This window comes from Ranitomeya variabilis, chromosome 4 (assembly GCF_051348905.1).
Source record: "Ranitomeya variabilis isolate aRanVar5 chromosome 4, aRanVar5.hap1, whole genome shotgun sequence".
NCBI lineage: Eukaryota > Metazoa > Chordata > Amphibia > Anura > Dendrobatidae > Ranitomeya > Ranitomeya variabilis.
Window position 1 is genome coordinate 104,895,949 of NC_135235.1, and position 127,271 is coordinate 105,023,219.

At 44.5% G+C, this 127,271-nt stretch overlaps 1 protein-coding gene and 1 long non-coding RNA gene across 4 annotated transcripts; one reads left to right on the forward strand and one right to left on the reverse strand.

Moving 5' to 3' along the window:
- Nucleotides 1-701: 701 nt before the first annotated feature.
- On the reverse strand, nt 702-83,846 carry PDLIM1 (PDZ and LIM domain 1). Of its 3 annotated transcripts, XM_077259040.1 has the most exons (8): nt 83,488-83,843; nt 55,543-55,694; nt 43,833-43,917; nt 12,173-12,363; nt 7,351-7,502; nt 3,645-3,704; nt 2,185-2,296; nt 702-1,101 (listed from the first exon to the last, which is right to left on the reverse strand). In XM_077259040.1, the coding sequence occupies exons 1-8, from the start codon at nt 83,581-83,583 to the stop codon at nt 915-917; spliced, it is 1,035 nt and encodes a 344-aa protein (XP_077115155.1). In that variant the 5' UTR covers nt 83,584-83,843; the 3' UTR covers nt 702-914. The 3 variants fall into 3 exon arrangements, with proteins under 3 accessions (XP_077115155.1, XP_077115156.1, XP_077115157.1); XM_077259041.1 differs by lacking the exon at nt 3,645-3,704 and having other exon boundaries at nt 83,488-83,846; XM_077259042.1 differs by lacking the exons at nt 12,173-12,363; nt 43,833-43,917; nt 55,543-55,694; nt 83,488-83,843 and adding exons at nt 10,696-11,004; nt 11,850-12,008.
- Nucleotides 83,847-87,135: 3,289 nt separating this feature from the next.
- On the forward strand, nt 87,136-92,693 carry LOC143768460 (uncharacterized). Its single transcript, XR_013213875.1, has 3 exons — nt 87,136-87,224; nt 89,468-89,506; nt 92,275-92,693. It is a non-coding gene; the product is annotated as an uncharacterized LOC143768460 (long non-coding RNA).
- The last annotated feature ends 34,578 nt before the right edge of the window (nt 92,694-127,271 follow it).

Consider the following 127,271-nt stretch of genomic DNA (forward strand, 5'->3'; position numbering starts at 1 on the left):
ACCTCTCCCAACATCTTGACAGGGGAAAGTTAAGTCACCCCATACACATTAGATGGCTGTCTGCCAAACAATAGTTCTGTGAACTGTTCTGTGCGTGGAAGAGATGACCAAGATAGCTGCCGGCAGGAGTCAGAAATGCCAGATCCTTTAGGCTATGTGCAAACGTTGCGGATTTTGCTGAGGATCCGCAGCGGATTGGCCACTGCGGATTCGCAGCAGTTTTTCACACGTTGTACAGTACCATGTAAACGTACGGAAAACTAAATCTGTAGTGCACATGCTGCGGAAAATACTGCGCGGAAACGCGTTGTATTTTCTGCAGCATGTCAATTCTTTGTGCGGATTCCGCAGCAGTTTACACCTGCTTCTCAATAGGAATCCGCAGGTGTAAAACCGCAGCTGGAATCCGCACAAAAACATGCTGGAAATACTCAGGTAATCCGCAGTGCGTTTTACCTGCGGATTTTGCAAAAACGGTGCGGAAAAATCCGCAACGTGTGCACATAGCCTCACTCTCCCGAGAATCAATTGTCTGGGGCACCCATACAAATCAGACTGTAGATCAAACCCATTGATATCTGTGGCTTTGGGCAACAGTCTATTCTGTATGGGGGTATTTAGCCAATCTATGTGTGTAAAATACAATGGATGAGTTTATTTAGATGGGCACAAATCACAATAAAACACAAGTGACACAGGTCTCTGTAATAAAGATTTTCTGTATTGAATATCAACAAAAGCAAGGATGAAAAACATCATAGATGTTGGTTTGAAATAACTATCATGTATAAAATTTCCACAGGTCTCCCCCAGTATATTCTCAAGAAGCTTTACTGCCAACATTCATGTTCAGGTGAATTGGAGGCTCGCTTAGCATTAAACAGGCTCCAAAATGTCACTTCTGTGCTCAGAGTTTACTTGGGGTATACGGTAACCACGTCATAGCCTTCCGGTGGTGTCATACGTTCCCGGGCATGCTTTTCACAGTACATCTTATCCTCGACAAAAAAGTGCCCCTTCTGTTTGAGATTGACTCCACAGTCAGTGCACACGTAGCATTCAGGGTGACGCGGCTTGTCTCTGATCTTCACAAAGATTCCCCTGAAAAAAAAAACAAAAACACAAAACCATTGTTACTGAAACATATCATTCCTAGAAGGTAACGTTAAGGTGTTGTCTCCTTTCAAAAACCTTTGCCCATAGGGCAAATTACATGTTAAAAACTAAACTAAGCTTTACTTACTCTCCTTGGATTCAGCAATTTATCTCCACCACTGCTCTGGTCAATCTTTTGTATATCAGTTAAGCTCAGGAATTAGCTGCAGTGCTGTTGATCACCACTGCAGTCAATCACTGAGCTCAGCTGATACACACGGCAGTATTAGAGACAGCGCTCGTCCCATGGAGGGAAAGTAAAGCTCACTTAGGTTTTCATTACAAGTATCTGAGTCTATGAGCAAATACTTGTCATTAGGGGTAAACTCCTTTTAGAAATCTGAAACGTCTCTTAGGCTTTATTCACCCATCAGAAATATTGATACAAGATAGTTACATAAATTTAGAAGCAAAAGCTACTAAAAGAGGGCAAGTACAGGAGCAGGGCTCGTGGGGTTTGTTAGGTCATGGGTGTTAGAGGAGAAGGTGTATGGAACTCCAGTTGGCCAAGATCTAGAGGCACAGGGCTAGGGCAGGTGACGGAAAGCCTTGTTTTAACCTTAGAAACATTGAGCCCTCAAGCAGAGTGTTTTAAAGCTCGTCTAAGGTGTCTTTTCAAGCACATTCCCCTACATGGCGTAATGGCAATAATTGATGAGTGAATATACTCGTTACTCGAGATTTCCCGAGCATGCTTGGGTGTCCTCTGAGTATTTTTTAGTGCTCGGAGATTTAGTTTTCCTCACTGCAGCTGCATGATTTACATCTGTTAGCCAGCTTGGTTACATGTGGGGATTCCCTAGCAACCAGGCAACCCCCACATGTACTTATGCTGGCTAACAGATGTAAATCATTCGGCTGCGGCGGTGAAAACAATCTCCGAGTGCTAACAAATACTCAGAGGACACCCAAGCGTGCTTGGGAGATCTCGAGTAACGAGTATATTCGCTCATCACTAGCAATAATTTATGGTGAGATTATATATACAGTATTTCATATTGCACAAAGTATTCTAGAGATGCCACTTACACAATCCCATTTCCACAGTGATCACATGTTGGCAGTTTCTGTCCACTGCCGATGGAGGCAGCCACTTTAGTAGTAGGAGGTCTTACACTACGGAAACCAGAAGGTTTCTCCCCTGCACCAAAAAGGAGAAATACGTACAAATTAGACATAAGAATTGGCATACAAGAATACTGTATTGCACATTTCAACATGGGAAACCTAGAAGCTGAATTGCCTTTGAATTTGTGAACTGTGCATTCAAAAAGCTACAGAAGGCAGTCAGTACATGAGTCAGTATGGCAGTGACCACATTTTCTTCCAGTTATTTAAAAAAAAGTTTTTTTTAATAATGAATACTAGCGTTATAGAAATAGACTTACAATTACTTAAAACAGTTTCCAAATACTTGAATTTGTGTAGGTAGCTATGGGGGACAGACGTACCAGCTCCAACTGTCCTATAAGGGATTGTCTACTTCTCACAAATTTGATGTGTTCTGGAGTAATTACATATATTGCTAATGTAGTTGTAATGCGCCATCAGTGGAGAATTGCCGTAGATGCTTTGCCAGACTTACATATTCCAAATCTACCAGATATCAGATTTTTTTTCCCCAAGTTGTGCAGTGCGAGTACTAATCATATTTTATGTATGAGGCCAATTCTGGCTTATTCTATGTCTTTTAAATGGGAATATATGGGATATTTCTGTCGCATGTGAAGGGAATTGTGGAAATCCTTTTCATATGCATGGGATGCGGAGTATTGTTGATTTTAACATGAACTTTAGTGCAGAATCCACATTGAAATTTGTCAAATCCTCGACTCGTGAATACACCCTTGCTGATATTGTTTCTATGCTGTGCTGGTATCTCTGGCATGTTTGCTACCATTTTAATGTTTAGATCTACTATGCTCATTAGTTTGGAGGGATAATTACTTTACATCTAAAGAAAGAAAGTGGTGGATAGGAGCTCACCATGTCTGTAGAGCAAATTCATTAAATGATTCCCTGAAGGGTGCCAGGATCCAGCTGTCAGATCACAGCCGAGGAACAACGAAGAGCAGGCGTATATACGGCACATCAATTTGGTAAAAGGAATCTTTGAGTGTCCATTAAAACCAGGATACAAAAAGGAGGAATTTTAAAACCGGATACATTTCTGTTGCATGGAAGCCATCTATGATTAAAGGCACTTCCATGCGCCATAAATGTGTTACTCCTATTTTAAATCTCCAAACAAATCTGAAGAACTACAAGTAATGTATTTATAGCAGCAATTTTTAGTAGATTTCTATGTAATGTAAAACAGATAACAGAGCAGATGCGATCCTGGTCACTGCCATATCATGTACACGGCACTGCCTTCCCTTCACGGACACAACATGCAAAGGGCCAGAGGAATAGTGCACGCGGTGACAGACGTGACAGCCTTCACGTGCATGTGATGAAGAGCAATGGTTCGGCATAACGTCCTCTACCTGGGTCTATAAAATATTCACCTCCTGGACCTGTGTATGCAAGTTCTGTGCCCTCAAAATCTGCACCAGGAAAGAATAGTGAATCATTTATTAATATATTTATTCCCTGTTTGTACAGTGCTATAAAGCATGTTTGCGCTATATTATATATATATATATATATATATATATATATATATATATATATATATATATAGAGAGAGAGAGAGAGAGAGAGAGAGAGAGAGAGAGAGAGAGAGAGAGAGAGAGAGAGAGAGAGAGAGAGAGAGAGAGAGAGAGAGAGAGAGAGAGAGAGAGAGAGATTCATCTTTCACATCAGACCCTGTCCCATGACGCTGTGCTCAATTTAATAGGAAACCGATTGACCTCTTCTTTTTTGAGTATGGAAGAAACAGGAGAGAGGAAATCAACCCAAATGGGAAAGCGTACACACCCCATACAGTTTCTTGCCCTTAGTCACATTCAAACCAAGGACTTTAAAAAAAAGAATATAAAGCAACCATGTTAGTCACATAGCCATCAGAGGAGCCGTTCTGTAGTCATTTTCGCCATGGGGAAGCTAATTTGTCCAGTAAAGTGATGAACACCCAACTAACCCTATTGGAATCAAGGAGGTTCTGTTTGGTGAAGTTTGTATCATTATTATTATTATTTATATAGTACCATTGATTCCATGGTGCTGTACACGAGAAGGGGTTACATACAAATTACAGATATCACTTACAGTAAGCAAACTAACAATGACAGACTGATACAGAGGGAAGAGGACCCTGCCCTTGCGGGCTTACATTCTACAGGATTATGTAACATTTCCTCTCTCTGAATAAATTTGATCTTTATGTTCCTATAGAGAACCAGAAACACAGAATTCCTAACACCGGTGAGGCCTCAGCAATAGATACCGGTATTTGTTATTGTACAAAATGTAAGTGTAAGGCTGTGTGCACACGTTGCATTTTTTTCGCTATAAAAACGCATACATATGCATCCTATTTAGAATGCATTCTGCAATTTTTGTGCACATGATGCGTTTTTTTTCCGCAAAAAAAAACACATCGCGGTAAAAAAAAGCAGCATGTTCATTAATTTTGCTTTTTTTCACGCTATATATGCATTCTCAAGGCTTGAGAAAGGCTCATTTGAAGCTGAAACGTTGCCCAGACATGTGGGTCTGAATAAATCCTGCATATCACTTGAAAGAATATGGAGTGCTGCCTGTTTTTTTGAATTATATGGACTAAGGACAACCGATGGACGGGCTGTTGGAGGGCTTAACACCCAAAGATAAGTAAAGGATTTGTGCTGTTCCTGTTTTTTACTAATAGATAGATAGATAGATAGATAGATAGATAGATAGATAGATAGAAGGAATGAGATAGATGTAGATAGATATATGGATAGTTAGGCTACTTTCACACATCAGGTTTTTGCAGTCAGGTATAATTCGGCGAGTTTTGAAGAAAACTGATCCTTTTTTTTTTCCGCCAGATCCGTTTTTTTTCTCATATTGTATTAGCGCCGGATGACCTCACGTTTCATCTCTATTTTGTGCCGGATCCATAAAAAAAAAAACAACTTTCCGGCGGAGGGAGAAAAGGTACAGAGGAAAGTTTTTTCTGTCAGGCGAAAAAACGCACAGCGATGGATCCGGCGAAAAACATATGAAACTGAGATGTGAAATTATGATTCCGGCCTCCGAGTCCGGTTTTTCATGCATTTTCCCATTCAAATCATGCACATTTTACGTTCTCTCTCTCAAAAAAAAACAGGTCAGTTGCATCAGTTTTTCACTATATGCAACGGATCCGTTTTTTCTACTACGTAGACTGTGTAATATACTATGTGGCTCTGTTATATACTACGTGGCTGTGCAATATACTACGTGCCTGTGTAATATACTACGTCCCTCTACAATATACTATGTGGCTATGTTATATACTACATGGCTCTGCTATATACTACGTCGCTGACCAATATACTGCATAGCTGTGCAATACACTACGTAGCTGTGCAATTCACTACGTGACTGTGTTATATACTACGTGGCTCTACAATATACTACGTGGCTATGTTATATACTACGTGGCTGTGCTATATACTACGTGGCTGACCAATATACTACGTGCCTGTGCAATACACTACGTGGCTATGTTATATACTACGTGGCTGTGTTATATACTACGTAGCTATGCTATATACTACGTTGGTTGTGTTATATACTACGTCACTGTGCAATATAGTACGTAGCCTGTGCTATATACTACCTACATATTCTAGAATACCCGATATGTTAGAATCGGGCCACTATCTAGTACTAGTATACATAGCAAAGTAGAAAAACCCTGTGGATGATAGATAAACTGCCAAACTGCAGGATGAACATTTTATAAGGTAAAGTACTGGTGTAAATAAGAGCGCTGAAATAAAGTCTCTATTTATTTCAGCACTCATTTTTTTTTCTTTATTTTTCATTGTCATGTCGTCCTTTATAACCACTCGTCCTCTCTCTCACAGAGTTTGTAAGGTTTTCTTACCTTGACAAGCCAGAGCTGATATGTCACTCTCCATAAAGGAGAAACGTTGCCCCTTAGACCCCAGTCCAGAGCCTCTCACCTAGCCAAATCAGTTCTCATGCTTCGCACTGACGAGGGCCAACAGCCCGAAACACCGTGTCTGCGAATTGAGATATTGATTTGGCTTTTATCCTAAGTCATATTGCACGACTCGTTAAAGGGTTGATTGTGACTTGTAAGATCGATACTTCCAACAGGTGGCGCTATAGAGTTTAAGTCCTTTTTTTCTCAGAAGAGGCAATTTGCATATAAGGTTTTCTAGTTAATGGAGATTGTTCCAGCTCCTTTCCGATTAAAAGTCCTTTATTGATCCATATCCTTAAAAATCATCCCTGCACAGAGGGGAATGTGAACAGCGACAAAAACCTGCTAATAGATCGAAACGCGTAGCTATTAGCAGGTTTTTGTCGCTGTTCACATTCCCCTCTGTGCAGGGATGATTTTTAAGGATATGGATCAATAAAGGACTTTTAATCGGAAAGGAGCTGGAACAATCTCCATATTTCCTATGTCTTCAGCTGTTGCTACGTCTGGGTCAGGACGGGTTCACATGCTCCTGTGGTCTGTTGGTGAGCTGACTGGGCCTTTGGCCCCCAAATTTTTCTATTGATATTTTTTTCTAGTTAATGCATTCCTACTAAAGCTGGACAAATTATAACTTCTGAAGGCAAAAAATGTAGCGGCACTCACCGCCGATCTTTTAAATACCTTATGGAATAAGGATAGAGAAAAACAAGCCACGGACATTTTGCATATATGTTTATTGGTCATTCCCAAAACTCTTGTTGTGAGAGCTTGGTAATGCACATAAACCTCCCTGCCTTCATCTTTACTGTAAAAAATGTGTCTACTCCATGAAAATGCACCACTGCTGTTCCAAGGCTGTGTCTGGTATTGCAGCTGAATCAGACAATACTGCACACAGCCTATGAACTAGAGTAGTTTTATCTGTTTTTTGTTGGTTGTTTTTTTTACACTGTTATACACTATAAAGTAGGAGACATACATCCCATAGACACCAAATACAATTTTCTTAAAAGAAAAAAAAAATTCCATTGACTTTATGTTAGAATTGCCTTTTCGTTCATCAATTTTGGGGGTTTTGTTTTTGGCTTTTGATAAGTGTTACTTGCCTTTTTCATCAGTCTCTAAAATTTCCTGCAATACTAAGAATGAAGCAGATTGCCTCGGTGGTTCATTGGATTCTTGATTTTCCTGCAGCATCTTGTAAACCTCAGAATCTTTGTCAATTGGTCGAACACTGGTTGGCTGCGGTTGCTCCACACTGAATGCGACAGAAAATGAAGACAAGCAGAAGTCTGAGTACACCTTGCTTTTATGGCACTTCTTTTTTTTTTTTTTTTTTTTTTTTTTTTTTAAGGGTTGCCGGAGATTTGTAAGAAAGGGCCTTTTATTCCCTTACTGGGGACCTGTCATCAGGTCAAAAGCGTCTGTTCTTATTTTATTCCCGCTGCTCCCAAGTTTGTTTGGTTTTTGTACAAATCCACAATAATGTTCCAGAGATCCAAGCCTTTAGTTATTGCTAACTTTTCTGGTGTTTAGCAAACAGGCGGTTGCTCGGGGGTAATAATGCAGAGGAACTAAGACACGCCCCCAAGGAGTCCAGTGAGCCACACCCCCTTCGTAGAAACATAAGAATTAGCACTAAATTAAAAACTTTTTCTGGATCTGATTGGCAGATTTGAAAGCAAAAAAATAATACTCAGGGGAGCAGCGGGAATAAAAGAGGAGGAAAAACTGTCCACTTCTGACCTGGTAATGTCTTTAAATGTCTATTCCCATCGTGTATATTTTTTGGCATACCCTTAGGTTATGCCATAAATGTCTGATAGATGTGGATCCCATCACCAAGCCTCATATTGATCTCAACAGCGAGGCCTGATCAAACTCAGCTAGGTAGAGAGGTGGCCATGTATATGCGTCTTTTTCCATTTATTTTACGGAAGTTCGGAATACTGACAAGCACGCTTGCACTGCAATTTTCAGAAATTCTATACCTGTCTATTCGTGTCAGCATGTGATGGGGCCCCCATTCTCAAGATGGATGTGGGCTTCACACCCACACGTATCAGGCATTCTTAGCATATACTGAGGATGCATCACAAATATACAAGAACGGACAACCCCCTTTAAAGCAGTGCAACCTGTCCATGGCTTATGCCTGGTGTTACAATTTATCCAGATCACTGGAGCTGAGCTGCAATACAAAACACGGCCCCTTGGGTGGCGCTGTTTCAAAGAGGAAAAAAAAAACTAACAGACCCCGTTTTCCAATCTCTGCCAACCCCCTGGACATACCCATGCATTGACAATACCAGTACTACAACTCCAAAAAAATAAATAAAAACACGTAGAAGCACAAAACTAGAAGAAATGTATCATTTTTTTTGGATGGTTGTTACTTACCAGTTAAACATTTACTTTGCATCATATTAGCAGTTTTTGGTCTACATTCAATTTCCTCCCACTGTAATGAACTGACCACTATCATGGTGGTCACCATGGGCCAGCAGGAAAACATTAAAGCATGACATGATAAGTGGCCTTGTCTAGAGAAAACCTGTCCCCAGCCATAGGCAATCGTTTTACCCATTTATTTTTGTGATTTTCCCAAGTTTAAACCAAAATGTCATATCTCTCCTCACCCAAGAATTGCAATTAGTATTAATTAAATGTATAGTTTAATTAAGTTGGTGATATGTGTTAAAGTAAACTAAGCCTGAGCATCCCAATGCCCGACCATTGTGTGAGACTAAACAATGCCTGACCAACTCAATGGCCCTGACCAATTTGTAAACAGTGCCCGACCTACAAAATGCACCACCAATGTGTTAGGTAAACTATGCCCGACCAATTCACCTCCCCCTGCAGATTTTACATTTGTGTATTTTTTCTTCAACTTGTATAAAAAAAAATTGTTCAGAATTGTCACTATTTTTTCAGACATTAAAATCTTTTTTTATGGAGTTTTGGAGCAGAAAAGAAAAGTGTGACCATAGCCTAAGAAAAAAATATGAGTAAAACAGAACAACATAGTCTGATAACAGATCTGTTCTGAAGGGGAGGGGTCAGCAGAAAATGAACTACTGTTTAAATCAGGTTTTTATTTTAATTGCATTTTAATTTTTATAGTTTTCATATGTCAAATCTGTAGTAAAAAAAATAAATGGATGCTTAGATGCTTATATACCAAAGACAGGATCTGACTGTCTGTTGCTGCTAATGTACATGTGGATTTCCTAAATCAGTGGTGGGGAACAGTTGTTCTGACGAGGGCCATGTGGATATTCATACCATCCTTCGGGGGCCGTACAAATGGTGCCCTAACCCCACCCACAAAGTACATCCAGACGCTGGCACTTTTGTCAGGACATACTCTTTCATGGCATGTGTGGGAGCACTGCGTGCATGTCCTCACAGAGCAAGAAGAAATTAAAGAAAATACAGCCGAGGGCCCAAGTACTGCAGGGTAACCCAGAAATATGCCCGGGGACCGGATATAAGCCATAAACGGCCGCAGGCCTGAGGTTCCCTAACCCTGTCCTAAAAGAACAAGAAGTAGGACTCTAGAATAGCCTTAGTGGCCAGTGTGAAAAACTGCAAGATCTTAAAAAAAATAAAAATTTGTATACAATTTTTAAAAAAACACCAAAACATACATGCAGGATGTGATTTCCACAGTAGGTCATTTGTGAATGAGAGCTGTCGCACACACTTTACTCCAGATCTCCACTCATAAATGAAGAGTAAGGACAAGCTGGACATGGCATGCTTTACCTAAACTAAGCCAGCTTAGCTTTGTCTCCTTCGTAAGATTAAACCCCATTGAGGCTGATAAGCAGCATTTTTACATTATAGACCCAACCTATGCCTGCAAATGAGTTAATGGCTCCTCCTAAGGCTATATGCGGATTAGGATTATGCCAATTGCCTGTGGCTCCATTGGGGCTTCTGTCTGATGACTTGAAAAATGAGTAGCCGCACTTAAAAAGATGGGCCCTGCCGGAACGGAGGCCACACAGCATGCAGTGGCTTTAATAGGGGTTATATCTGAAGGACATTTTTCATGGCCTTAAACAAAAGCCTCAATAGAGCCACAAATGTGTGGTCCATATGTGATGTAAACCGGTGAACGATATAACCAAGGAGAACCACAAGTGGCGATAGAAGATATTGGTGCTCCTCACGGAATCCTAAGTGTCCATTAAAAAAAAATCCTGACTTTTCATCAAAACTGCATTATTGGTATAAAAATGCTCAAATATTACATGTTACACAGATTTATAGGCATTGCAAGGCAGCACATTGAGAGCGGCACCTAAAATCAGACAAAACGGTGCATTCTCCATGACACGGAGGAGTTCAGAGAAGATTACATGGTATATAATGTGGAGCAAGCAGTGCCAATCCACAACACATGCAGGGTGCCAGGTACTTGTGCACGCAGGCAATGTTACCTGGAGTAAGTTGGGTTAATGCAAGAGATCTGCCCCTGCAATGTATCCATAATGTTTTCCTGAGAATAGAGTTGTAATGGGGAGTTAAACTGGACGTGGGCGACTTTGAGTCCAGGAATTTCCACTTCCATAAGACTGTTGGGACAGATCTGTGCAGCTTGTTTTAACTCTTCAGGTACCACTCGCACTTGATTTGGGATGGAGGAGGTGCTGTGCCTTCTTTGTAAAGAGGCAGGGGTAGTACGTGACTGGAGAGGGTTAAAGACAGAAGCCGAGGGAGCCTTACACATGGCGGAGGGAGAAACGGGACTAGAAACCAGGGTGAGGTTAAAGAGAATAGAGAGTGGTATATGACAAGTGAGCAAGAAAAGGAAGGAAATGTAAGAGTTAATATTTTATGACACAGCAATGAGGTTTCTACATTAGGTGCCTACATACAGAACAATCCTCTGTGACACTGAAGTATGGGGTTTGCATAAAAATGCTAAAATACTTCACAATTTACTAATAATACAAATATCATATGGGCAGTTACGCTGCTTATGGCGTTCGTTGTGCCAGTCTCTAGCATTATACTGGTACTTTAACTAGAATGGCCATAGGCTCTCTCATGGAGAACAACTTTAAAAGGGTATTTCCATCTCCAAGATCCTATATCCAAATCCTTTCCTAGCTCCAGTTAGAAATGCAGTATAGTTCTTCTGATTTGCTATGTTGCTTACCTCACATGCAGGGATTGCAGTAGCTAGATATCCATAATTAGCCATTATTAGGTATCCATGTTACAACCACTCATATAGTGACAGTTAGTTAGCAGTTAGTGGTTGTAACCATGAATCATCTAATCTATTGCAATGCCGTGCACATGAGGTAAATCACATAGCTAATCAGAAGAACTATACTACATTTCTAACTGGAGGTATTTGCTAATATTAACATTACTACACCTACTACATATTGGGATCGAATCTTGGAGATGGAAATACCAGCATTAACTTGAGGAGAAGTCATTTTCCTGATAAAACAATCAATTATTTAGGATCTAGTGGCATCACGGGGCACTAACTTTTCTAGTCTGTTGATTTAGCTCAATCTTGCGTCTCGCTAACTAGTCTGGTATAAGCTAGGAGCAGACTGTTTTAAGGAGAAAGCACCTGATGCAGCCTGGTGGTGATTTTAGTGGCTGGTAAGTCATGCTGAAAGCACGCCGAAATTGGGCACGTCTCTGGTAAATGGAAAAAACAAAAACATAAGGTTAGTTTCCCATCTGTCAATCCTCAGTAGATGGCTTGTGAAGAGAGAGAAGAAAAAGTCAGAAGTTAAGACATTTGTACAGAATTCTCAGTAACATTTGTAAACTATGTAATTGCCTGAAAAGGAAAATGGCATTAGTGACCATGGTAAGATGACAAGAAATCATGGACAGTCCTGAGGGTGAACACTAGAACATACAGACCATTATCACACGGATACTTACACTTGACTTGGCACTTGGGCACCAGAGGATTTTGTCTCCAAAGTGTTATTGAAGTTTTGGATATTGTCAGAGGAATAGAGGCCGGCTGGGTTGTTGTACTGAGCAGTGATCACTTTGGGGGTGTTGGAAGCGGAGGCGGCAGTGAACGGCATAGCACTTCGGTTGTGCGCAATTCCTATTTGTTTTATTTCCTGCATGCAAAGGGACCAGAAGGAAAATCAGAAGTGTCTAACATGCAGGCGTGGAGTGACAAGACAGCCAGTAGTCATGCACTGCCGAGCGACAACTCCACGTGTCAGCCAGTGCCGGCCACGGGCAGAACGGGAGGCTCCAGAAGCATCACATAGAATGGGAATATGTCAACTCCAACATCGCTAACCTGCAGAGATACACAAACAGCTGAAAAGAGGATTATTCAGAATCCGCCATTCTTATCTTTCTACTCATTTACATTTCTCCACTGTAAGCAGGGAATGTACTGAATGCTACTGATGGAGATCTAGGACTTGCACTGGCTTAGCATGAAGATAGTGGAAACCAAAGCAAAATCTCCAACAGGGACCCCAACTATTATGGGTCTTTATTAGTGATGAGCGAGTATACTCGTTGCTCGGGTTTTCCAGAGCATGCTGGGTGGTCTCCGAGTATTTTTAACTGCTCGGAGATTTAGTTTTTGTTGACTCAGCTGCACTATTTATGGCTGCTAGCCAGCCTGAGCACATGTGGGGGTTGCCTGGTTGCTAGGGAATCCTCACATGTATTCAAGCTGTCTATCAGATGTAAATCATTCAGCTGACGTGACAAAAACGAAATCTCTGAGCAGTTACAAATACTCAAAGACCACCCGAGCAATGAGGTTACTCGCTCATCACTAGTCTTTATAGTATTAGTCTGTTAATATGGGCCAAGGAGACCCTTTGGTCCTGATGAGACAGCAGTCCTTCCTAGGAGCGCTCTTCATTAAAATTGAACACTTAGAAGTCCTCTCTAATACACCTGCACACGCCACACCGTCCATACGCGCCACACCGTTTATACGCACCACACACAGTCCATACGCACCACACCGTTTATACGCACCACACCCTCCATACGCACCACACCCTCCATACGCACCACACCCTCCATACGCACCACACACAGTCCATACGCACCACACCGTCCATACGCGCCACACCCTCCATACGCACCACACACAGTCCATACGGAGGCTTAAATTGGGGGAATGTAAATTCTAAATTTAAAGTCAACTTGTCACTAGGTTAAAGTGGACAGTTTTTGCGCTTATTTTATTCCTGCTCCTGCCCTAGGTATGCTGTTGATTTTTCTGTTTTAAATCTTTCATATGGATGCAGAGATATGGGGCTTTATATTTAGAATCCATTTTTATGGTCTTTACTAAGGGGGCATGGCTCACAGGGTAATTATGCAAAGCAGCCTAAAGACACACCCTTTTGCTCCACCCTCTCCCAAAATATGGTGAATTTTACCAAAACAGAAACTGGAATACTCAGGGGAGCAGCGGGAATAAAATGATCAGATTAATTGGATGCAATATTCTGTACAAGCAACTTTCATAGGATAATTTATCACATTAGAATCAAGTGCAATATTGTCAAATTTATTTTTTAATTCTAAATAGTATTGAAAAATATTCACTTGGATTTTCTTGAAAGATTCAAATCAATATATTCTAAAATACCGCAGACCAAAAATGAGTTATTCACAGTACGGGCAAGTATAATTTTTGTTTCCTTTTTTTTTTTTTACAACAATTCTAAGTTTAGTTTTCCTTTACAGCCAACAATTTGGAAAGAGTAGTCTAGGTAACGTTTCAAGAGGGGGAAGGTCGATATTGACTTTTAGGATTGCTGTTTCTAATAGGTGGCACTAGAGTTCTAGTCGTGTTTCTTTCTGAAGAGACAATTTGCAGAAAGAATTGTCAGAAAGGTTTAATGAGAGAATGTTTAGATCATGCATGGATGACAGGAGGAGTAGTTTGGCAACTGGGCTGAAACGTGGGAACACAAGCTGATGACCTCATGCCCATGACTAGGGTTGAGCAAAACGGATCGAACATTTTCAAAAGTCGCCGACTTTTGGCAAAGTCGGGTTTCGTGAAACCCGACCCGATCCCAGCGTGGGATCGGCCACGCCATCGGCGATCTTCACGCCAAAGTCGCGTTTCGTATGACGCTTTCAGCGCCATTTTTCAGCCAATGAAGGTGCACGCAGAGTGTGGGCAGCGTGATGACATAGGTCTCGGTCCCCACCATCTTAGAGAAGGGCATGGCAGTGATTGGCTTGCTCTCTGCGGCATCACAGGGGCTATAAAGGGGCGTGCACGCCGACCGCCATCTTACTGCTGCCGAGCTGAGCATAGGGAGAGGTTGCTGCCGCCTCGTCAGAAGAAGGGATATAGTTAGGGAGGGTACATTCACCCCCAAACCGCTTGTGCTGTAGCGATTTCCACTGTCCAACACCACCTTTTCTTTGCAGGGACAGTGGAGGCTAGATTTCTCTTCATCAGCTCTGTAGCTTACTGGGCTGCCCTAGAAGGCTCCCTGATAGCTGCATTGGTGTTTGTACGCCGCTGTGCAAACCAACTGCTTTTTTAACCCCTTCATGACCCAGCCTATTTTGGCCTTAATGACCTGGCCGTTTTTTGCAATTCCGACTAGTGTCCCTTTATGAGGTAATAACTCAGGAACGCTTCAACGGATCCTAGCGATTCTGAGACTGTTTTTTCGTGACATATTGGGCTTCATGTTAGAGGTAAATTTAGGTCGATAATTTCTGAGTTTATTTGTGAAAAAAAAGGAAATTTGGCGAAAATTTTGCTATTTTCACATTTTGAATTTTTATTCTGTTAAACCAGAGAGTTATGTGACACAAAATAGTTAATAAATAACATTTCCCACATGTCTACTTTACATCAGCACAATTTTGGAAACAAATTTTTTTTTTGCTAGGAAGTTATAAGGGTTAAAATTTGACCAGTGATTTCTCATTTTTACAACAAAATTTACAAAACCATTTTTTTTAGGGACCACCTCACATTTGATGTCATTTTGAGGGGTCTATATGGCTGAAAATACCCAAAAGTGACACCATTCTAAAAACTGCACCCCTCAAGGTGCTCAAAACCACATTCAAGAAGTTTATTAACCCTTCAGGTGTTTCACAGCAGCAGAAGCAACATGGAAGTAAAAAATGAATGTAGCGCCCCCACTGCCGCAGGGCCGAGGGGTACCCGGTACCGGGCCTCTGAGTCTCTGCTCTGGGGTTGTCACGGTGGCTAGACCCGGTCCGTGACCCTGCTGAGGGGCGTACAGTAATAGATGTGGATGGTGGTGGTGGTGCGGTGCAGTAAATAACGAGGACACCAAGTTGCAGTCTCTTTACCTCTTTAATGAAGGCTTCTGGGTCCTCAGTCCAGAATACGGTTAGCCGGGCTGCGCAAGTCCGGCCGGTCCGATGGCACCTCCAGAGTTCCCTTCGCAGGTGGAAATCTGTGCCTTCCTTCTAGCGCTTATGTGTTGTGGTCCTCCCCTGCTGTGCTTACAGGATAGTCCCCACAACTGTTGTGTCTGTTTCTCGAGTTCCCTCACAACTCGATTCTGATGTTGTTCTTCTTCTTCTCGTCCCCCAGATCTTATGGTAGGACGCACCCGTATGACGGGAAGGCTCGGAGCTCTTCCGGGACCCTAGAGTCGCCCCTCTCCACAAGTTGCCCCCTATGTCTGCGTAGGTGATGTAGGTGAGACAGCCAGCCTATAGCTCTCTGCCCTGCCGTTGGTTTGAAGTAATGCTTAGAGCTCTGTACTTCCTCTGCGTTCCGGCCACCGGTTATTTACGCCTCTGTAGGATGTTGCCTCGGTCTAACAGCACGACTCCTACTGGTATTTCTCCCTGTTGCGTTGATCTCGTTTCTCACTCAGCACAATAAATCTCGCTTCTTGTCCTTTCTTAGGGCACCGCTGCTATGAAGTGCAGGCGCTGTCCCATGGCTTTCTCTCCGATTGCCAGGCCTCTGTCAGGATCCCACCCCTGACAGGGACCCTACCGAATCTTCCCCTACAACACCCTCTGCCACAAGGTGTTGCCTGGTTCCAACCCAGTCAGCGTTCTCCCTAACTTCCTGCCTAACCCCCAGTTTTACCAGACTGTGAGGAGTGGCCTAATGAATAGTACCCTTAGCTCCCCCTGGAGGCCAGACTGTGAAATGTATTGGTGTATGTGATATCTGGTCAGATGAACTCCTTCAGTGCCATCAGACGTACCATAGCCCCCCTTAGCGGCGGAGCCACAGTACTGCAACGACCAGGACTCTGGGGCGCTGCACTCCCCCCCCGGTTAAATCCAGTACTCCTGGACTGGGAAGAAAACAACAATACATGTCAGCAAAGAGACATACAATTTTGAAAATGCAAGTACAAGTAAACTTTTTAACAGAGCTTCCCTTTATGGGAGGTGAGGACACTTGAACGTTACAAACATGGTTAAATACTTTTTAAATAACTTTACTATAAATAACTTTTCTTACCCAACCGGGTATTCTACTAAGTGCAAAATCTTTGAACAATAATTTAACATTGCCTTTAAGGACGTACTCGCTAAATCCACTAAAGACCTTCTTATATCACATATAAGGCTAATTAACTTTTATGCATTCTCCTTCTTTAAATCTGCAGGACCGCCTGTCCTAAGTGCTCCAGACCTACTGCCTCTCCTTTCTGTTACAGGACCGCTCCTTTCCGCCCGAGCCTACTGTCCTTCCACTACTATACACAGTATAGAACATATCATTTTTCTTTCAGTTTGGGATCACTGAGCCATCTCTATATGGCTCCTAGGAGGACTCACCACTAACCCCTACGGGTTCACTTCCTGTCCTCATTCTTCTATTAACATTATTGAACATTTCTTACAATCAACTAGTTAGTTACATTTAACTTTCACATATCAACATCATCAATACTTTCTTTTCAAGACATCATTGCCATTCAACCATCTTAAGGCAACACTGTTCATAAGTGCAGGATGTGAACATCCCCTTTAAGAGGGAAACAAGTCTCTATGAGGTAGTACAACTTTTCAAGCTGCAAGTCCGTATGCAGCAAGGACTCCAGTGCCAGTTCCAAGAACCGTATCTTCGCAAAGAGTCCGTCTTTTATGTAAAACCAGTAGAGAGCACCCTTAAGAAGGTGCAAACTATATACAAGGAGTTTGTATCATGCATTGTTCATGATTCAGCAGTTCTTTGATAACTTGTGCAAAACGTAGAAAACAAAAACAATAGGGATCCCGGGTCAACAAAGGGATCCCTTTAAGAGTAACCCTAAACGGGTTTTAGCAGCAAAATAGCAGAGAAAAACAATGACAACAATTAACTTATTTACAGTCATTAAAGCATTTTTGCAGTGTATGAGTTACTTGAACCAATCAGGGGGCAGCACCGGCGGAGGCAACCCCTTTGGATATTGCCCACCGCCTGGTACTGCATAAGGGGGAGTACTGTCCCATCTGGGGGTCTGTGTACCCACTGTCTTCAATTCTGGAGCAGCGCGGGCACCACCCACCTGAAGAGGTGCCTCCTTGGCCACGAGAGTGGTGGAGGTGACAATGCTGCATGTCGTGGTCTTGACCATAGTGCACGTGGGGGTGACCTCGGTGGTCCTGGTAATGACCATGGGCTGACCACAAGGGGGCACCTTTGCTACAGGGGTTAGCTTCACTGGCACCTTAATCGGGGGTATCACAGGGCTCTGCCTCTTGCGGACATTCAGGGCAAACCACCCCTTTTCCCCAAAGTGCCTGGTGTACGAGACTTCATCCCCCGGGTAGAGATCCCGGTCTGGGTGGCCCTCTAGGAGATGCGACTCAACATCCCTTCGGTTTACAAACACATCCGCATACAAGCCCGGCTCTTTAATGAAGCCCCAGCCTCCACGGAGCTTGAAGGTGGTGATGATGCCCTGCCTGCGCGGGGCCTGGTGAGCGGTGGGGTCCTTGCGGGCCCGGTCCTTGACCGCCAGGTCTTTCTGATGGTAGGCCTCCAGCCCGGCCTGGTACTCCTTTTCCTTCTCCTTCCACTGCTGTTCCAGCTGGGCCTGGTATTCCTCCCAGCTCAGGGCCTGCACCATCTCCCCTTCCCGTGTCTTCACCCCGGGGAACCCCATGAGGTCGGATCCTGGGTTCACCCAGCGGCATACCGTGCGCTCTGCACGGGTCTCACACAACAGGGTGGTTGGCGCGATCGGGGCCTTCAGGCGGTGTTCCATTCCAGTTGCCTCCTCCCATGGTAACAGGCGTTGGAGTCTATGGGTCCCAGGGAGAGGGGGTGCCGCAACGGGGCCTATTAACAAGTCCTCTGCCGGCGGGACAGGGTCGACGGACTCAACAGCCAATGCAGGTTCCTCCTCCGCGGCGGGTTCCGCTGGCGGTGTCGGCAAGGGCCTCAGCAACAACTCCGGCAGTGGTGCAGGATCCGATGTCCGAGGACCTTCTTCCGGCGCTACCTGGTGCGGAGCCTGGGCCTTCGCGTTCAGCTGAAGGAGCTGGTGGATCAAGTCTCCCATCTCAGCTTGCAAAAGATCAGCACTGTCCGTGGAGAGTGGGCTGCGGTACTCGTCCGGGTAGTTGGGGGAGACTTCTGCTTCCACCCCACATTCGGGTTCCGAGCTGCTGGCCATGGCGTCCTCCACGTGGGTCGCTTCCTGGTCCTTTTCCCGCTCTCTCCTTCGTGGGCGGTTTCGTTTTCTCTGTTTCCGCCCACCATTAAGAATCAGGAGGCGGAAAAATTATCTCCATCGCTAGCGGACACCATGTCACGTTTGGAGAGCCCCTGTGTGCCTAAACATTGGAGCTCCCCCACAAGTGACCCCATTTTGGAAACTAGACCCCCCAAGGAACTTATCTAGAAGCATAGTGAGCACTTTAAACCCTCAGGTGCTTCACAAATTAATCCGTAAAAATTAAAAAGTACTTTTTTTTCACACAAAATTTCCTTTAGCCTCAATTTTTTCATTTTTTACATGGGCAACAGGATAAAATGGATACTGAAATTTGTTGGGCAATTTCTCCTGAGTACGCCGATACCTCATATGTGGGGGTAAACCACTGTTTGGGTGCACGGCAAGGCTCGGAAGGGGAGGCGCGCCATTTGACTTTTTGAATGGAAAATTAGCTCCAATCGTTAGCGGACACCATGTCGCGTTTGGAGAGCCCCTGTGTGCCTAAACATTGGAGCTCCCCTACAAGTGACCCCATTTTGGAAACTAGACCCCCCAAGGAACTTATCTAGATGCATAGTGAGCACTTAAAACCCCCAGGTGCTTCACAGAAGTTTACAACGCAGAGCCGTGAAAATAAAAAATAATTTTTCTTTCCTCAAAAATGATTTTTGGCCCGGAATTTTTTATTTTCCCAAGGGTAATAGGAGAAATTGGACCCCAAAAGTTGTTGTCCAGTTTCTCATGAGTACGCCGATACCCCATATGTGGGGGTAAACCACTGTTTTGGCACACGTCGGGGTTCGGAAGGGAAGTAGTGACGTTTTGAAATGCAGACTTTGATGGAATGCTCTGCGGGTGTCAGGTTGCATTTGCAGAGCCCCTGATGTGCCTAAACAGTAGGAACTCCCCACAAGTGACCCCATTTTGGAAACTAGACCCCCAAGGGAACTTACCTAGATGTGTGGTGAGCACTTTGTACCCCCAAGTGCTTCACAGAAGTTTATAACACAGAGCCGTGAAAATAATAAATGTGTTTCCTTTCCTCAAAAATATTTTTTTAGCCCAGAATTTTTTAGTTTTCCCAAGGGTAACAGGAGAAATTTGACCCCAAAAGTTGTTGACCAGTTTGTCCTGAGTATGCTGATACCCCATTTGTGGGGGTAAACCACTGTTTGGGCAGATGCCGGGGCTCGGAAGGGAAGTAGTGACGTTTTGGAATGCAGACTGATGGATTGGTCTGCAGGCATCATGTTAAGTTTGCAGAGCCCCTGATGTGCCTAAACAGTAGAAACCCCCCACAAGTGACCCCATTTTGGAAACTAGACCCCCCAAGGAACTTATCTAGATGTGTGGTGAGCACTTTGAACCCCCAAGTGCTTCACAGAAGTTTATAACGCAGAGCCGTGAAAATAAAAAATAATTGTTCTTTCCTCAAAAATTATGTTTTAGCAAGTAATTTTTTATTTTTGCAAGGGTAACAGGGGAAATTGGACCCCAACAGTTGTTGCCCAGTTTGTCCTGAGTACGCTGGTACCCCATATGTGGGGGTAAACCACTGTTTGGGCGCACGTCGGGGCTTGGAAGGGAGGGAGCACCATTTGACTTTTTGAACGCAAGATTGGCTGGAATGGTGGCGCCATGTTGCGTTTGGAGACCCCTGATGTGCCTAAACAGTGGAAACCCCTCAATTCTAACTTCAACACTAACCCCAACACACCCCTAACCCTAATCCCAACTGTAGCCCTAACCCTAATCACAACCCTAACCCCAATACACCCCTAACCACAACCCTAACCCCAACACACCCGTAACCCTAATCCCAACCCTAATCCTAACCCTAATCCCAAACCCTAACCCTAATCCCAACCCTAACCACAACTGTAACCCCAACACACTCCTAACCCTATCCGTAACCTTAACCACAAGCCTAATTTTAACCCTATTTCCAACCCTAACCCTAAGGCTATGTGCCCACGTTGCGGATTCGTGAGATTTTTCCGCACGATTTTTGAAAAATCTGCAGGTAAAAGGCACTGCGTTTTACCTGCAGATTTACAGCGGATTTCCAGTGTTTTTTTGTGCGGATTTCACCTGCGGATTCCTATTGAGGAACAGGTGTAAAACGCTGCGGAATCCGCACAAAGAATTGACATGCTGCGGAAAATACAACGCAGCGTTTCTGCACGGAATTTTCCGCACCATGGGCACAGCGGATTTGGTTTTCCTTAGGTGTACATGGTACTGTAAACCTGATGGAAAACTGCTACGAATTCGCAGCGGCCAATCCGCTGCGGATCTGCTGCCAATCCGCTGCGGATCTGTGGCCAATCCGCTGCGGATCTGTGGCCAATCCGCTGCGGATCCGCGGCCAAATCCGCACTGTGTGCACATGCCCTAACCCTACCCCTAACCCTACCCCTACCCCTAACCCTACCCCTAGTTCTAACCCTAACCCTAGTGGAAAAAGAAAAAAAAAATATTTTCTTTTTTTTATTATTGTCCCTACCTATGGGGGTGATAAAGGGGGGGGGTCATTTACTATTTTTTTTTTATTTGATCACTGTGATAAAACCTATCTGGAACGAATCTGCCGGCCGGCCGATTCAGCGGGCGCACTGCGCATGCGCCCGCCATTTTGGAAGATGGCGGCGCCCATGGAGAAGACGGATGGACACCGGGAGCCTCGGTAAGTATAAGGGGGGTGGAGATCGGGGCATGGGGGGGGGCGTCGGAGCACGGGGGGTGGCATAGGAGCACGGGGGGAGCGGACAGGAGGACGGGGGAGCGGAGCACAAGACGGAGGGGAGCGGACCACAGATCGGTGGCTTGGGGGGGCGATCGGTGGGGTGGGGGGGGTCACATCAGTGTTTCCAGCCATGGCCGATGATATTGCAGCATCGGCCATGGCTGGATTGTAATATTTCACCAGTTTTTTAGGTGAAATATTACAAATCGCTCTGATTGGCAGTTTCACTTTCAACAGCCAATCAGAGCGATCGTAGCCATGGGGGGGGGAAGCCACCCCCCCTGGGCTGAAGTACCACTCCCCCTGTCCCTGCATATCGGGTGAAATTGGAGTTAACCCTTTCACCCGATCTGCAGGGACGCGATCATTCCATGACGCCACATAGGCATCATGGGTCGGATTGGCACGGGTTTTCATGACGCCTACGTGGCGTCAAAGGTCGGGAAGGGGTTAAAAGCACAAATCCTGTTGCTCCTTCCTTTCTGCACAGCTATCTTGTTTGTTTGTCCACACTTTTTGTGTGCAGCAGTCCTTTTTATTGCTGCCTGCCATACTTTTCAGAGATTATTGTAGGGAGATAGTAATTGTAGTACAGTCCCTATATATATATATATATATATATATATATATATATATATATATATATATATATATATATATATATATATATATATATATCTATCTATCTTCCAGCCACTTTCTGCCCCTGAAACTGTGTAGTGTAAAACAGTGGGCCTGTATTTTTCTGCACTGTCCCACACCTGAAAAGGGAGATTAATATTGCCAATCAGTGCATCTGCGCCAGTCCTGTCTGTGGTATCTGTCAGTCATTTTGTGCCACAGAAACTATACTGTCATACATAGGGCCTGATTTATTCACTAGTCTCCCCCAAAAAAATAAAAATAAAGGGAGAATAATATTGCCAAATCTGTGCATCTGTGCCAGTCATGTCTGTGGTATCTGTCAGTCATTTTGTGCCACAGAAACTATACTGTAATATAGTGGGCCTGATTTATTCAGCACTCACCCACACATAAAAAGGGAGATTTATATTCACAAGTTAACATACACTTTCTACCTTGTTTTTCAGTACCATATAATGGTTGTTAGTTTGGTTACATTTTCCCAAGAATGAGGAAGGCTGGTGGAAGAGGTCGTGGCCGTGGGCGGTCATTGCCATCTGGTAATGCTGATGGTGGTGGTGGTGGTGCTGGTGGAGCATCGGGTGGGAGAGGGAAAATCAAAATAGCACCTAAGTCTCGAGTTGTTGAGCCAGCGTCATCGTCCGGCTACACAAGGCCTCGAACGCTAACTTTTCTGGGAGTAGGAAAACCGCTGTTAAAGCCGGAGCAGCAGGAAAAAGTTTTGGCTTTCCTTGCTGACTCTGCCTCTAGCTCTTTCGCCTCCTCTTCGGATAGTTCAAAATTGAAAAGTAGCCAGTCATCGGTGGATGCTCCCGGTCAGGAACAAGTTGATTCCTTGTGTCCTTCCCCCAAAACAACAGTGAAGGATGCGTCAGGCGACACAACAGGTTACTCCAGCTCTTTTCACATACCGTGCCTGGGTTAAAAAGGGAAATAGTTAACAGCCCACTAGGAGATGATTCGGACATGGAGTGCACTGATGCACAGCCACAGCTAGATTGTCATGCTGTTCCATTGACTCCCATAACTACATTGCCCTCGCAGTGTACTGAGCCCGAAACTGACCCTGATGAGACGATGGTGCCCATTCCCGAACGTTATAGCACCTTACACGGTGACACAGAGATAGCTGAACATGAGATTGAAGAGGAGGTGATAGATGACCCAGTTGTTGACCCAGATTGGCAGCCATTGGGGGAAGTGGGTGCTGCTGGCAGTAGCTCAGAAGCGGAGGAGGAGGATCGGCAGCAGCCATCTACATAACATTTGCATTCATCTGGCAGGCCCATCTCTGGCCAAAAAAGGTTGGCAAATCCAAAACCATTTTTCGGACAGCGTGGCCATCCGGTTAAAGTAGCACAGTGTGCAATGCCTGAAAAGGTATTAAATAGTAGGAAGAGTGCAGTCTGGCAATTTTTTAACCAAGATCCGAATGATCAGTGCAAAGTGATCTGTAAGAAATGCTCAAGGACATTTAGCAGAGGTCAGAATGTCAAAAGTTTAAATACAACTTGCATGCGTCGACATTTAACCACCATGCACTTGCAAGCCTGGACTAGCTACCAAACGTCCCGTAACGTTGTTGCACCTGCTCACAATGAAGCTAGTCAGCAACACTACATTCCTTCCCTCACTGTAAGTCCACCGGTTAAAACAACAACAGCAGCAAATGTGGAGGTGTCGTCGCTAGGGCAAAGCAGTCAGGGAATCACAAGTTTATTGGTAGGAAACACAGCATGTAGGCCTACATAGAGAATACCATCACCAACCCTCTCTCAATCCGCCATGTCCACCACCACCACCACCCCAAGTCCCACCATATGCACCTCGCCAGTCCAGCTCACCCTCCAAGAGACTCATTAGGAAAAGAAAGTACTCACCCTCTCATCCGCGTACACAGGGTTTGAACGCCCACATTGCTAGACTTATATCGTTAGAGATGATGCCCTACCGCTTGGTTGAAAGCGAAGCTTTCAAAGACTTGATGGCCTATGCAGTACCACGCTATGAGCTACCCAGTCGACACTTTGAGAAAAGCCATCCCATCCCTCCACCAGCATGTCAAAGACCGCATTCTCCATGCACTGAGGCAATCAGTCAGTAGAAATGTGCACCTCACAACTGATGCATGGACCAGTAGGCATGGTCAGGGACGTTACGTGTCCATCACGGCAAACTGGGTTAATGTGGTGGATGCAGGGTCCACAGGGGACATCCACAGTGGGACAGTTCTGCCTAGCCCACGGTCTACGAAACAGTTGGCTGTAGGCGTTCCCCACCCCTCCTCCTCTTCCAGCCGAAGTGAAAGCTCATCCACAGAGCGCAGTCGCACGACCACACCATCCGCAGCTGCCAGTGTTGCACACGAGGAGTCTCATTATGGAACAGCTAGTGGTAAGCGTCAGCAGGCTGTGTTGGAAATGAAGTGCTTGGGCGACAACAGACACACCGCGGAAGTTCTGGCCGAGTTCTTGCAGCAAGAAACTCAGTCATGGCTGGGCAGTGTACATCTTGAGGCAGGCAAGGTAGTCAGTGATAACGGGAGGAATTTTATGGCTGCCATAGCCCTTTCAGAACTGAAACACATACCTTGCCTGGCTCACACCTTGAACCTGGTGGTGCAGTGCTTCCTGAAAAGTTATCCGGGGTTACCAGCCCTGCTCCTCAAGGTGCGACGACTTTGCTCTCACATCAGCCGTTCGCCCGTATACTCCAGCCGTATGCAGAACCATCAGCGATCGTTGAAGCTTCCCCAGCACCAACTAATAATCGACGTTGCAACAAGGTGGAACTCTACACTGCACATGCTTCAGAGGCTGTGCGAACAGAGGCGTGCTGTAATGTATTTGTGGGAGGATACACATACACGGGCAGTTGGATGGCAGACATGGAGTTGTCTGCTGTGCAGTGGTCGAAGCTCCAAGACCTCTGTCAAGTCCTTCAGTGTTTTGAGGAATGCACACGGCTGGTCAGTGCAGACGACGCCATCATAAGCATGAGCATTCCACTAATGCGTCTGCTGATGCAAAGTTTGACGCACATTAAGGAGCAGGCGTCTGCAGCCGAGGAGGAGGGAAGCCTTGATGACAGTCAGCCATTGTCTGCTCAGGGAAGTCTCGGGGACGAGGTTGCGGATGAAGAGGAGGAGGAGGAGGAAGATGGGGATGATTATTTATGGGAGGAGGAAGCATCTCAGGGGGGAATAGAAAGTGTTGGTGGTGCAAGGTCAGGTACAGTTTTTTTGCGGGAGACAAGTGATGTGGATTTGCCAGAAAGTGCTCCTCAAAGCAGCACAAGCATAGATTTGACACCTGGAACATTGGCCCACATGGCTGATTATGCATTGCGTATCCTAAAAAGGGACCCCCGCATTATCAAAATGATGACCGATGACGATTACTGGTTGGCCTGCCTCCTGGATCCACGCTATAAAGGGAAATTGCAAAATATCATGCCACATGAGAACCTTGAGCAAATATTGCCTACCAAACAAGCAACTCTTGTAGACCGTTTGGTTCAGGCATTCCCAGCACACAGCGGCGGTGATGGTTCTCACACGAGCTGCAGGGGGCAACATGCAAGAGGCGTTAGAGGGGCACAAATCAGAAGTGGCGTTGGACAGAGGGGTTTTATGACCAGGTTGTGGAGTGATTTCGCAATGACCGCAGAACCGACAGGTACTGCAGCATCGATTCAAAGTGACAGGAGACAACATTTGTCCAGTATGGTTACTAACTATTTTTCCTCCCTTATCGATGTTCTTCCTCACACGTCATTCCCCTTTGATTACTGGGCATCTAAAATAGACACCTGGCCTGAATTGGCAGAATATGCATTACAGGAGCTCGCTTGCCCAGCTGCTAGTGTGCTATCAGAAAGAGTATTCAGTGCTGCTGGTTCAATACTGACCGAAAAAAGGACTCGTCTGGCTACCCAAAATGTTGATGATCTAACCTTCATTAAAATGAACCAATCATGGATTTCTAATTATTTTGCTCCACCTTTCCCTGCTGACACCTAGCTTTCCTGTAAAAAGGTCTTGCTCTTGGAATCGTCTTACTGACTGCTCCAATTTCTCCATTTGCAGCTGCTGTATGTCCACCATAGGCCTTTTTTACACCTCCCTAAATGGGCTGACTCCCCCCATGGGGCCGTGGTCACCACTTGGTGCAAGCACCCGTGCGAGTGCCGTTTGGCTGAACAGGTGGGTGTGCCCACTTTTGGGAGACGGCACTGGCACAGGGTCCCTCATAGTACAATGAAGTGTCTCTGGCGGTGGTGGTGCACACCCAACGTCAGACACACCGTCGTAACATAAGGGGCCCTGGGCCAGTACCGCCGCCCACGAGAGAGTGTCCCCCCCAGCTCAAACAGTGCTATACCACTTGCAAAATTACCTCTCACTGCTCCACCACTGTTTAGTCTGTGCTGTTAAATCCTTCAATGGCACTGCCAATACCAATTTGTTGACATGATTGTTGATAGTAAAAATATTCAGGGGCCCTGCCCTTCATTTACACCAGTTAATACTCTGCGCCAACCACTGTCTGAAAGTCAGCAGAGGAGCCCCACCCCTGTACCTAGGTATGGCACCGGTTTGTGTTTTTTTTTTTTTTTTGCCACACATTCACCTCACTTTATTATTTAGGCCTACTAACTGTCAGACACTCCTTACAGTTGTCCTCCACTGAACAAAGCTAGGCCGCCTGCATACTCCTGTAACCTATTTTTAACTGCATTTTGCCTATTACTTTTTTGGGCCTACTAACTGTCTGCCCCTCGGTGCAATCGTCCTCCGCTGACCACACCAATGCTGCCTGTGTAGCCCCTGTAACCTATTCAAAACTGCATAGAGCCTGCTTTTTTATTTTAGGCCTAGGAAGTCTGTCTGCGGTCCCTCCTTGCAATCGTCCTCCGCTGAACAGACCAATGCTGCCTGTGTTCCCCTGTAACCAATTTAAAACTGCAGAGAGCCTACTTTTTTATTTTAGGCCTAGGAAGTCTGTCTGCGGTCCCTCCTTGCAATCATCCTCCGCTGACGACACCAATGCTGCCTGTGTAACCCTGTAACCAATTTAAACCTGCATAGAGCCTACTTTTTTATTTTAGGCCTAGTAAGTATGCGCCACTCCTTCCAATCATCCTCCGCTGACCACACCAATGCTGCCTGTGTACCCCTGTAACCTTTTTTAAACTGCATTGAGCCTGCTTTTTTATTTAACACATACTACCTTTGTCTGTCTGCGCCACTCAATCCCGCAGTCCTCCACTGAAAAGCTGAGCTTCAATCTTCAGGCTTTCGGCCTGTATTTAGAATTTAAAACTGCATTTGAGCTACTAGTTTGGGTGGGCCTAGTAACGGTGTCTGCCGCTCCAGGGTTTTCTCCTGTTTGGTTTTCCAGAGCTTCCATTTTCAGGCTTTCGGCCTACCTTTTAAATATTAAACTACATTTGGCCTACTACTTTGGTTGTGCCTAGTAACTGTGTCTGCCACTCCTTGCTTGTCTCCTCCACTGAATAAAGCTTAGCTTCAATCTTCAGGCTTTTGGCCTACATTTTAAATATTAAACTGCGTTTGGGCTACTAGTTTGGGTGGGCCTACTAACGGTGTCTGCCGCTCCCTGGTGTTGTCCTCCACTGAACAAAGCTGAGCTTCAATCTTCAGGCTCTCATTAAGTAGTTGGAAATACAACACTACAGTTGGCCAACTAGTTTGGTTGGGGCCTACTAACGGGGTCTGCCACTCCAAGGTGTTCTCCAGGTTTACTTGCCTGAGCTTCAATCTTCAGGCTCTCATTAAGTAGCTGGTAATACAACACTACAGTTGGCCAACTAGTTTGGTTGGGGCCTACTAACGGTGTCTGCCGCTCCAAGGTGTTCTCCAGGTTTACTTGCCTGAGCTTCAATCTTCAGGCTCTCATTAAGTAGTTGTTAAAATAACACTGCAGTTGGCCTACTAGTTTGGTTGGGGCCTACTACCTGTGTCTGCCGCTCCAAGGTGTTCTCCAGATTTACTTGCCTGAGCTTCAATCTTCAGGCTCTCATTAAGTAGTTGGTAATACAACACTACAGTTGGCCAACTAGTTTGGTTGGGGCCTACTAACGGTGTCTGCCGCTCCAAGGTGTTCTCCAGGTTTACTTGCCTGAGCCTCAATCTTCAGGCTTTCGGCCTATATTTGAAATATGAAACTGGATTTGGGATACTAGTTGGATTGGGCCTACTAACGGTGTCTGCCGCTCCCTGGTGTTGTCCTCCACTGAACGAAGCTGAGCTTCAATCTTCAGGCTCTCATTAAGTAGTTGGTAAGATAACACTGCATTTGGCCTACTACTTTGGTTGGGCCTAGTAACGGTGTCTGCCGCACCTTGGTGTTGTCCTGTGTTATTTTCCTGAGCTTCAATCTTCAGGCTTTCAGCCTATATTTGTAATATTAAACTGCATTGGGCCTACTAGTGTGGTTGGGCCCTTAAAACGGTGTCTGCCGCTCCTGGGTTTTCTACTCCACTGAACAAAGCAATGCCGCCTGGTTAGTCCTGTTAACAATTTTGAACTGCATTTAGCCCACTTTATTATTTGGGCCTATATCTGTGTTTCCTCCTCATCCTGCCCATTGCCCAGCCAGTGCTAGATGAGTCTTGTGGTACATTGACCCAGACCACTACATTCCCCTTGCACGCTACACAGCCACAATCTGACCCTGCTGAAAGTCAGGTTCCCCTTCCCGCACACTATACCACCTTATACAGGGACAAAGAGGAAGGTGCAGATGAAAGTGCAGGTTCCTTCATCAGGTGGGGGGGACATACTCGTTGGCGACGTCACTGGCACAGGGCCCCTCAGAGTACGCAAAAGTGTCGCTGCCGGTGGGAGGCGCCCCCCCGTGCAAACACACCGCTGTACTTTGAGGGGCCCTGTGCCAGTGCGAACGAGTGGGCCCCCCCTGCTTGCTCAGGATCACAGCACTTAGAAAGTTGAAATACTTACCTCTCACTGCTCCACCGCCGTGACGTAGTCCACGTTTCCTGAGCCCACTAAAAAATTGAACCAGCCCTACCCCCCACAACTTTAGCCAAATGACCCCCAATTTCCAATGCCTAACTATTATTATAAAGTAAATTAAGATTGACAAGCTTCAGTAACAAGAGTGGATGTTTTTACCATTACAATGGGCACTGTAGGTGTTTTCCTGGCCTCCACTCACTGCCGACTATACTTCCCCATTGACTTGCATTGGGTTTCGTGTTTCGGTCGATCCCCGACTTTTGGCGATAATCGGACGATTACACTCGACTCGACTTTTGACAAAGTCGGGTTTCGCAAAACCCGACTCGATCCTAAAAAAGTGAAAGTCGCTCAACCCTACCCATGACTATGTAATTGTATAATTTGCATAGTTTTCCAATATACTTTCTTTTTTAGTTCTTTGGTCTGTCAAGATTTCTGCTTGCACTTACTAGCGAAATTCAGGTCCAGATTAATCATTTGTATAGCTTTTTTATTCTACCCCTTCATGACAGGGCTATTTTCTATTTTTTCCTCCCCTTCCAAGAGCAATAATTTTTCTCTTGTCCCCATAGCCATATAAGGCCTTGTTTTTTGTGGAACAAATTGTAATTTTGAATGACACCATTTATTTTATCATGTCATGCACTGTAAAGTGAAAGAAAATTCCAAATGCGTAGATATAGCAAAAAAAAGTGCAATTCCATAATAGTTTTTTGAGTTGTTTATTTACCATATTCACTATATGGTAAAACTGTGGTAAAATAAACGTGTGCACAGCCGTAGAGAGGTGCCAGAGTAGGTTCCCACACCGTAGAATACAGCAAAAACTCGGCACTCAACTTAACGCAATCAGACAGGTGATTTAATGGTATCCACATATAGTAAAACGTTTTGGTCCTAAATTCGGACCTTCGTCAGTCACTGTGGACTTAGTATGGGAGAGTGGGTGGACCCACTGAGTTGTTCATTCTAATTTAGATTCGCATTCGTATGTGCATATTGCCTGTATTCTACTATATAGTAAAATTGACCTGACAATATGATTCTCAAGGTCAGTGCTAGTGCGCAGATACCAAACATGTAGTGAAATGGGGGTTTTTTGTTACCACTTCCTGTCCGAGGCGCACCAATGAGTGTGATGAATGATGCCCCCCCCACTGCTGGTACATGTTAAATGACAGTCAGAGATTGACAGCAGCATTGAACATATTAAGAGCTGTGGGCGCAGCCCCTCTGCACCAGTTGTTAGCGGCAGAGAATTGCTGAATAATGCAGCCATCATCTGCTGGGAAAGATGTAGGCTCGGCTTGCGAACCCCAATCAACGTGAGGGACACGACATATGACCTAACTGTACGTCATATGCCGGGAAGGGGTTAAGTTACTTTTCTTTGTGTTGTGGCATTAGTTTTTGTTCCAAATTCTTCACAACTGTGAACACTTCATGATTTCCTGCAAAATCAGTAAAGCTTTTTAATTTGTAACCTCTTTTTTCGACTTTTTAGATGTCGCAAAGCTTTCACCAAAAATCCAGATGTACATAAATTAACTGGTGGGGGTTGGTACTATGAGCTGGAATGCCTTGTGCAAAAATGTTGTCACTTTCTAAGAGTCACAATGGATGAATCAGCCAAAAATATCTGGAAACCTCGCCCACAATGAGGAACATAAAAACAAAACAAGAGAAAACACAAACTTCTGAAATTAAAAGAATAAAGGCACAAATGAAAAACAGGAAGAAAAATACACAAAAAAAAGTAAACAAAAAAGGTGAAAATACAATAATGAATTGCAAGCAGAGATTTTAAAGATCTTTAGGAATTTATATATTTATTGAAAAGATTTATAAGGTTTCATTTTCACATATTAAACAGTTGCTAACATTTGTTAGAACACAAGTGACTTTTCCGTGTCAGACAATCCCCTACATGACGGGCCATGACGGTGTGAGGTCACCTCCCCACAATCCATACCCCGACATTCCTTACCCATGAGGAAATGAGGAAACAATAGTCCTGTTATATCTTGTGCCTGTTATTCCATTCTTATCACACCTAGCGCTGGTTGACGCACCCTTGTAATTACATCACGTCGCTCAGGAAACAGATCAACAAGGACAAATACAGCACAAAATGATGAAACCACAATCATGGCACACCACGAACACAGTGTGCACTGACATTTCCTCTGCATTTCTATACATGAGATTTCACAGGAAATTACACGGCAATAAACTTTTAAACTACTCTCCAGTAAATGAACTACAATTGTGTCGTATGGGCTGGTGATAAAAGCCGGTGGCTGGCTGAGTACCATGCAGGAGATTTCTCAGAGGTTACCATAAAGGCAACGTCAGTACCCAGATATTAGCACCAGGGGGTGCTACTTTATCATTAAGTCTATGGAGAGGGAATGATCAGCCGATTTGTGGACCTCAAACTAATGTCATCTACGCTAGGCCTCAGTAAGGCTCTGTCCACATGACCAGTGATCAGGATGGCTCCTGCAGCAATCTGTTAACAAAAAAGTTGACAACCTGAAAAAAACAAACAAAAAAAAAACAACTGGATTTCAGATGGATCCATTTTTTACATTCAAGTCTATGGAAACAGATCCGTTAAATAGGCATCTGTTTTCCCATTTGAAAAGGATCCGTTTTCGGGTTGGATCAGTTTCAAATAGATGATTACTTGAAAGTTTACATGTCCGTAGTAAATGATACGGTATTTAATTTTCCACCTCCACTAAGCAACAGACAGAAGCTTTTCAAGTGGATGAAAAGCTGATGGCTATAAAAACGGTTTCGTTTTCCATAGACTTCAATGTTAAAAAACAAACCTGATCCAGTTGAAACCAGTTATTTTTTAGAAGGACAAAAAAAAGTTGTGACAGCACTTTTTCTGCTAATGGTTTGCTGCTTGATCCGTTCTAACTGCTGATTACTGCGCTGCAGGGATTCACCAGTGTCAGACCGTGTAAAGGAGGGTACGTATGAGTTATAGAAGTGTATGGAGAGAGGCCGCGCTCACTGGCCGGGGATGTGCAACTCGTACATACTCTCCATTCCGGGGTCTGAAACAGGCAAATCCCCCGCAGAGAACAGTGCGTGTGCTGGGGGGATTCATGTCTGCAGTCACACATACTGTTTTAGCACTCCATGTTTTTATGCTAATCAGCTGCACGTGCTGTGTACTTGACTGCATTAACAGCTCCCCCATCCTCTTTCCCCACCGGCCACATGTCTGACAAGGCAATCTCAGTGATCTGCTCCCCGCTGGAGGTTTTGTGTAAGCGCCATCATTCCTGGAGGCGATGTGTGCAGATCACTAGTCCAGCGTTCGCAGTGTCCTGAGGACCTCACTGCCCCCAGAATGGCAACTCTTAGGCTACTTTCACACTAGCGTCGGGAACAACCCGTCGCTGTGCGTCGGGCCGAGGTTCCCGACGCTAGCGTGGTCTCCGCCGCACAACGGGGGCAGCGGATGCATTTTTCCCACGCATCCGCTGCCCCATTGTGAGGTGCGGGGAAGTGCGGGGAGGTGGGGGCGGAGTTCCGGCCGCGCATGCGCGGTCGGAAAAAGCGGACCGTCGGGAGCAAAAAACGTTACATGTAAGGTTTTTTTTTCCCGACGGTCCGCTAACACACGCCCAAGCGTCGCAAAACGGACGCGACGTTTTGCAATGCGTCGCAAATCCGTCGCTAATGCGTCGCTAATGTTAGTCTATGACGAAAAAACGTATCCAGCAAGAACTTTTGCTGGATGCGTATTTTCGGCAAAACGACGCATTTGCGACGTATTGCAGTTAACGCTAGTGTGAAACTAGCCTTACACGAGATCTCCGTCTGGGATCAGATCACTAAGAGAAGAGTGACCTGTCAGTCAGTGACAAGAGGCCTATGGTGGGTAGGAAAAGAGGTGGGAAAACTAAGTGCAGGGCCAGGCCCCCTGCAATTGTGGCTCATTAGCATAAATATTTGTCACCGGATTTCCCTGAAAAAGAAACCTGGAGTGCTTAAATGGTGACATGGATTTATTCGCCATCATAGTGCTGTACCATAGATGATTTTATTTTGAGGTACAAAAACCCAAAACTTTTGTTCATTGAGCAATTCAATGTTCCTCTGGGAAATATGTAAATCGTGTCTTCGCTAGAGATCTAGTCCCCTTCCTCTCCGCCATCTATAGGATGTAGCAAACCCAAAAGTCAATATCGACCCTCCAACGAGACTTTTCACATGACTTAGGATAAAAGCCAAAACCAAAATCTTAATTTGCAGACACTATTTCGGTGTACTGCCCCTCGTTAGTGCCGTGTCCGCAAATTGAGGTTTTGGGTTTTATCCCAAGTGATGTGACAAGGCTTGTAAGAGACGATATTGACTTTTAGGATTTCTACTTCCTGACTGACACAAGCGCTCAATGAAAGTCTATGAAAGCCGCAGTCATCAAGACTAGGGTACAATATGGCATTTTTGATGAATCGGGTCCATAATGCATATATGACAAATTTAGCTCTGCCATATCTGAGGGAAAATAATTGTCTCCATGTGTTATGCAGAATATAATTGATGCCGTGTGTGACATGAAGATAATGTTATCCTGGATTGGCCTCGCCATTTCTATGATAAATGAGCTCACAAAGGTTCAGATTTGGAATGAAACTAAAGTACAATAGTAATGTATTTCCTCTGTGCGCTCACCGCATTACGTCAGTTTCCTACACAGAACTGGAAGAATTACTTCTCTATAAATTATCTAGAAAATTACCACAGAAAATTTAAGAAACTTCCGTGTTTGATAAAGATTTGAGGTGGTCATACCTGCTCTGGGCTCAGTATACTAAAGCATACTAATAGTGATGAGCGAGTATACTCGTTGCTTGGGTGGTCTCTGAGTATTTATGACTGCTCGGAGATTAAGTTTTCATCACCTCAGCAGCATGATTTACAGCTATTAGCCTGCTTGATTACATGTGGGGATTCCCTAGCAACCAGGCAACCCCCACATGTACTCAGGCTGGGTAGTAGCTATAAATCATTCAGCTGCCGTGATGAAAACTAAATCTCCGAACATTAAAAAATACTCGGAGGTCACCTGAGCGTGCTCGGGAAAACCCTAGCAATGAGTACACTCGCTCATCACTACATACTAATGTTACCCCAGGGGCAAAGCTGAGGGGGTGGGTGGTCCAGGTGGTGAGAGACAAAGACTGCGCCAACAGGCCACTTTGCCTTGGTCTTGGTCTTAATATACAGGGCTGGGTCAGCATGTTAGCTTTGCCCCAGGAAAAAGAAAGCCGAGCTATAGCTCACAGTGAACCTGTTTTTATGACGCTCCCACCTTATAGTTTACTGATGGCAATGAAAATGCAGTTCAGTCTACAAGCAGCATGTTACTACACATCAGATGAGCAGAAGAGTCAGTGACGGGAACTCCTCTGCCTCCTCTTCCTGCCCTTGCAGCAATGACTGATGGTTGACAATGTGTACATTACAAAACCGAGACAAGAGTGCAAGAAAGTCTCAAAATATAACATCTTTTATTAATATATCATTTAAAAATATGAAAAACACATACAGACAAAAACAGTATTCCTACAAATGCCAGTACACACATCAAGTGTAGAAAATGTATAAACTTGAAAAGACAAAAGTTTAGAACATGCAGTGACCACCCCTAGTGTAAGAGCTTAGTGCTATGACTATCCATAGAAGATCTGGTAAAATAATGAAGGCTAGTAATACTGACACCTAAATGTTATGTACAGATGGGGAGAGAGTTAGTGTGTACTGGTCCAATGGCCCCTACGTGCGTTTCACCCGCAGCTTCATCAGGGGACATACATTAGCAGCTGCCAATCATTGATGAGGGAGTTGAGCAAATTTTTCAATATCCGGTTCGAATTACGATCGGCGGTGAATATTGAATTTGCAATATTCGCCGAACATCATTTCAGTCAATGGGAGGAGAAATTAATGAATATGTTCAGAACCAATTATCAAACATAAATTTGGCACAAATAGGGTACCAATATGGCAAATTCAGATTCGCCAATCATTTCTGAACATATTCGCTCAACTCTAGTCCTGACAGGGCCAGGACATGAATGGGAAGCAATGTTATACACATTTATTTCCTTTGTGGGTATTGGAACAAAAAAAAGGTAAATGGACATCATTTCACACAAAAACCCCAAAATGGGCAGGACAAAATTGTTTCACGCCCTTTGGAATAAATACCTGCAATCAATCACTTCCAATAACCATCGATCATCAGCTTCTTACACCTCTCATCTGGAATTTTGGACCACTTTTGTTTTGTAAACTGCTCCAGGTCTCAGATTTGAAGGCGCCTTCTCCCAACAGCAATTTTAAGATTTCTCCACAGATGTTCAATGGGATTTAGATCCGGACTTATTGCTGGACCCTTCAGAACTCTCCGGCCCTTTGTTTCCATCCATTTCTGGGTGCTTCTTGAAGTATGTTTGGGGGTCATTGTCCTGCTGGAAGTTTTGTGTGAAATTATGTACAATTCTTCCCCTCATTTTTTGTGTTGTTCCAATACACACTAACGAAATACACATGTGTAACTGCAATAATTTTCTGGGAGAAATACTTCATCTTCTGGAAAAATTTCAGGGTTGCCAACACTTTTGGCCATGACTCCTATATACCGTATATACTCGAGTATAAGCCGAGATTTTCAGCCCAAATTTTTGGGCTGAAAGTGCCCCTCTCGGCTTATACTCGAGTCATGATCGGTGGTGGGGTCGGCGGGTGAGGACTGTCATATACTCACCTAGTTCCGGCGTTCCTGTCGCTCCCCCTGCCCGTCCCACGGTCTCCGGATGCCGCAGCCTCTTCCCCTGAGCGGTCACATGGGACCGCTCATTAGAGAAATGAATAGGCTGCTCCACCTCCCATAGGGGCGGAGCCGCCTATTCATTTCTCTAATCAGCGGTGCCGGTGACCGCTGACAGAGGAAGAGGCTGCGGCACCGAAGACCAGCTGTCCGGGGGAAGGAGCGGGACGCCGGGAGCAGGTAAGTATGTCATATTTACCTGTCCGCGTTCCACACGCCGGGCATCCCGCCATCTTCCCGGCGTCTCTCCGCACTGACTGTGCAGGTCAGAGGGCGCGATGACGCATATAGTGTGCGCGCCGCCCTCTGCCTGATCAGTCAGTGCAGAGAGACGCCGGGACGGGAGGCTGAGGAGCTGCAAGCAAGAGAGGTGAGTATGTGTTTTTTTTTATTGCAGCAGCAGCAATGGCACAGATTTATGTGGAGTATCTATGGGGCAACGGTGCAGAGCACTATATATGGCACAGATTTATATGGCACAGCTATGGGGCAACGGTGCAGAGCACTATATATATGGCACAGCTATGGGGCAATGGTGCAGAGCATTATATATATATATATATGGCACAGCTATGGGGCAACGGTGCAGAGCACTATATGGCACAGCTATGGGGCAACGGTGCAGAGCACTATATGGCACAGCTATGGGGCAACGGTGCAGAGCACTATATGGCACAGCTATGGGGCAACGGTGCAGAGCATTATATATATGGCACAGCTATGGGGCAACGGTGCAGAGCATTATATATATGGCACAGCTATGGGGCAACGGTGCAGAGCACTATATGGCACAGCTATGGGGCAATGGTGCAGAGCACTATATGGCACAGCTATGGGGCAACGGTGCAGAGCATTATATATATGGCACAGCTATGGGGCAACGGTGCACTGCAGAGCATTATATATATATGGCACAGCTATGGGGCAACGGTGCAGAGCATTATTTATATGGCACAGCTATGGGGCAACAGTGCAGAGCATTATATATATGGCACAGCTATGGGGCAACGGTGCAGAGCATTATATATATGGCACAGCTATGGGGCAACGGTGCAGAGCATTATATATATGGCACAGCTATGGGGCAACGGTGCAGAGCATTATATATATGGCACAGCTATAGGGCAACGGTGCAGAGCACTATATATATGGCACAGCTATGGGGCAACGGTGCAGAGCATTATATATATGGCACAGCTATGGGGCAACGGTGCAGAGCACTATATATATGGCACAGCTATGGGGCAACGGTGCAGAGCATTATATATGGCACAGCTATCTATGGGGCAACGGTGCAGAGCATTGTATATATGGCACAGCTTTATGTGGAGCATCTATGGGGCTATACTGAACGGTGCAGAGCATTATATGTGGCACAGCTTTATGTGGAGCATCTATGGGGCCATAATGAACGGTATGGAGTATCTATTTTTAATTTTGAAATTCACCGGTAGCTGCTGCATTTTCCACCCTAGGCTTATACTCGAGTCAATAAGTTTTCCCAGTTTTTTGTGGCAAAATTAGGGGGGTCGGCTTATACTCGGGTCGGCTTATACTCGAGTATATACGGTATTATGCGGTTTCTTTTAATGAATATTCTTCGGTAATATTTTATTACAAAATTTTAAAGCCATGAGATAGTTACAGAGGGATACATTTTATTTATTTCCCAAGGGATTAATGTGGCTCAAAAACTTAGAATGTATTTATCGCCTTCCCAAGTAGAAATAACATTCATGTTGGTTAATAAGAATGCCAGATAATAGAAATGATGTCCAAGTTATAATTGCTTCAATATCCCTCTTATGTGTGCAGTTGACTTTAATAAGGTTGAAGCAAAAGGTTTAATTGTGGCCATCACAAGGAAATCTGGCAGCAGGTTTCTGCTACCTCATCTGGAAGCAGCAAAATTTTAAAATAGAGAGACCCCGATTCCCAGTGGCGTAACTTCAAACTCATGGGCCCTTATGCGAAAGCGTCAACGGGGCCCCCAAATATTTTAAATCTTTAATAGCAATAGTCTTTTTTTATAGGCCAAAGGGACTTTTAGGGTCCCCTATGCTCCAGGGCTCGGGTACAATTGCAACCCCTGCACCTGTTGTAGGTAGGCCCCTGCTGATTCCAGTGATTAATTACTTTGTTTACTGGGTGCAGCAGTTGTGATAGATACAATCAAAGTTTTTAGATTTAGCAATGCAGAAGAGCTGAGAAAGCTAACCCCGCCCAAACAAAGCTGCTATAGTAATGATAATCACCACATGATAAAACCTTCAGTGTAAGTAAGGGTGTCTGGCCAGCATGCACACACCAGCTAGTCACAGCAATGATAATGACCTAGTGATAAAACCTTCATGGCAAGTAGACAGAACACAGCCTGAAATGACAACAACTTGGTATATATATATATATATATATATATATATATATATATATATATATATATATATACACATATACATATATACATATACATATACAGTTAGGTCCATATATATATTTGGACACAGACAACATTTTTCTAATTTTGGTTATAGACATTACCACAATGAATTTTAAACAAAACAATTCCGATGCAGTTGAAGTTCAGACTTTCAGCTTTCATTTGAGGGTATCCACATTAAAATTGGATGAAGATTTTAGGAGTTTCAACTCCTTAACATGTGCCTCCCTGTTTTTAAAGGGACCAAAAGTAATTGGACAGATTAAATAATTTTAAATAAAATGTTCATTTCTAGTACTTGGTTGAAAACCCTTTGTTGGCAATGACTGCCTGAAGTCTTGAACTCATGGACATCACCAGACGCTGTGTTTCCTCCTTTTTGATGCTCTGTCAGGCCTTCACTGCGGTGGTTTTCAGTTGCTGTCTGTTTGTGGGCCTTTCTGTCTGAAGTTTAGTCTTTAACAAGTGAAATGCATGCTCAATTGGGTTGAGATCAGGTGACTGACTTGGCCATTCAAGAATATTCCACTTCTTTGCTTTAATTAACTCCTGGGTTGCTTTGGCTTTATGTTTTGAGTCGTTGTCCATCTGTAGTATGAAACGACGACCAATCAGTTTGGCTGCATTTGGCTGGATCTGAGCACACAGTACGGCTCTGAATACCTCAGAATTCATTTGGCTGCTTCTGTCCTGTGTCACATCATCAATAAACACTAGTGACCCAGTGCCACTGGCAGCCATGCATGCCCAAGCCATCACACTGCCTCCACCATGTTTTACAGATGATGTGGTATGCTTTGGGTCATGAGCTGTACCACGCCTTCGCCATACTTTTCTCTTTCCATCATTCTGGTAGAGGTTGATCTTGGTTTCATCTGTCCAAAGAATGTTCTTCCTGAACTGTGCTGGCTTTTTTAGATGTTTTATAGCAAAGTCCAGTCTAGCCTTTTTATTCCTGATGCTTATGAGTGGCTTGCACCGTGCAGTGAACCCTCTGTATTTACTTTCATGCAGTCTTCTCTTTATAGTAGATTTGGATATTGATACGCCTACCTCCTGGATAGTGTTGTTCACTTGGTTGGCTGTTGTGAAGAAGTTTCTCTTCACCATGAAGATTATTCTGCGATCATCCACCACTGTTGTCTTCCGTGGGCGCCCAGGTCTTTTTGCATTGATGAGTTCACCAGTGCTTTCTTTCTTTCTCAGGATGTACCAAACTGTTGATTTTGCCACTCCTAATATTGTAGCAATTTCTCGGATGGGTTTTTTCTGTTTTCGCAGCTTAAGGATGGCTTGTTTCACCTGCATGGAGAGCTCCTTTGACCGCATGTTTACTTCACAGCAAAACCTTCCAAATGCAGCACCACACCTCAAATCAACTCCAGGCCTTTTATCTGCTTAATTTAGAATGACATAACGAAGGGATTGCCCACAACTGTCCATGAAATAGCCTTGGAGTCAATTGTCCAATTACTTTTGGTCCCTTTAAAAACAGGGTGGCACTTGTTAAGGAGCTGAAACTCCTAAACCCTTCATCCAATTTTAATGTGGATACCCTCAAATGAAAGCTGAAAGTCTGAACTTCAACTGCATCTGCATTGTTTTGCTTAAAATTCATTGTGGTAATGTCCATAACCAAAATTAGAAAAATGTCGTCTCTGTCCAAATATATATGGACCTAACTATATATATATATATATATATATATATATATATATATATATATATATATATATATATATATATATATATATATATATATATATATATATATATATATATATACACATACATATACATACACACACACATTCCCTCTGTAAGCAAACCCTGTTAACTGGAAACAGGACAAGTCCAGATATTTAAAAGGGTTAGTCACAAAAATCAAGTTCTCCACTAGCGATAGGATAGGGGATAACTTGCTGAAAAGCTGGTGCATGACCACAGGGAAACACAGCGATTCATAGATCAGGGCTCTGGAACCACAAGAACAGATGCATCAGTGGAGCAGAGGTGCACATGCTTGGCCTCCGCTCCATTCATTATCTATGGGACAGAAGGACAAAGCCGAGCACGTCACTAGTCAGTTCCACATAGATTAAATCGAGTGAATGCCGAGATTGAGCTCCCCCACTCTATTCAGGACAGGTCTGCAGAGCTCCATTCTTGATTTTCCAGAGCTCCGTTCTTGGAATTGCTGTGGCTCCACACAGTAGGAGCCCAGCGATCAGCAAGTTGTCCACTTTCCTATGGAAGTCTGGATCCTGATCAGCATTATAGGGGTCAATTAATGGGCAATATTTTAACAATATTCTATTTTAATAAGAATTTTACCAAGCAACATTTCTGTACAACTTTAAATAGTCCTACAAGCTGAATTTACCATAAGCGGTCTTAACAGAAGTGATTTATATTGTCTTATTAATAATAGTAATTACAAAATATTTGCGTCTACAAAACAGACATTACATGAATAAGGTTCATGCTCATGTAATACAAAAACCAGCAAACGCCAAGTCACACAATCCCATTCCATACAATGGTGGTGCCACACATGCAAAATATCCCACGTTGTGATTTATTAAACTTCTTTGTGCAAAAAAAGGATTTCTACTGCGATGAGAAAATTACCAAAATATGACTTATCAACATTACATGCCAGCATTCACCTCCTAACATGCAAAGTGTAGTCCTCGTTCGAGTGGCTGCTTTATTATTCTCATTTTATTACAGTTCTATGTATAGAGATTTGTGAGAATTATAGTAAGTGTAAGGCCGGGTTCACATGGGCGAACGCCACCATCCGTATAAAGACCACAACACCTGGACTGACCGTGGGTCTCCTGGCCCCAGAGGCCACTAGTCTGGGTTGGGAGACTTGCATTCAGTCCGGGCTTTGCTGTCTATATGCAGGCTATGAAATACGCCCATGTGAACCCAGCCTGATCAAAGATTGCAAGCAGCGAGGTTACAGGGCTAAACCACCAGACCGCCTGTTATTTGTCAGGTAATGTAAGATCTAATGCACTTAGCGTTATTATAGATCCCTGTATACATCTGTAAAAGGCCATCCACAATAAAGCTATGTTTACCTTTTTCACAAAAATTCTGTAAGAAAAATATGACATACTCCATCATAAGTCACATTATGGATGCATTTTCTCCCAGAGGCACTGCACTTAGGGTACAATATAATACTTTACAGAGATATCAAAAAAGGGGTGAATGGTGTGCCTGTTAGACCATAATGCAGTGTTCCCCAAGTCCGGTCCTCAAGAGCCACCAACAGGTCATGTTTTCGGGATTTCCTTAGTATTGCACAGGTGATAATTGCATCAACTGGACAGGCAAGCATTCAATGACCTGTGCAATACTAAGGAAATCCTCAAAACAAGACCTGTTGGTGGCTCTTGAGGACCGGACTTGGGGAACACTGCCATAACCTAAACCCATAGGGTTTCACTGTGCTCCCATAAAGTTGCCCAAACCCACCAACATTGGTGGGCTCAGCCATCAATTTAAAGTGTAACAGGGTGATAGACTCTTCCCCGGCAAATAATGTTTTTGGACAGAAGGATCTAGCATGTTCGATTTCGGAGTCTGGCAGCAGCTTTCGTACAGACCACAGAAGCACTTGGCTGAGCAGGTTGCTCCTGTGTATGCTGAACAGAGGGTGGGCCGGCAGCTAGTCATTGTGTATGTAGGGGGGGCCCTGACAGCTAGTCATTGTGTATGGTGAGGGCTGACAGCTAGTCATTGTGTATGGAGGGGTCTCCGACAGCTAGTCATTGTGTATGGAGGGGGAGACCCACAGCTAGTCATTGTGTATGGAGGGGGCCGACAGCTAGTCATTGTGTATGGGGGGGGGGGGGGGGGTTATAAAAGTTTTAAAAAAACAAAACAAAACAGCCTTTTGGTTTTAGTCAACAGAATGTGTACTATAAGAGTAAAAACATCCTATTTCCTCCTGGTAGATGAGAGCATAGTTTACATTTACATTGTGTGAAGGTGCAGCTGTGCTTTATATAAACACATTCATTAGGTATGGAAATATAGAATAGATGCAAAGCAGCATGACGCACGGCTAGAAGGATGTGTATATACAGCAACTCCACTGGTGAATCCATCATTCTTAACAAGCAGAAATATTCTAAGTGCACTTAGTAAATGTGGAGGAACAATTACACTGTTTGCAATGTGTGTCAGACACTTCTGGTGCTGAAATATTACAGCCAACAAGCAGAAAATGAGTTATTACTTATTAATTCGACCTTCCATCCTGAAAATGAAAAGTGACTATACATTGCTCATCAACACTACTCCTATGGTACCGTCTGTTTGCCTCCAGCCGCCCAGATGGGCGCCACCCTGCTTGTAAGATGGGTACAGTGGCATGGGTTGTAAAGTGGTAAGGCTGAACCATGCCGCCACTGCCTTCCTTGCTGGATTGTAAAGGCATGAAAGGTGCGGCAAGATTACACTGCACTGCCAAGGACAATGACAGAGGAAGACAGCGACTGGTGAGTATAACACTAGGGTCAGGGAACTTAGATTATTGGCACCACTCCAACACTGGAAAAAAAAAAAAACACAAGAAATGCAGGAGTGGTGCTTTCAACTACCTCTGACAGGCAAACATGCTGCCAGTCAGCTGCTGCTTAATGCTGCACGGTGCAAATTGACTCTAAGGCCACGTTCACACGTTCAGTATTTGGTCAGTATTTTACTGCAGCATTTGAAAGCCAAAACCAGGAGTGGGTCATAAATACAGAAGTGGTGACGTGTTTCTATTATACTTTTCCTCTATTTGTTCCACTCCTGGTTTTGGCTTACAAATACTGAGGTAAAATACTGCCCAAATATTGAATATGGCCTTATGATTTACTGTTGCACTCCCCATGACACTGTGGTGGCAATCTTAGAAGAAGGAGGAACAGAACACCGATCTGAGCTGAGGAGGCAGCGGGAGAAGCAGTAGGCATCAGGTTGAGGGACTATTTGTGAGAAATCTCACTTTTCAGTTTCTGGTTGGAGGGTCTCTTTAACCGAAGGCAACGGTTTAGTTTACTGCACAAGTACAAGCCATCAACTTGTGCCCTCACTGAATATGGAGCCATTTATCCCAGCATGCTGAAATCGTGATTACTGCTTGAAAATTACCTTTCAGTTTTATTAATAGTTGCCCTAACAGTAAAACAAAGTGTTCTTGATATAAATGATATACCTGAGGATTTGCTGCCAGGTTCATCTTATACGGGTTAGTTTTGCCTTCTTCAGTTACAAGAGGCGACCATATTTTAGACTCAACCCTATAAGAAAAAAGAAGAAAAATCAGCTTAGTTTTGTAATCTTACAGGCATTTTATATAAGAAGATATACATCATGTCCCTTTTTTTTACCTAATTTTCTGGTATTTCCTACATCCGGCAAATCTATTCATAGATATTTTTCTGCATGATAGTCATGGAAGATACTAACTCGTCTCCTAGACTAACCAGTCCATATGGTGAGAAAGGTAGGAACGGAACATCCAAGAATCATTATTCCATCAGAATTAAAATATCCACATGTTGATGAATAAAATAGATTCTAGACTAACTATAGGCTATCCAAGTCAGGTGCGGTCTTTGGCTTGACAACTAAGTAGGAGAGAGAAACCAACAACTATGTCACACATCGTGCAATCAAAGTCTAGGTAAATCCTAAGATCTGTGTGTTGTCCAATAAATGATCATAGACATACGCTTTCCTTTACTGGTATCTCTTATTCCAATATCAGGGTGTCAATACAGCCTATTTGCCATGTTCGACATTTATGAACCCAGTACGCACCCTGATGTCTGGACCACTGTGGATTTCCTGACCTGAACTCAACAGTCCCCATAAAAGCCTATGAAGCTGTTACATTTAAGTTTGGTGACTTGTGATCAGTCCAGTCATCGCTACCAGGACCCGGACTGTGAGTGTCTGACATAGCAAACTGACCATAGACAGAGGGTTCAGCCAACAGCTATTCCTCCCTACTACTCATACACATGCATGCACGAATAAGGCGAAGAAGCTTCTGCAGGACACATCCGGCAGGGCCCATCTACTCTGACTTCCACCCCCCCACCAGCTGCTGAAATGTAGATAGCTGTAATGATTGACACTAAAATGTATTAAAAGATGCATGGGTTTTAAAAAAACTGGAACATTTTTAAACCTGAGAAGCATAAAGTCAAGTCTTCGTTCACTTTGTGAGAATGGCAACAAAATTTGCTCCTTTATTACTAGAAATCTCGTTTAACACAGCAGACGTAAAACATTGCCTTGGAGACCAAGCCCAGTTCCAAATTGGTAAATGTCCTAGTTCATACCAAATCTTTAAGTGATCTGCATGATAAATGCAGACCAGTTCTCCCCAGTGTATTCATTTTTATTTTGTTCCTTATTACTGTTTTATATAAGAACCAAGTTTGTTATTTTTTTCTGTTTTTTTTTTTTTGTATAGAATATATTTGTGTTACTATCACTTGAAGATAACCAGCATCTATACATTCTATTTGGCCCTATGAACATCATAGAGGGAAAGGTCCTCGTTGAGATCCCCCAGGAGTTAGAACCGAGAGAAGATCTGTCATCTGAACGGTCGCCATGTGATATTACAAAATCAACAGTTCGTTAAGGTTGTCTGTTCCCACATGAAAATGGCAGCGCATGCCGAGACCACTCATTTATGCACATTTAGAAATTGATGAGTTTCTTAACATTCCAGGTGCACAACTTAATATATGGGGCTTTAATGTATTTTTTTCATCTTGTGAGTTCGTGTTAGTTTATGTTTCACAAGCGTTCCTTCCAAGAATGACAAGTAATGGGAACGGGAAAACTAAGATACCAATGTTAACATTCAAAAACATAAGCCAGTGTGATAAATGACAGGATGTCTTGGAATCTAAAGGAAAAATACTACTCAATATAACTGCTTATTTATATCTGTCCTATGCCAAGGAATAAACAGAGGTTCTGAAAATTTTGATGAGAAAAAAATTACATTAATTACTGCTAGGAAACGTCCTAAAAAGGGACTCTACATTTTTTAAGTTGGAAATAGGAAATATAAAATGATAACCCTTTAAAAAAAAAGTTAAATAAAATCCTCCTGGTTGCCTTTCTTAATAGTTCCCTACAAAGTAAACATAGGTTATGCCACATGGTGCAGTGGTTATTATGATGTCATGTCTTTGTAGTTATTTGACATAGTCATTAGAATGGACCTTCTATTTGACAGGGGTTGCCAGGGACTTTAACTTTGATGGCCTATCCTGTCTGATCGGTGGGGGCACTACACCCGGTACCCCAGCCTATCAGCTACACAAATCAGTTATGTCGACTGTATACTGGCCACGGCTGGGTACTGCACATCCATCCCTATTCAAATTAATAGGGGGTGACAGTGTAGTACCCAGCCGCGGCCACTATTCTGCCGCTGGAACTGTGCTGCGCAGCTTCACAACTGAGCATTTCCTTCCGCCAACACCGGGAACCGCTGATCGGCGGGTGTGCTGGATGTCACACCCCCAAACATGAGACAATAGATAACTTATCCTAAGGATCAGTCATTAATATGAATATCCCATACAATCCCTTTAAAAGGACCCCTTAGTCGGTCATCTCAGTTAAGGACTCTGACATTTTTCATTTTTGCACTTTTGTTTTTTGTCTGCTCTATGTTCCAAAAGCTAGAACAGATAAAAATGTTTCCAACTCCGCTATATGAGGTCTTGTTTCATTCTTTAATGGTTTAAAAACAAATGTAAAAATTTCAGAACCTTGTGGAAAAAAAATTATTTGTAATACAATTTTCTGAGACTTGTAACTTATCTTTTTGTCTATGGAGCTGGTTGAGGCATTGTTTCTTGTGTGCTGGGTTGTAGATTTTTAATTATACTATTTTGTGGTATATATGAAGTTTTGATCTCTTTCTTTATTGTATTTTTTTTTAAGAGATGTGCGAAAATGAAAAAACTAGAAATTCTGGAATTTTGATTTTTTTTTTTCCTTTTTGACATTTAAGTGTAGAGACGCAAGAATACCCAATATGTTTTGTTTGTTTTTTTTATGGGGAAAAGTATGGAGATTCAAAATTTTATATATTTAATATTCCATATTTTATTTAATTCTTAAATGTATGTTAGACACTCCTAGGTGACTTGATCTGAAATTTGTTTGTGCACTTAAAGGGAACCTGTCAACCAGCAAAAACGGTATTAACCTGCAGATATGGTGGTTCATATGCAGGTTAATGGCGTTATTAGCCTGCCTGGCGCCTGCACGTAGCTGAGCGCTGCAGAAAGAAAATTAAGTTTATTCTCCATGGTTGCATTGGGTTTCAGTCGTGGGTGTGTTGTCAGCACTGGTGCAGATTAGCCCCATTTCTGCAGGTTAATAGCAGCTACAAAATATCCAAATGGCTCACCATGATCATTTTGCGGAGGGGCCAATGGGAGCCAATGTGCGGGTGCACAGACAATCGTGCCATTTAAATGCCACTGATAGCAGTATCTAAATGGTTAACAGCAGTCATTGGGGCCCACTCCAACCGCTTCCGTTACAACCTACTAGTATAAGTACTCTGCCAAAGAAGCGAACGTGAAACGCGCGTTGGGGTTTCCTACCTACAGCACCCAGGTCAATAAGATGAGTATATTTCTCTTTACATCCCCTGCTTAACTAGGTTCATTCTACCATATTGTCCTAATAGGCTGCAGCATTGGTCTGCTCTGACTTGTGCCTCATGCCTTAAGACTATGTATTAATTGGTTGATTTACTTTAAATATATATTTTCTTCACACGTCATCGGCCCCTTTGTATATACTTCTTCCAATCACTGTCTCTCTCTGGTTCTTCATATACTATTTCCACTTATTAACTTAAATATACTATGTCTGAACACAGGGTTTTTATGAGCCACTACTTGCAATAATACGATTGGTTTCTGACATGTTTGAGGTTTGTGTATCTGGTCTTACCTGATTGCATGAAGGTGCTTTGCTACTGTATTCTCCTTTTTTGTGCATCATTTTTGAATTATGCTTTTATGAATTATCACAATAAAAATTAAACTTTTTAATATCTAGTGCAATACTTTATTTTCTTTCGGATTTCTGCATCTTTGGAAGTTCAAGTAATAAAGACCACCTATTTTTTGGGTAATAGGGAGTTATTTTTACAGTAGAAATTTCAACTATTATTTTTTTTTTTTTTTTCAATCATTAACTCATCGCAAAGGATCGGATAAAACTCTGAAGTACAAAGCAGGTCTTCCATTTTTCATACATTTTCAGCAATTCCGCATAGGCAGAGTAGGATCCGAAAAAAAAACGCTTCTTCTACCAACATAATTTCTCCAGGTCGGAAAGAACCATGTTCCCCAACTCTAGTGATCATTGAGGGGTCTGATCATTGTAATCTAACCCCCTTAGATACAACATGGTGTAAGCACCAGAAGTCTGATAGCTAATGGCTTAGAATTTTTTCTTTTGCTGGTTCCAAACAAAATTGTTTGCAATGATCTACAGTAATTTCTTTAATAATGCTCATATTGATTAATCTCTAAAATAGGAGATTTGTAGAAGTAAATTATTTCATCAGATTAAACTAAAATTAAAGGAAGGATTAACCCCTTAGTGACGGAGCCACATTTTTGAAATCTGACCAGTGTCACTTTATGTAGTAATAACTCTGGAACGCCTCAACAAATCCCAGTGATTTTGAGACTGTTTTTTCGGGACACATTATACTTTATGATAATGGTAAATTTAGGTTGATGTGTTTTGTGTTTATTTATAAAAAATATCAGAAATTTGAGAAAAATGTTAAAAAAAAAGCAATTTTCAAAATTTGAATGATTATCCCTTTAATCCAGATAGTCATACCACAGCAAAATATTAATAAATAACATTTCCCTCATGTCTTTTTTACATCAGCACCATTTGTAAAATGTTATTTTATTTTGTTAGCATTTTAGGAGGTTTAAAAATGTAGCAGTAATTATTCATTTTTTCAAGGAAATTTACAAAAAATATTTGAAGTGCCTTTAAGGGTCCCATATATTGGGATAGCCCCACAAGTTATACAATTTTAAAAACCGCACCCCTGACATATTGAAAACAGCTGTCAGGTAGTGTATTAACCCTTCAGGTGCTTTTTCAGGAATTAATGCAAAGTGGCATGACAAAAATGAAAAAGTGTATTTTTACCACCTAAATGCCTCTAACTTCTGAACAGATTACTACAGCCGTCAGACTCTGAGGCCGCTATTTGGCCATGAATTGCCATCACAAACATCAGGACCACACAATCATGATCTGAGGGCACCAATTGGGACAAAGAGGAAGCCCCCACACTCTGTTAACCATTTATAATGATGTAGTCACTATTGACAGCAGCATCTAAGGGGTTAAACATTTGGATGGTGCAAACACTGATCGTGGCTGATGCAGCAAGTTGTCAGCTATAGTGTACAGCGACAGCTGCTGGATTGTCACCTGTATGGGGAGGCTATTCTCTTATATCTCAGGTCAGTTAAAAGACGTATTGGCTGTCATTAAGGGGGTTAAGCAAGTCGTTTAATTAGTGACTTCAATTACAATGAGTCAATGAGTCAGTAATAAGGCCCAACTCACGGTCTGTGCAGCGCCATTCTGTCCATGGCTTCTTTCCATTCTATTACGGCGTGGCTTTCTCTGCCTCTTGCAGGTTACACCTTTATTACACTCAAATATAAAAATCTTTTGCTTCACCGAAACGGTGACAATCCCTGAACAAACACCACTTGGCAGAGATGTAGACAATACTAGAAACTATTACATGGGGTTATTACGTGCATATGAACATAGCAACAACAGGAAAAGACTTTTTACAGACAAAGAATGGAATGCAGCACTCAATCCAAACTCCTTACATCTCATATAGCCAAGAAGTCCAGTGCTGGCCATACACAGTGGAGGGCTGTCGGCCGAGTCATGCTTCTGCCGATCGGTTGGCACGCAGCCGTCTCCCCCATACACAGGAGCAGTCGCTCGGCTGAGCATTCCTATGTTCTTTATGAGAAAGCTGTCAACTGACACATCGGCCAAAATCGGATAGGAGCGATTAACATCTCTCCCCGACCATCAGTCAGCTAGCTAACCCCCTACAAATGAGACCATCGGCCAAACCCATCGATATCAGAGGGTTGAGTCAACATTTGTCTAAATGTGTATGGGGGCCTTAAGGCTATGTGCACACGTTGCAGATTTCCTGTGGATCCGCAGCATTTTTTTCCGCCCATAAACGCTGCAGATCTGCAAGTGATTTACAGTACAATGTAAATCAATGGGGGAAAAAAATGCTGTGCTAATGGTGTGGAAAATTCCGCACGGAAAACGCAGCAGATTCAAAAAAGGACCATGTAAATTCTTTTTGCAGATCTGCAGCGTTTCTGCACCCATTGACTTCCATTGTGTCAGGCACATCCGCAGCAAACCCGCAGATGTAAAAAAAAGATCTGTGGTTTTGCTGCGGATGAAACGCTGCAGATCGGGAGGGGGAAGAGTGTGGGTGGAGTGTGGGTAGAGTGTGGGCAGAGCTATGTGTGTGTATAGTGTGGGCGGTGACTATGTGCGTGTATGTGTGTGCTGGTGTCTGCATGAATCTGTGTCAGACTGCAGTCACACTAGCAGTATTTGGTCAGTATTTTACATCAGTATTTGCAGCCAAAACCAGGGGTGGAACAAATAGAGGAAAAGTATCATAGAAACATGTGCACAACTTCTGTATTTATCACCCACTCCTGGTTTTGGCTTACAAATACTGAGGTAAAATACTGACCAAATACTGCTAGTGTGACGGCAGCCTCTGTGTGTGTGTGTCCCTGTGTGTGCGCGCGTGTGAGTGTAAGCAGCCATTGGCTCATGGGATTACTGCTCCCATCCGGCAATGAATGGTCACAGTGACAGCATTGCCGATGATGGGAAAGTTTTTCAGTTTTGCTTTTCGCTCAACTCCTTCCCAGAGCAATAATTTTTGTATTTTTCTGTCAATATGGCCATCTGGGGGCTTGTTTTTTTGCGGGACGAGCTGTTCTTTTGAACAACACCATTGGTTTTACTATGTCGTGTACTAGAAAATAGGAAAAAAAATTCCAAGTGTGGTGAAATAGCAAAAAAAGTGCAATCCCACACTTATTATTTGCTTGGCGCTTTTGCTAGGTTCACTAAATGCTAAAACTGACCTGATATTATGATTCTCCAGGTCATTATGAGTTCATTGACAACAAACATGTCTAGGTTCTTTTTTTATCTAAGCAGTGAAAAAAAATCCAAACTTAGCTTTAAAAAAAAAAAAAAAAAGATTGCGCCAATACCCGTAGCATCTCCATTTTTTGCGCGCCAAGCTGATGTTTTTAATTCTACCATTTTGGTGCAGATATGATCTTTTGATGGCCCCGTTGTTGCATTTTAAAAAACATAATTCTGGCGCTTTGACATTTTTTCTCGCTACGCAGTTTAGCAATTAAGTTAATCCCTTTTTTTATTGATAGATCGGGCGATTCTGAATGCGGAGATACCAAATATGTGTAGGTTTGATTTTATTTCTATTTTATTTTGAATGGGGCGAAAGAGGGGTGATTTGAACTTTTTTTTTTATAATTTTAAACTTTTTTTTTTTTTTTTTTACTTTTGCCATACTTCAATAGTCTCCATAGGAGACTAGAAGCTGGCACAACTTGATCGGCTCTGCTTCATAGAGGCGATGGTCAGATCGCCTCTATGTAGTAGAATTGCTGAGTTGCTATGAGCACGACCACTGGATGGCACTCACAGCAATCCAGCAGTGACAACCATAGAGGTCTCCAGAAGACCTCGGGTTGTCATGCCGACACACCCGTGACCATGTGACGTGGGTCCCCGGTGTGCGCATTTCCGGTGCGATTGTCCTAATTAATATCAGCGTGAACAATTGCCCGCCATACATAACACAGTCCACTATTCCAAGATTAATGATACCAAATACAAGGGAGAAATACCAGAAGCGCCATTTAAATGCCGCATAAATCTGCAGCCAGGACCCGATTTATGGGACCTGTGGTTTGAGCAAGATGAATTAGCTGACAGGTTACCTTTAACATAATCCCTCCAAGCATAAGCCTGCAGCTGTTGTATACGCCACTATCCTATACGTACACTAGGACAAGTACCTTTTTAGCTAATAAACATATAAATTGAACTGTGAGGCAACAAAAAGACCCATGTAATCATAAAGCAAACAGTCCCTGGATTACTTATTCACATGATTGTATGTAATGGATGTATAGTGTGTGATTTTAACACATTTGCTGCCCCAAGCTTGTTTTTAATAAGTACCTGAGAGTCACTTTAAGACACAAGGCACATCTACATTATTTCTGGGATTGTGCCGTCATATAGTGCTTTGCCTGCCTGAAGCACTGTCTGGATTATTAGATGCAGTGTTATAGGTTTTAGGGCTGAGAATCATTAGAAAAATGGTCTTCATAGCGCCGACTGGCTGATTTTTGTTTCTCCAGGTCATGGACTCTGCTGCCTTTCTTTGTCTCTAGGGCGTAAGTGAGTACGGTAATAAGTAACAAATCATGGTGAGGTACTAATACAACTCCCATCATATTAGTTGACGAATGGATGAATTGCTGCAGCAATAGATGACCTTAGTTAATGATTTATGCAGATAATGATGAGGTTTAACATTCATGACTTGCTCATTTCTTTCACTTTACATTCTGGCTCTATTCATATCTTTTTCCTGTGCTACTTATCGAAATATTTAATCAAATCCTCATTTTTCATGATACGGTTAGAAAGATAACTGTGATCGTACTTGATGTGTCTGCAGCGCCCCAGAGTCCTGGTCGTTGCAGTACTGATGCTCCGCCGCTAAGGGGGGCTATGGTACGTCTGATGGCACTGAAGGAGTTCACCTGACCAGGTATCACAGACACCAATACACTTCACAGTCTGGCCTCCAGGGGGAGCTATGGGTGCTATGTATTAGGCCACTCCTCACAATCTGGTAAAACTGGGGGTTAGATAGGAAGTTAGGGTACCGTCACACAGTGCCATTTTCATCGCTACGACGGCACGATTTGTGACGTTCTAGCGATATCGTTACGATATCGTTGTGTCTGACACGCTACTGCGATCCGGATCCCCACTGAGAATCGTACGTCGTAGCAGATCGTTTGAAACTTTCTTTCCTCGTCTAGTGTCCCGCTGTGGCGGCATGATTGCATCGTGTGACACAGGATGTATACGATGTGCGCACAGTAACCAACGGCTTCTACATTGCAAATACGTCATGAAATTATCGCTCCAGCGCCGTGTATTGCAACGTGTGACCGCAGTCTACGACGCTGGAGCGATAATCATACGACGCTGCAACGTCACGAATCGTGCCGTCGTAGCGATGAAAATGGCACTGTGTGACGGTACCCTTAGACAGAAGCTGACTGGGTTGGAACCAGGCAACATCCTGTGGCAGAGGGTGTTGCAGGGGAAGATTCAGGGGGGGTCCCTGTCAGGGGTGGGATCCTGACAGAGGCCTAGCGAACAGAAAGAACGTTACGGGACCGCGTCTGCACTTTATCGCGGCGGTACCCCAAGAAAGGACAAGAAGCGAGGTTTATTGTGCTGAGTGAGAAACGAGATCGACGCAACAAGGAGAATCACCAGTAGGAGTCGTGCTGTAAGACGAGGCAACATCCTACTGAGGCACGCAGCCAGTGGCCGGAAATGCCGAGGAAGTATTGAGCTCCAGGCCTTACTTCAAACCTACGGCAGGACAGTCAGTTATAGGCGGGCTGTCTCACCCAAAATCACCTAAGCAGACATAGGGGGCAACATTTGGAGAGGGGCGACTCTAGGGTCCCGGAAGAACTTCGAGCCTACCCGTCATACGGGTGCGTCCTAGCCATATCATCTGGGGGACAAAGCAGAACATCATAATCGAGTTGTGAGGGAACTTCAGAAACAGACACAACAGTTGTGAGGACTATCCCGTAAGCACAGCAGGGGAGGACCACAACACACAAGCGCTAGAAGGTAGGCACAGATTTCCACCTGCAAAGGGAACTCTGGAGGTGCCATCGGACCGGCCGGACTTGCGCAGCCTGGTTAACTGTATTCCGGACTGAGGATCCTGAAGCCTTCAGTAAAGAGGTAAAGAGACTGCAACCTGGTGTCCTCGTTATTTACTGCGACCTGCACCGCACCATATCATCATCACCATACCTCCACCTTCATTGTACGCCCCTCAGCAGGGTCACGGGCCGGGTCTAGCCACCGTGACAACCCCAGAACAGAGACTCAGAGGCCCGGTACCGGGTACCCCTCGGCCCTGCGGCAGTGGGGGTGCTACATGTCTGTTTTTGAAAATACATGTAATTTCTCATGAAATAACAGTTTTGTAAAAGATTTTCTAAAAATTCTGCGTTTTTGGGTATGTGCACACGATTCGGAGTTGCTGCAGGTTGAACGCTGCATACTTATGAAGCGTCAAACCCACAGTTGCCAGATGTTACAGCATAGCGGATGGAATTTCAAGAAATCTCATGTCCACTATGCGTCCAGTGATGCCCGCGGACACCTGTGGAGACGGACATGCAGCGCGTCTTTCCAGACCGCAGCATGTCAATTTCTCTTGCAGAGACGCTGGTCTCCCCAACAGAAATTAAATCAATAGAATGTATTGAACGCGGTGAATCCGCACGGTTCAGTGATCACATGCGGATTCATCTGGGTTCAACAGACGGCAGCGCTTTGGAGACAGCGAACATGTGCTGCATCCAAAACGCCGCTCCTTCCAGATCGTGTGCACTCGGCCTTACAATTCCTCGGTTGTTCCTCTTACAAATTTATGAATAAATTAGGTTTTACTATTCTCCTTGAGCAACGGGTCTGTACACAGGCCCAATGTTCTAAGAAAGGGTTCTTCAAAATGGTTATTTCATGGGGAATGCAAGTATTTGCTAATACAGGCACATCAGGAATAGGGTTGGATAATATTTTTGGACAGATTAAAAATTAAGTTTCCCAATGTCACTGATCATTTCTTACTTATGGGAGCTGACCGACACTCCTTTGATGTTTGCTGTGGGGCGAAACTCTATATGGATTGAGCAGGTTGGGTTACTCCTGCCCGAACTTATTTTTACCAGAGAGATAAGCAATGTTATACGTTTCTGGTAGCTGCTGTTCCTTCCTGTTCTGCTGAAACAACGAGCACTTTTCCACCACCCATTAATAAGAAATCTAGGATTTGTATGATCTTAATAACATGAACTACGTTAACTAGAGAGGAGTGAATTGACTGGCAAGATCAGGCCCAGGTGTCCATCAGTATTCCGTGGACGTCCATGGGGAACTCTTGGAAACATCTTCTATGATTTGTACTCCTGGGGTGAGATCATTGCTGCAGTGTGACACACATTACATCACGCTGGGCCTAATAAAAGAAAAAAGGCGCTGGGAATCCTATCCGACAGCCATGGACTACTGAAGTCATCACTGAACCAGGAGCCTGCAAATTGATTTGGTCATTTCTGTGTTTAACCTCTTTGAAAGCCATACGGAAATTAAATTCATTCTTCATTGTGCCAGACTTACAGAACAGGACTACATTCTTAACATACAGGACAAACAGCATTATTTCACCCCTTTTTCTACAGCAAAGCTCAGGGATTTTACAGCTCTGTGCATTTAGCTTCTAAGTTCTCCTGACAAATCATGCTCCCACGTGTCATGGGGGGACCACAGGAATGTACAGGGCGTCCTGTTCGAACATGAGCGGATGGTGAAAGACTTGGACTAAAAGGCATGAAGTCAGCAGTTATGGGAAATGTCCTCCCTATATGGGTACAGATATTGACGGATACCTGTTTATCATCAGGCAAAGTTCATCTTCACAGCCTTTGATTTTATTTTGTGCTTCTAAATGAGTCATCCCATCTGTGTTTTCTCCATCGATGGATACCACGACGTCACCGATGCATAGATTGGCCTGTGCAGCCTTGCTCCCTGGGTTCACCTGCAAGGACACGAGATATTCGGTCACAGAGTTACAAATCAGATGCAAAAGTGTATTTTATTTATTTTTTTAAAACGCAAACAACTCCTGTATTTGTAAATAAATACACACAAATGGCTTATAAAACAACCATTGTTACTAAATATTGACTTCTATTGGGCCCTAGCTGTGTGTATCAGGGATGCAGCAGTGTACCTAGAAGGCACAAGAGAAGCGCAGTTATACTGCTGGGTTTTTTTTTGTCAACAAGAAGACGGATTTTGACCTTTAGGCCAATTTCACTCCCGCTTGTTTGCTAATGCAGTTCTCATGGCAGAAAATGTTAACACAGAGGAGGAATAAATTCCTATATCAGTTATATATGTTTATAAATAGTTGAAAAATAAATAGGATAAACCCCCAGTGAGAACAAGTAAAGTGAGTGGAGACCACTCATATAGACAGTAAGAACCAACCACCAGCGCTAAGGACCCAACTCCAAGAAACTTGAATGGCAAGAGAATACTTATTTTCACAATGATACTTTATTGTAATGGTAATAACATATTTATTGTGCACATGCTGGAAAATTGTATAAAAACATATAAAAACAAAGAGTAAAGAATCACCAATAGTGTGTGTATGTGTGTATATATATATATATATATATATATATATATATATATATATATATATATATATATATATATATATATACATACATATATATATATATATATATATATATATATATATATAACAACCACAATAGGTATAAGGTGCACCAGTAAAGGAAGGGTTAATCTCAGGACTCTTAACAAATCAAAAAATAAAAATGTAAAACCGTAGTGAATCACAAGTGCTAAAAAGATGAAAAGATAATATGAAGTGTACAAATGACACCAAATTAAGGGTTACATTAGATGACCCATAGTGTAACAATTTATATGGCCAAAACGCCATACAAAAACACCATACAAAAAAAGTGCAATGTGCTGTAAGTGCCAGAGTAGGCAAACTGCAATTTAGTGCAAAGGACAATGATTTGTAAGGGAGTTCCTGTACCTTAATGGCGACACCGAATCCAAGCAATGCGCACCCCGACACGTGTTTCGGATATAGAATCCTTCGTAGACGATACGGTTTATTTAGGACTCAAACTGCCATGTTACACATCACATATCGTTCATAGCACTTCATTGTATACGGCTTCCTTCACTTTTCAGACACTACACCCACCAGCACTCCTCTGCCTAGTTCCCGGGGTTGTCCATGCGCTGTATCAATGTCTCTACTCACATAGCATTACACAACATTAAGTTGCAGTCTCTAAACACGCCAGACCTCCCTCCGTCCAGCTACCATGGGAGACCACATAGTTCATTAACTGAGCCTCGTCAGTGCACACAGTTCCCCAACTCTGGGTTACCTTCCTGGAGCTCCTGCTCCACACGTTGACTCCTTGTCAGTCCTCACTCCCAGGGAAGCTGCCTAACTGGGATCACCGTCCTGGACTGTGTCTTGCTCACCAGGCCACATGATGGTTCCAGACCCACAGAAGGAAGGTAGCTTCCCCAACACAGTAGCCGTCACAGACTCTGCAGGACCATGACCTAACTCCGTGCTCTTCAGGAATCCGGTCCTACTCACAGGACCTTCCAAAACAGAGGCCATCCAGGTCCACGGCCTCTCCGTGAGCTATTCAGGACGTCCATCCACTCATAGGACCATCCAACACAGGCCTTCAGGTCCATGGCTTCTCTATGTGCTCTACGGCAATCCAGTCCTACTCCCAGGACATTCCAACACACAGGCCATCCAGGACCTTACACACTGACACTGACCAGACCTCAGTCACATTATATCACAGTAGCCACTACCATAGGTGTGTGGTTAGTCAGACCCGCCCAGCTCTCCGACTAACCCTGTAAGCCTCCTTTTACAACTACACAATCACTTGTGGGACTACAGGTCCCAAAGCAACATTATTGGCTTACAGCGCAGAGGACATTCTCTGTCTCTGTGACACATACCGGACATTCACAATGACACTAGTCACTGTCTCACCATCACAGTTACACCTGTGACTGCCATGCATTCCCATGGCCTCAATACGCCTCCGTGCGTATTCTGATGAGAACATGCAGTGACCCCTGTTAAAGCTAGGGGGTGCTGTATCACAGAGGGTGCAGAGAAATATTGCAAAAATCATGTTATAATCTGCAGTCAGAAAAATACAGAGAACTGTAGCACAGAGAATATATTAGACACAGTGGGTACGGAAAGTATTCAGACCCCTTTAAATATTTCACTGTTTCATTGCAGCCATTTGGTAAATTCAAAAAAAGTTCATTTTTTCACATTAATGCACACTCTGCACCCCATCTTGACTGAAAAAAAACAAACCGAAATGTAGAAGTTTTTGCTAATTTAATAAAGAAAAATTGAACTATCACATGGTCAGAAGTATCCAGACCCTTTGCTCAGACACTCCTACTTAAGTCATATGCTGTCCATTTCCTTGTGATCCTCCTTGAGATGGTTCTACTCCTTCATGGGAGTCCACCTGTGTTTAATTAAACTGATAGGACTTGCTTTGGAAAGACAGACACCTGTCTATATAAGATCTCACAGCTCACTGTGCATGTCAGACCAAATGAGAATCATGAGGTCAAAGGAACTGGCCAAGGAGCTCAGAGACAGAATTGTGGCAAGGCACAGATCTGGTCAAGGTTACAACAGAATTTCTGCAGTACTCAAGGTTCCTAAGAGCACAGTGGCCCCCATAATCTTTACATGGAAGAAGTTTGAGACCACCAGAAGTCTTCCTAAACCTGTCTGATCAAGCCAAACTGAGCAATCGTGGGAGAAGAGCCTCGGTGAGAGAGGTAAAGAAGAACACCAAGATCACTGTGGCTGAGCTCCAGAGATGCAGTAGGGAGATGGGAGAAAGTTCCACAAAGTCAACTATCGCTGCAGCCCTCAGTCAGGCCTTTATGGTAGAGTGGCCCAACGGAAGCCTCTCCTCAGTGCAAGACATATGAAAGCCCACATAGACTTTGCTAAAAAAAAAAAAGAACAAACACACACGAAGGCCAGACTATGAGATATTAGATTCTGTGGTCTGATGAGACGAAGATAGAACTTTTTGCTGATAATTCAAGCGGTATGTGTGGAGAAAACCAGGCACTGCTCATCACCCGCCCAATACAATCCCAACAGTGAAACATGGTGGTGGCAGCATCATGCTATGGGGGTGTTTTTCAGTTGCAGGGACAGGACGACTGGTTGTCATTGAACGAAACATGAATGCGACCAAGTACAGCGATATGCTGGATGAAAACCTCTTCCACAGTGCTCTGGACCTCAGATTTGGCCAAAGGTTCACCTTCCAACAAGACAATGACCCTAAGCACACAGCTAAAATAACAAAGGAGTGGCTTCAGAACAACTCTGTGACCATTCTTGACTGGCCCAGCCAGAGCCCTGACCTAAACCCAATTGAGCATCTCTGGAGAGATCTGAAAATGGCTGTCCACCAACGTTCACTATCTAACATGATGAAACTGGAGAGGATCTGCAAGGAAGAATGGCAGAGGATCCCCAAATCAAGGTGTGAAAAACTTGTTGCATCATTCCTAAGAAGACGCATGGCTGTACTAGCTCAAAAGGTGCTTCTACTCAATACCGAGCAAAGGGTCTGAATACTTATGACCATGTGATATTTCAGTTTTTCTTTTTAGATACATTTGCAAAAATTACTACATTTGTTTTTGTTCAGTCAAGATGGGATACAGAGTGTACAGTAATGAAAAAGAAAAAAAAATGTTTGAATTTACCAAATGGCTGCAAAGAAAAAGTGAAAAATTTTAAGGGGTCTGAATACTTTCTGTACCCACTGTACATATTAGGTAATAGGGAGAAGGGCCTATTATATGTGGCTCTGGGTCCCTCTGCCATGAGCAGATTATAGCTTGCCGGCCAAAACAATTTATTGCGTTCCACAGCCGGCTGGATGTGACCGAAGAGCGGCATATGCCCCCCAGGCCGGTCCTACTGCAGCTGTTAGGGGCTGCCAATCACCTACTGCCTTAGATGGCACAGCAGGACACATAATGGACGCCAGACGGTTCCTATAATAATCAATTGGGCCCCTATGCTTCTGTTTGTTTCCGTTAAGCAGCAGATCAATTTTATGCATAAAAGGGGTTGTCCAGGTAGAAAATTTTGATAACCTATAATAGGTCATCAAAATGATATTGAATGAGGTCCGATTCCTAGCACCCCCAGCTGAAAACCGCTCTGGCAGCTTTACTCAATGTACCGTGGCTGCTGCCGGGTTTTGCAGGACAGCTCTAACCATTTTGAACAGGAGCTGTGCTGCAGAACCTTGCAGAGGCCGCGGCACATAGCGATGCGCTCAGCAGCTCCGTTCAATGGGTTTCCTTAAGTCACGACTCGCCCCCAACTTACATTTAACAATGCCGCTCGCGCAGAAGCGGCGCCATCTTGGAGAAGGATTTTTTTTTCTTGTAGAGTAAGAAGGCGCCGCCTGTGCATGTGCATTAGCAGCTATCGGATCACAGCTAGACACCGATGGAAGCTACTTCGCAGGTGCCATTTTCACATTGATTTTTTTTTTCCCCTAGCTGAATAACGTGAACAAATATGCACAGATATTCATGATATAAACTAGGGGGCAGGTCAGTGACTTGTCAGCAGTCTGTATTATGAATCTCTGATTAGAGAACAACATGAACCAACCCCGCCACACAGGCCGCCCCGGAGCACAAGCATATCATTACCTCAAAACTGAAAATAAAGATTAAACAACAACCACAGACGGATTTCATCACACAAGGTATCATTGTAATCAGTACAACGGCGCTGACCTGACACTGTCTGTAGGTTACTGATCACACTCCTGCTGACAGGTTCACTTTAAATATGTCAGATGCCCTACCCACCATCTATGCCTTTTATTCAAAAGATGTCATTAATTTGATTTACTAGCAGATATAGATATACTGTATGTGGATTCAACATGTGGCACATGTTCACACTGGCCACTAAGCAGACAAAACTTAAAATAAAAACAAAATGAGCAAATAAATAATTATATACAGTATATATTAGTTTTTGTTTTTTAGATCAACCAATAAAAAAAAATAAACTGTAGTAGCGAGTGTCAAATCCAATCCCAATTATTACTGTTGCCACATTACATTACAGATGAAGAGAGAGAGAGAAAAAAGTTATGACTGACTGATTGGAACATACTAAAAATCTGTATTAAACTCAGTAACAAGAAATATAAAAATAACTATACATTTATTTAAAACAAATAGAAAGTGAAATACTAACATGTATTTTTTTTTTTCAAATAATAAAGCTTTTATTATTTTGTGCCCCAATCGCTCCTAGCCAGTGTACAGTGGTCCCGCTCCGCTTTCACAACTGTGATGGAGTGGATCTTCCAATTACACATGGAAGTTGAGGGATGCTCATTGCTTTCTATGGCTTTGTTTTAACCTGTGCCGATGTCTAAATATGGAGCACAGCGGCACGGACAATGTTTGCACCAAGTATAGTCTGCCTTGTACACACAGCACGGTGTCCATTTGTCAGGTTCATTCAGGGACAACAATAATGATGCTAAAAAATCATGAACTAGTAATCCCGTTTTGTTTTTCTTTCTTACATTTAACCATTTACATGCTTGAATACATTTATTAAGAACCTCCCGCTGCTGTAAACTTGAATAACTTTTTTGTTAAATTGCTGCTGGATCCCTTCTAAGTGATGATTATGAGACATATGATCATAGACTAAAATGGAACAAGTGACCGCTGCTCCATTCAGTCTCTATGGAGCTGCCAGAAACAGCCGGGTGAAACCCCATATGAAATAGACCGCAGCATGTCTATTTCTCTTGTGTAGACACCAGTCTCCTCAATAGAAAATGTCATCAATAGAAATGTATTGAAAGCGGTAAATACGGATGGTTCAGTGAACACATGTGGATTTACTTGCGTTCAATAGAACACAGAGAAAATAGGCTGCATCCAAAACGCTGCTACTTCCGGATGATGGGCACATAGCCTAGGATGGGAATGAACCTTCAACTGTTTATCTTCTGGATGTAACAACCCAGGCATAGGTCCTGCTACTTTGCTTTTAGCAAAACCAGAATAGGTCCAAAACCATCACAACCGATATAGAAGGGGCACACAAGTACTGTAATTCACCAAAGCATATAAAGTACAAGGCACCAAATACTCTAATATCAAATATAAATGACTGCGCTAGATTTAATATAAGACATGAAACAGATTTCATAATGAATTATGGACTAAATTTAACACATAGTTCAGATTGAGACTGTCTGGAAATACAGCACTTTTTTTTTTTTTTTCAATAAGGGAAGCTGGAATTGTAATACAAAGGATTCTGTCATAATCAAGGAAATACTGAACAAATAACATCATCTCCGCCTCTCACGCACTTCCAATCTATAGCTAAGTGTATATTCCAAGAAGACTTGCCAAAAAATGATGCCTGAAAGATTGGACCCTCAGATATCAGACATTTTTGGACATATCCCATGGATATGCCATAAATATCTAAGATATGAATAATTCTTTAAATCAGTTCCATTCATGGGAGATAGAAATAGATTTCTCCAGGAGGATGGATGATCTGCCATACACTTTATCGGACTATGGGAAATTAAATGGTTACTACTGATCCGGCAAACTCTATAAAGTCAACAATACAGGATTTTTTGTTATACATCTTACAATAGAAGCACACATCTTCTCTATGAGCAACTCAGACATACCAAATTAATCTGTGTGTCAAATGTGTGTGTGTGCACGGTGTATGCCAGACATCATAACAGCTAGTCTCCCTTCACTAGCTCAGAGTCAGCTGGAAATTAAAGTATAGTCAGCAAAAGAGAAATTGCAAAAATGCATAGTAGATGTCAAATAATGGCCAAAATAGTGCCATTTCTTCAGTAAACACACATGAAACCTTATTCTGAAAACTCCAATTATGCTTTAAGAATAATTGACTGATGAAGGTGTACAGTTTTAGCCAAAAGTTATGAGAATGACGCAAATTTGCATTAACTCTGATGGTTATGAAAAGTGACCACCTGAATGGCAAAGTCATTCCTTGCCATGAAAGTAGCTCAATTACAAAAACACTATTCAATGAAAGGTTACGTTTCTATGAAGGCTTCAGGGAACCCAAGAAAATCCAAGTGCCAAGACTATTGTCTAAGGAGGAGTCAGCTATAGAATTGTTTCAACACCATTGCAGAGCTTGCTCAGGAAGGACAGCAGGTAGGCATTGGTACATACATGGAGGCGAAGGCTAGCCTGTCGTCAAGAAGGGCAACAAAGAAGCCACTTCTCTCCAAGAATGGAATTGAGGACAGACTGACATTCTGCAAGTAGTACAGGGATTGGGCTGCAAAAGACTGCGGTAAAGTTATATTCTCTAATGAAGCCGCCTTCAGACTGTTTGGGACTTTTGCAAAAATGAAAGCCTAGAGAAGAAAAGGAGAGTACTGCCAGATGTCCTGTGCCATGTCAACAGTAAAGCATCCTGAGACCATACATGTGTGGGGTGGCATGTCATCCAATTTTGCTTAAGAACACTGCCATGAATAGATTACCGTAGATATTAGAAATAAACTTTTTGACAGTTAGGGTGATCAATGAGTGGAACAGGCTGCCACGAGATGTGGCGAGTTCTCTTTCCATGGAAGTCTTCAAACAGAGGCTGGACAGACATCTGTCTGGGATGATTAGTGAATCCTGTTTTGACTAGGGGGTTTGGACCAGATGACCCAGTAGATCCCTTCCAACTCTAACATTCTATGATTCTATGAAGAATAGGATTTAAACGTTAAAAGAGTAACTTCTCCCAACCATCCAAGGGAAATTTGTTGATGAACAATGCTTTATCCAGCATGATGGAGACCATGTCACAAGACAAAACTAAATGGCTCGGTGAACAAATTGACATTTTTTGGGCCATGGCCAGGAAAATCCCCAGATCTCAATTACATTGAGAACTTATGGTCAATCCTCAAAAAGTGATTGGGCAAAAAAGCACAGATTGTGATAAACCTCAATCACAGATCACACAAAAATTGTAGAGATCTTGAAAAATGAGAATAAACACTGAATAGATCTAAAAAGGATCTAAAAACACTGAAGCCGCAAATTGTGAAAACCATTGCAAGTCTCAAAACATTTGGCTAGGACATATTTGCAGATTTTGGTCTGCTGTCATCAGTATAGAATAAAACAAAATAGAAAACAAAGGGAAGGAAAGAAGATAATCTACACAATGGGAGATGTTTAATGACAAACTTCAGTGGAGCAATGATGCAATTCCCTGCACAGCAGGTGAACAGAAACAGCACTATGCATGGAAAAAGTCAAAACTCAATTTTCTCTCTTTATACTTTTGGATTAGCAATAATAATAATAATCTTTATTTATATAGCGTCAACATATTCCACAGTGCTTTACAGTTTAACAGTTCACACACAAGTCATAAGTAACAACGTTAAAAATAATACAATAAAGAAAAATAAGATTACCCTGCCCATAATAGATTAAAATCTACAATGAAGTGGGGGGCAGACAAAGTACAAGTGCTTATTTAAAATGATGGTCCAGCCATCTTGAGGGAGTGGGGGATAAAGGCTGCATGAGCTGATCACCGGACAGTATGTGCTGCTATTGGAAGCAGCGGAGTTTGATGAAGGTTGATTCTCAGATAGTGAATGGGCCACACACACACACACACACACAGATTAGGGAACATGATAGGCCGCCCTAAACAGATTTTGAGGGAGCGCCTAAAACTGTCTAAATTGTGGATAATCCTAATTTCTTGGGGTAGAGCATTCCAGAGGATTGGCGGACCCGGGAGAAGTCTTGGAGTCTTGGAACCAGGAGTGGGAGGTACGGATTAGTGCAGAGGTTAGACTAATGTTGCTTGCAGAGCGTAACAAGCAGGTAGGCAATCACATAGGTTTGATTCCTACTATTCACAATATGGTAGTCCTATCCTAAGAATATGCTACATCATAGAAATACCACCTTAACCCCTTTCTGACATGCGACGTACTATCCCGTCCGTGTGGGCTGGGCCCGTATGACCATGGACGGGATAGTACGTCGAAGCTGATCGGCCGCGCACATGGGTGGTGTGCGGCCGATCGGGGCCGGGTGTCAGCTAACCATCACAGCTGACACCGCGGCACTAAGTGCCTGGAGCAGTCACGGACAGCTCCCGACACTTTAACCCCCGGAACACTGCGATCAAACAAGATCGCAACGTTCCGGTGGCATAGAGAAGCATCGCACAGGGAGGGGGCTCCCTGCGTGCTACCCTCAGAACAACACGATGTGATCGTACTGACCTGAAAAATAAATTGCCTTATCAATTTTACCACATGCGGAACGGTATAAATGCTCCACCCAAAAAGAAAAACATGAATTGCTGGTTTTTGTTCATTCTGCCTCCCAAAAATCGTAATAAAAAGCGATCAAAAAATGTCATGTGCCCGAACGGTACCAATAAAAACATCAACTCGTCCTGCAAAAAACAAGACCTCACATGACTGTGGGCCAAAATATGGAGAAATTCTAGCTCTAAAAATGTGGTAATGCAAAAACTATTTTTTGCAATAAAAAGCGTCTTTTAGTGTGTGACAGCTGCCATACATAAAAACCCGCTATTAATAGTAAACCAAACCCCCCCCTTATCACCCCCTAAGGATACTTTCACACTAGCGTTGTGTGACGTACATCGCAATGCGTCGTTTTGGAGAAAAAACGCATCCTGCAAAGTTGCCCGCAGGATGCGTTTTTTTCTCCATAGACTTGCATTAGCGACGCATTGCCACACGTTGCATCCGTCGTGCGACGGATGCGTCGTGTTTTGGCAGACCGTCGGCACAAAAAAACCTTCCATGTAACTTTTTTTGGGGCGCCGCGCCCACCATTTTCGACCGCACATGTGCGGCCGAAACTCCGCCCCCTCCTCCCCGGACTGCAGAATGGGCAGCAGATGCGTTGCAAAACTGCATCCGCTGCCCACGTCTTGCAGTTTTTCACAGCGTCCATCGGTACGTCAGCCTGACGCATTGCAACGGGCCCGTACCGACGGACCAGTGTGAAAGTAGCCCTAGATAGGGAGAAATAATAAAATAGAAAAAAATTATTTATTTCCATTTTCCCATTAGAATTAGGGCTAAAGTTATGGTTAGGGCTAAAGTTAGGGTTAGCTTTTGGATTAGGGTTGGGATTACGGTTAGGGGTGTGCTGGGGTTAGGGGTGTGGTTAGGGCTATGGTTAGAGTTAGATTTCGGGAGTTTCCACTGTTTAGGCAAAGCAGGGGCTCTCCAAACACGACATGGCGCCCGATCTCAATTCCAGCCAATTCTAAGTTGAAAAAGTCAAATGACGCTCCTTCCCTTCCGAGCTCTGCCGTGCGCCCAAACAGTGGTTCCTCCAACATATGGGGTATCGGCGTACTCAGGACAAACTGTACAACAACTTTTGGGGTCCATTTTCTCCTGTTTCCCTTGGTAAAAGGAAACATTGTATCTGAAGTTAAATTTTTTGTGAAAAAAAAAAATAAGTTAAATGTTCATTTTTTTTTTTTTATTTTTTTTTTTTAGATTCCAAAAATTCCTGTGAAACACCTGAAGGGTTAATAAACTTCTTGAATGTGGTTTTGAGCACCTTGAGGGGTGCAGTATTTAAAATGATGTAACTTTTGGGTATTTTGGGTATTTTCTATCATATAGACCTCTCAAAGTGACTTAAAATGTGATGTGGTCCTTAAAAAAAAATTGCTGGTCAACTTTTAACTTCCTAACAAAAAAATTTGGTTCCAAAATTGTGCTCATGTAAAGTAGACATGAGGAAAATGTTACTTATTAAGTATTTTGTGTGACATATCTGTGTAATTTAAGGGCATGAAAATTCAAAGTTGGAAAATTGCTAATTTTCAAAATTTTTCGCCAAATTTCTGCTTTTTTTCACAAATAAACGCAGGTAATATCAAAGAAATTTTAACACTGTCATGAAGTACAATATGTCACGAGAAAACAAGCGTTGAAGCGTTCCAGAGTTATAACCTCATAAAAGGGACAGCGGTCAGAATTTTAAAAATTGGCCCGGTCATTAACATTCAAACCACCCTTGGGGGTAAAGGGGTTAAAAGGGGAAGTCACATGTTTGTCTTAGTTAATACATGTATACTTTATGAAGCCGCAATTACAAAAAGCTTATTATAACTCTGCATTCCGATTTTCCTCTATTATTATTACAAGAAATTGTTTTACTATTCCCCGAATTAGAGAAACCGTGTCCGTAAGGACACAGAGCCAAGAAGCAGCACTCTGACCAACCAGATTCACGTGAATGGATTACAGACGTGCAACAAAATGTAAATATATTTAAAGGGGTTGTCTATTACTTGGACAGCTCCTTTTTAAAATGGTGTAGTCCCAAATGTAAAATTTAAAAAAAAAAAAACCACGTATTTTTACCTCCCTGCGCTCCTGTGACGCTGTTTTGCCATTTGTAGCGCTATTACCTGCGCCCCTGCACTACATCCCCTTCTACCTCCGTGCAGAGATGTCGGCTTACTCACCACCCCAGCCCTGCAGCGTGGTCCCGGTATCCTCCTGCTTCCTTGTCACTTCCAGGTATGTGTGTGCACACCAAAGTCCGGCGGCGTGCCGGTGCTTCCCCTTCTTAAAGTGGCAGTGCGCATTATGCTAAATGCCCTTAGCCTGTTGCCTATAGGTATTTAGCATAAGTATTACACCTGCAAGATGGCTCCAAGCCAATAGCTGGGAGGCATCTTGCACAAAAGACTCCCTCTCCCCTAGGGAGTCACCAGGAAACATATTGAATCATTAGTTAGTAAGATGTACTGCTAGTGAGTTGTGAGGACCCCCGGTCCAAGAGCGCCCAGCACCCGAACCCCATCCTAGAGCGACCAGAGCCTGTCCCCCCATCCCAGAGCGGCCAGCACCTAAACCTTGTCCACTGTCCTGGAGCTGCCAGTCCTGGTCCTAAAGTTCCCTGGTCCCACTGCAGCCAGAGCATGAAAAGTACTCCCCAGTCCATAAGTGGCCTAACCCTGGTCCTGAATAGTACACTGTTGTGTCTGAACTAAGTCCTAAATCAGCGCCAGCGCAACCTGAACCCCTGGGGTCAGCTGCTGCAGTATTGCGTTCTCCCCAAGAGTGGTACTTAGTGGCCACCTGTCGCACAAGCCTGATGTCACCACTAGAGGCTTCAGTGAACACCCAGGTAGCTGCTTCGTTACGCCCCTTCCTCGGTAGGCCCGACACTGTGGCTGTGGCCCATCCATGACCGCAACACCACATAAGCCTTGCAGCTTATCAGCACCTCTGATGGGTTAGAGCAGTTACACTTTTCTTGGACATCCAAGTTTCACCCAAGGCAAGTGTGATTATTATGCCACGCAAGCGATGCAGCCAGTCAATTGAGCCCTGCTAGACCTGGTGCTGACATAGTTGGAACAGCACAGGGCAGACGGTGAGTATATATATTTTTAATTTTAAATGTTAGACTAAGGGTAAGTTCACACAGTGGTTTTTTCAGCTTTTTTTTCTGCAGCATAACCTGAACTCTTGGCAGGAAAGCATGTTTTCCTTGGATTTTCTTGCAGCTTTTTTGTGGCAATTTTATCATGCTAGATTTGCCTCTTGTTTCAAGTGTTGAAAAAAGAAAAAAAAAAAAGTCTTATCCCATATAATCAGGTTTTGGCACAAAAACCGCAGCAAAACATGATACCTGTGTTTTTAGTGCGTTTTTTCACCACCCATTCAAGTCAGTGGGTGAAAAACGCTGAAAGAAGTGAAATGTCCAATATGTAAAGCAGAGCACAGCGGTGACGTCACCGCTGTGCTCTGCTTTATGGCCGGCGCTGACACAGTCAGTGCAGGAAGTTCTCGGCAGCAGCGCGTAACCCTGTGGACGCCGGGGGACGTGACAGACATCAGAAGGTGAGTATGTACGTTTTTTTTTTTTACTTTTACAATGGTAACCAGGGTAAATATCGGGTTACTAAGCGTGGCCCTGCACTTAGTAACCCAATGTTTACCCTGGTTACAAGTGAACACATCGCTGTATCGGCGTCACACACGCCGATACAGCGATGATAGCGGGTGATCAAGCGACGAAATAAAGTTCTGGACTTCTAGCTCCGACCAGCGATATCACAGCGGGATCCAGATCGCTGCTGCGTGTCAAACACAACGATATCGCTATCCAGGATGCTGCAACGTCACGGATCGTCGTCGTTCTCGCTGCAAAGTCGCTTAGTGTGAAGGTACCTTTAGGCCATGTGCACACGTTCAGGATTTTTCGCGTTTTCGCGATAAACGCGAAAAAACGCTAACCTATGCCTCCTATTATTTACAGTGTATTCCGCATTTTTTGTGCAAATGTTGCGATTTTTTCCACAAAAAAAAATCGCATCGCGGAAAAAAAAGCAACATGTTCATTAAAAATGCGGAATTGCGGGGATTCCGCACACCTAGGAGTCCATTGATCTGCTTACTTCCCGCACGGGGCTGTGCACACCATGCGGGAAGTAAGCAGATTATGTGCGGTTGGTACCCAGGGTGGAGGAGAGGAGACTCTCCTCCACGGACTGGGCACCATAAAAGTGGTAAAAAAAAAAGAATTAAAATAAAAAAATAGTGATATACTCACCTTCGATGTCTTCCCGCCTCTCAGGTGCATGCTGCCCCTTCGGTTCCTGTAGCTGGTGTGCGGTGAAGGACCGGCGATGACATCACTGTCCTGTGATTGGTCGAGACCGGTCATGTGACCGCTCACGTGACCGCGACGTCATGGAAGGTCCTGCACGCACACACCATCTATATGGAACGGACGCCGCTGAGGTCTGCAGGTGAGTATAAGCGTTTTTATTTTTTTAAACATTCTATCTTTTACTATAGATGCTGCATAAGCAGCATCTATAGTAAAAAGTTGGTCACACTTGTCAAACGCTATGTTTGACAAGTGTGACCAACCTGTCAGTCAGTTTTCCAAGCGATGTTACAGATCGCTTGGAAAACTTTAGCATTCTGCAAGCTAATTACGCTTGCAGAATGCTTAAAAAAAAAAAACGCAAAAAAAAACGGGAAAAAACCGCAAAAAAAAAAAAAATGCGGATTTCTTGCAGAAAATTTCCGGTTTTCTTCAGGAAATTTCTGCAAGAAATCCGGACGTGTGCACATACCCTTAAGGCCTCGTCTCACATAGCGATTTACCAACGATCACGACCAGCGATTCGACCTGGCCGTGATCGTTGGTAAGTCGTTGTGTGGTCGCTGGGGAGCTGTCACACAGACCGCTCTCTCCAGCGACCAACGATCAGGGGAACGACTTCGGCATCGTTGAAACTGTCTTCAACGATGCCGAAGTCCCCCTGCAGCACCCGGGTAACCAGGGTAAACATCGGGTTACTAAGCGCAGGGCCGCGCTTAGTAACCCGATGTTTACCCTGGTTACCAAAAAAAAAACAAAAAACAGTACATACTCACCATCTGATGTCCGTCAGGTCCCTTGCCGTCTGCTTCCCGCTCTGACTGAGTGCCGCCGTACAGTGAGAGCAGAGCGCAGCGGTGACGTCACTGCTGTGCTGTGCTCTCACTTTACGGCGGCATTCAGTCAGAGCAGGAAGCAGACGGCAAGGGACCTGACGGACATCAGATGGTGAGTATGTACTGTTTTTTTTTTTTTTACATTTACGCTGGTAACCAGGGTAAACATCGGGTTACTAAGCGCGGCCCTGCGCTTAGTAACCCGATGTTTACCCTGGTTACCAGTGAAGACATCGCTGAATCCGTGTCACACACACCGATTCAGCGATGTCAGCGGGACCTCAACGACCAAAAAAAGGTCCAGGCCATTCCGACACGACCAGCGATCTCGCAGCAGGGGCCTGGTCGCTGGTACGTGTCACACATAGCGAGATCGCTACTGAGGTCGCTGTTGCGTCACAAAACTTGTGACTCAGCAGCGATCTCGCTATGTGAGACGGGGCCTTTAGTGTGAAGGTACCTTTAGTAAACAGCACACACTTTAGGTACCGTCACATTAAGCGACGCTGCAGCGATAGCGACAGCGATGCCGATCGCTGCAGCGTCGCTGTTTGGTCGCTGGAGAGCTGTCACACAGACCGCTCTCCAGCGACCAACGATGCCGAGATCCCCGGGTAACCAGGGTAAACATCGGGTTGCTAAGCGCAGGGCCGCGCTTAGTAACCCGATGTTTACCCTGGTTACCAGCATAAAAGTAAAAAAAACAAACAGCACATACTCACCTGCGCGTCCCCCAGCGTCTGCTTCCTGACACTGACTGAGCTCCGGCCCTAACAGCACAGCGGTGACGTCACCGCTGTGCTTTCACTTTCAGTTTAGGGCCGGCGCTCAAGTGTCAGGAAGCAGAGGCTGGGGGACGCGCTGGTGAGTATGTGCTGTTTGTTTTTTTTACGTTTACGCTGGTAACCAGGGTAAACATCGGGTTACTAAGCGCGGCCCTGCGCTTAGTAACCCGATGTTTACCCTGGTTACCAGTGTAAAATATCGCTGGTATCCTTGCTTTTGCTGTCAAACACGGCGATACACGGCGACCTAGCGACCAAATAAAGTGCAGACCTTCTAGCAGCGACCAGCAATTTCACAGCGGGATCCAGATCGCTGCTGCGTGTCAAATACAGCGATATCGCTATCCAGGTCGCTGCAACGTCACGGATCGCTGGCGATATCGCCTAGTGTGACGGTACCTTTTGACAAGTGATATCTTTGAATTCTGTGTTTCAGCCTCTATCTCCTGCTGTCTTTAGATTAGATAAGAAAGCCCTGCTTACAGATTCCCTTTAAATCAAGTTCACAAATAGTGGCAACAAAATGGTCAAGAACAGCATCAGCATGCAGTTTTACCACAGACTGTATATTGTGCATCCAGTTTAAGGGCCAAGCATTATTTATTTAGAGAGTTGGGGGGCCTACAAGGGGAATGCACCTGTTCCCTTGTGAGCCTGCTTTAGACATATATGTATTATTTAATTGCCTTCAAATGGTAACTCGTTGGATGAACGATCTGTTGGAAGTTCCATCTTGTGCAAGCCTAGATAGGTCCAGCAAGGTCTTCTCCGCTGTTGTTATCTTGGATTTTATCAAGCCATTGGGTCATTGGTCTTCCTCGTCACCTTGTTCCTTCTATTCTTCCATGGAGGATGTCCTTCTCCAGTAATTGTTCTCTTCTTGACCTATTTGAGGAGACTAATAAAGACTAATAGTCTTAAATATACCCTAGGGTTCGAGGGTCAAGTTGCAGACTTTTCATTGGGCACACAAGCTTTGAGTTACACCACTGGCTGTTGCCCTGCTGTACGAGGGCATCTCATGGTCTGTCCTTTTCACACCAGGTGACAATGCTGGATATGCACAGATAACCATCAATGGTTTCTAAATCTTGATGGTAAAAAGATGTCCACATTTACAGACGTTTGGCATCCTCTCCCACTGATATTTACATGGATACTGTGGAAAGTCATTTGACTAAGCTTCGGAAACACAGCCAAACATTTCTATGTAAGAATGAAGTGTTCAGCAGACCAGGCTGATCTTATCAGAGACACAAATAACTTTTCCACGAGAACATTCTTCTAGCTAATCAGAGAATATTTTTGGTATACAGGAACAAACCCAAACTTCTGAGAAATGCTATGACAGCTTGGAAATTATTGCAATCTGGGAAAACCATCTTCAAAGTCCTACATTATATTTACTGCTAAGGTCATGAAATGATAGAGAACCTAGTTCTCATGTACAGCACACTACAGAAGGGGATCCAAAAAAGCAGAGGGTGCATCTATTTAAGGCTACGTTCACATTTGCGGTCAGCGCCGCAGCGTCGGGCGCCGCAGCGGCGCCGCATGCGTCATGCGCCCCTATATTTAACATGGGGGCGCATGGACATGCGTTGTGCTGCGTTTTGCGCCGCATGGCCGCAAGCGTTGGACGCAAGAAACGCTTCAAGTTGCATTTTTTTTGCGTCCAACTTGCGGCCAAAAACGACGCATGCGGCGCAAAACGCAGCGTTTTAGCGTGCGTTTTGCCGCGTTTTCGTTTGCGTTGTGCGCTGCGGCGCCGACGCTGCGGCGCACAACGCAAATGTGAACGTAGCCTTACTGTTTGCAGCATTCCATGAGCAGGTTCCAACTGAAAAACATTAATCATTTTTGACCTCCTTCCTTTTGGTATCCATCTTTAGCTGGACACAATACTATGGCAGAATATTACTTTTCTGAGAGGATAAAGATCAATTCAATGGAATTCAAGTGTAAATGAAGCCATGGAATGTTAGGAAATAGAGGGCGTCATGAAGATATTGATCATTTACATATTAAAGGGAACCTGTCACCCCCAAAATCGAAGAAGAGCTAAGCCCACCAGCATCAGACGAAGTACGCCTGCGCCGGAGCCGCAGCGTGACTACAAAAAGAGGATGTAATCGTATGAAGATGGGAGGCCCTGGACCGGACCGCAGCGAAAGAGCCCCTGGGCGAGCATAATCTAACCTCTTTTTCTCCTCTTTCAGGATACATCGGGGGCTTATCTACAGCATTACAGAATGCTGAAGATAAGCCCCTGATGCTGGTGGGCTTAGCTCACCTTCGATTTTGGGGGTGACAGGTTAACTTTAATTTATCAGGCTGTAACTATTCTGGTTAACACTGTGGAAGCCTTCTGCCTGAGCGAGCAAGGAGAGTATGAAGAGTCAGATGAAGGGGCTGGGGAATCACAGACTAGGAGGAGAAGACCCCGTGTACAGTCCGGCCCCTGTGCACCAAAATCTAAATTATCAGAAAACTTAAAATAGTGATAAAAGATGAACAAAGCGGATATCTTCAAAGGTATCAATTTAATCTGTATTTATCACCATCAGCCATGTGTTTACATTAGAATATTGTGCTGACAGGTTCTGTTTAAACAAGAAATAGCATGAATCCATAGTCAAGGCCCAGGGGAGAAGGTGCAATCCTCTTATGTTCTGTAATCAGCCACTTCTAGCATCGAACAGGAATAAAACATCTATGTAAATAAATGAAGGTCAGCAATTTACACAAGTAGATGCAAGGAATAAGGACTTTATACATGAAAGGTTATGGGGTTGGCACAAACTGGTTTCACATTGTTAGGACCATAACTTAGTAGCTATTGTTTCCTTTCCTGTTTGTCTCCCTGTTCTGAACATTAACTTCTACTGTTTACACAGTGACTCAGGGCAACACAAAACCGATAATGGCCTGATAGAAACCTGCATGACACCAAAAAAAATCATGGTTTGATGGAAACAGGACCGGCACGGCCGAGAACAATGGCAGCCTGGGCTGTGCACCATCTACTACAGATCATTCAGTAGGTGTCTCAAGCTGGGTCGGCCTGTGCAGACAGGCTATTAAGTGACCACAGATCGGTAAACATATCGCCGATCAACACGTGTGTAACTTTGTGAATTGAGCAGTTTAAATGGACCCTTATAGAAGTTTTATTGGACACCACTCTGTTTTCTCATACGCTTTGCTAATTATTTTTAAATAACCTGTTTGTTTTTAGTTATTATCACAAAGATCAGTACAAAACAGAACATTTAAATATTTAATAAAATGCTCTCTAGTAAGAAAATAAGTTTTCCAGGTATAGTGGACAAGGATAAATTGAGTAAAAAAAAAAAAAAAAAAAAAAAAAAAATGATTGTGACAATTCAGGATTAGTGTAAATGAGGACTGGACCTTCAAAAACAAACGATATAAAAAAAAATTAAAAATGTATTGTTAACTATACCCATAGAAAACAATACTTTTGTTATAGGCTTGCAGTCACAGCTAGAGCGCCTGTGACCGCTGCAGCAAATCAACGGCCCCAGCAGTGATGCTGATATAGACAGCATGAGCTGCTTAATCAACTACTGATTAGCTGCAGCGGTCACGTGTGCTGTACTTATCACATCACAATTACAGTTGTCAAAAAAGATGGGATCAGCATGGGAAGGGTGTTGCTGGAACGTGAGTAATAACAGCACATTTATTTTGCTTTTTAGCAACTTTTTGGACCTGCTTGACATGGGATGTAGCCAACGAAACGAAGATGAGAAAAGGGTTTAGCCTAAATTACGATCCTGTGTGCCAATCTTTGGCATAACTTAGCTGACCAAAGAAAGTCAACTAATAGACAGTATAAACTTACCATCCTACTAACCAGAATCCCTCAATGTCTATCCGCTATTTCATCCTCCTTCTCCGCTAGATTTCTAAAACTTAACATGGACAAAACAGAATTCATTGTCTTTCCCCCATCTCACGCGACCCCCCAATGAACCTATCCATTACAGTGCATGGCTGCCCACTCTCCCCAGTCCCACAAGCTCGCTGTCTCGGGGTAATCCTCGACACTGATCTCTCCTTCAAACCGCATATCCAAGCCCTTTCCACTTCCTGACGCCTTCAACTCAAAAATATTTCACGGATCCGTACATTCCTAAACCAAGAATCTGCAAAAAGCCTAGTCAATGCCCTCATCATCTCCTGCCTCGACTACTGTAACCTCCTGCTCTGTGGCCTCCCCTCAATCACTCTCGCACCCCTCCAATCTATTCTAAACTCAGCTGCCCGACTAATCCACCTGTCTCCCCGCTATTCCCCGGCCTCTCCCCTCTGTCAATCCCTTCACTGACTCCCCATTACCCAGAGACTCCAGTACAAAAGCCTAACCATGACATACAAAGCCATCCACAACCTGTCTCCTCCATACATCTGTGACCTCGTCTCCCGGTACTTACCTGCACGCAACCTCCGATCCTCACAAGATCTCCTCCTCTACTCCCCTCTTATATCCTCTTCCCACAATCCAATCCATACAAGATTTCTCTCGCGCATCACCCCTACTCTGGAACTCTCTACCACAACATATCAGACTCTCACCTACCATTGAAACCTTCAAAAAGAACCTGAAGACCTAACTCTTCCGGCAAGTCTACAACCTGCAGTAACCACCAATCGACCAAACCGCTGCATGACCAGCTCTATCCTCGCCTACTGTATTCTCACCCATCCCTTGTAGATTGTGAGCCTTCGCGGGCAGGATCCTCTCTCCTCCTGTACCAGCTGTGACTTGTATTGTTTAAGATTATTGTACTTGTTTATATTATGTATACCCCTCCTCACATGTAAAGCGCCATGGAATAAATGGCGCTATAACAAGAAATAATAATAAATAATAAACTTAAAGTACTAAAGATGCACCACATTTACTAAACGGACAGAACCACTATGATAAATCTGGTGCATTTTAAGACTGTGCAGCCCAAGTCTAAGGCTTCTTTCACACTAGCGTCGGGCCCGTCCCGTCGCAGTGCGTCGGGCCGAGGTTACCGACGCTAGCGTTCTCTGCGCCGCACAACGGGGGCAGCGGATGCATTTTTCCAGCGCATCTGCTGCCCCATTGTGAGGTGTGGGGAAGTGCGGGAAAGTGGGGGCGGAGTTCCGGCCGCGCATGCGCGGTCGGAAAAAGCGGACCGTCGGCAGCAAAAAACATGTAACATTTTTTGCTCCCGGCGGACCACCACAACACGGCGCAACCGTCTCACGACGATTGCAACGTGTGTCAATGCGTCGCAAAGCGTCACTAATGTTAGTCTATGGGGCAAAAACGCATCCTGCAGACAACTTTGCAGGATGCGTTTTTTCCCCTAAACGACGCATTGCGACGTATTGAAAAAAACGCCAGTGTGAAAGTAGCCTAAGTCAGTGTTAGTAAATCAGTCCCAATATGCAACAGGTTGTCTGTTGTCAAAACAACAGGATGGGTTTAGCATTACACATATGTTGGGGATACTAGAAAGCAGCCTAATATAGGGCTGAGCAGTTAAGGGGATAAAAACAAAATGTGAATGTACAACAAGAAACAGCAAAAAATTTGTTTTATTTACAATTGACAATAATGGGCACTATATTACGGTAAGTTGTCCTGTACACAGTTGTATATGTCAGGGCTATGCATAGTTCTGTTAACCTAGTCGCGTGTGTCCTTTGGATCCAGAGCGAGTTTGTTTTCATTATATTTCCACAAGTGTGAAAGGTAAGTAACCATCCGTTTCGGTAGCTTCCTAGCTTGTCGCCTCTCCCTGCTCAATGCATTGCGAGATGCAGCGTCGCCTACTCGTGCCACAGCGAGACACGAGCGACTAATAATGTAAGAATTTTACGCTATTAACTGAAGGTTAATAGATTTTATTTCCACTTTTTATGGATCATGCATTAAACAAACTGCATTGTTCTCTTCTCCGTGTCTTTCCACATACACGGCCAAGAGTATATAGGACTGTATAAAGTAATGGGGGGCAGTGCAAGACAAGTTCAATTAAATAGTGACATTACCAAGGGAAAATGAGAAGCTATAAGCAGATATTAGTGACTGGTTTCTAGTAATGATACATGTTTACTGCGAGGATCTGACAAGCAGATGTGATTTCTCTGGGAGGAGAAGTCGGGATGTACAGAGAGCAACATTGTGCAACACAAATGGAAACAAACCACACAAACCCAGCAGAGAAAGTGATGTGTATTCAGGAGAAAAAGTAACAAGAAGAATATTCTGGTATTTTCACAAATACTTGTATGACGCATTGAGAGTGCTACCACCTGTATATTAAAAAAAAAAAAAGAAAAAACACCAAACACACTAGCGGTTATATCAGAGTCCCGAATAACACCGCTCTCTGAAAATGCCTTCAGAGGGCAGTTTGCCATAATCCAGTATATAAAAAAGGCTGTTTTTTCAAATGGAACCATATGATGCATTCTCACCCCTTCCTACGTAAGGGTGCAAAGTGGGGCCACTGACTTGCACAGGTGAGTGTAAAATGAACATGGCCATTCATGGGGCTAAACATTAATTAAAAAAAATAAATAAATAATGATTGCTACAAGTCATTTACACAATTAGGCCAGTGTCACACTTGCAACTGCAATGTGGGAAGCTCGCGCGAGTCTCTCGCCTCAATACCTGGCACTTCCGCCAGCATTCGGTACCGGAGTGTGCGGCTGGATAGAAATACATCCCGAATCACGGCGGCAGTGCCAGGTATTGAGGCGAGTTTCTCGCTTTGCAGTTGCAAGTGTGACACCGGCCTTATTGTTCAGACTGCATACGTGTACAAATATTAAACTGGTGCAAGCGAAAAGAATATGAGTCCGCCATCAGATTCTAGGTCTTCATGTGCAACTCCTCCACTTTATCCTTAACGCAGTTAATTTGAATCTCTCCTCCATTATCTTCACAGGTTGCTCCAAAGTCTAAAAGACTGGAATGAAATTGTACAGGGTATCTAAGAGATAAGTGCACCACAGAAGGCGATACTTAAGCACCGCCATTAGTGTTGTCCAATAAACAACTATGGGCAGCACGGTGGCTCAGTGGTTAGCACTGCAGTGCTGGAGTCCTGGGTTCAAATCCCACCAAGGACAACATCTGCAAAGAGTTTGTATGTTCTCCCTGTATTTGGGTGGGTTTCCTCTGGGTTCTCCGGTTTCCTCCCACACTCCACAGACATACTGATAGGGAATCTAGATTGTGAGCCCCACAGCTTATGACTGTAAATTGCTGCGGAAATGAATGGTGCTATAAAGTGAGTAAAATGAAAACCTGTGAAGGTGCTCGGCTTGGAACTACACTCTGATCCTACAGCTCTGTAGGATAAATACTTTGCATTTAAATTGGAATGTGACCACTATAAGAACCGATTCTAAGGGTACCGTCACACAGTGCAATTTTGATCGCTACGACGGCACGATTCGTGACGTTCCAGCGATGCATTTACGATATCGTAGTGTCTGACACGCTACTGCGATCCGGATCCCCGCTGAGAATCGTACATCGTAGCAGATCGTTTGAAACTTTCTTTCGTCGTCTAGTGTCCCGCTGTGGTGGCATGATTGCATTGTGTGACACAGGTTGTATACGATGTGCGCACAGTAACCAACGGCTTCTACATCGCAAATACGTCATGAAATTATCGCTCCAGCGCCGTGTATTGCAACGTGTGACCGCAGTCTACGACGCTGGAGAGATACTTATACGACGCTGCAACGTCACGAATCGTGCCGTCGTAGCGATGAAAATGGCACTGTGTGACGGTACCCTAATAGCGGACATTTATTATCCACATTTTTGAAGTTTTTCTGGGTGACAATACACTTTACTTGCACATGATAAGTCCTGGCCTGTCTAATATTGATATTTACACTTCAGCCCTTGTGAAACCAATGAGCTCACTTGGATCTCTGCCAAGCCATAGTCCTAAATTCAAGATTACAGTGAAGGCATTTATGAACTGATTAGAGATTTTTGTCTTCAGAACCAATGCCAAACTCATAATATATTTTCTATAAGATCTATAGTTCTATAAGAGAACCACAAAGGAATTCACACACTTACAGAAACCATAATTCCCCTGACACCATTACTGCTAACCAGCACTGATGGTTCCTCTGCTTGGGACATTCATGTGTACAGGCGTTTCTAAATTGGTAGCCTCAGCTCCCATGATGAATATTTGGTGCGGTTTATTTTCCATTGCTTATTTTGTGCACAAAAAAAAATAAAAATGTAGCTTATTACAGTTTCATTAAAGTAGAGGGGTTTATATAAATCTCATGGCCACTGTGCTTCTCTTATGCTATGTAAAATAACCGCAGTATGTTGATTTCCCTTGTGATTAGCATGCAGTTTATAAATACATTTCCTCATAAACTTAAATGACTCAAAATCCACAGATAAAGCAGCATGCAAATTTTTAGTGCAATTCCATTCGGAACTGCAAAAAACACCCCGCATGTAACACATACATGACATTACCACTAAAGTTTTATAATAAATAACAGAAAGTATCCAACACAAAGCAGTGTAAGGCCACGTTCACACAATCAGTATTTTACATCAGTATTTGTAAGCCAAAACGAGGAGTTATGTGCATGTTTCTATACTTCTCCCATTCCTGGTTTTGAATTACAAATACTGACCGGGTGAATGTGGACTTAGTTAAAACATGATTAAAAAAATTTAAAAAAAACATGCAGCTGAAAAAAAATTAACACTCAAAAACACAAAAAACCTAAAGTAATCTAATTTAGTTAATGGGTGCAGAAAATCTTCAGCATCAATAATGTACCAAGTGCTCATGAAATTTAGAAAACACACACACACGTTTCGATAATTATATCTGAAAGATTCTAGATGCGTCTAACAATTTAAGGCTATGCTCACACATGCATTGTACAGTTACGTCTCCTATCTGTTTTAAAGCAGGCAGCACACAACCCATAGAGGTTTATTGATCCATACAAACAACTGTTTGTAAAAGACAGATCTGTGTGTGCGACTGAAAATGTCCTATTCTCATCCATTTAAGGCTACTTTCACACTAGAGTTAACTGCAATCCGTCACAATGCGTCGTTTTGCCAAAAGTGCTTGCAGGATGCGTTTTTTCCCCATAGACTAACATTAAGCGACGTATTGCAAAGGATTGACACACGTTGCAACCGTCGTGCGACGGTTGCGCCGTGCTGTGGCGGACCGTCGGCACAAAAAACGCTACATGTAACGTTTTTTGCCGCCGACGGTCCGCTTTTTCCGACCGCGCATGCGCGGACGGAACTCCGCCCCCACCTCCCCGCACCTCACAATGGGGCAGCGGATGCGCTGGAAAAATGCATCCACTGCCCCCGTTGTGTGGCGCAGAGAATGCTAGCGTCGGTAACCTCGGCCCGACGCACTGCGACGGGCCGAGCCCGACGCTAGTGTGAAAGTAGCCCAAGTCTATGGGGATCCGTAAAAAGGAGCTAGTCACTTGTAAAAACTCTATTAACCTGTATATATGGGGTTAACCTGCAGGTTAATAGTTTCCTGAACTTGACCAGCTCCGGCACTGAAAGGCCCATAGTCAGTAGGAAATGAACTTTATTCCTCCCGGCAGCATTCGGCCTTCAGTCGTAGGAGTGGCGCAGGTGCAGGTTCAGTCACCGCTCTGTGTATACCCCCTGCATTGACTGACAGCTTGCTTATCATTAGGGACGGCTGTCAGACAGTGGTGACAGACCACTGCCGCCACTCTCTATTCGCAGAGCAGTGACTGAAATTTCGTCTAGGCCACCCCGGTGACTTAGGCTATGTGCACACGTAGAATGGTTCACTGCAGATTTTTCCGCAGTGGATTTGATAAATCCGCAGTGCAAAACCGCTGCGGTTTTTACTGCGGATTTATCGCGGTTTCTAGTGCGGTTTCCTCTGCGGGTTTTCACCTGCAGATTTCTATTGGAGCAGGTGGAAACCTGCAGCGGAATCCGCACAAAGAATTGACATGCTGTGGAATATAAACCGCTGCATTTCCGCGCATTTTTTTCTGCAGCATGTGCACTGCGGATTTCGTTTCCCATAGGTTTACATTGTACTGTAAACTCATGGAAAACCGCTGCAGATCTGCAGCTGCGGAAAAGCTGCGGTTCCGCAGCGAAATCCGCAGCGTGTGCACATACCCTAAAAGAGCGAGTCAGCCGGGGGGAATAAAGTTGATTTCCTCCCAGCAGCCGGGCTCTAAGTGCGGGCGCTGGGCAGGTTCAGGACACTATTATCCTGCAGATTAATCCTTTATCTGCTAGTGTTTTTTTTTCACGTGACAGGTTACTGATAAACAGTAGTAAAAACTGAAGCAGGTAGACTCTGCTGCCCAGCATAAAATAGTGAAATGTTGAACTGGTGATGATGCCAGATTATCGGGCGTAGGAGAAATGCATTTATTTAATTTATGATTCCACATAAAGTCCATATAGTTCCCTTTAGCTACTCTGAGGTCGTGTTTACGGGAGAAAATATGGATCCTATATAAGACCAATTTCACCCATTTATGTGTCCATATTATGGCCATATACAATTTGCCTCTTCAGAAAGGAAGAAAACTTGAACTCTATTGCGCCGCCTGTTGGAAGAAGAAGAGATTGGCGCTATAGAGTTCAAGTGAGTCCTCTACCTCTCTGAAGAGGAAATTTGCATATTAAATTTCCCAGAAGAGCATTGAACAGCAAATAAGCCTCCTTATATTGGCATGCCAGAGCCGGTATGTCACTCCCCACAAGGAGAAACGTTACCCATTAGACCTCATATTATGGCCAAAGCTTCTAGCTTGACTTTAGGTGTAGTCACAAGAACAGCTTCTTGTAGACTGGATTTTAGCAGAGTAATCGCTGCAATATTTCACAAGTGTCAACTGAAGATTCTCACTTGTCCCATGCAAGTTCTGTTGCAATGATTGTTATCATAACACAGCAAATATACACTTTAGTGGTATTGAAATATCTTTGCATCTCAGATTAAATACAGCGGTATTGTCATAGTCACATCTTATCCACATGAACATTCACACGACCATACTGTCCAGGATTAGAAATAAGGATCTGCTTCTTTTTTTCAAATAAACAGTTTAACCAAAAGTGGTGTGCCAGTGTATACGCTGATGCGTCATATTATAAATGAGCCATTACAGCATTAGCCTGTACCTAGCGCGGTCTTCTGTTCTGCCACTTTACTCATAAGAAAAGTGGTAGAAAGATGTCATAGCTGTGTTTCATTATGCAACTTTAAAGCCGGTCCACGACAAATTAGCGGCATGTTAGAAAAGTGGCGCAAAGACTAGGGAGCAAATATAATGGAAAACCTGCATCAGTGAAGAGCTCCTCGGTGAGTTACTGTATCACAACTCAGCAATCGCACAATGAGATAATCGCAATACATTAACGGTAAGTTCACACTGTTCATTATTTATGCAAATTTTCACCTGCGTTTTACAGTACCAGCTCTGTGAAATTTCAGAAATCTCATGCACACACCTTTGGTTTATCTCATCAGTATTTTGCATGTTTTTTTTGCACAATATAGCATGTCAAGGTTTTTTTCAGAGTTTTTCTCCCCATTGACATGAATGGGTTGTGAAAATACGCTGAAAACCAGCAGCAAAAACGCAGGTATCAGATTTTGCTGCATTTTTTGTGCCAAAAACTGATTCTGTAGAATAGGACTTTGTGTTGCACTAAACTTTATCAGCATGGACAAGAGACAAATCTAGCATGTCAAAAAATAAAAAAAAAAACATGCAAGGAAAAAAAACAAGCAAAAGCTGTTTTTTTTCCTGCCAAGAGATCAGGTTTTGCTGCAGAAAAAAAAAACACCTAGTGTGAAGTTACCCTAAAGCAGCCTGGAGCTCAGAACTGGAATATAACAGTGACTTTATGAGAAGTCCCAACCCTGACAACTATGTGCAGTTTTGCTCATCGCCAGTTGTCACCAAAACTCATTTTGGAAATGGTGTCACAACCTCTAATGATTTATCAGGAATATGGAGTATTGATTGCAATAATCTATCCAGGTAAGTATGGTGCTAATACACCCTGTCGGTGCCCTGTCAGTGCATTGTGTAAGCAGCCAGGTGTTTCCAGCATAACCTAAGCTTTCAGTGGAGACTTTCCTGTAGATTACAGCGTGACATTCTGAATAATGGCGCAATATTGCACATTTACCAACTTAATCTACACTAATAGGATCACAACTAATAGTATGGAAACATTAGACCTCAGAACCAGCAGACAGAGACACAGCTGTTAGCAGACACTTACCCTAGAAATAGTTAGAGGCTGATCAAAGTCCTTTCCTCCCACCAGCCTGAATCCCCAAGGTGCTGGCCCTTCAATAGTAATGTGCTTGGTTGCCATTATAGGGAATATATGGGGAAGGTTTCCCTTCTCTCAGTTCCTTCCAGGCACAAGCTGTGGCTGTTCCTGTACAGCAGGAGCTTTTCCTGATTACTGAGCCTCTAGCACACAGGGGTGTGGTGTCTGACAGCCAGGAACACCCATACAAAGGCTCAGACTCTACAGAGAGAGTGGATGGATGGGACTCTCTTTGTTTTGGGATGGCCCCTTATCTTCACCTCCCCTCTCTGACACTACACTGTTTCCTTGTATGGAAGAGCAGGGATCCCAAACCGGGGAAAGTTTACACAACTCTGCATTCCTGCCCCCTCCCATATGGGATTAGTCAGGAGCCAGCGCTGCACCTTCAGCGAGAGACCACTGCAGCCGTAGCTCCACAAGGGGCTGCATCCAGATGTGGGGCATTGGGAATACATTCTGCTTAGAAACAGCTATGGTTAGGCGACATGCACACGTTCAGTATTTGGTCAGTTTTTTACCTCAGCATTTGTAAGCAAAAACCAGGAGTGGAACAATTAGAGGAAAAGTATTTTGTATTTATCACCCATTCCTGGTTTTGGCTTACAAATACTGAGGTAAAATACTGAGCAAATACTGAACGTGTGACTGTAGCCTTAGGCAGCTGTCACACTAGCAGTATTTGGTCAGTATTTTACCTCAGTATCTGTAAGCCAAAACCAGGAGTGGGTGATAAATGCGGAGGTTGTGCACGTTTCTATGATACTTTTCCTCTATTTGTTCCACTCTATTTTGGCTACAAATACTGATTTAAAATACTGACCAAATACTGCTAGTGTGACGGCAGCCTAAGGCCGGGGTCACACTAGCGTATTGCATCCGATGCGAGAGCATCGGATGCGATATGCTAATGACACTCGGCTCCTGCTCGGAGCCGAGTGTCATGCGTCTGTGCTCCGATTCTCTCGCACAGGGAGGATCGGAGCACAGCTGCGGAGGAGGCGGAGAAATGAATTTCTCCATCTCCTCTATTGCTGGGGTCCGCTTTTAACGCACGTCACTCGGATGATATCCGAGTGGTGTGCGCTGTCTCACTCACACCCATAGGCTTATATGGGTGCGAGTGAGCCCAGAGTATTCCTCGGTCCGAGACAATTGCAGCATGCTGCGATTGTCTCGGACCAAAGAAAACGGCCGACAAAAAGTCGGCTGCTGGGAGCTGCCCCATATGTTAACATTGGTCCGAGTGCAATGCGATTTTTTATCGCATTGCACTCGGCCGTTTAAAACGCCAGTGTGACCCCGGCCTTAGAGTAAAAATTGAAGCCAAATACATTATCCCCTGAAGCTCTGGTTTGAAGTCACAATAGTTTCTGGAGTTGAATAGCAAATAGTATATACAGCGTTATCAAATTTGTCTCCTTAAAGGCCCCGTCACACACAGCGACGCTGCAGCGATACAGACAACGATGCTGATCGCTGCAGCTTCGCTGTTTAGTCGCTGTGTGGTCGCTGGGGAGCTGTCACACAGACCGCTCTCCAGCGACCAACGATGCCGAAGTCCCCGGGTAACCAGGGTAAACATCGGGTTACTAAGCGCAGGGCCGCGCTTAGTAACCCGATGTTTACCCTGGTTACCAGCGTAAAAGTAAAAATAACAAACAGTACATACTCACCTTCGCGTCCCCCGGCGTCCGCTTCCTGCCCTGACTGAGCGCCGGCCCTAACAGCAGAGCGGTGACGTCACCGCTGTGCTGTACTTTCATTTTACGGCCGGATCTCAGTCAGTGTGGGAAGCGGACGGCAAGGGACCTGACGGACACCGGAATGTGAGTATATACTGTTTGGGTTTTTTTTACATTTACGATGGTAACCAAGGGAAACATCGGGTTACTAAGCGCAGCCCTGTGCTTAGTAACCCGATGTTTACCCTGGTTACCAGTGAAGACATCGCTGGATCGGTGTCACACACACCGATTCAGCGATGTCAGCGGGACCTCAACGACCAAAAAAAGGTCCAGGCCATTCCGACACGACCAGCGATCTCACAGCAGGGGCCGGGTCGCTGGTACGTGTCAAACATAGCGAGATCGCTACTGAGGTCGCTGTTGCATCACAAAACTTGTGACTCAGCAGCGATCTCGCTAGCGATCTCGCTATGTGAGACGGGGCCTTAAGACCAGGATGTCACCTATAAGGCCACGGTCAGTATTTGGCCAGCATTTTACCTCAGTATTTGTAAGACAAAGCCAGGAGTGGAAATATCAGGGAAAAAGTATAATAATAATTTTGTATTTATCACCCATTCCAAGTTTTACCTTATAAATACTGATGTAAAATACTGACCAAATACTGAATGTTTGAATAAGGCTGGAAACAATACGGCTAAGGTCAAGTCACAGAGTACAGCCAAATATACATCACAGCACACTGCAAGTGACTGAGGTTGCATTGCAACAAGTAAAGTACCTTGACGAACAAGCTGCAAAAAGTCCAAGTGGTTCTGACTTTTTGCGACTCACTTGTCACAGTTGCAATATAACATTCAATTGCCACGGCATACAGCAATCTTCACCTGCCTTATCTGTGCACAGCCAAAGTCACTGTGTAATCCCAACTTGATACTTGCACTAAGGCCGCCTTCACGCGTTCTAGTGATTCCTGTACAGGAAAAAACAGTACTGGTGAGATTCGTGGTCCGTGTGCATCTGCCATCTGCATGTACGTATGTGATATCCATGTGTCCATTTGCTGTCCATGTTTCACATCTGTGCAGCCCGGGTGACACATACCGGCGCCTGGGAAAAACAGTACAGTTATTGCTGATTCCAGGCTCCGGCTGCTGAAGGCAGATTTCATCATTGTTGCTTGGTCTCCCTGAGATCAGTGCAACCAAGCGACAATGATGGGAGCTGTATTCAGCACTTGCTGTGTCCCTCCTGTGTAAAATTAAATTTAAAAAAATGTCGTGAATAACCAGCAGAGGGAAAGCAGACAGCTGGGGGCTGATGTTAATAATCTGGGAAAAGGGGCAATATTCAAAAAGGTTCCCAGGCTAATAGTAACAGCTCACAGCTGTTTGTTCAACCTTTCCTGGAGAATTTATGGGGGGACCCAGAAAAAAAATTACATAGGGACCCCCTATAAATTGAAACCAGCAAAACAGACAGCTGTGGGTTGATTTCAATAGCCTGGGAGGGGCCACAGACTTTGCCCCCCCCAGGCTACCAACATCCGCCCTCAGCTGCCACGGTACTGTTGCATTTATAATGCCCCAAATCTGGCGCTTAGCCTCACTCTTACCAGTTGCCTGTGGCAGTAGCAAGTAGGGTAATAGGGTTGGGGTTGATGTCGCCTTTGAATTGTCAGGGGACATCAAGCCCAGGAGTTAGTAATGGCCCTTGTCTGCTGTAATTTTCTCATGGTGCTAGCGGTGATCTCATTGACGTCTCCACAGTTCATCAGGCTACACACAGTGAACTGCCCATGAGAGTACAGCTTCAGTGACAGGTAGCATCCTTTATGACGTCACCGTTCGTCACTGAAGCTGCCTTCGCAGTAGCTCATTGTGTCCTGGTTTTCAGCGTGAACGGTCGCATCATGGCACAGTTCAGTTTGAAAATCAGATGTCGCAGAGATGGATTATGGCATGGGACAGTATGGATTATCTTCACTTCGGACAGGTGAGGGATATGGTTGTTTATTATTTTTTATAAAATGGTATAGGTATTTCGCGCTGGTGAGCTCAAAAGTGCACTGAGGTCATACACCTCCCAGATGGAGGAACCGTTGGAATACTGCAGCCCGCAGTTTTAATAATGTAGCCTCAATAACAAGTAAGTACCTTCAACAGTCTGAAGCCCGCAGTAAAGTCGTACAGCCTGAATAAAAGAATACATTCAAAGTCAAGCTGGATCACTTGTCCATCGCTGTGGATCCTTGAGGTTCCTGGATAATGTGAGTAGAGTCTTTACTGGAGTATCTGTATCGGAGAGCTGCCCCGGCCGGTGGCAGCTGCTCCGTGTACCGAGCTGAAGTTGGAGGCAGGGACACTCCGTCCAGGGCTGACAGCGCCGCACAGTGCGAGTATAGTGAGCGGCGCGTCTAGGACCTGTGTGACGCAGTGAGACAGGTGACCGCCCCACGTGACTACAACATTCGATACCGATCGCGGTAAGGACCAACACAGCCTACGCGTTTTGAAAACTGCTGTTTTCTTCCTCAGGGCTGGTCCTTGCCCGACTTATGGGTCCTTATATAACATCCGCGATCCTTCCTTCAGTAAAAACCAAACAACTCCACTCCATAGTTTAATCCTCTAGGGATTATCGTATCTAATAAAAAAATCCATTTGCTCTCAGTCCTGGACATAGATTTTATAAAGTCCCCACCTCTCCAGTGCGGGTGTGTGATTTCAATACCGGAGATTTCCATTGTTTGGACCCTTCCACCATGTACTTCTATGAAGTGCTTAGAAAGTGGGTGACCTGTAAATTTCTTCTTTATGTTACGCATGTGTTCATTAATTCTGGTTTTTAAAGCTCGTTTTGTGCGCCCCACATACAATTTATTGCATGGGCACTTGATCATATAAATAACTCCTGTTGTTGAACACGTGATAAAGTCTCTTATTTTATAGTTCAGATCACCTTTTTCTATATTAATGGTCTTATGTGTGTTAGTATGTTTACACATGAAGCACCTGCGACATGGAAAGAAGCCTTTTAATGAATTCTGGAAGTAGGAGTGATTGACAAGGGGTGGTCTATTCTGTACAGTGGGGGCAACCATATTTCCCAAATTCTGGGCCTTTTTGTATATGAATCTGGGCCGAGTCGAAATTTTGTCCCCAATCACCTTATCATCCTTCAGTAAATGCCAATGTTTATTCACTATTTTACGTAAAAGGTGTGAGTTGGCGTTATACTGGGTGATTATGGGGATACACTCATTAGTTGTCTTCTGCTTTCCAATAGGATTTATCAAGTCCTGACGTGGTTTTGTCAGGGCATTATCTCTAGATATTCCCAGAGTATCTTGTTTATACCCTTTTTGTAAGAATTTTTTTGTCATTATTTCAGCTTCCCTACTAAAGTACTCATTTCTTGAACAATTCCGGTAGATTCTCATAAATTGACTTTTGGGAATGTTCAGTAGCCAAACTGGGAGATGGCAGCTGTCCAGGGGAATAAAACTGTTGGTATCTGTGGGTTTGTAAAAGGTCCTCGTTTGAATGGCACTATTTTCGATAAAAATTTGTAAATCTAAAAAATTGATGACATTCGTACTGATGTTAGATGTGAATTTTAAAAGAAACTCATTTTTATTTAAATCATTTAAAAATTTATTAAGAGTGTTAGATCCATCTGACCATATAAAAACGATGTCATCAATAAAACGCTGCCAGAGGACCAGGCCCGCCCTCAGTCGCCCCTCTGGGTAGATGGTAGTTTCCTCCCATCCCCCCACATAGAGGTTAGCGTAACTGGGCGCGAACCTGGTCCCCATAGCAGTACCCCACTGCTGGGAGTAGTAGTCCTTATTATAGATAAAATAATTGTGGGTTAAAATTAATTGCATGGAATCACATAAAAACTCAATTTGCTCCTTTGAGATTTGAAAATTTGTTTAAAAAATATTTAGCGGCATTGCACCCTTTAGTATGATCAATTACTGTATATAAAGAGGTGATATCCAATGTGCCAAGTATGAAATGGTCCTGCCATTGAATATCCTGTAGAAGCCTTAAAATGTGTGCACTGTCTTTAAGATAAGCTGGTAACTGTGACACAATTTTCTGCAGGTGACAGTCCACATATTTTGATAAATTAGCGGTAAGGCATTGGATACCCGATATAATTGGTCTACCGGGTGGGTTGTCTTGATCTTTGTGTACTTTGTGTTTATTATTTTTTGTCTCTTATAGGGGACATGGACATTGGAGGATTACCTTCATATCTGATGGGTGAGAGATATGGTTGTTTATTATCTTAGTTTTTTTTTACAGGGGACAAGGGCTTCAGTGGAATAATTAAAGGTGAGTATAACTTTGTTTTCATTTTTAAATAAATTTGTAAAACGGTGTTTGTTTTATATATTTTATTTCAAATAAGGGATTTTATTTTTGCTGTGTGGTTCTTTCAATACTTACTATGGGGTTAGCAATGGGGACGTCTTATAGACACCTCTCCATTACTAACCCCAGGGCTTGACGTCACCTAACAATACAAAGGTGACATCAACCCCAACCCTATTACCCAACTTCCCACTGCCACAGGGCAAATGGGAAGTGTGAGGCTAAGTGCCATCTTATTGATGTGCCATTTCGAGGGTGACTGAGGGTTGATTTTGGTAGTCTGGGGGGGTCAATATCTCTGGCCCCTTCCCAGGCTATTAATATCAACCCATAGCGTCTGTTTAGCCTTTGCTGGTTCAAATTTATAGAGGGATCTTATGTCATTTTTTTCTGGGGTCCTCGTAAATTCAGCAGGAAATGCTAAGCAAACATCTGTGAACTGCTACTAATAGCCTGGGTGCCTTTTGGAATATTGCCCCCTTATCCCAGATTATTAACCCCTTTAACCCCAGAGGTATTTCTGTTTTGCGTTTTCGTTTTTTGCTCCCCTTCTTCTCAGAGCCATAACTTTTTTTATTTTTCCATCAATATGGCCATGTGAGGGCTTGTTTTTTTGCGGGACGAGTTATACTTTTGAACGACACCATTGGTTTTACCATGTCATGTACTAGAAAACTGGAAAAAAATTACAAGTGCGGTGAAATTGCAAAAAAAGTGCAATCCCACACTTGTTTTTTGTTCGGCTTTTTTACTAAGTTCACTAAAAGCTAAAAGTGACCTGCCATTATGATTCTCCAGGTCATTACACGTTCATAGACACTAAACATGTCAAGGTTCCTTTTTATCTAAGTTGTGAAATAAAATTCCAAATTTCGGTAAAAACAATTGCGCCATTTTCCGATACCCATAGCGTCTCCAGTTTTTGTGATCTCGGGTTGTGTGAGGGTGTATTTTTTGCGTGCCGAGCTTGCGTTTTTAATTGTAGCATTTTAGTGCAGATACGATCTTATGATCACCCGTTATTGCATTTTAGTGCAATGTCGCTGTGACCAAAAAACGTAGTTCTGACGTTTTGACTTTTTTCCTTGCTACGCCGTTTAGAAATCAAGTTAATCCTTTTTTTATTGATAGATCGGGGGATTCTGAATGCGGCGATACCAAATATGTGTATGTTTGATTTTTGTATTGTTTTATTTTGAATGGAGCGAAACGGGGGTGATTTGAACTTTTATTTTTTTTAATATTTTTAAAAACTTTTTTTTTTACTTATGACATGCTCCAATAGTTTCCATGGGAGACTAGAAGCTGCCACAACCCAATCGGCTCTGCTACATAGAGGCGATGATCAGACCGCCTCTGTGTAGTAGAATTATTCTCTTGCTATGAATGCCGACAGCTGGGTGGCACACACAGCAATCCAGCAGTGACAACCATAGAGATCTCCAGGAGACCTCTGGTTGTCATGTGAATGAACCGGTGACCCGCGTTCACGTGATGGGGCGGGTTTCTGGCTCGATGGTCGGAAGCGCGAGTTAAATGCCGCTGTCAGCGTTTGACAGCGGCATTAAATGGGTTAATAGCCGCGGGTGGATCCCGATTCCACCGACAGCTATTCCTTGCACATGTCAGCTGTTCAAAACAGATGACGTACTGGGAAAGATGTGGGCTCACCACCGGAGCCTGCATCAAAGGGAGGTAGTCCGACATCGGCGTACTATTACGCCCAATGTCGGAAAGGGGTTGACATCAGTCCCTAAGCGTGGGCTTTCCCTCTGCTGGTTATGAAAACTGCGCACGAGTAATTCTTTATTTTACACAGGAGGGACACGGCTGTGCTGAATACAACTTCTATCATTGTTGCCTGGTCGTGCTGATATCAGGGAGACTAAGGGTACATGTCCACGTTCAGGATGGCCGGCGGTATCGCCGGAGCGGCGAAGCCGCTCAGCGCTAAGCCCCGCCCCCTTTCTGGGACGCAATGATGCCGGATGTGTTAACTGTACACATCCGAGATCATTGCACCCTCGCATAGCGCCCTGTGATATTACTTGCGGCGACGCAGCGTCGCCGCAGGTAGCACGGACATGCTGCGATCTGAAAAGACGCGCAGCATGTCCGGAGTCGCAGGGAAGTCGGATGCGTGTTTCCACGCATAGTGGACACGGGATTTCATAAAATCCCCTCCACTATGCTGGAACATCTGGACGCTGCGTGTTTGACGCTGCAGCTCTGCGCAGCGTCAAACAAGCAGCGTTTACTGACCGTGGACACATACCCTAAGTGGCAATGATGAGAGCTGCCTTTAGCAGCCGGCGCCTGGGAACAGCGCAAACTGTACAGCTTTTCTAAGGTGCCGGTACGTGTCACTCTGATGAGACATGGATTGCATCTGTGTGTCATCAGTGTGGGGCCCTCATTTTGCCTGTGATGCTGACAAAAATCTGACATGTCTGCGGGTTTTTCACACGGATACACTGTCTGTGGGAAAAACCTGACATGTGTGCATCACCATGGAATACAATGGGTGTGTGTCAGTATTTGCGGCCCTTGAAAAATCGACGTGTGAAGGAGGGTTGAGGCTGTATCCACACATCCCTGTTACATGTCCATTTTCTTTTTTTTTTTTTTGTCTGCCTGTGTTTTTTTTTCTTTTGCAGACAGTGTCGGCGAAGAAAAAAAAGATGCGCCTGTTTTTGATCAGAGTCACAGAAACAAACTTGCCAATGCAAAAATGGACATCACACTGGTAGCATCGCAATTGCATCGTTGTGCTGTTTTTCACTGACTGGTAGAAGAAGCTTGAAAATCCTGAGACAATTTTTATGTTTTTTTTTTACATATGAGAGAAATGGATGAAACACTCATGAATGAAACCCTGACCAAACACGTCTGAAGATCAGTCTGAGTGTACTTCTGAATGAGGCCTAAACCTGACCATGCACTGGCTGAATGAGTTATTCCTCCTGTGAATTCCCTTAAGCCCCCATACACAATAGAAAGCTGTAAGTTGATCATTCAGCTAGCAGCTATCTCTCCCAAGTGCCCAATCACACAGGAACACTCGCCAGCATTCTTGTGTTCCCTAGGAGACAATAAAAGAATTGAAATCGAACATGGCGGCTCATTGTTGCCTCCATCATCATCTGTTAGGAGAGTCAGGAAGCCTCCATATACACTCACTGGCCACTTTATTAGGTACACCTGTCCAACTTCTTGTTAACACTTAATTTCTAATCAGCCAATCACATGGCGGCAACTCAGTGCATTTAGGCATGTAGACATGATCAAGACAATCTCCTGCAGTTCAAACCGAGCATCAGTATGGGGAAGAAAGGTGATTTGAGTGCCTTTGAACGTGGCATGGTTGTTGGTGCCAGAAGGGCTGGTCTGAGTATTTCAGAAACTGCTGATCTACTGGGATTTTCACGCACAACCATCTCTAGGGTTTACTGAGAATGGTCCGAAAAAGAAAAAAAATCCAGTGAGCGGCAGTTCTGTGGGCGGAAATGCCTTGTTGATGCCAGAGGTCAGAGGAAAATGGGCAGACTGGTTCGAGCTGATAGAAAGGCAACAGTGACTCAAATCGCCACCCGTTACAACCAAGGTAGGCCTAAGAGCATCTCTGAATGCACAGTGCGTCGAACTTTGAGGCAGATGGGCTACAGCAGCAGAAGACCACACCGGGTACCACTCCTTTCAGCTAAGAACAGGAAACTGAGGCTACAATTTGTACAAGCTCATCGAAATTGGACAGTAGAAGATTGGAAAAACGTTGCTTGGTCTGATGAGTCTCGATTTCTGCTGCGACATTCGGATGGTAGGGTCAGAATTTGGCGTAAACAACATGAAAGCATGGATCCATCCTGCCTTGTATGGAGCATCTTTGGGATGTGCAGCCGACAAATCTGCGGCAACTGTGTGATGCCATCATGTCAATATGGACCAAAATCTCTGAGGAATGCTTCCAGCACCTTGTTGAATCTATGCCACGAAGAATTGAGGCAGTTCTGAAGGCAAAAGGGGGTCCAACCCGTTACTAGCATGGTGTACCTAATAAAGTGGCCGGTGAGTGTACAGTAGACTGTTGGTCAAGCCCGCCGATATCAGTGGTTTTGATATACGTTAATCTAATGTGTATGTGCAAAGTCAACTATACTAAGACCAATATTACCAGCTAGATGGTGGCCCGATTCTAACGCATCGGGTATTCTAGAATATGTATGTAGTTTATTTATAAAGTTTTCAGAATAATGCAATTTATACACAGGATTCAGCCGGCCAGCCGCGACCAATTAACGAAGCGTGGTTCAAATTCCGCACCAATTCCCGGGCGGACTGCGCCTATTGCTGATTGTTCGCGGCCGGGCGTGACTAATCAGTGAAGCCAGGGCCAGCTCCAGGTTTTTGCGGGCCCCGGGCGAAAGAAGTCTCAGTGGGCCCCCCTCTTTAACACATACCACGATTCATGATGCACAGATACAGCAGAGAAATATAGCACAGCCAAGTAGCGTATAACACAGCCCACGTAGTATATAACACAGCCCACCTAGCATATAACACAGCCCACGTAGTATATTGCCCAGCCCACGTAGTATATTGCCCAGCCCACGTAGTATATTGCCCAGCCACATAGTATATTGCCCAGCCACGTAGTATATTGCCCAGCCACGTAGTATATTGCCCAGCCACGTAGTATATTGCCCAGCCACGTAGTATATACCACAGCCACGTAGTATATTGCACAGCCACATAGTATATAGCACAGACACGTAGTATATAGCACAGACACGTAATATATAGCACAGACACGTAGTATATTGCCGAGCCACGTAGTATATTGCCCAGCCACGTAGTATATAGCACAGACACGTACTATATAGCACAGACACGTAGTATATAGCTCAGACACATAGTATATAGCACAGACACGTAGCATATTGCCCAGCCACGTAGTATATTGCACAGCCACATAATATATTGCACAGCCACTTAGTATATTGCACAGCCACTTAGTATATAGCACAGCCAAGTAGTATATAGCACAGCCACGAGTATATAATTAATTTTTATTTTTTTAATTATTTATAACATTAGATCTTTTTACTATTGATGACGCATAGGCAGCATCAATAGTAAAAAGTTGGTCACACAGGGTTAATAGCAGCGTTAACGGAGTGCGTTACACCGCGGCATAACGCAGTCCGTTAACGCTGCCATTAACCCTGTGTGACTGCTGACTGGGGGGGAGTATGGAGGGGACACTGACTGCGGGGAGTGGAGCGGCTATTTTGCCACCGGACTGTGCCCGTCGCTGATTGGTCATGGCCGTTTTGCCGCGACCAATCAGCGACTTGGGATTTCTGTGACAGACAGAAAGACAGACAGAAGGACAGACAGTAAGACGGAAGTGACCCTTAGACAATTATATACTAGACCAGATGGTAGCCCGATTCTAACGCATCGGGTATTCTAGAATATGTATGTAGTTTATTTATGAAGATTTTAGAATAATACATTGAATACACAGGATTCGGCCGGCCGTGACCAATTAGCGAAGCGTGGTTAAAATCCCGCACCAATTCGCAGCCGGACTGCGCCTGTCGCTGATTGTTCGCGGCCGGCCATGTAGTATATAACAGCCCACGTAGTAAATAGCACAGCCACATAGTATATTGCACAGCCACATAGTATATAGCACAGCCACATAGTATATAGCACAGCCACATAGTATATAGCACAGCCACATAGTATATAGCACAGCCACATAGTATATAGCACAGCCATGTAGTATATAGCACAGCCCACGGAGTATATAGCACAGCCACATAATATATTACACAGCCCACGGAGTATATAGCACAGCCATGTAGCATATAGCACAGCCCACGGAGTGTATAACAGCCCACATAGCATATAACACAGCCACATAGTTTATAACAGCCAACGTAGCATATAACACAGCTCACGTAGTATATAACAGCCCACGCACGCAGTATATAACACAGCCCACGTAGTGTATAACACAGCCCACGTAGTGTATAACACAGGCCACGTATTGTATAACACAGCCCATGTAGTGTATAACACAGGCCATGTAGTGTATAACACAGCCCACATAGTGTATAACACAGGCCACGTAGTGTACAACACAGCCCACGTAGTATATTGCACAGCCCACGTAGTATATTGCACAGCCCACGCAGTATATAGCACAGCCCACGTAGTATATTGCACAGCCCACGTAGTATATTGCACAGCCCACGTAGTATATTGCACAGCCACGTAATATATTGCCCAGCCCACGTAGTATATTGCACAGCCATGCAGTATATAGCACAGCCCAAGTAGTATATTGCACAGCACACGCAGTATATAGCAATGTGGGCATCATATCCCTGTTAAAAAAAAAGAATTAAAATAAAATATAGTTATATACTCACCTTCCGTTCGCCCCGGATGCAGGCGAAGCGGTTACCGACGCTCCTCGCGCGCTCCGGTCCCAAGAGTGCATTGTGGTCTCACGAGATGATGACGTAGCAGTCTCGCGAGACCGCTACGTCATCATCTTGCAAGACCGCAATGCATGGAGCGGTCACCGGGGCGTCGCGAGGAGCGGGAAAGGCCGGTTCTGGATCCGAGGGGCCGACGGACGGTGAGTATATAACTATTTTTTAATTTTTTTTATTATTTTTAGCATTAGATCTTTTTACTATTGATGCCGCATAGGCAGCATCAATAGTAAAAAGTTGGTCACACAGGGTTAATAGCAGCGGTAACGGAGTGCGTTACCCGCGGCATAACGCAGTCTGTTACCGCTGCCATTAACCCTGTGTCAGCGCTGACTGGAGGGGAGTATGGAGCGGGCACTGACTGCGGGGAGTAAGGAGCGGCCATTTTGCCGCCGGACTGTGCCCGTCGCTGATTGGTCGTGGCCGTTTTGCTGCGACCAATCAGCGACTTGGATTTCCATGACAGACAGAGGCCGCGACCAATGAATATCCGTGACAGACAGACAGACAGAAGCACAGACAGACAGACGGAAGTGACCCTTAGACAATTATATAGTAGATAATGTCACATACATGGAATAGACAATACCTCCATACTGACCACATATTATCACCACCACCACCATCCTTTTACTGAACAAAATCCTCTATAAGACCATTATTCCTAATAATACCACATACAAGGAACAAATAACACCTCAACCTCATATTGCCAGCATATTCAGTGGAATAATAGCATCATATTGATCAAAGCCACCGTACTAACACTATTATTATCACAAGGCTCCTGAAGAAACTTGGTTTAGGCGAAACAGCTGTCTCTTACTTACCTCTTTATTTCTCCTCTCCTCATGTGACGCCCACAATAAATTGCTCTATTTTCACGTATCAGTGGTGAGTGCCGCTCTCATTTAGTATTTCATGCTGTTTTTGCTCACAATTTTGTACTGCTTTATCTCCAACTGAGCACCACTATATCTACCCATCAGCTAGTTATGTGTGTCTGAATGCATTCCTAGAGGGAGCATTAGAAGTGCCAGCTTTTCTGTCTTTCAATTACTACACCTTGAGGCTCTGTTGCTAATGTTGACTCCTCAAGGCCTAGAGATATCTCCTATTACTTTTAGAGATATGTGCTGTGGGAAAAAAGAATTTTAAAAGCCAAAACCCACACTCATGCATCTTTCAAGGTGCCTCATTTGTTCTTTTCTGTACTTTATGAGTCATATATTGCTTTTGTGCTAAAACTGAACGGGAAACTATCAGCAGGTTTTTGCTACTTCATCTAAGACCAGCCTGATGTAGGAAATCCCTTAATCCAACGATGTATCACGTAGTTTACTGGGTGCTGTGGTTCTGATACAATCACAGTTTTTAGATTTAGAAATGCAGCTGAGCTGAGAAAGCTAACCCTGCCCACACCAGGATCTCTTTGTGCATTGTCTATAGAAAGTGAGCTGCTGATCACAGAAGGGGGTGCAGTCAGACTAGCATACAAGCACGGCAGTATCTGCTGTGGTCCAGACAATGATAATCACCAGGTGATAAAATCTTCAGCATAAGTGAACAGTGCACACCATGACATGACACATCGTTGAATTCTGTGTTTTAACCTCTACCTCTTGCTTTCCTCAGGTTATATAGAAATATATATATGTATATGTTAGATAGGCCACTAGGCTCCTGCTTCCTATTCTTTTAGAATAGTGTTCCCCAAACTCCAGTCCTCATGACCCCCTACACATCATGTTTTCAAGCTTTCCTTAGTATGTAAAATACAGTGACCCATTTTCATCACTGTTTGAATTAGATTTTCATCAGTGTTTGGTCAGTTTATCACTTTTTTTCATAAGTATTTCATCAATGATTTTCTCATTATATTTGCCAAAAGAAAGAAAAACTGCAAAGCATCTCCTATACATTACAATATTGAAAAAGGACAGTGCACAGGTTGCACATGGATGGCATTTTGGGTTGTCAGTGGACAAGTGAACAGAACCATAGACTATAGTGGGTATGTGTTCTATCCGTGAAAAATACTGATCTTCAAAATCGATGTGTGAATGAGGCTTTAGCTGTATTGAAGTATATAATGACCATGTATTGTATTATAGCAAAGCTCATTGTAAAGGGAGGGGAAGAGGTGAGCTGTGATATTAACTAATGTGAATGGTGGACGTTGTGTTATCTACTGTATATCAAGGTGTAACCGTTCATTGTAAACCTGTCTGTGATGACTATGAGACTTCTGAAAAGTATTCTGTAAAAGACAGGAAGTTTGAGTCTAAATTACGATAAGTGTCCAGTAAAATTGCAAGATTTCTCTTCAGTTTTTTAAAATACAGATTGTGACATGGAAAATTGAAAAAGAGTCATGCACTGACCGTCATGTGGATCTCCTGACTCGAATTTGGCAGCATCATATATCATGAGAACCAAAGAACAAGGCAATGGATCAATTAAATAGTATCAGAAAGAATATAAATTCGTTCAAAATATGATTGTGCACAAAATCCATACCAGATAGGGGTTGATAGTTAATCAATACAAAATTTATTATTTAGAAAAATATAAATTCACACAGACAAAAATAAAGGAGTGAGTGAGCAATAACAGCTAAAACAGTCAGTGTACCTAGATGGTGTAAAGTGCATTGGTAGACAACACAAATATCCTGACACAACACCTGCAGTATGCAATGCTATACAATCATGAGTACAATAATCAGAGTGCCAGGGAGACTATGCTGAAATATGAATGAATGGGCTTAATTGCCTAACAATGGTCCACTGAACACCCAGAATGATAAGTGACTAAAGCATTAATGCAACCCAGGGTAGCTGGTGATAAATTTCTACCGATCATGGCTATATACTAGCACCTTGGGACATGATGGCAAGAAAGTGCAGGCGTGTTGACAGGATAAGATGGAGCATGGGCACGTGTTTCACCGCCTTGGCTTTGTCAGGAGGCGTGGTCAATAAAAGAGGGCTGGAATGTTTATGTGGGAGTGAGAAGAACCCTCAGCGAATCGGCGCTCAAACCCATCATAATGTGTACTTGTGGCACCCCAGGAGTTCGGGTACCACAGTAGTGCTGCCTTCCTCTCGGGGAGGGTAGTGCTATGCCTGGAGACAAGAGGGATCCTTTTGACAGGTAATCTCACACACAACACCTTCTGAATCCAGGCCAGGAGGGGGAGCTCAAAACCCGGTTTTGGGGCAGCTTCCCTGAATAAAGATCCAGGTCTAGAGGAGGAGTGAAGTCAGTCGAGTTGGGTTCAGTCTGGAGCAGACAGGAAAGGAGCAGAGGTGAGATTGAGGGCTCAAGGAGGCAACGACTAGGCCCCTAAGAGCCAGAGCGCAGAAACCGGGCACCGGGAGCCAGAGGTTGTGGATAGCTGTAAGGTCCACAGCAGAGCCGGAGGGCATAGGACTATAAGTATACTGCCCATACCATACCTGAGGCAAAGCAGGAGCCGCATAGGGGTGGAGCCGCATATTCATCACTGTAATGAGCGGTACCACGTGACCGCTCACACAGGACAAGTTGCCGGCGCTGAGAGGAGGCATCGCGGGAGCTGGGTGAGTATTTTAATGCAAGCGGGCGGGCGCACAGGGGGTGGGAGGTGACCACGAACTTTATTTTAAACAAAAAAAATAAGAAAACCTTGATTTTTCATTCCTTCTCTCCAGCGAACGCTGCTGGGGAGAAGGAATGAATGCTGAAAGCAGGGGACAGCGCTTAACTCTAGCGCTGTCTCCTGTATGGTCCGTGTGGTCCTCAGTCGGCACACGGGCGGCACACGGCTGCCGCACCTGTGCCATACTGATGTGCCACGTGAGCACACGGACACATGGACACGGATAACTCCGGTACCGATTTTTCCGGTACCGGAATTATCTGGACGTGTGAGACTGGCCTCAGAGACTCCCAAGAGTACAGTTCAAGCTGTTTGCAGTGCAGGTTCTGTCCCAGGACACGAGAGAGAAAGGAGTACTTTGCCAGCAAACCACAGGTTGCAAGGTACGAGAAACCCAGCGCATAGAGGAAGGCTCCCAACCTGACCTGCCAAGGGGACTTCCTTCTTGTTTCCGGGCTGCCTGGACTCCTTCTGTACCTGTTGCCGGTGCCCTGGACTGTGGCCTGCTACCAACAGTAAACCAGGTAAAGACTGCAACCCTGAGTCCTCTGTTCTTTACCGGCAACACATCATCCCTGCCATATACCTTGGGAGCCTTGGGGACCCCTCTTCACCTGTGGGAAGCGTCACCATCCAGCCGCCATACCATCACCCCAGAGGACCCCTTTAAGCGGCGTCAGTCCCTACTGACCGAGAACCACATGTGGTGTCACGAAAATAGACTTTCCCAATACCCCTTTAATTGAGTCCCAGGACCACGGACCGGGTCGCAGCCACATGACATCCCCTTTAAGAGCGACCGGACCCGGTACCGAGTACCCCACTGCCCTGGTGAGCGACTCAAATGGAGCGCCCCCATGGGGCCGTGGGGTACTCGGTACTGGGTCCTGCGGTTCACAGGGGGATGTCACTGTGGCTGACCCGGTCCGTGGCCCTGGGACGTCCGTGTAAAAGGGAAAGGTCTTTAAAGGGATAAAGTTTGTGTTCGTGACGCCACCTGTGGTATTCGGTCAGGGTGACCGACACTGTGTTAAGGAGTCCGCTGGGTTGATGTTATGGCAGCTAGATGGTATACCTTCCCTCAGGTGAAGTGTATCCCCAGGGCTTCCCAGTGTGTAGATGGTGAATGGTGAGAGGCGTAGGGAATGACGAGGACACAAGGTTGCAGTCTCTTTACCTTTACTGAAGACTTCAGCATCCACAGTCCAGAGCACCAGACCACAGGGCAGGCAGAGTCCAGCCAGTTTGGAGGCAAATCCAGAGTCCCCTTGTCCAGGTGGAAATCAGTAGCCTTCCTTTGGGCTGCAGTGTTTTAGTCCCTTACTGCTAGCTTCTCATAAGGTCCTCACAACTGTTGTAGATGTTATGTCTCTCTCTGTCCCCCGGATAGTATAGGACAATGCCCTATGACTGGTGCCTTGAGGCGGTTTATAGGGACTCTATCGTGCCCCAGCCTCTAAGAGGTGCCACCGTGCCTCCTGAGTGTAGGGCGGAGGTAACGTGAAATTAGCTGTCCTGCCGGTCTCTGGAGCAAGGCATAAAGGGTCGTTGCTCCCCCGGTGTTTCGGCTACCGGGATTCTGCGCCTCAGAAGGAGGCAGCCTGTGTAGGGCTGGTCCCCTTCTGATATTCACTCATTTGCTATGACTTCTTTGCACGCTCACTGCAATACAGTTCTGCCTTCGATGTCTCTTTCTGGGAGCTGCACCTCTGAGGGCATGCACAGCTCCGTATCCTTCTCCCTCGATCTCTGACAGGAACTCACCCCGGTCAGGGACCAATTACCTGAGCGAAGCTCAGCCAGCAACTAACTAACTTTCCCTACAGGCAACCAGTTTTACCTAAGTGTGGGGAGTGACCTAATAAATAGGAGCAGGGCTCCCGCTGGTGGCCTGGAGTGTGAAATGTGTTGCATGTTTGTGATACCTGGATGCAGTTGTCCTTCTTTGCCTCCAAACGTAACATCACCCTCCCCTAGAGGAGAATGATATTACTGCAATGACCAGGACCCTGGGGCGCTGCACATACACTCAGGCAGTGGGGTGGGCCGCCGCGCGCCATGGACCATGGGCAGGAGGATGTGCGACATCACTGCCCATCTCCACGGCAACGCAAACTGAAAAAGCGTCATGCACTGACCGTCATGTGTATCTCCTTACTCGAATTTGGCAGCATCATATATCATGAGGCCGAGTTCAGGTTTAGATAACCTCAGTGTCACGAGGTTACCGCAGAGAAGAAGCACTTCTTTATTTTATTTTAAATGTGTTTATTTCTTCTGGCAGTACAGGGGTTAATCGGCCATGTTATAAGTCCCTGTGCTCACAGCTGTGCTCAGTTAGCCACTCCTTTTCCCTTTATAATCTGGGCTCTGCTAAAAATCCTTGTCAGAGCTAGCTTTATTGCTGCACGGCTAGAGGAGTTGGTATGAGAAGGAGAGTTGAAGGAGTTATTAGTGACTGTTGATTGGTTTGTGGGTATGGTAATTTCTTATCCTTCTCTATTTTGGTTTATTCCCCTACCTTCACACCCTGTTGCATTCCTCTGTTATATGTGAGTGAATATTTTGTATACCTGGAGTTTTCGCTTAACCCTTGTTTGTGTTGCCTTGTTTGTCGGGTTGGTGTACTACGGTGCACAGTAGCGCCCCCTCTTCCCTGGGTGGGGGAAGAGAACAGAAAGAAGGCTAACTTAGGAGATAAGGCAAGGGTTAGAGGCCCCAGCATCTTCGCCATCATTTCTCGGGGAGCATGGCTAGCTAGGGCGCCCCCTAGTATTAGGGACAGGGAAGGAGCCCCTGGTCTTGGTCACCCGACAGTTGTGTCGTGACATTCAGGTGGTCTGTGAAACATGGTCTGTACTCGGACTGTGATACATGGATGTTTAGATTTCTAAGAAGATACTGTACACACCCACCTAGAAGAATCTGTGCTGATATAATGCATTATGCTGTTTTGCATGCTCAGGGATTTACATTGTGTTGAAGTAATGTTCTGCCCAGCAACAGACAGTAGGCATATACAGTTGAAACTAGAAGTTTACATACGCTATATAAAAAGACACATATGCATGTTTTTCTCAATATCTGACATGAAATCAGAATAAACCTTTCCCATTTTAGGTCAAATAGGATTACCATAATTATTAATATTTGCCACATACCAGAATAATGAGTGAGAGAGGGAGAATGTTTACTGTGCAGTTGCTTTAAAGGTAAACTGTCAGTAGGATACACCCTCCTAAGCCGTCTATATGGGCATGCAGGTCATAGGAATCTGAATAAAAATATATCTGCAATCCGATGTATTATTCCAGAAATATCCATGTGTTTCTTATATGTAAAGGACCTTTTCAGGACTATGGGCCGGATACTGATCTGCATGAGAATCTGCCTCCAGAGATTACTGTAAATAAAAAGGAGGAGATACCATTGAGAGACAAGAAGTAACTAACACAGGACACTAGAACTGAATTTTGTCTTCTTTCAAACACATTTTTTGCAGCTCTCTGAGCTCTGCTGCATTATATCAAAATTGCAACCCTGTATGCCTGTGAGATAGAAGCTGAAGCGGAGAGGAACCTGCAGATGTGTCAGTTATAATCACACACAGCTCTGCAGTTAGATCAGGAGAGCAGAGAGCGGCCATCACACATCACACTGGAGGCAGAGTCTCATGTAGATCAGTGTCCGGCCCATAGTCCTGAACAGCTCATTTATATATAAGGAAACATGGATTTTTCTGGAATAAGACATTGGATCGCAGCTATCAAGGTATCATTTTATTCAGTTTCCTATGACTTACATGCCCATGTATAGCAATAACTTGGCACTCAGTGTTTTTCTGAGTGCCAAGTTATTGCTATACATTGGTCATTGGGTTGGATACCCTACTTGAGCACCAACTCTCATTTTGTCACAGAGTGCCGTGTCCTTGCTTAATATTATTACATGCCCATGTAGACGGCTTAGGAGGGCTGATGCTACTGACAGATCCCCTTTAAGCTAAAAAAAAAATACTGTGAAAAACACAGTGAAAATAGTGCACTACACTGTGTGTCAATCTACTCCATCCACTTCTATGGGAGCGGGTCACACATTACACTGCGCCCATAGAAGTGGACAGAGTGGAGTCACATCTTACATACATTAGCTACTGCGTATCTAATCTCATCCCTTCATGTGACACACTACACTTATCCCTGTATCTAATCCCAGCATGTTATCTAATCGCAGCACGTGATACATTTCATGTATCTAACCACTGGCGAATACAGACAGAAAAGGGCACCTGTGCAAGAATTATATATGGGTCCTCTGCATTCCAAGAGCTCTTAAAAATGCAAAATTGCACCTGCTTTGGAGGTAGAAATGGACCCCCTTACCTCTGGGACCCCTGTGGCGGCTGCACAGGTTGCACTACCCCTGTATCTAACCCCAGCTTATGATACAGCTGGCAGCACTAACAGAATCGGTGCTGCCGTCAGTCCTCGGTGACACTGTCTACTTGTCAGTATCACTTTGCAGTCATCAATAAAATGGCTCCTCACTGTGATACTAAACTTCATCCTCCCTTATCCTTTTGCAAATACCCAGAAGGGAAGAAGAGGAGACATCACACACGTGACCAGACCCCGCCCACATTTACTGCAGTCATAATGTGAGCTAGGTTTTCATGGCAAATTTCAGCAGCTGCTCCCCCTAGTGTTTAAAAGTGGAAATACCAAACCTTTTAAAATTATTTTTCAGATTTTGAGTCATTAAAAATAAATGATATATTTAAAAAAATAAAACATTAATACTATACATTTTTTTCAATTGTTGGAAAAAAAAACACTTTTTTGATGGCACCTTCCTTTTAAAAGCCCTCCTGTTGACAACCTGACATCTAGATACCACACCTCAAACATGCTGCTTTTCGTCGACTAGATCGGTGTATGGATTTGCATGTCTGAACAGTTTGAACAGTGGTTTGCATGCTTTCACTATTTGCCTTTGAAATGTGAAAATATAATGCCTCACTTTGATGTCTCATGCATACCCTGATGGTTCTGTAATTCATTGCCTATAGATTGCTTTGAGTCAGCATTGTGCCTCCTATATGGAGATGTTTTTCTCCTAGATTAAAGGCAGTGATGTATGCAAGAACATATCAGATTGTGGCATCTGATAGAGCAAATCAGGATTTTTTTTTTAACTGTCAGATATGGGCAGAATTTGGCAAAGAAAAAAAAAAAGTGTTTGCCGGAAATCTCTCCCAAAGACCATTCTACTTCCAGACCTGATTTCTTGTGACAGATTTTCAATTCCACCATCTAATATGCACAGCAGCAATCTTTTTTGAGAAGACCATCAACCCTATGAAAACACCCTTTAGTGGTGGCACACGTTGCGGATTCGTGTGCTGATTTTTCCACACCATTTTTGCTAAATCCGCAGGTAAAACGCACTGCGGATTACCTGCAGAGTTACTGTGGATTTCCTGTGGTTTTTGTGCGGATTCCACCTGAGGTTTTACCCCTGCAGATCTGCAAAAAGAATTGACATGCTGCGGAAAATACAACACAGCGTTTCCGCAGCATGGGCACTGCGGATTTAATTTTCCATACGTTTACATGGTACTGTACAACGCATGGAAAACTGCTGCGAATCCGCAGAGGCCAATCCACTGCTGATCCGCAGCAAAATCCGCAATGTGCGCACATAGCCTCAGTGTTCCTGCTCTCCTAGTCCACACTTGCAGTTCATTCTGTAGAATTATTTTCTGGGGGAAACCTGCATCTGTATATTTATTTTATTTTGCTAGATGTGTGTCAATGTTTTATGCTCTCTGGAAGGAGGTTGCAACCAACTAGACATGATGGAGGCTATGATGAGTTGTCTTTGGTCATTTTGTCACACAGTGCGCATACTATGTACTCACTCCGATCACCTCTTATGCCTGTACAGCATGTCTCATACTCACACTCATTTTTCTGTTTGTATCTACATGAGTTTATAATCAAAAACAAAGAATTTCTGTATAGAGGTAGAAAAACTAACATAAAAGTCCACATGGACTTTTGCTGGAAAGTCTCTGAAAATCCATTAGTAGTTATAAGTTTTCAATGGATGCCAAAATCTATTAAAATACAGTGGGTACGGAAAGTATTCAGACCCCTTTAAATTTTTCACTCTGTTTCATTGCAGCCATTTGGAAAATTCAAAAAAGTTCATTTTTTTCTCAATAATGTACACTCTGCACCCCATCTTGACTGAAAAAAAAAATGTACAAATTTTTACAAATGTAGTAAAAAAGAAAAACTGAAATATCACATGGTCTTAAGTATTCATGAGTCTTCTTGGGAATGATGCAACAAGTTTTTCACACCTGGATTTGGGGAACCTCTGCCATTCTTCCTTACAGATCCTCTCCAGTTCTGTCAGGTTGGATGGTGAACGTGGGTGAACAGCCATTTTCAGGTCTCTCCAGAGATGCTCAATTGGGTTTCGGTTAGGGCTCTGGCAGTGTGGCGAAGGTGAACCTTCGGCCAAGTCTGAGGTCCAGAGCACTCTGGAAGAGGTTTTCATCTAGGATATCTCTGTACTTGGCCGCATTCATGTTTCCTTCAATGACAACCAGTTGTCCTGGGTACTTTCCGTACCCATTGTATGTCAAGAAACAAATCATACATAACAATTAAATTGCCAACGTGAAAATCTTATCCAGACTGGTGAGGAAATTCCTTCCAGTCCACTTTATTTAGGAGAATGAGAAGTTTCATAGAACAAGACCTTCTCTGCACTGACTTTTATGTGGGGGCATAGAGAAAGCTGTTAATAGAACTTCAGCTTTTATATATAGACTCCCGATACAGCTGCTCTGTAAGGAAACTGATAGGGAAAGTGCTCATGTTGTTTATATAGATACAAAAGGCATCTACAACTATATATAATGTGGCTAACAAACATGAAAGTAACTAGAGATTTTACATCATGTTGGCTAATAGTACTCCAACCAAAAATAACGCACCAATAGAAACCAAGAATATAAAAGTGCAGAATTTTATTACAATAAATTACATAAAAAGTACAAGGGATGTGACAGGGGAATAGCCAAAACGTGGGAAAACACAGGGAGACCAGGCACCAACAGGTACATATAGTATAAGTTTAGTAAAATTACTCCATGGTGTGTAAGGTGATAATGTATGTAAAAAGACCCAAGATATAGGCACACACCTCGGAGCAAACACACGAACAACAGAGGGGCTGTAAACCACCTCTGAGCCCACAGCCAAGAGGGTATCAGAATTAGAGTACATCATTAATAGTAGTTACCTGTATGTGCCTGGAGCCCTGTGAAGCCCACCGTCCCCTACGCGCGTTTCGGCGCTCAAGCCTTCTTCCGGGGGAGTGAAAGGAGCTATCTTAAAAAGGCAGGCTGGCCAATCAGAGAGTAAACTGATATACTGCTATTAGGCGGCGCATGGAGCGCCGACGGCACCAAGGAGTCAGCGTCACCGAGGGCGTCACCAGGCAGGGCGGACCAAGAGGGAAGCCCCGCCCACGTGAAAACGTCAGCGGGGATACTGATCCCGGACGGGGCCCAGCCCAGAGAGACACCGTCGGCGGCGCCGATCAGCCGGGAGTCAGCCTACATGTGCACACACCATGGAGTAATTTTACTAAACTTATACTATATGTACCTGTTGGTGCCTGGTCTCCCTATGTTTTCCCACGTTTTGACTATTCCCCTGTCACATCCCTTGTACTTTTTATGTAATTTATTGTAATAAAATTCTGCACTTTTATATTCTTGGTTTCTATTGCTGCGTTATTTTTGGTTGGAGTACTATCAATTGTTGCACTGAACCATATTTGTACTTTGGTTCCACATCTATACTCTATGTGTGTACGTGGATTTTGGCCTTATTTGTAGGCTTGATTATCTTACTGTGTACAGATTTTTCTAGGCCCAAATGGATTATAAAATGAGGGATGCTGCCTGGCAAGTACAAGTTGTGCAGGTTTTTGACAGTGGTTCTGCCAGCACGGCAATAGGTGACAATGGGGATATTAACACTCTACAAACTCAAATCAAAAGGCTATTACATAAGCGTACCAAATTATGGTGGAACAGGGCCTTTTTGGAAAATTACCTGAAGAAAAACTTAATTCCACGTGGATTACGTATCCAGGTTTTTCCCTCATTTCCAGTAACTGATGAATTGTTTATGACTAAATGGGAGGAGATATGTACCAAGGCCTCATTTCAGTTGATGGAACTACTTGTTGAGCTGAATAAGAAATCGGTTGTAACCTTGGAAACTGAAATTGATAGCCTGTTTCTTGAGTTTAAGAAAGTGGCATCTATAGATATGATTACAGCTTTTAATAGCAGTTTGGATAAAACTTCGGTTGATTGGTAAACTCAAATTAAAACCAGTCAGGCAAAAAAACTTCTTCGTGATAGTACAGACTTCCAACGGAAAACTGCCTACAGGTGGAAAAGACCAGTACCGACTAATAGGAGCCAAAGATCTACTTCTGTTTCCTCTGTGTCCTCATCTGGTGAGACCTCAGATACTTCTCAACGATCCATGCAGACCCGTTTTGGCACTACAGGTAAAAGGAAGTGGGATCAAAAGTCCAAAGCTAACAAACGTGGCCAACCTCTCTCTCATCAAAGAGATACGCCCAAGGTAATTAACCTATCTGAGCATACTTTGAGTACTGATGAGGTATCGGTGCTTTCTAAAGGCCTTACTTTTTCTCCTAGTATGCGGTTTGATCCGTTTGTGGCCCTTAAGGACCTTCACATGTTTGCCCGGTCCTTGATTTTCAAAAAATGGCACCACAGCGAGGAGATTAAGCAGGCCTTTCCCTTACGTGATGAACAACTTGCATTACAGACATTAGAAGAACTGGCAATTGAGCACTCTAATCCCACCTTGGGTAGGTTACCACCATCACTTCGCCCTAGGTCTACTAAGTTCCCGCCCTTGTCACTATGTCCTAATGTAGAGATTTTTGTCAAATTGGTCTCCCATGAATTTGATGGGATTCCTGTATCGACACGTTACAATAACCTGACTAGGGCTGAATCCTTGGATCTTAGGAGGCTGAAGAGTCTCAAGGATGTTATAATTAAACCAGCTGACAAGGGCGGGAACATTGTGATTTGGCCCTCTAAAATATACCTTGCTGAGGCATATCACCAACTGAGGGATTCTTCCTGTTATAAGAAATTAACATTTAACCCTCTTGTCTCCTATAAGGATGAATTATTAAAAATCATGCAAAGAGCGGTTACAGATGGTGTCATAACCCCACAGGTACGGGATGTGCTGATCGTCAAAAATCCATGCATTGCAACACTGTACCTTCTTCCTAAGGTTCACAAGAGTGTATACAATCCTCCAGGTAGGCCAATAGTCTCTGGGGTGGGTGGGCTTACGGAGGGCATCGGCAAATATATTGATTCATTCCTCAAGCCCCTGGTGGAGACTGTTCCCTCATATTTGAGGGATACTTCAGATTTTCTCAAAAAGATTGACTCCGTCCACATTGATGAAGATATGATCTTGGTCACCTGTGACGTTGAGTCTCTATACACTAGTATTCGCCACCAGGATGGCTTGAGGGCGGTATCTTATTTTCTGTCCATGACTAGCTTCTCCTCCAGTGACAACGAGTTTCTTCTTGTTCTTCTACAATTTTTGTTGACACACAATTTTTTTCTTTTTAATGGGTCCTCTTACTGCAGCTCCAGGGGACTGCGATGGGCGCGGCCTGTGTGCCCGCTTACGCAAATCTCTTCCTGGGGCTGTGGGAGAGGGACCTATTCTCGTCAGATCGGGGTACATCAATGGAGCGGGTCATTTTCTGGGCCCGCTACATTGATGATATATTCCTGATCCTGATTGCACTGAACCATATTTGTACTTTGGTTCCACATCTATACTCTATGTGTGTATGTGGATTTTGGCCTTATTTGTAGGCTTGATCATGTTGGCTAAGTTTTTACTAATTCTTCATTCACAGACATTTTACAAAAAAGACTGATTTGTAATATGACTAATTACAATAATGTCCTCCATCCTGGCCCGTATCCTATAAGAAACGTCCCACATCCTGGGCCCCTTCCTATAATAATGTCCCTATCCTGGGTTGTATCTGTGACAAATGTCCCCCATCCTGGGCCCCTTCCTATAATCATGTACCCATCATAAGCAGAGTCCTGTAAGAAATGTCCCCCATCCTGAGCCCCTTCGTATATTAATGTCCCCATTCTGGGCCGCATCCTATAAAAAATGTCCCCCCTCATGGGCCCCTTCCCATTATAGTTTCTCCACCGTAGGACGCAGCCTGTAAGAAATTTCCCCCATCCTATTTTAATGTCCATCCTGGGCAGCAGCCTCCAATAAATATCCCCATCCTGAACATTTTCCTATTGTAATGTCCACTGTTCTGCTGCTGTTTTCCAAAACATAAAAAAAAAAACAATTTTTCTCACCTTCCCCCATTCCCACGACGTACTGCATCCTCCTCTTTGAACTTGATTTTTGGTCTCTCTGTTAGTGTCCCAGCTACTAGCAGTACATGATGTCACTGCCATGGGCAGCCTGTGATGGGCTCGCCGACGTTAGATGCCCACTAACCATGCTGCGGGTGTGCCGCAATGCACTTCAGCTGAGTGTGCGTCCAAGGATGCACATCCAGCTGAAAGAGGTGCCAGTGGGACCCTCTCCTACACAGGCCCAATGCCGGTCGCACTCTGTTTGACCGTGACTGTTACACTCCTGCTGTACAGTACAACAGTATTTATATCACGGAATATACTTTTTAAAAAATATCTGTACATGGTATAAAGTGTGAATCATCGGAGCATTCTGATCGAGCTATGCTTTGACAAAAAGCTTAAACGCATTGTTCTCAGAAACTAACAGATTTCAAGACTACTAAGGCCTGATATTAATGCTTCACAGAGCCATGTCGTTTTGAAAAAAAAAAAAAACATGAAAAAGGGACATAAAAGAATTAAAATCAATTTCCCAGTTTATAAACATCCCCCACTATGCTCTGTCCCTTTAGGCCTAGTGTAATAATCTGTATAATATTGATGTAAAATAAAGCAGCACACATGCTGATCTAATATGGGGACAGTGAGAGGTCCTTTTTCTTTACAGATTCTACATGAAGAAAATTGTGGCATGCTAAATCATCTGACATATTACAGAAAAAAAAAGTTAGATTACTTTTAGGGGAGAATATGGTACACAATGGAGGCACCAAATACTGTGCTTAGAGGTCTGAAATACAAGGACCCTTAGGTTGGTGTTCAAGTTTCATACACTTGGAAGAAGAGAAATTAAAGTGACTGTCCAGCTAGGAACACAAAAAGTAAATGTGAGTGATGGTCTATAAGTGATACTTACTGTACCTGCTATTTATTTTTCCTGGGATCTTATGGTTCCATTATGGCAGAGCTAGGATCAGTGACTACAGATTAGCACCAGTGTTCACAGTGAGCCTGAGGAAGTCTGAGACACGCCTCCTGCCTGATTATTGGTTCAGCCTGCTGCTTTTTTTCCTCCCTCTGCAGCTCAGCCTTTTCTGATTGGCTGCTCTAACACAAGCGCACAAGGAAGTCCCTGATTTCTGTTACAGCATGAACAGATTATAAAGTGCAGAAAACTAAATTATTAATCTACTAGTGAGAAAATATTTTTCCAGTTATGCCCTCATCTACTGTATAATAACAGGAAAGAGCCCCAGTAAGGCCTCTTTCACACTTCAGTTGTTTGGCGTCAGTCTAAATCCGCCATTTTCCTCAAAAAACGGATCCGTTTTTTTTTCCGACGGATCCGTTTTTCCCCATAGACTTACATTAGCGACGGATTGTGACGGATGGTCGTCCGTTCCATCCGTCATGCGACGGATCCGTCAAAATTTGGCGGACGTCATCTAGACATTGACGGTCATAGCAACGTTTTTTTGTCTGCGTTGAAATGGCGGATCGCGACGGATCCGTCGCGTCCGTCATTTCATAGAATGGCCACCTATGGGCGACGGATCCGTCGCGACCGTCATTTTGGCGGATCAGTCGCCCCAATCCATTTTTCAATTTTTTTCAATTGCGCATGCTCCAAAAAGTATATACAACCCCCGAGTAACGGATCCGTCAAAAAAAAGGATCCGTTACATCCGTTTTTTCAACTATTGTGACGGATCCGTCGATCCGTCATTATGTCGGAAGTGACTGACGCCAAAAAACTGAAGTGTGAAAGAAGCCTAAGAATGATCCTGGGTGGTTGCTTAAATATGTTTTTTTACATAGTACTGAACAAAAACGCTTGCATGTTATGATATATGCTTTATTAGATCTGCAAATTTGCCTGATGATACCAGTGTTTTACACAAAGAACTCACTGCTGAGCATGTGACTAAGGCCGGGGTCACACTAGAGCGTAATACGGACGAGTGCTATGCGATAAAAAATCGCATAGCACTCGGCACAATGTTAATCTATGGTGCAGCTCCCATCATCCGATATTTTCTCCACCGTATTTCGGATCCGAGGGAACTCGCAGCAGGCTGCGATTGTCAGCGTATCTCGGCCGAGACTCGCCAATGCAAGTCTATGGGTGCGAGAAAAAATCGGATTACACACGGACCATGCGTGTGCATTGCGAGAAATACGGAAGACTTCTCCAGGTGACAGGAAATTGAATCATCCATCATCAGGAAGCTTTGGCATGCTAATTTATGGCCCACGCTGGATTGCAAAGCAGGAAGCACGCCTCCACGGAGTGTACTGTGTAGCAGCATGGCCAGGCATATTAATGTTGAGATGCTGATTGCTCTGGTCCATGATAGACCAGAGTTATGGGACCAACGCGACGCACATTATGCTGACCGCGCACGAAAAGACGCAGCATGGAGGGCAATCTGTCGCCACATGTTCCCCGATTTTGATGAGCGACCGCAAGCGGTTCAGCAAGAAATTTGTAAGTACCATCCTTTACCCAAAAATGTGCTGTAACATTTTTGTCTTGATAAAAATAGGCATGAACACATCATATGTGGTGTGTTTAGGAGTGATGTAAATGTTCCAAGCTCTTGGTTGAGGATACAAAAACATTAACAAGACACACCAATATGGTTCCAATATAGTAGCTAGAGTCCTTTCAGATCTTACCAAGGGAGTTTTATGTCCTCTTAGGCTCCAGGGCCTGTGTGTGCTTGCAAACCCTGGACCTGTTGTAGTTATGTGCTTGGCCAGCATGGTGGCTCAGTGGATATGAGTCCTGGGTTCAAATTCCAACAAGGACAAAATATGCAAAGAGTTTGGATGTTCTCTCCGTGTTTGCGTGGGTTTCCTCTGGGCACTCCGCTTTCCTCCCACAATCCAAAGACAAACTCATCGGGAATTTATATTGGGTGACAGCAATGATAATGTTTTTTTCAAACTGCAGAATATGTAATCGTTATGTAAAACTAAAGATTCTTTATTATTATTTGGTATTCCACAAACAACTTTTGCTTCTTTGCAGTGAATGATGTCACTAGACGCTGGCGGAGTTGCCGGGATCAATACTGGAGGGAACGTCAAGTTTCTGGGCGGAGTGGTGATGCAGCACCGAAAAAAAGAAAATATCTGTATTTTGATAGGCTGAATTTTCTTGCCCCGGTGATGGAGCTCAGACCGTAAGTGGATGCATGTCCCAAAAAATTATACACATCTTCTAACGTGAATATGTTTCTAATTTTTTCCTCTCTAATCATTTGTGAAATACAGAACAGAGTCCAATCTGACAGAAAGAGAGACTGCATCTGACTCGGAGGTGGTGATTGACCCCATTGGTGAAGATTCTGAAATGGCTGGACCATCAGGGCAAGCACCAAGCAGCAACCAACCACAACCAGCAGCAGCGTCTTCTGCCACACAGGAGGCCAATCCAGAGGTTGAGGAAGGAGGCCACAGCAGCAGTCCAACCTTGGCTCTGGATACATCACCACAGCCTACTACCAGAACAAACCGTGGGCAGCGCAGAAGGGTGGCTTCTAACACTGGCACCAGGAGGCAAGTGGATACAGGGGTGTTGGACTATTTGTCAAGGGCTGCACATGACGATGGGGAGGAAGCGTACTTCCGCAGTCTTGCCCGCTATTTACGGCCCATTCCACGCTCGCTCAGGCTGCGGACCAGAGGTTGTCTCCAAATTGTTCTTGATGCGGCCACACCCCCAAACAACCCCATTCGTTTGTTCAACTACCTAGAACAGTGGCAAATGTCACCTACAAATGTTCTGGCGGTGCAAGACCTTCCAGAGGAACCCAACCCAACAGTTGCAGCACCCCCCTTGCCACGTATAGCTCCACAACAACAGCCTGCCCAAAACACACAACAACAACCAAACAGGCCAATTAATGATTATCCATCCACTGCCCAATCTGACCACTTGAACAGACACATGTTTGGAGGCTGGTCCCAACATGTGTCTGCTCGACATGGCCATATTGGGGGGTATGACCAAATGGGTCAATACAGTACACAGGACTTTATGCCGTTCTATCCTCAACATCCAGTTGTACCGCACACTCAGGATCGAAACTTGCACCAACACCCTTCATATATATCTGCCATACCACAGGTTGACAGTCTGGTTGGTCCACCACCTAGGCCAAGTTCAGCACATGCTGGACACCCGCCATCACCATCGCCACCCCCAACCTACCAGAACCTGTAAGTTCGGTTCCAAAAGTTTTGGGAAGTCATTTATGTTATTTCTTTTTGTTTTTGGCGCCATTGGCCTGTTCTTTGTTCTGGTTGACTCTGGTTATTAGGCCGAAAATTACATATGATGTTAATATGTTTTGGGCAAAGATATATATGCTTTGATCAGTAAAAATGTTGGTCCAAATATAAGTGTTGTGTCTTCTTAGGACTACAAAGATGATGTGGCAACTTCCAAACTTTTTGGGAAAGGAAAAGTAGAAACATAATATACAATTCACACATGAACATTAAGCTATTTATTAACTAACAATATCATGAAATTTTAAAGCACAACAGCATTGTCTTGCCAATCAGTCGCTCCCTCTGGTGACACAAAATAATTTGTTAAGACATCACGAACTTTGAGGCCTGAGGGCTGACGACGAGAAGGAAGAACACGTGGAGTAGGCAATACAGTATTAGCATAATCAATTTCACCAGCAGCAGATGATGGGCAATCATGGTATCTAGTAAAGTTGTGAAGAACAACACATGCTTTGATGACACCATTGACATTGCCTTCACTCAGTTGTATTGCGGACTGAAGTACCCGCCATTTAGCAGTGAGAATGCCAAATGAACACTCTACCAGACGGCGGGCACGTGAAAGGCGCAAATTAAAAATTCGACGCCGGTAGTCCAGGCCTCTCCGTGGATATGGCCTCATGACGTTCCTGGATAATTGAAACGCCTCATCTGCTACCATCATGTAAGGCACCGCATCTAAATTCGCCCCTGGTAGGTTACTTGGGGGTGGGAGATCCAAATCATTGGTGTGCAGCCGCCGACCCATTAAGGAAGAACTGAAGACTCTAGAGTCTCCAGTTCTCCCATAGGCCCCAATATCGACAATTATAAACCTGTAGTTGCTGTCGACCAGGGCCAACAGCACTACAGAGAAAAACTGTTTATAATTATAGAATTGGGTCCCTGAGCCCGGCGGCTTACGCACACGGATGTGCTTTCCGTCCAGAGCCCCAATACAGTGCGGAAACTGGCAGGTGTCCTGAAATCCTTGGGCAATCCGTAACCAATCGGACCTTTTCGGCTCAGGCATCACCTCTTGATGGAGTCTTCTCCATATTTCCGTGCATGTATCCCGCACAATTCCTGAAATTGTAGATTTCCCGAGTAAAAACTCTAAATGCAGGGCCGCATATGATAGTCCAGTGGCAAGGAAGCTAAAAGAAACAAGATAATTTGTTTACAATACAAATTTAAAACATTACAGTGGTCTCTGGGCCAAAACTACAATTATCTAAATAATATGGCATGATTCCTCAAACATTAAGGACAAGCGATGGCTTTGAGGTTAGATTTGCTTAAATCGGGGGTCGTCTTATCCGCCGGAAAATACGGGTATGTTGAAGTTTCGGAACCCTTTAAATAGCTACTTTGCACAATGGGTAATAGCATTACACACAAATCTTTTTTTTGAAACAGAGGATTGATACATACCGTAAAGTAAGGATAAGGCGCTCCTCTGCGGAAATGGATTTTCGCATCCTGGTGTCCTTCTTGGTAATCCCTGGTTGCAAAATCTCCAACAAAATATCAAACGTTTGTATCCGCATCCGACAATAGTTGAAGAACTTGTCTGGATTGGTCCTCAGAGCAGCATACAGACGTTTGAAATGGCCTTTCTTGATCCGTTGTTTCATAAGTGGATGTACCCACATCCGTCTACGCCTCCTCGGATCAACAATTACTGGGTATGGCTCTCCAAAACGTTGGGAAAGTACCCAGTTGTAAAGCACACGCTCTGTGGTGTTAAAAGTCAGTAGATCCGACATGTTGCTCATCAAGCAGAAGTGCACCAACACAACCAGGGACTCTGCTGCCTTGATTGGTGGCTGCCACCTGTTTTCAGGCCCTTAAATAATTTTCTGGGTGATGATTTAAATTTTTCCAGGTGGAAAAACCGTTATATGTCCATTTTGCAAGCCTGCGAGAAAATCGCGGCATACGGATGCCATACGGATGTCACACGGATGTCACACGGATCATTTGATGCGAGGAAATCGCATCCTCGCACTGCACACGGATCACTGTTTTTGAAACATTTGTGCGATTCTCGGCCGTGAAAAACGGACCGTTGTTTTATACGTTAAGTGTGTCCCCGGCCTAAGGGTACATTTCCACTGGCGAGGAAAACGGACGAGTGCAATCCGATAAAAAAATCGGATTGCACTCGGACCAATGTTATTCAATAGGTGTCTTTTCATTTGCGATTTTTTTCTCGGCCGAAATCGGACTGAGAAAAAAATCGCAGCTTGCTGCGATTTGCTGCGAGTCTCGGACGAGACTCGCCAATGCAAGTCAATGGGTGCGAGAAAAAAATCGCACAGCACTCGCACCATGCGAGTTCTGTCCGATTTTTACGCACCGGTGTCCTTTGAAAAGCCGGCAATTCAGCGCGGTGTACAGTAAAATCACACTGACAGGTTAGAATAGAGTAGATATATGCACATAGAATGTGTGTATATACATATATATATATGTCAGTGAGACACCTATATATGTATATTTATATTTAATGCAGCGCTAGATAGCATAAAAGCCGCTAATTCAATTGCCGGCTTTTGCTCTCTCCTTCACAAACCCGACATGATATGAGACATGGTTTACATACAGTAAACCATCTCATATCCTCTTTTTTTTTGCATATTCCACACTACTAATGTTAGTAGTGTGTATGTGCAAAATTTGGCCGCTGTAGCTGCTCAAATAAAGGGTTAAATGGCGGAAAAAATTGGCGTGGGCTCCCGCGCAATTTTCTCCGCCAGAATGGTAAAGCCAGTGACTGAGGGCAGATATTAATAGCCAGGAGAGGGTCCATGGTTATTGGCCCCCCGTGGCTAAAAACATCTGCCCCCAGCCACCCCAGAAAAGGCACATCTGGAAGATGCGCCTATTCTGGCACTTGGCCACTCTCTTCCCACTCCCTGTAGCGGTGGGATATGGGGTAATGAAGGGTTAATGCCACCTTGCTATTGGAAGGTGACATTAAGCCAGATTAATAATGGAGAGGCGTCAATTATGACACCTATCCATTATTAATCCAATTGTTGGAAAGGGTTAAAAAACACACACACACATGATTTAAAAGTAGTTTAATGAAATAAACACAGCTGTTGTTGTAATAATTTATTGTTCTCTCAATCCATTAGGAAACCCTCGCTTGGAAAAATAATAAACACACAAGATGCATACCTTCTGGTGAACCGTCTCGTCCCACGAAGTAATCCATCTGAAGGGGTTAACTAATATTACAGGCACGAGCTGCGATAAACCACTCGCTCGTACCTGTAATCCCCGGGTGCTGAAAGGAAAGCAGGATCTATACTTACATTCAGTCACGGTGAGGCGCCCTCTGGTGGATGTTCTCATGAACTGCAGCCTGGGAACTTTTTCCCACGCTCCAGGTCATATGAGGACATCCACCAGGGGGCGCATCACCGCGACTGAAGGAAATGTAGGTCAATGACCTACATTTCATTCATTCGCTGGGGAATTACAAGCACGAGCACCGCTGCATTTAGCAGGGCTCCTGCCTGTAATATTAGTTAACCCCTTCAGATGGATTACTTCGTGGGACGAGACGGTTCACCAGAAGGTATGTATCTTGTGCGTTTATTATTTTTCAAAGCGAGGGTTTCCTAATGGATTGAGAGAACAATAAATTATTACAACAACCGCTGTGTTTATTGCATTAAACTACTTTTAAATCATGTGTGTGTGTTTTTTAACCCTTTCCAACAATTGGATTAATAATGGATAGGTGTCATAATTGACGCCTCTCCATTATTAATCTGGCTTAATGTCACCTTCCAATAGCAAGGTGGCATTAACCCTTCATTACCCCATATCCCACCGCTACAGGGAGTGGGAAGAGAGTGGCCAAGTGCCAGAATAGGCGCATCTTCCAGATGTGCCTTTTCTGGGGTGGCTGGGGGCAGATGTTTTTAGCCACGGGGGGGCCAATAACCATGGACCCTCTCTAGGCTATTAATATCTGCCCTCAGTCACTGGCTTTACCATTCTGGCGGAGAAAATTGCGCGGGAGCCCACGCCAATTTTTTCCGCCATTTAACCCTTTATTTGAGCAGCTACAGCGGCCAAATTTTGCACATACACACTACTAACATTAGTAGTGTGGAATATGCAAAAAAAAAGGGGGATATGAGATGGTTTACTGTATGTAAACCATGTCTCATATCATGTCGGGTTTGTGAAGGAGAGAGCAAAAGCCGGCAATTGAATTAGCGGCTTTTATGCTATCTAGCGCTGCATTAAATATAAATATACATATATAGGTGTCTCACTGACATATATATATGTATATACACACATTCTATGTGCATATATCTACTCTATTCTAACCTGTCAGTGTGATTTTACTGTACACGGCGCTGATTTGCCGGCTTTTCAAAGGACACTGGTGCGTAAAAATCGGACAGCAATACGGATGTCATACTGATGTCATACGGATGATGCGATTAAAAATCGCATTGCACTCGCATTGCACTTGCATGACAATCGCATACGTTACATCCGTTTTTTCGGTCCAGATTACGGACCGATTTGTCTCTCGGCAGTGGAAATGTACCCTAAGAGAACATCATTGATATTACATAGCCCATAGGCAAAATTTGTGATAACTCAGCAGATATAGTTTCTCATGACATCTCAAAGGACATTGAAATCTCTCATCCCCTAAGTGTTTTATATATGTGTGAATACATTAATATAGAAATGCACATTTTTTTCTCTGTACTTTAGATGAAGTCTCATCTTCCTTGTTCTCCAAAAAATTCTTCTTCAAGACAATGGAACAATATGTAGAGTCATACAAAGGGAACGGATTACGGAATTGAGACTGATCTCACTGGTGAGCACACAGCAGGAATATTGTATATTATTTGTGAGACATAGAACTATTCTAACCTTTGGCATGTAGAAGAGGAATGCAATCTATGTTCTGACCTTAATCAAAGCCAACCATAGTTTTCTTATATTTCATTGTTCAGCTTTCATACACCAGGTGTTGTAATCCATACTATTTTTTTTCTCAGTAATATGAGCAGGATTCTTACTCATCGGGCCTCTGCTGTACACCTGCTAGAAAAGATCTTTACATTGAGGATTCTAAAAAAATAAAAGGTTATTAAAAAAGGGCTAACCAGCTACCGCACAATAAAAAAAGATACATTTTGTTATCACTTGATAAAGACACCAGTACGTTGAAGGAGTTGTGAATAAAAAACCTTAAAAACCTTCTTATCATCATTGTTGAAGAATCCATTTACTCCAGCAGCGCAGTCCGCCTAACGTGTTTGATCTATCTGTATCCAATATTACCTTCCGAGGGGGAAGCTGTAAGGCTACTTTCACATCAGGTTTTTGGTTTCAGGGTAAATCCGGCAAATTTGCAAAAAAACGGATCCGGCGTAAATTGTGAAAAACTGATGCACCGGATCCGTTTTTTAGGTGGATGAGAAAGAGAGAGAGAGAGAGAAGGAGAGAGAGATATCCCATGGCAGAATCGAAAACAAAGCTTCTGGGCATGCTCAGTGTACAAAAAATGGATTCGGTAGCCGGAACTGTTCATTCACACATCCATTCCATGCGTTTATTGCCGCAAACGTCCCTTCAGGCTTTTTCGCCGCACAGAAAAAACGTTGCAGGGGACGTTTTTTGTGTCTGGCAAAAAAGCCTGAAGGGACGGATCCGGCACGAAACGGATGAAACGCATGTCCTTCAGGCACAATCCGGCGCTAATACAACTCTATGGGAAAAAAACGGATCCGGCGTGTAAAAAAACTGGATCCGTTTTTTCAAAAATTGCCGGATTGTGCCTGAAACAAAAAATCTGATGTGTGAAAGCAGCCTTATTCTTCATGCCTGTCACAACTCCACCAGGTGAACGTTACCCAAGCAGTTACCCACTCTCCCTCCACAGGGTATCACCTTCAGGGCCGCCATCAGGGCATTACAGCCGTGACTGGCGTATGGGGCCCGGTGAGCAGAGGGGACCCGTATCGGGCCCCCTCTCATCTGCTCACCGGGCCCCTACCGGCAGCCGCAGGCTGAACCGGGCCCTTAGCGGCGGCCGGCGCTGCAGCTGTTTAACGCTATTGACGTGTGGGCCCGTGCCCGCACGTCAATAGTTAACAGCCGCCAGCCAATCCGAGGCTGGCAGCTGACGTCAGCCACAGCATGCATGTCGCCGGCATCTGACGTCATTGTCAGTCGCCGGCGAGTGTGTAGGGGACAGGGACCTGGTGAGCTGTGCAGACGGGTGGAACCATTGTTGCCGGGAGTCGGGGTTCCGGGGGACGGATTTGAGGGGTGCATGGGAAGCCAGGCTCATGTGACAGGAGGAAGAGTGACGCAGGGAGAGGAGAGGATAAAAAGCAAAACGCGCGAAAGCAGGGGCAGAGAAGCGCGGGAAATCTCTGAGGAGAGGAAACTGCAGCGCAGTTGTTGTGAGTGTGCAGGCCGCAGTGAGACTTGCTGGAAGCAGGGGGAAAACGTGCAACAGACACTGCGGGCAACTACCAGAGCCCCCAAAAAGAGGCGCATTCGTCGTCAGCGACCCCCCAGGCAGAGGGGTAGTGCTGACCAGCTCAGGGACAGTATTACCGCGCTCCCTGAGAGTACCTTGCCAGAGAGTGCTACGGACTCGCATGGTTTCGTCTCAGCTGTGACTGATACTGATTATTCTCCTAATCCTCCTCAAAAAGACTCTTCTCTGGACTGGGAGGCTGTTACCTCGGATCAACGTCCGCCTGCAGGAGGGAACGCAGCACCGCAAAAGACATTCTGGACTCGACTCTACGCCTGGGCCCGTCGCCAGAAGACACCTCCTTCCTCCGCCATCAGGACTACGGCGTTGTCGGAGCCTCACCGTCAGGACTACATCGCTGAACCAGCACTGATAAGTGACCGTTGTTGACTTTATCTAAGTAGGGAGTCACTAGTGAGGCGCTGCCGCGTTCTACGGGTATAGTTCAGGACGGTCATATAGTAATTAGGATTTACTGCGAAATTGTGTTCTTGTATATAAGTTCCCTGCGTGGAAAAACGTTTGTCATCTTTTTGGTTGGAAGTTAAAAAGAAAGTTAAAAACGCTATTTGCTTTCTGTCTCCTATTTGTCCCTGCATCCTTCTTTACCTGCGGTCCCTACATTTGGCGTAGTCGGCAGGATGCAGGATCCAAAGAAGGAGCCAGAAGATACGGAGGATGGGGCTGGGCCTAGAGCTTCTCTCTCATTGGGGGCCATGTTAAACAATTTGCCCAAGTTTAATGGGAGCAACATGTTGTTGTGGAGCTGGACTGAAAGGATGAGGGGGCTGTTGAGAATGCATCCTATGACCCCAGCCCTGGAAGCAGAGGTGGCCATTATGGCCTTAGACGGAGAGGCTCGGGATTCAGTGATGTTGAGACCCCCCACAGAGCGGAATACTTTTACCGGGGTGTTACATGTGTTAGAGGGGACGCACGGGGATCCCACCGACGTGGGAGAGCTGCGGGCCCGGTTGTTTGGACGGCGACAAAAAGAGGGCGAGACTGTCACTCAGTACATGAATGCTCTGCAAGAGCTAAACATTGCAATCGTGCGGAAAGATGGTATGGGGATGGGACATGTTGACGTGACCCTGCGCGACCAACTGGTGACGGGACTGCGGGATGAGTTGATCAAACAGGCTCTACGTGAACGAGTGCGGGTCGACCCGCGCCTGACTTTCTCCGACATAGGCAATGAGGCCCACACCCGGGAGCAAGAGAGGGGGGTGACGGTCCTGACAGGAGAGGCTCGGGTTATCCAGACCGCTGCACCAGGAGGGGGTGAGCCGTCGTGGGTTCAGGAGATGCGGCAGGAGCTCAAACAAATCCGAGAGGAACTGGCCGAAGTTAAAAAAAATGCGCGAAGCCCAAGGGAGCTACCCCGGGGGCAAGGGTCTGGGAGTCCAGCTCGTGGCGCTCGTTCAGGATATTATCTGGTCCCCGGTGCTTGCTATGGTTGCGGGGAGGCAGGACATTTCGCACGGGAGTGCCCCCGGAGAGGGAGGGCCTCGTCACGGCGGCCGTTAAACTAGAGGACTCCGAGCTAAGGGGACGACGCTCGGAGTCAGAATCCCCGCGGATGGGTGGTGAAAGTCCCGAAAATTTGGTTGCCAGCTGCCCCCTGGTTTGGGCAGAGTTTGAAGGGCGGGCTGTACGTTGTCTGGTGGACACCGGATCTCAAGTCACGACGATGCCCGAGGCCTATTTTAGAAAACACTTCCCTGTGTCAGTCAGACCCCAATGGGGCCCCGTAATCCGGTTGCAGGCCGCCAATCAGCTGCCCATCCCAGTGGAAGGGGTCACCTGGATGCAAATATCTTTATGTGGGAAAGACCTGGGCCGCCGGGGGGTTGTGTTGACGCGGGGGGATCCCAGCCCACAACATATCGTGACTTTGGGGATGAATGTATTGAAGGACTTTGGCAGTTTGCTGTTAGGGGAGACCACACAAGAGACACTCAATCAGTGGGGGACCAGTACACCTCAAGGCTCCGTGTTCAGACAGTTAGTGAGGGAAGTCCGTGTGCAAGAGACCTTTCAGGAGGGAGACATACTAGGAAAAGTAATCACCTCCCCGACAGCAGAAGTGACGTTTCCCCCAGGACAGACTGTTATATCCCTGCCCATCCGAGCTCACATCCCTCTGGAAGGAGTGCAAGTGCAGGTTGAGCCCACCTTTACGTCCCCTTTGCCCACAGGACTGCTGGTGGCCCGATCTCTGGCTACTGTTAAAAATGGGGCCGTACCAGTGCGATGTGTGAATGTGGATGAACACGATGTCGTGCTACGGGTCCGAAGTGAGATGGCCAAAGTGTTACGACCGTTAGAAGTGATGCCTCCTCCGGATACTTTACAGTTAAAGGTGGATTCCCCTGATCCCTGGATGGTCAGTGTCCGGTCTACACAGGATCCTGAGCTGATAGCGTTCCGAAAAGGTCAAACTATTCTGGAACATATGCGAGAAGAATTACCGGGTCTGGATCCATCACAAGTCTCGCTAGTGCAGCGGCTCCTTGGACACTATGCTGAAGTGTTTGAGCAACATGAAGATGATTTTGGCTGTACCACGGCCATCGAACATGGAATTCCGACCGGAGATACAGTGCCCATCAGGGAGCGGTACAGACAGATTCCCCCGCAGATGTACCAGGAAGTAAAGACGTTGTTAGGCCAGATGCTACAAAAGGGAGTGATCCGCGAGAGTCAGAGCCCGTGGGCTGCCCCGATCGTGCTGGTGCGGAAAAAGGACGGCACGCTCCGGTTCTGTGTGGACTATCGTAAGCTAAATGCATGCACCGTCCGAGACTCTTATCCACTTCCCCGTATCGAGGAGTCTCTCTCCGTGCTGGGTCGGGCCAAATATTTTTCCACCTTAGACCTAGCCAGCGGATACTGGCAGGTCCCGATGACAGAAGCAGATCGTCCTAAGACAGCGTTCATCCTTCCCATGGGACTATTTGAGTTCAATCGAATGCCGTTTGGGCTGGCCAACGCTCCAGGCACCTTCCAACGATTAATGGAGCGGTGTCTGGGGGATTTGAACTTCGAGGCCACTCTCATTTATCTGGATGACATCATCATCTACGCCCCAACATTCGAGGAACATCTGTGCCGACTGGAACAGGTACTAGACCGGTTGCTGAAATACGGGCTTAAGGTGAAGCCCCAGAAGTGTCACTTGTTCCGGGAACAGATCGAGTACCTGGGGCATGTGGTGTCCGCCAAAGGAGTCCGGCCATCGCAGGAGAAGATTGCTGCAATCCAGGAGTGGCCCACACCGGAGACCGCTAAGGATGTACGGGCGTTCTTGGGCCTCGCTGGGTACTACCGGCGCTTCGTGAAGAATTTTGCTCGCCATTCTCACAATCTACAAGTCCTGCTGAAAGGAAGCTCCCCCAAGGAACGGGGAAAGAAGATACAATGGCAGGAGTCTCAAGAAGCAGCGTTCCGGGACTTGAAGACAGCTCTCATGGAGCCGACGGTGTTGGCTTATGCGGACTTTTCGCAACCGTTCATCCTACACACCGACGGCAGCTCTCAGGGATTGGGGGCTGTGTTGTCTCAGGTTCAGGATGGGCGGGAGAGAGTGATCGCCTATGCGAGTCGGTCTCTTCATGACTCTGAGTTGAACCCAGACAATTACAGTTCTTTCAAGGTGGAGCTGCTGGCCGTGGTGTGGGCTATGACGGAGCGGTTCGCTGAGTACCTGGCCGGTTCCGAGGTGCTGATACGCACGGATAACAACCCATTGGCACATCTGGAAAATGCAAAATTGGGTGCCCTAGAACAGCGCTGGGTAGCCCGGATGGCCAAGTACAGATACCGTATCCTTTACAAGCGAGGAGCGGAGAATGTTCATGCTGACGCATTATCTCGTCTGTGGAAGAATCCCCCAAGGACTAACCGAGATGAGGAGCTGGAGGGAGAAGAAATCCCCTACGCCATCGGGGGCGCTACTCGGACGGCTGTGAGCCGGGAACAGACCGGGAACGGAACGGCTACAAGACTGTTGGTTCAGAGTCGGGACGAATGGATACGGCTGCAACAGGAAGACCAGGAACTAGCTCCATTGCGACAGTGGATAACGAATGGTCTATTGCCCGTGAGAAGCCCTGGACAAACTCTCCCGTCAGACCTGAACCTTCTTCTGCGGCAGTGGGAGCGCCTAACTCTTCAGGACGGGCTCTTATGCCACTTAACCATGGCTCAGGCAGATTCCGAGCCGACCTGGCAGATGGTCTTACCAGGGCCCGTGGTGGCCGCAGTTGCTAAAGAAGCTCATGAGTCCGGGGCACACTTCGGAGTGAAGAGGACGTTTAAGTGGCTGCAAACTCGGTTCTATCATCCTCGGCTGCTTGCGGAAGTACAAACTGCCTGTAGACAATGTCGACAATGTGAGCTAACCAAGTCACCGGAGGAAAGGGCGCCTGTGCAGAGCATCACGACGTCTGCCCCTTTTGAAGTATTAATGATAGACTACATTACCATTGGAGCAGCGCATCAAGGCTACGAACACTGCCTCGTTATGGTAGATCATTTTTCAAAATTCGCGGTAGTCACCCCTACCCGTGATCAGACAGCTGAGTCGGCGGCGAGCGCTATCTGTAAGAACTTTATTCAAGTTTATGGCTGTCCGAGGCGAATACATTCGGATCAAGGCGCCTGTTTCTTGGGCAAAGTCATGGAAGAGCTGCATCGCCTCTACGGCATTGATAAGTCACGCACCACACCGTATCATCCCCAGGGAAATGGGGCTTGTGAGCGGTTTAACCGGACTTTGCTTCAAATGCTGCGTGCGCTAGAACAAGATCAGAAGGCCCGCTGGCCGGAGTATGTGTCGGACCTAGTGTGGGTCTACAACAATAGAGTTCATCAAGTCACAGGACGCACCCCGTATGAAGTGGTCTTTGGGCGCCCAGGAAAAGGCATGACAGATCTGGAACTGTCTTCGGAGGAAGAAGGCCCCCGAACAGGGATGGCTTCGTGGGTGCGTGATCATCGGCATCGGCTGCAGACCTTACACCGACTGGTACACACTCGAATTCGGGAAGTGGAGCATCGGAGCACCCCTACAGCAAAACCCCCAGAGTTCCGGCCAGGTGATCGAGTACTCGTTCGAGAGCAAAGACCGCAAAACAAGTTAGACCATCGTTGGGAAAAAACACCCTATCGGGTGCTTCGCCGTATAGACCCGCATGGACCTGTATATGAAGTGCAGTCTGAGGCCCTCGGAAGTACAGGTACTCGCATTCTTCATCGCAACATGCTCCGGTTGTGTCGCTCTGTTGACTCGGACACCCCGGAATCCGCAATCAGGGAAGAGCCACCTACGACTGAATCCCCCAACAACCATTGGTGGGATGAAGAAGATGATGAAGAAGAAGAACGGCGTCAAAATACTCCCCCTATCTCGACTACTACACTACCCCTGACCAGTCACTCTTCCGCTGACGACATTTCCCCAACACCCCCTATACAAGGACCCGAGCCACGACGTTCTGAACGTTCTACTGCCGGTAGACCCCCAACTCGCTACAGTCCTGACTTACACACCAGACAGACCCAAGTGTGGAACAATCCGTCAGGTGGGCGACCTGTCAGTGCGAAGGCCTCGCCCAGGGACTGGCGAGCATACAGGGTGGGGGAATGTAGGGGACAGGGACCTGGTGAGCTGTGCAGACGGGTGGAACCATTGTTGCCGGGAGTCGGGGTTCCGGGGGACGGATTTGAGGGGTGCATGGGAAGCCAGGCTCATGTGACAGGAGGAAGAGTGACGCAGGGAGAGGAGAGGATAAAAAGCAAAACGCGCGAAAGCAGGGGCAGAGAAGCGCGGGAAATCTCTGAGGAGAGGAAACTGCAGCGCAGTTGTTGTGAGTGTGCAGGCCGCAGTGAGACTTGCTGGAAGCAGGGGGAAAACGTGCAACAGACACTGCGGGCAACTACCAGAGCCCCCAAAAAGAGGCGCATTCGTCGTCAGCGACCCCCCAGGCAGAGGGGTAGTGCTGACCAGCTCAGGGACAGTATTACCGCGCTCCCTGAGAGTACCTTGCCAGAGAGTGCTACGGACTCGCATGGTTTCGTCTCAGCTGTGACTGATACTGATTATTCTCCTAATCCTCCTCAAAAAGACTCTTCTCTGGACTGGGAGGCTGTTACCTCGGATCAACGTC

What these genes read in the sequence shown, in the direction of transcription:
- PDLIM1 (XM_077259040.1), bottom strand. Translation starts at nt 83,583, where the DNA reads ATGGCAACCAAGCACATTACTATTGAAGGGCCAGCACCTTGGGGATTC. An exon ending in TTTAGAGACTGATGAAAAAG is followed by an intron (nt 3,705 to 7,350) that starts GCAAGTAACACT and finishes TTCCTGGTGCAG; the next exon opens with ATTTTGAGGGCACAGAACTT. An exon ending in CACTGTGGAAATGGGATTGT is followed by an intron (nt 1,102 to 2,184) that starts GTAAGTGGCATC and finishes TTTTTTTTTCAG; the next exon opens with GGGAATCTTTGTGAAGATCA.